At 41.6% G+C, this 104,485-nt stretch overlaps 1 protein-coding gene across 5 annotated transcripts; it reads left to right on the forward strand.

The window, feature by feature from the left end:
- Window positions 1-8,200: 8,200 nt before the first annotated feature.
- On the forward strand, window positions 8,201-104,167 carry P2RY6 (pyrimidinergic receptor P2Y6). Of its 5 annotated transcripts, XM_063431646.1 has the most exons (5): window positions 8,201-8,557; window positions 36,001-36,155; window positions 79,915-80,037; window positions 88,125-88,214; window positions 102,233-104,167. In XM_063431646.1, the coding sequence occupies exon 5, from the start codon at window positions 102,288-102,290 to the stop codon at window positions 103,272-103,274; it is 987 nt and encodes a 328-aa protein (XP_063287716.1). In that variant the 5' UTR covers window positions 8,201-8,557; window positions 36,001-36,155; window positions 79,915-80,037; window positions 88,125-88,214; window positions 102,233-102,287; the 3' UTR covers window positions 103,275-104,167. The 5 variants fall into 5 exon arrangements, with proteins under 5 accessions (XP_063287716.1, XP_063287708.1, XP_063287725.1 ...); XM_063431638.1 differs by lacking the exon at window positions 88,125-88,214; XM_063431655.1 differs by lacking the exons at window positions 79,915-80,037; window positions 88,125-88,214.
- The last annotated feature ends 318 nt before the right edge of the window (window positions 104,168-104,485 follow it).

Raw genomic sequence — 104,485 nt, forward strand, 5'->3', positions numbered from 1 at the left:
TGTTTATCCATTCAGTATTAAAGGGACACTATAGGTACTATAGGTATAGGTATAAGTTTTACACTGCAGCGTTAAAAGGACAAGGACCCTGAACCCAGACCATCATTGCAATGAAGACGCCTGGTGACTTAAGTGGTTATTTAATTTAAAATGTGTTCTGGAAGCCATTCATGTCGGCTAAATAAAGAATCTTCCAAGTTTGAAAATAAATCATTGATTTGATTATCCCCCTCTTAGATATTGAACTCTGGGTAATAGAATTTCTTTTTTTTTTTAAGTTAAAACTGCTTTGAAATGTTTGTTGGTTTGTGTTTAGTTAATCAAGTGGTGTCGCTTTTCAGGATTATCTGTAGACACATGCTGCTTTTTTAGGAGATTTTCTATAGCATCTCCTACATAATTGATTACAAACTTGGGATCAGTTCCTGCCTATTGTGTGACTTTATCTTTGACTCCACAAGCCCGAGTGAATTATATTACCCACAATGCTAAGCTGGCCAAAAGACTAACCAGGATGGCTACCCTTGTCAATGGCAATGATGGTTATCCTTGGCATTGCAATGTAATGACATTCTGTATGTGGTTTAGACTGCAGACAGATTTACAATATCACAAAAGTAAAATCACAGAGTCTGCAGAGGTCACAGGGTTCATCGACAGTCATTTCACGGAACCTTTTTGTTTTACACACCCTTGGCTTGTTTGGAGTTCACCAGAAATGTGGAACAATCACTTCCCCAAATTATGTCCGTTGGTGCATCTTGTCTGCCCGTTTCCTCCATCGAAGTGTCGACTATTCTCTATCGCAATTCCTTCCTAGAAAAGCAAAGATTTAATGCCAAGTTTTTGTGAAATCTCCCACCGTTATATTTCCTACCATTGCAGGAAGACAACTTCACACACCTAAAACCTTTTCTTTAAAATTACTAGTTACTGATCAAAGACATGCTCTGCAAAGACCTATCTGCAGACATGGCCTTCTATAAAGCGGCCATAGAAGGGGCCAAGTCGAAAATCACTCAGCTGGAGGCCTGTACGAGCACCCAGGACTCAAGATTAACAAAGGTAGAACAACAAGTAGCTGATCTAGCAAAGCAGCAACATGCCACAGCAGACCGCCTGGATGCACTGGAGGACCAAAGGAGGCGCCACAACGTAAAAATCCGAGGGATACCTGACTCGGTGAGCCTCACCGAGCTACCTCACTACATCAGGCGCCTCCTGGGTGCCCTGCTCCAGCCAAAACAGGCGAAGTCTCTGAGGCTCGACGGGATGTTCCGACTACCGAAGCCGACCCGAGCTCCAGCAACCGCATCCGCGGACCTCATCTTACGATTTCAGAGCATATCGGACAAAGCGGCACTCCTAACCACACTGAGGGGCAAAACTCCCTTATCGTTTGAGGGCAGCAATCTAACATTTTTCCAGGATATCACCAAGAGTACGCTTACCTGGCGGAAATCACTGCAGCCGCTATTACAACACCTGCGCGCCAGAGAGCTGCCCTACCGATTGGGGACCCCGCGAGCGGTATTATTCACTTATAACGGGACCCCACATAAAGCACAGAGCTACCAAGAATTGGAATCACTCCTGACATCTGCGGGTACGCTCCAAGCTGCACTCACAAAAAGATCGGGACTGTCCAGGATCAACCCTGCTACCATATGGGAGTTCACCCCGAGGGAACCTCTGGGACCAACACTGGCCAGCCCGCCGACTTGAGACACTCGGGACTATATACTCCAAGGGGACACCTCTGACCCACCACCAACGATAACCATGTTTTACACAGTTTGAGACTTCCGCAAACTTCTGTTGTGTTTTGTTAAGATGTTTTTGCAGATCGCTCCTGACACTTACCTGATGTTAGCTTTAATATTACCCCGGCAAATCCTTCCCTACACTGACATAAAATTGCTCCGTCTTACTTTTGCAAAACCCAAGTACAGATAATGGGACTCGTGACACATAGGCGGACAACCAAACAGACAGACGATGAGCCCCCACATGCAAGAGCCCTTATTGAAGCGACCAAAGTCGGGCTCTTGTTGCTATAGCCCAACCACACTTGAGTAACCATACCAACCCCCCCCCCCCCGACGATTCCTAGACCAGCCCTTTCGAACAAGCATAAGTGCAAAACGGCAAAGCAGGGGTGGATCCCCTATGTGAAAGACACACTTATAACACCCAACCCTGACAGCACACTCACATAGGCTTCCACAGACGAGCATCAAGTAAGCTTATAATAATGCAAACTTATTCAAAAATGTGCAATGTTTATATACGCCCATTACTGTTTTTAAAATGTTATATATATTGGAGTGATAGGAGTATGGGGTGAGAGGAAGGATGGCTGGGTGTCAGTGATAGGAGTATGGGGTAAGAGGAAAGGATGGCTGGGTGTCAGTGATAGAAATATGGGGTAAGAGAAAGGGACAGGTGGTAGTGATGAGAAGAAGGGATGGGTAAGGATTGATATGAGGATATGAGGATGGGGAGTCGGGGTGAGAGATGTTAGTGTGGAAGGGATGGATTGCAGTGATGGGAGGAGTGAGGGAAGAGGAAGATCAGTGATCACGTGTGTGATAGGAGGAGATGTGGCTCCAATAAAGCACAAAGCTCCACATGAAAATAAAAAATTGTCTGACAATAATTTTAATATTAAACTAAACCATTGTTACTACCATTGTTGGCATAAGTGGCTGAGAGGATGTGTGTTTGCTGTCTGCGCAGTTTTCTTTCAGTGAGAGGGGCTTGATTGGAAATTAAAGGGATGTGATGTGAAATACCCCCATGGCGCCCACCTCTTCTGCTGCACTACCAATGGAAAGCTAAGCAGCAATGTATTGATGGCGGCCATGTGACTATGTGACACTGGGATGGTCCTGTTTGTGTATTACGGTGTTCCTGGGCACACGCTGCACTCCCCGTGCCCACGCCTATGTCCCTTATGCTATCCCTGAATTTCCCTTCATTGAACTTCACCCTGGAGATAACAGCCATGAGGGTTCATGGAGGGGTGAATGTCATGACAGAGACGTCAACCGCGCAGGTTCCTTTCTTGTCATGGGTGACTGATTACAACTCCAGCAAACCAAATTCAAACAGAATTACTTATTAAGGTGAGAATTTCAGGAATTCAAAGTAAATCCAAAGCAAATTTCAGTAACTGAACTAGAAGCAGAGTTGGCTTGAAGAATGTTTCCAGTTCGGTTACTTTGACCTTAAATTTAAATTCCTGAGAATACTCATTTTAGTAAATAACCCTGGAGGCGAGTTTAAAATTTTTGGCTAAAATTGCTAAATTGAGCAAAATATGTTTTGAATTTACTTTATTCATGTAAATTTTCACTTTAGTGAATATGCAAGAGGTGCTTTAGATGAATTCTACCTTGATGACTACATGACAAGTGATTCAGAACTCCTACAATCATCGCACATCAACCATCAACAATCATCGCACATCAACAATCATCAACAATCATCGCACATCAACAATCATCAACAATCAACAATCATCGCACATCAACAATCATCAACAATCATCGCACATCAACAATCATCAACAATCAACAATCATCGCACATCAACAATCATCAACAATCATCAACAATCATCGCACAGTAATCACTGCAAGACCTTCTCATACTTTGCACGCTGCTACAGAACATAGTCTGACACTCCAAGCAGCACTGTTCCTCAAACATTGCACTGTTTTTAAACTTAAGGCTGCAGGAGCAGCATACTTGGTCCAAAATTACTTAATCAAGCTTTGCTTTTAAACAAAATTTAAGAGAAATTAAACTTTTACATAGTAGCCAATGTGTGCTCTCTCAGACCAAGATTATAATCTACCAACCAGTGTCTTCACATTCTGGATTATTGAGACATTATTTTATCCAATAAATTACTTTATAGTATAGTTTTGTAGGATGTGTTGCCCATCTGTGGAAGCACTCATAAATAACCGAACAATAAGATTGTAAGAGTCATACCCGGCACTGCCATATAAGAAGATGGTTTGTGAGTTTCATGGGTGCTTAACCCCTTAAGGACCAAACTTCTGGAATAAAAGGGAATCATGACATGTCACACATGTCATGTGTCCTTAAGGGGTTAAGGGCTATCTCCACTCAGGGCCGGCCTTAGGGGTGTGCGAGCTGTGCGGCCGCACAGGGCACCATGGACCAGGGGGCGCCCTGTGGTTGACACAGCTCGCACTGTCTCCTAGTCACAGCCTGTGAAGGAGAGCTCAGAGCCCCCCTGCCTCTTAATGCTGCCCTCACTGATAGTCCCCAGACTCCCCACTCGGATCTCAGTGAGAGAAAGGGGGCGGGGTTAAACGCCGATCGGAGGCGGAGCTACATTGGAAGTGGGGCGGAGCTACAGGCAGGCGAACCCTCTGGTAAGTTAGGGGTAAGTTCCCCCATCTACCACCACACTGCCCCCTGCTCCCCCATCCACCCTAACCGTGCCCCCTGCTCCCCCTACCCTAACTGTGCCCCCTGCTCCCCACCTACTCTAACTGTGCCCCCTGCTCCCCCCTACCCTAACTGTGCCCCCTGCTCCCCACCTACTCTAACTGTGCCCCCTGCTCCCCCCTACCCTAACTTTGCCCCCTGATCCCCACCTACTCTAACTGTGCCCCCTGCTCCCCACCCACTCTAACTGTGCCCCCTGCTCCCCACTTACTCTAACTGTGCCCCCTGCTCCCCCCTACCCTAACTTTGCCCCCTGATCCCCACCTACTCTAACTGTGCCCCCTGCTCCCCCACTCCACTGTGCCACCTGGTCCCCACCTACCACCATTGTGCCCCCTGATCCCCCACCTACCACCACTGTGCCCCCTGATCCCCACCTACCCTAACTGTGCCCCCTGCTCCCCCTACCCTAACTGTGCCCCCTGCTCCCCACCTACTCTAACTGTGCCCCCTGCTCCCCCCTACCCTAACTGTGCCCCCTGATCCCCACCTACTCTAACTGTGCCCCCTGCTCCCCCCTACCCTAACTGTGCCCCCTGCTCCCCACCTACTCTAACTGTGCCCCCTGCTCCCCCTACCCTAACTGTGCCCCCTGCTCCCCACCTACTCTAACTGTGCCCCCTGCTCCCCCCTACCCTAACTTTGCCCCCTGATCCCCACCTACTCTAACTGTGCCCCCTGCTCCCCCCTACCCTAACTTTGCCCCCTGATCCCCACCTACTCTAACTGTGCCCCCTGCTCCCCCACTCCACTGTGCCACCTGGTCCCCACCTACCACCATTGTGCCCCCTGATCCCCCACCTACCACCACTGTGCCCCCTGATCCCCTACCTACCACTACACTGCCCCTGCTCCCCCAGCTACCACTACACTACACACCTATTGACACACACAGTACATGGATAAAGGGGTATGATGGGGGGGGGGGGGCTGTGAAGATTTTTTGTACAGGGCGCCTTAGGGCCTAAGGCCGGCCCTGTCTCCACTATTTAGTGTCATCATTCTGATGACTTTGTCTGTCCGTGCAACACAAAGTTTAGTTTCTACACACATTATTTCTATTTGCAAACAATTATTTTGCTATTCAATCTATAACACTGAACAAAGATAAGTGAAAAAAATGCTAACTTTTTAATCGAATACTAATTAAAGGTATATTAGGTAATTAAAGATAATTGTTATATTAAAACCACATTGTCTCCGTTACCAGACATGAAACGCCACAGGATCAACATAAGTGCTCTCTCCACTGGCACTTATATAGTTAAAGGGACACTATAGGCACTTGGACCACTTCAGCTCATTGAAGTGGTCTGGGTGCAGTGTCCCCATTGCCCTTAGTCCTACAATATTTACATTGCAGTACTAAGTCAGCCTCTGGTGGCTTGCTAAGTGACTGTAGGTCACCTGCTAGGTGACTTTTGCTCGCCTAACTGACACTGGACATCCAGCGTATGTCAAATCCCCGCAGTAGACCATTAATTCAATGCTTTCCAATGGGGAGGTCCTACTGCGCTTGTGGAGCACCCCCTTCCCCCCCCCCCCCATCTGATGAGGAGTTGGAGCATCGGCCCAGCACTTAAGGACATCAGCGCAAGGATCGGTTAAGTAAATAAAGAGCTTTTAACCCTTTGTTGGCTAGGAGGTGCAAGTGAGGGGGGAAGTAGAGGAAGCTATAGCGTTAGGAATACAAGAAGCACTACAGCCCATTGTAGCACGTTATGGGTTTTGTCCTTTAGTTCTGTGTCAAACTGTTTGTGTCCAGTTTAAAAAAAAAAAGTCACCCACTCCCTAGTCTCTTCCTTGACTTATTGCTAATACAGAATATATACTTCTGCATTAACAATATCGATTTATCTGTATCTGAGTAGCAGTGACAGTATCAAATCAATAAAAAAAAACAGTTTGTCAGAGAAGGAGCGGGTTGGGGGATTTGTATTATATATTATTATCATTAGAGCTAATATAATGGACTGTAGTGGTTATAGTGCTTAGACTGCCCCTTTAAACATGCCAGATATAGGATTAGATGCTATCACATATCTATGTCCTTTAAATATCAATTTCCCCACAGGGGAGGTCAGTGGGAGAACAGCTATTTGGTTACCAGGGTGACGTTTATCTCTTGTAACACACGCCAAAAGTATGATAAGTATAGACTGAAAGGGGCGGGAGCTACGAGGCAGAACTTGGCTACTTGTTCAGCAAGTTTCTTATTTGTAGACGTTGGTTTCTTATTCCGAGTCAGCTCTGGTTATCATTGATAGTAAAATTACATGTTTCATTGCAATCCAACCTGCATTTAAATAATGATAACATTTAGCGGGAAGCTCTGGCATACAACTATGTCATATCATCAATGGTATTTTAATATTTTGACCGGTAAACCGCGGTCGAACTTCAGAATTAATGAAGCAAAATACATTTTGAATAAGTACATGATGTTTATAAAGGGTTAATTGCAATTTGGACAATGATTTTCACTTATTTTCTGAAAAAACAGTGTTCACTGCAAAGAGCCTGAAGGGAATGATTCTACTCACCAGAACTAAATTAAAGGTACACTATAGCGTCAGGAACAAAAACATGTATTTCTGACCCTATAGTGTTAAAATCAATACCCCCCCTGACCCTGCCTCACCCACATAAATATAGTTAAATCTAACCTTACTGGCTCTGCCTCGATCCACTTTCTTGACTGACATCATCAGAAGTTATGATCTTAGCCAATCACAATGGTTTCCTATAGGAAGTTATTGGATTGCCTGAGATAATCAATTCTGATTATCTCAGCCAAGGAGACGGGGCAGGGGTGAAGCGAAATGCCATGCTGGCCAATCAGCATCTCCTTATAGAGATGCATTGAATCAATGCATCTCTATAAGAAAGGATCTGCATGCAGAGTGAGGAGATGCTGAACGTCAGTGTTGCCAAATGTGTAGCACTGCCCCAGGAAGCACCTCTAGTGGCCCTCTGAGGAGTGGTCCGTGGAGGTATCCTTAGACTGTATTCCAGCACTTTGCCTGAAAAGGCAGTGTTTACAACAAAAAGCCTGCAGGGACATAGTATAGACACCAGAACAAATACATTAAGCTGTAGTTGTTCTGGTAACTAGAATGTCCCTTTAATTCTGAGGTTTGACGGTGGTTTACTGGTCAAAATGTTAAAATACCAATGATGATATTACATAATTGTATGTCTGGAGTCCCCCCCCCCTATATATTGCCATTATTTAAATTTGCAATGGAACATGTCATTTTAAATGTAATTTAAATTATAACAGTAGCTGACTCCGAATCAGAAGCCAAATTCCACGAATAAGAAATTAGCTATATAAGTAACCAAGTTCAGCCTGGTCCAGGTTCTAGTGACTTGAAGCCATTTATAAGGAACCTGTCCCAAGATGCACAAACAGCCAACAAGTTTGTACAATTAGAGAGTCCACCCCCTCCTACATGCATTGAGCTGGGATGACAGCTCCTGTGTGAAAGGGGAGGAGGGCTGGATCTCCAGAGGGTAAATAACACACTGGGGCTGAGAGCAGTGCTCTGCTGGCTATGTCTGCAGTGATCTGGGGAGCTAGAGCTCTGTTCTAACACTGCAGGGGGGAGCTGGAGCTCTGTTCTAACACTGCAGGGAGGAGCTGGAGCTCTGTTCTAACACTGCAGGGGGGAGCTGGAGCTCTGTTCTAACACTGCAGGGGGGAGCTGGAGCTCTGTTCTAACACTGCTGGGGGGAGCTGGAGCTCTGTTCTAACACTGCAGGGGGGAGCTGGGGCTCTGTTCTAACACTGCAGGGGGGAGCTGGAGCTCTGTTCTAACACTCTTGTGTCAGGTTTCTGTGGATTCTTGTGGAGGTTACTATGGGGTCCAGGTTTCTCTGCTCAGACTGAGATCAAGCTGTACAAAGTATCACATTTTATTAGACTCTGATACACTGTATGACCAGGAGAGTGTCAGCGCTGGGTCTCAGTAACTTCTAAACTGGGATTGGAAAACTACTGCAAATTAGAACTTCATGGCTGATCTTCCTGATATAATTGTGAGGAATTCTTCTCCCAGTGCTTGAGGGTAAGTGTAAATGTGAGAGGGTGACTGTGTAAATATCTGTATCACTGACTGTCTATTCTGTAAATGAATTCTGCAATGTGGAGGCAGCAGGATGTGAAGCCCAGTAGGTACAATATGGAGGTATGAGACATGTTGGGGTATGTCTGCTATCACTGTAACGGTCAGTGGCCGAGCTACAGGTATTTGCAGTTAGAAATAAACTTATAAAAGTGTCATTTAATTTAAACAAATATAATTATTGGCAAAATACAAACAATGAACAGAGATGGTTATTGGTCTATTGAATCTGATGTAAACAGTTGAAAAAGATTCCCAAGCAATATTGAATGTGGCATCCTTTGACATGTGTGGATATTGTTAAATGGATCATCAAAGTACTATAATCAATACTGTTCCATGTATTATTACAGCTTATTGTATTATTACACAGTCTATATGGTAATATTAACACTAATTGTACAGGTACAGTCTATATGGTAATATTAACACTTATTGTACAGTTAGGTACAGTCTATATGGTAATATTAACACTAATTGTACAGTTAGGTACAGTCTATATGGTAATATTAACACTTATTGTACAGTTAGGTAGTCTATATGGTAATATTAACACTAATTGTACAGGTACAGTCTATATGGTATTATTAACACTTATTGTACAGTTAGGTACAGTCTATATGGTAATATTAACACTAATTGTACAGTTAGGTACAGTCTATATGGTAATATTAACACTAATTGTACAGGTACAGTCTATATGGTAATATTAACACTTATTGTACAGTTAGGTACAGTCTATATGGTAATATTAACACTTATTGTACAGGTACAGTCTATATGGTAATATTAACACTTATTGTACAGTTAGGTAGTCTATATGGTAATATTAACACTTATTGTACAGTTAGGTAGTCTATATGGTAATATTAACACTTATTGTACCGGTACAGTCTATATGGTAATATTAACACTTATTGTACAGTTAGGTAGTTTATATGGTAATATTAACACTTATTGTACAGTTAGGTAGTTTATATGGTAATATTAACACTAATTGTACAGGTACAGTGTATATGGTAATAGTAACACTTATTGTACAGTTAGGTACAGTCTATATGGTAATATTAACACTTATTGTACAGGTACAGTCTGTATCGTAATATTAACACTTATTGTACAGTTAGGTAGTCTATGTGGTAGTAGTAACGCTAATTGTACAGGTACAGTCTATATGGTAATATTAACACTTATTGTACAGTTAGGTAGTCTATATGGTAATATTAACACTTATTGTACCGGTACAGTCTATATGGTAATATTAACACTTATTGTACAGTTAGGTAGTTTATATGGTAATATTAACACTAATTGTACAGGTACAGTGTATATGGTAATAGTAACACTTATTGTACAGTTAGGTACAGTCTATATGGTAATATTAACACTTATTGTACAGGTACAGTCTGTATGGTAATATTAACACTTATTGTACAGTTAGGTAGTCTATGTGGTAGTAGTAACGCTAATTGTACAAGTACAGTCTATATGGTAATATTAACACTTATTGTACAGTTAGGTAGTCTATATGGTAATATTAACACTAATTGTACAGGTACAGTCTATATGGTAATATTAACACTTATTGTACAGTTAGGTACAGTCTACAGGGTAATATTAACACTTATTGTACAGGTACAGTCTATATGGTAATATTAACACTTATTGTACAGTTAGGTAGTCTATATGGTAATATTAACACTAATTGTACAGGTACAGTCTATATGGTAATATTAACACTTATTGTACAGTTAGGTACAGTCTACAGGGTAATATTAACACTTATTGTACAGGTACAGTCTATATGGTAATATTAACACTTATTGTACAGTTAGGTAGTCTATATGGTAATATTAACACTTATTGGACAGTTAGGTACAGTCTATATGGTAATATTAACACTTATTGTACAGTTAGGTACAGTCTACAGGGTAATATTAACACTTATTGTACAGGTACAGTCTATATGGTAATATTAACACTTATTGTACAGGTACAGTCTATATGGTAATATTAACACTTATTGTACAAGTACAGTCTATATGGTAATATTAACACTTATTGTACAAGTACAGTCTATATGGTAATATTAACACTTATTGGACAGTTAGGTACAGTCTATATGGTAATATTAACACTTATTGTACAAGTACAGTCTATATGGTAATATTAACGCTAATTGTACAGTTAGGTAGTCTATATGGTAATATTAACACTAATTGTACAGGTACAGTCTATATGGTAATATTAACACTTATTGTATAGTTAGGTACAGTCTACAGGGTAATAATAACACTTATTGTACAGGTACAGTCTATATGGTAATATTAACACTTATTGTACAGTTAGGTACAGTCTATATGGTAACATTAACACTTATTGTACAGTTAGGTAGTCTATATGGTATTATTAACACTTATTGTACAGGTACAGTCTATATGGTGATATTAACACTTATTGTACAGTTAGGTAGTCTATATGGTATTATTAACACTTATTGTACAGGTACAGTCTATATGGTGATATTAACACTTATTGTACAGTTAGGTAGTCTATATGGTAATATTAACACTAATTGTACAGGTACAGTCTATATGGTAATATTAACACTTATTGTACAGTTAGGTAGTCTATATGGTAATATTAACGATAATTGTACAAGTACAGTCTATATGGTAATATTAACACTTATTGTAAGTTAGGTAGTCTATATGGTAATATTAACACTTATTGTACCGGTACAGTCTATATGGTAATATTAACACTTATTGTACAGTTAGGTAGTTTATATGGTAATATTAACACTTATTGTACCGGTACAGTCTATATGGTAATAGTAACACTTATTGTACAGTTAGGTACAGTCTATATGGTAATATTAACACTTATTGTACAGGTACAGTCTATATGGTAACATTAACACTTATTGTACAGTTAGGTAGACTATGTGGTAGTAGTAACGCTAATTGTACAAGTACAGTCTATATGGTAATATTATCACTTATTGTACAGTTAGGTAGTCTATATGGTAATATTAACACTAATTGTACAGGTACAGTCTATATGGTAATATTAACACTTATTGTACAGGTACAGTCTATATGGTAATATTAACACTTATTGTACAGTTAGGTAGTCTATATGGTAATATTAACACTTATTGGACAGTTAGGTACAGTCCATATGGTAATATTAACACTTATTGTACAAGTACAGTCTATATGGTAATATAATCGCTAATTGTACAGTTAGGTAGTCTATATGGTAATATTAACACTAATTGTACAGGTACAGTCTATATGGTAATATTAACACTTATTGTACAGTTAGGTACAGTCTATATGGTAATATTAACACTAATTTTACAGGTACAGTCTATATGGTAATATTAACACTTATTGTACAGTTAGGTACAGTCTATATGGTAATATTAACACTTATTGTACAGTTAGGTAGTCTATATGGTAATATTAACACTAATTGTACAGGTACAGTCTATATGGTAATATTAACACTTATTGTACAGTTAGGTACAGTCTACAGGGTAATATTAACACTTATTGTACAGGTACAGTCTATATGGTAATATTAACACTTATTGTACAGTTAGGTACAGTCTATATGGTAATATTAACACTTATTGTACAGTTAGGTAGTCTATATGGTAATATTAACGCTAATTGTACAAATACAGTCTATATGGTAATATTAACACTTATTGTACAGTTAGGTAGTCTATATGGTAATATTAACACTAATTGTACAGGTACAGTCTATATGGTAATTTTAACACTTATTGTACAGTTAGGTAGTCTATATGGTAATATTAACACTTATTGTACAGGTACAGTCTATATGGTAATATTAACACTTATTGTAGAGTTAGGTACAGTCCAATTGGTAATATTAACACTAATTGTACAAGTACAGTCTATATGATAATATTAACACTTATTGTTCAGTTAGGTAGTCTATATGGTATTATTAACACTTATTTTACAGGTACAGTCTATATGGTGATATTAACACTTATTGTACAGTTAGGTAGTCTATATGGTAATATTAACACTTATTGTACAAGTACAGTCTATATGGTGATATTAACACTTATTGTACAGTTAGGTAGTCTATATGGTAATATTAACACTTATTGTACAGTTAGGTAGTCTATATGGTAATATTAACACTAATTGTACAGGTACAGTCTATATGGTAATATTAACACTTATTGTACAGTTAGGTAGTCTATATGGTAATAATAACACTTATTGTACAGTAAGGTACAGTCTTTATGGTGATATTAACACTTATTGTACAAGTACAGTCTATATGGTGATATTAACACTAATTGTACAGTTAGGTACAGCCTATATGGTAATATTTACACTAATTGTACAGTTAGGTAGTCTATATGGTAATATTAACACTTATTGTACAGTTAGGTAAGTGTATATGGTGATATTAACACTTATTGTACAGGTACAGTCTATAGGGTAATATTAACACTTATTGTACAGGTAAGTACAGTCTAATCTATTGTATTATTACCACTTATTGTACAAGTACAGCTTAATGTATCATTACACAGTCTACTGTATTATCACATCTTATTGTACAAGTACAGTCTATTGTATTATTATAGCTCGTTCTAACAGTTTATTTCATTATTACACTTTATTCTACTATTACAGTGTATTATATTATTATTATAGCTTATTTTATCATTACAGTATATTGTATTATCACAAATTGCTGGATCATTTCAGTTCAGCGAATCTATACATTATGTGTATTGTTACACAGCTTATTGTACTATTACAGCTAATTGTACTATTACAGCTAATTGCACTAGTACATAATAATGTTATATTAAGGAAGATTCTATCATTACAGTAGCGTATGCAGGATACACTGAGCTAATATCTGGTTACCATACAATATTATATCCATCCAGTCTTCTGGCAATACTCTTATTAGTAAGTACTTAATATGTGCATTCGTTTTCGGGCGAACATGATTTAGTCAAAAATTCAGTTTTTTTTTTACCGAATTTACCGAAACGTAAACGAAAGTCCGACATACGAAAAAGAAACTAAACGAAAGGGCAAATGCCGAATGCTTTGCCTTTTTGTTTCAGTTCTCTCGTTTATTGTACACACTGCGCATGTGCAAAAAAAAAATGCAAGGAAGAAGCCAGCAGCGCTACCAGCTCCCTCCTTGTAATAAACAACCATTATATCCCTCCCCCCCTCCTCCTGCGTTGCAGTGGTTATAGTTCTAATAGGCAATGTGTGTAGTCACTTTTGTCAAACTGTTTCCAAGCCATGTGGAATCCCCATCACTCGGTGCCGACCCCCTCTGCTTGGGACGTAACAGTAAAGAATTTCACTTCCGCTTTATATGTCCAAATAATTGGACATGCGGTGACAGGCCGTGAGCTCTGTGCTCTAGCTGGATGTGTCTGTGGCAAATTGTCGCTGTCCTTTCTGCTTTGCCGTTAACTCTTACGTTACATGTGTCAAAATATTTTTGAGTAATATTGAGGAGTGAAATTCCTCATCATGGTGTCATCAGCTGAATATAGAGCTCAGGGTGTCAGAATATCAGCTGGGTTATATTAAACTGCTCGAAAACAGACTTCGCCCATATATTCCTGTCACCATAACCACTGCAGCGAGGTTTATTGTTAATGGTGTTTAGCAGGGGCGGGCTGGGAAGGGGGGCAGGAAGGCAATTGCCCCCCAGGCCGCCCTAAACCCAGGGGCCAGGGCTGCCCACATCCAGCAAAAAAAGGAAAATCTGAATCCCCTGCCTCTGGCTCCGGCTGTGACCCTGCCTCTGGCTCCGGCCCTGCCTCTGGCTCCGGCCCTGCCTCTGGCTCCGGCCCTGCCTCTGGCTGGGGACTCAGGTTTTTCACCTTACCTCACTTTTCCTGCAGCCTGCAGCCAGTGGAGTCGGCCGCCCTCTCCTGAAGATCTCAGGAGGAGGGGGCGTGACTTTCACTGCTCTTCTCCCAGGACCGCTGGGGAGTCTGGGAGAAGAGCAGAGGAAGCCACGCCCCCTCCTCCTGACATCATCAGGAGAGGGCGGCCGACTGCACTGACTGCAGGCTCCAGACTTCACTGACTGTTGCTGGCTGCTGGCTGCTGCCCACCCCTCCCTGGCCTAAGGTAAGACTCAGGGAGGGGGAAATACACTTTAGTTTTTCTTTTATTCCCCTCCTCAGCCCTGCCCCCCCTTCCCCCCTCCTTAGCCCTACCTCCCCCCTCCTCAGCCCTGCCCCCTCTCTTCCCCCCTCCTCAGCCCCTGTCCCCTCCTCAGCCCTGCCCCCACTCCTCAGCCCTGCCCCCTCTCCTCAGCCCTGCCCCCTCTCTTCCCCCCTCCTCAGCCCCTGTCCCCCTCCTCAGCCCCTCCCCCCCCCCTCAATCCCTGTCCCTTAGTCAGGCTCTGGTCCCTTAGTAAGGCTCTGTCCCACCCTTTTCCTGCTCCTTTTCCCCCCCTCTCAGCTCCTGCCCCCTTTCTCAGCCCCATGCCTCCCACTACAGCTCGTCTTCCCCCAATTGCAACCCATATCACTCACACCACAATCCCTTTCCCAAATTGTAGCCATCAACCTACTTAAGCCCCTATCCCCCCCTACATTTCCTAAACCCCCCAATTACAGTTTATACCTTCCACTACAGCCCCTGTCCCCCACTACAGCCCTGTCCCTTTACTCAGCCACTGTCTACTGGTTTTTAAAGTGTAAAATTTGGGTGTATGTGTATGTCAGTATGTCTGTGTGTGCCAGTATGTCTGTGTGTGCGTGCAAGTATGTGTGCGTGTGTCAGTTGTCTGTCTGAGTCAGTATGCCTGTAACAGTGTGTATTTCTGTGTGTGTCTGTGTGCCTGTCAGTGAGTGTGTGCGTGTGCCTGTCAGTGAGTTTGTGTTTTTTAGTGTGCGCCAAATCAGCAAGTGTGTGTGTGCTTGTCATTGAGTGTCTGTTTAGGTGACTGCTCCACCCACCCCCTTTCAATCACATGGGAAAGGTGGTTTTACTCTCCTCTTGGCGCAATGGGCCACTTGACTGGATTTGCGTCCCAGGCCTAAGGCTGCCAGCCCTCCCCTGGTGTTTAGACTTTACTTTGAACTAGTTAACTACATTGTTTTGCTTGAAAAGACTAAGGAAGATTTAATCTTTATAAAGACTCATTCTGGAGGGGGGTGACAGAGCCACATTAACATACAAAAGGCATTACAGCAAGTAAAAGGGTGGGACAGACCATAAAATGAACCCCTGGGCTAAAGCCCCAGATCTTCTTGTTAGATGGCTTTAGAGATGGTATGGCACTAATGATGCCTCTGGTTCGTCAATGTGACTGTAAATGTAGTAAGGCTTGCACATAATGGGACAGATTATTATATTAACCCCTCACTGCCTGCCAATCGGTTAAGAGAGCAGAGATACCGTCCAAGGGGTCAAGTGGACTCCCAAAGTATCAAAAGGTCTACACATATTATGACCGGTGAGTTATTACGATTTTATCCTGCATGTCATCATTTCATTATATTTTAAACACGCTGTGATTTTTAATTTGAATTTTTTTCTCCACTACTTTGTAACTGCAGTCTCCATTAGCCATATTTTGTGTGTCCTGGGCATATTGCAGATTTTCTCACCATTATGTCTAAACTTTAGTTTTACCAGCTCTGCTCCATATATTTGGCTTGTTAGTTAAATGTTTTATTCCACTACATACGTACCGCTAATGTCTTCTCTCTGTGATTTCTGCCCTCCACCTTTCAGCCTTTTATTGAAACTGTGATGATACAGCCTTAATATATCGTCCGTGGGTTTATTTTTACATAACTTGCGGCACTAAACTGCTCCACTAAAGGCTAGGACTCATTTTTGGTAGCGTATGCAGGATACAATGAGTGGATATCTGGTCACCATACGATATTTTATCCATCCAGTCTTCTGGCAATACTCTTATTAGTAATTACTAGACATGTGCATTCGTTTTCATACGAACACAAGTTTTTTTGTATTTGTTTACCGAAACGTAAATGAAAGTCCGACATACGAAAAAGAAACAAAACAAAAGGGCATATGCCGAATGCATTGCCTTTTCGTTTCCGGTCTTTCGTTTATTGGACACACTTCGCATGTGCAAAAAAAATAATTTAAAAATGCAAGGAGGGAGCCAGCTGCGGTACCAGCTCCCTCTTTGTAATAAACAACCATTCAACCCCCCCCCCCCCCCGCATTAACCATATTAATAAAAGGGAGGTTAAATCCAACCGCATGTCCCTACTCGTGGCATGCGATGTACACACTGTTGCATCACAACTTTAAACTATTATATTGACCTACTATTTGGTCGAAATAATGTTGTGTTAAATATCAGTAAGTAGACTCTTTATAGGATGTGCCTTTACATTTGAATGGATTTGTATACATTATTTTGACCATATAGTAGTTAATACGGAATCTGTTGGCGCTATATAAGTGGCAATAATAATAATAATAATAATAATATAAAAGTTTAAAATAGTACAGTCATTTCTCCTCATTGCCACGTGCTGGAAAACGCTATTGAAGCATATATCAGGGTTACTAACGCAGTGAAGGTATGTATAAAGCACATTTCCCTCCTCAGTGCTCTATAAAAAGTTTGACTTGATGCCAGTTTGATCTTCCAGTGGCTGCCCATCATGGCAGCAAGCAGTTTTCCATTTTTGTCTGTGTGCTCGAGCCGTGCTCCCTCTTGCTTTCTCCGGTAGCACATGTCTCCCCAGAGCCTTCTTTCAGAGCAGCATTCTAAGGGCAGGCTAATTGAGCTGTTGTCTGTCCTCAGCACTCTCTTGCGACTTGTCTTTTTGCTCTGCATTCTACTTCTTTGACCACTGACCAGTGTCACCCAACGCTATGACAACAAACTGAGTGAACACGACATAAACAACACAAAGAGTATTGCTGCAAAACAGGACAGACAGGACCGTTCTGCTGCTTAAATCCAAAAGTTAAAGTCCTTCCACTCAATTCCTCATTCCCTCAACCAACAAAGGCTACTACAGTGTTCAGTTGCTTCTAATTTGTATTTTCTTCTGTCCCCCCGTTTTTATGTATGCGGCATTTTGATAATCCCTATGGATGCCTTTTTATTTATTTTGTTGCAATATAATTTGACCATGAAATATACTTCCTGTAATTAAGTTTAATGTTTCTTTAATGGATGGATCCGGCGATTCCCTCTGGCTCTCTCAGGAGTGCACTATTTACATACTATGACAGTTTACACTTCTTCATATGTTTGGGAAAGCTATGGTTTCCACTACTCCGAGTTAGAAATCCACTTTGAATTCGCTCTGATTTATCTCTTTAGCAAATGTCCCGTCAGCTTTAACTGGACCACAGTCTAGGTGCCATTACCTCTACTGAGAACTGTAGTAGTTACAGAGCTAACCATTTGATGCTTCCTTGGGTCCCCTATTTGCCTCCTGTCTGTCCTTAATGTCTGCTATACCTTCCACAAGAGATATATTACGTTTTTCACTATTTTGACAGATTACATCAGCCTACACTGTCTCACTACAATGAATTCCGTGCAAACATGGGGGGGGGATGATGTTGCTAAGTACGAAATTCCGCAAAAGCAATATATGCTATAGAGATATCTATCTATATAAAGTCCAGATACGTTTCAAACCATTTAACTCATACTCAAGGACAACTCTAGGAGACTCCTGGCACCATAATCACTGCATCAATGTGATATACAGAGTTTTATGCTTTTTCCCTCTCTCCATTTTAACATGCTCCATCAGGTTCATAAATCCTATAATAAATCCTCTGGGATGGAGGGCCAATCAAGCACTAAAGGAGATTAATCTAAAACTCAGCTCTTGTGACATTGCTATAGCGTTGCCTGGGATTATCTCCATAGTAACCGCATTCCTCGATGTGTTTTCTAATGTAATTAATTAATTTTCCTTATTACTGGAACAATGCATACACAATAACCACTGTAGCTCTCTGTAGTGGTCATGGTGTCAGGAGTCCATGGTCCCTTCTCACTAAGTAGTCACACCATTTTCGACCAGTTTGACACTTACCGGAGTCCCTCTGGTGGCTCCAATCCAACCTCCTTTGATGATATAGCTAGTGAGAAAATTACAAAACGTTCCAAAATGTTTTATAATGGTGCCAGCAGACTCTTGTCACCATAACCACTACAGTGGGCTAAATATTTTAATCAAGTGACTTATTTCCAACCGAATTCCTTTAGAAAACAAAAACTCCCATTTTCAAAAGACGTTTTTCATCTGTAATACATTCTGTATTCCTTGTTTTTGTTTTGTTTTTTCAATAAGCCAAAAAGTGAAAAATTGACAGAGGAAATTCAAATTTTAGGCAAAAAGAGTCAGTCTGGAAAAATAGCTGAGTCTTTGCCAATTTGGTTATTATGGCATAAAACGTGCCCTTGTGAATTGTCCACAGAGTCAGTTTCTCCACATTAGTAAATAAACCCAATGTGTTTCAAAGACTGACAATAACATGCCATAGATCTCTGTGCAACAATTATTATTTTACTACAAGTTCTCCTGTTCTCCGTCATAACGACTGCAGGCCATGCATTGTAGTTGCTGTGAATTCTCATCTAGCAGGAGCGAGTAGCGCTTCACACAGTATAATTGGAATGGAGTGATTGATGTAATTCTATTTGAATTCTGATGTAGTGGCTAGTGTATCAGTGTCACGGATTAAGTGTTAACTGACAGGGTAAGGTTTAGGTAGCAGTTACACACAGCAGGTTCCAAAATTCTAAAATGGGCCCAGCTTACATCATAACCACTACAGCACACTGTAGTGTTTATTGTGCTTGGAGTGTTATTTAAATGGACATTATAGTTACCAGAACCATTGCAGCTTAGTGTAGTTGCTCTGGTGGCTATAGCCTGCTCCTGGAGACTGAGCAGTGTAAATGCTGCCTGTTCAGAGAAAGGTCAGTGTTTACAATGCTGCCTAGTAACATATCTAATGACAGTTGTGACGAAATGCCTTTTGTCACTGGGTTTATTGGTGACAAGCTGCCCTTTACCCCTGGCTGTTGGAGGAGCCTGATTGCCAGCCTCTTACCTGTTGACTATGGTCCCTTGGAGATTTGGCCTTTCAGGTGCAACATTTGGGCATATTGAATTTGTATGGTGCTGCTGCTGGCCTTTTAAAAACCATCTGTGGACATATTATGACTTTTAGGAACAATCTCCCTTTAAGACTGTGTAGCAGATTGCATTCAGGCTGTCTTCAATATTATGTATGCTATTATGTGTTAGGTAAATTGTAAATGTGTAGGTTCTATGTGATAAATGTAACAGTATGTACTTTTACGTCTTTTACTGTCCTTTGTCTGCCATGTGGCTAATGGAGTTTTGCCTCTGTCCTTGGAGATAATTGGATTACTTCCCAATTATCTCCAGGATAGAGACTCTGTGAAACTTGTTTTGGGAAAAAAAAGCCATGCTTCATTTGGTAACAAAGGACTTTCCCTTAACTTTTAAACCACTGGTCTGATTCGTGTCATTTTTTAATATGTTGTTCCCCTGAATGGATTGATTGTGAATATGTAAGAGATGGAGATGGAGATTGGATGTATGGTTTTAGAGTTATGAAAGTTGGGTAAAAAGTATGTTTAACTGTATGTATAATTGAGTTTCCTCTCAGGATAAGGGGAGGGGATATGTGGGATGTAACTGTGATATGATTGGTTGTTTTATCCCTCCCTGTGGGCGGTCCTGTATTTGCAACAACTGTAATAAAAGCCAGACTGGGTGTGCTAGCACCTCAGATCATCTTGTACCTTCATGAAGTTTCGGCTCATGTTTGGGGGATTGGAGAACTACACTCTGGGGATTGCTATAATCACTATACTCCCCAGGGTATAATCGCTGAGCTCTGCTAAGAGCTTGTTCCTGTTCCTGCTCTCTGGAATTCGGAGAGGTCCACCTACTGGAAGCTGGACCCTGGTCTTGGGTCCAGAGTGGGTGGAGTCGGCGAGACCCCAACCAAGCTGCGGCGGTTCGTGGGGTCTGCAGTGGTTATGGTGTCAGGCAGAGTGCTTGGAGACCTCGGAAAGCACTAGGAGCATCCGTCAGCGGAGGGTACCCGGTCGGGGTGCCAGCGGTTCCGTTACAACAGTCACTTAGACGCCCACTAGAGGGGCTTCCAAGTCCAGTTCTGCACAGTGTGCAGCACCTACGTTCAGCGTCTACACGCTCTGCATGGAGATGCTAAACACTCCACATAGAGATGCAGTGATTCAATGAGGAGATGCTAATTGACACAGCAAGGCATTTTGCCGTGCATGCGCAATAGCCTAACCAGTGCTTTCCTATGGGAAAGCACCGGATTGGTTAGGATCATCAAGAGAACAGGTGAGTAAAATCACTTTTTACTGACATCTGAGGGGGTGAGGGGTGTTCCCAGTTCAGGACTACAGGAATACTTGTTAGTGTTTCTTTAAATACACTAAGAAGCAAGAAAAGAACAGAGGGTGTGCTAGGTAAAGAGAGTGGAGAACCTTGAATATATTCTATTTTTTATTTTATTTTTTGGTACTACAATATAGATCTGAACTCTGTTAAATTGAATATTTATTACCGGAACAAGGAATACGTAAGAGAGTTATTGTATGCCATAATGTAAAATTACAAATCCTCTTTACTGCCAAGTTTGTCTTCTTTAACCCCTTAAGGACACATGACATGTCTGACATGTCATGATTCCCTTTTATTCCAGAAGTTTGGTCCTTAAGGGGTTAAAAAAATACAAAAAAAAAAACATTACAGTAATATGTATTTTAAATCTGACATTAATTGGTGGCACACAACTAAACGCACAACTAAACAGGAACTAATTTTGTATTTTTCCATTCAGTAATAGAGAAAATTATATAAATGCATTATTTTATTTTTTATTTGTACTGGTTTTTGAGAAATATTAGAGCGCTAAATAGTGTCTTTGATGAAGAGACATTTGCATTGGAAACAATAGTTCTTGTGTGCCTGTATGAAGTACAAGGAAAAGGGGTTAAAAAAATAAACATGTCACCCATTCAATATCGGGCAGGTGTGGGGGTATAGTGCGCAATTGCACTAATAGTGTCTTACTGGAAAAAAAATAATATGAATTTTGTCAAAAGTACAGTGAAAAGTTCATATTTATACCTACCGTTCCAAGAATGAGCAAATCATTTTCTGAACCAAAATGTCTGTCATTCTTGTCTCCTTTACAACAAAACAAACTTTATTTATAGTCACGCAGAAAGATTAAGTAATCAAAATGATTATTGACCGAGCCTGATTTGGTCTGCTCATCCAAAACAATAGTTTCACCTGTATCAGACTTTTTGTTTTAAATTATTGTTACGGACACTCCACAGACTCATATTAGATTACACTATGTTAAAGTACCGAAGACGGTTCCTTCGGTATTCTTGTTACTTATACCCATTTACACGAACCCCTTGGATTACATATTCGTACATACGAACTCGGACGGCCCCTGGCGTGTGCTGCCACTTAACCCTGTTGACCTCGGAAACAACCGAACGGAAGACCACCGGGAGGTTGCGGTTTGCGGTTAACCACAACCTTAATTGACTGCCTCAGGGTGGCCTCGTTCGTCAACTATTTTCACCGTATCCAAACTCCCGAACGAGGACCACCTACACCCCGGCGTGTGTCCGTAATTAGAACGTTGAGGCTGCGGTTAACCGTAGGCTAATTGGCCCCTTCAGGGCGGTTTACGTTCGGTTCACGAAGGGTTGGGACAACCAGCCAGAGAGCGGTATTCGTACAGCTTGCTATCCGTGTTTGGTTCCAGGAGTTTTGAAACCGATACCCGCTCGCCTATTTACAAGCAGAAAAGATGTCTGCCATCTCGTGTTCGGGACAAAGAGACACGAAAAGACTTATATCTCAGAGACTACCCATACCGTTCGTGAGGTCTGAGCGCTATTCGTCTATCTGATGCGCTCAGACCCGAGCTATCTAACGAATGGTAGAATGTAAGGGGTATTTCGTAAACTGTTATAAATATGTATTTTATTCAGTTTTTACCTGTTGGAAATACACGTGGGATTCTGGGCACTTGGAGATAATTGAATTGCCATAACCCTTGGAATCATTATCTCCAAGCTGGGCGGGGACTATTTCAAACGATGCAGGGTACTGTCATTGGTCAACTGTATGTATTGTCCCTGTATCCCATCAGGTCCAGAGGGGGCTGTCCCTGGACCTGGGCTTTTGCATAAATAACGCTAACCCTGTGCCAATAAAGCCAGTTCGTGTTTGACCTTCAAAACGCAGCCTCGACTTGTTTTGTGGGAATCAGGGTATCCTAGCTATACTAGAGCTAGTGGGATTGCTTAGTATTCACAGGACTCTGGTGGTCTGCTAAACGGAACAGCGCTTCTCTCTCTCCACCTTCGGGAACCAGGACATCCAAGCGGTCCAGCCTTCAGCTAGCCTGGGGGTAACCGTAACAATTATATTTATTAAAGTCATGTTGTAGTAATTTTCACATTTTTTCCCCCATTCCTCAATGTCGGTCTCAAAGAGCTTTAAAGGCACACCCCAGGCACCATAACCACTGCGACTGTAGTTGTTATAGTGCCAGGATTGCCCAAATGTCTTACCTGTGATTTATTGGGCGCCTCTCTATGCCTCCAATACTACCAACAGATAGCTTTAAGCTCTCTATTTAACTCACTGCATAAGAGCAGTCAGTTAATGCTCTCAGCCAACTAGCTAGCCCTGCACAGAAAGGCTTTTAACGGAAGCTGCTTAGGAGCCTCTGACTTTCAAATGTTAGTAGTGGACAGCATCTAGAGCAGTGTTTCCCAACCCAGTCCTCAAGGCACACCTACCAGTCCAGGATTTAAGGATTATCCAGTTTTGTCTAAGGTGTTTTTAGAAAAAAAAGAAAAAACACCTTAGACAAAACTGGGTAATCCTTAAATCCTGGACTGGTATGTGTGCCTTGAGGACTGGGTTGGGAAACACTGATCTAGAGGAAGCTTCTGGGTTTAAGCTTGGAGAGATTGCTGTCCACACTTGGCCATGGGATGCTGATCACTCCCCAATTAGATGCAGTGACTCAATGCATCCATATGATGAGATACTGATTGGTGCAGCATGGCTTTTTGCCACATGTGTGCACTAGCCTCCCAGTACTTTTGCATGGGTAAGCATTGGATTGGCTGAGATAATTAAGATTGATTGTCGCAGCTGCAGAGGTGGCGTGGTACTTACAGTAGATCCAGAGTAATTTTAAAATGTGTCCTGGAGGCTTGTTGCTACCCCCAGCCATGTGACTTAAGCAGGCGAGAACTCAATTCTGTGCTACCCAATGTCAATTCTGTGCATGTTTTATGGCATGCGTGAGTGCACACAGCATGCTGCCGACGGGTAATAATCTTCCCCTTGCAGGCGGAGCAAGCTACTGACAAAGCTAGTGGAATTTACTATAAGGAAAAATGACACTTTTTAAGAACAGTAAAATAAATAGATATCTGTTAATAGATACATAGATAAATATACCATCTTGTGTTCCACTATGATAAACATTATCACCAGTTAGTAGGAACTTGTTTTTCCCGTGGTACTTCTCTCTACATTATATGTTAGTGCTTCTTTGAAATAAATAATAAGTGAATTAGGTAACATGGTATCTCCACTGTACACAGCCATTATCCAAGGCTACGTTAGAGATATGATTTGCCTTGGGCATCCACAAAGATGTTTTAGGTGGAGCCCAATTTAAATCAAAGACATAAGTGAAAAACAACAGAATCTGATTTATATCATACCTAGATCAAATTCTACAACCCCAGCGCCCTTAGGCATATCACTATAAGTGCTGCAGCTCTGCTATAAACCTGCCAAGCCTTTTGATCAACAGATATATTAGCATATACTACATAACAGGGAGAAAGGATGTGCTTTTAACCCCTTAAGGACCAAACTTCTGGAATAAAATGGAATCATGACGTGTCAGACATGTCATGTGTCCTTAAGGGGTTAAAGAATATTCCAAGGACCATAACCACCACAGCATGCTCAATGGCTGTGAGCATCAGCTTATCATTATCAGCCTGCAATGCTGGGCTAGCCCAGAACAGAGAGAGTCTAGCTCCCAATTTAGGAAGTGACTGTCTGGCGGACCGCAGGTAAGTTGTCAAACCGGTTTGACTTCTTACTTTGGGGGGTTAGGTAACTCCTTTAAATACTAGTAGGGGGCGAGTGACCCTTCTTGACAGCTGTGGGATACAGGTATTGTCTATGAAGGCTTCCATGGTTGTGCAGGATACTCCTCAGTGTTGTACTCTTGTGCGTGTGCAAGCACACAGCACTGACGCGGCTACTGGAAACTCAAGGTTCAGGAGCTGAACAGAACCCGCAGGACGAAGATGGCAGCAGCTGCGAGGGACAGTTTGAGGTAACACTTACCCAGGGGCGTACCTAGAGCATGTGGCACCCCCTACCTTGTGGCACCCAGGGCGGACCACCCCCAACTCCATCCCCCCCCTAGTACGCCACTGCACTTACCTTCCTCTGCACACTGCCGCCGCCAGATCCACAGCAGATCTGTCACTTTCAAGTTGCCATTTAAACCAGGTGTACTTACCTTTTCTGATATAGCTTTCCCTGATAGTTGGGCAACAAATGACATTGTCCCCTGTCTGAGGTTACCCTAGCTTAATGAGCCCCTATAAACACCATAACAACTTTTCATCATTGCAAATGTTACAGCGCAGAGAAATCCCAGCTAAGTGTATCCCAGTTGAGTTTGTTTTATTATTGTTGTGATTTGTAAAAAGTTTTTGCTTTAAAACCACCGACTGCCCCCTAAATCAACGATGTCACAGAAAGAAACGTTGTCCCTCTTTGCCGTACAAGATCTGTCCAACGTGTGCATGTGGTGTGAGCCTAAGCTCCAGCTGTGAGCATTTGCTGGCTTGACAGAACACTGCTTAACTGGGTTGTGTGTGTATTGATAGCATGTGGGGTAGGATTGCTATCAGTTTACTGATGAGTTCCACTCTTTTTATGTGATGACTAAAATTGTAAATGGGTGCTAAAGTACTTATCCCATAAACCTTTCCTGGAACAATGTTTATGGTACAAGAGAAGACCCCACAGAACTGACTGAGGGGGTTCGGATTGTTGGTGCTACTTCTTTTGGTTGGAACTAACCACTGCATACTGGGAACGCCCCAGAAGACTTACCATTTTGGAGATGCTCTGACAGTTGTCAAGCCATCACTATTTGTCCCTTATCAAAGTCACTCAGACATTTTCGCTTGGCCATATTTCCAATTTCCGACTCATGAAATTCAAGAACTGACTTCACTGACTTGCTGCCTAATATATCCCACCTCTTGCCATTAAAGGAACACTATAGCGTTGGGAATACAAATATGTATTCCTAACGCTATAGAGCCCTAGTCACCTATATGGTGACTAGGGCCCCGTTCCGTGGCAAATAAATGGTTAATTAACAATTTCTTTGCTTACCTTAATCCAGCGCCGGGCTCCCTTGGCACTGGTGACCTCTCCTCCTCCATCAAAGTCAGCTCTCGAGGTGAGCCGAATGCGCATGCGCGGCCAGAGGTGCGTGCGCGTGCGTTCAAACCCGCCTATAGGAAAGCATTACTCGATGCTTTCCTATGGGGATCTTATTTGACGTTGGACTTCGTGAGAAAGTTTGATTTTAATAGAGCAGGGTTTTCTTTGCATTATAAAATAGAAATTCAGGGGAAATCAAAACAACTTAAACTATCTAACTTGTAAACAGTTTTCATTACATATAAAAAAAGTAATTTACCAGAATTCCCATGCACTGTATAGAGAAAAACTTCAGTCATCCGTGCATCGAATTGTCAACAGAATGAAGCATTTCCTGAGCACAATCAGAGCCGCAGTGTTTTCAATGAACATGGGAATCATTAGTCTCCTTAAACTACAAGGGTAGGAATTTGTCCAGGAAAGGGAGTTTCTGATGTTTTTTAGACATAGATGCAGATACACACATAATGTACTTTTCTGATGAGAGAGGACTATTTATATAAAATGCCTTTCATGCACGTACAAACATTTCATTACTGTATCCACGTACATATATGCTGAAAGGACATAGGTGTACCTCCCAAATGTCTTGGATTGGTCGTGAGCATTCTGAATCTGGGGTTCAGTCCCACCATATCAAGCCTGATGCCTGGTGTCCGCAATCAGCAGTGCGCCCCCATATTATCAGCCGTGCTTACTGCGCAGAGTATACTCTGGGCTTTAATTACTTACTGAAAACATTTCAGCATTGGCTCTGAGTATAGGAAGCTCTACTTGGGGGTGGCCAGACAGACTGTCAATCAACTTAGCGTGGACTTCTGGTTTTCAGACTGCCCACCCTTAAATTTTTCCAGGTGCCGGTACATTGTCTCTACCCCCTTCTGATTCCCAACTTGCCTGTCCCACCTTTATACCTCTCATTCTTGGAGGCAAGCATAATTTATGTACAGGCAATGTAATATTTCATATACTTAGAGCTAAACTGAGCCCCATATGTACTGCAACTCATTGTAGTAGTTATGGTGTAAAGAGATTTTTGACAGCGTCTCCCCAGGTTGTCTCAAACCATTTTTAAGCAGTGAAGGCTGCTACAATCATGCATAGATGCAGGGCCGTCTATAATAGGATTAGGACCCTGGGCAATGCATTTTCTTGGGCCCCTTGGGCCCTGCTCCTCCCACCCCCTTATCCCCCAATTATGCCCAACCCGCAATCACACTGACAGACATACTGACAGATACACACACAGACAGGCATATTAAAATATTTGAAACAGACAGACTGAAACAGACATACACTGACTCACAAATATATACTGGCAGACATATTGACACACACACAGACACACATACAGAAATACACACATTGACACATACACTGACAGATATACGGAGACACACAGACACATACACTGACAGATGTATTGACACACACACAGACATGCTGACACACACACAGACAGATATACTGATACACACAGAAATGCTGACACACACAGACAGACATACTGACACACACACAGGCAGACATACTGACAAACACACAGACATACTAACACACACACAGACATACTGACACACACACACAGACATACTGACACACACACATACACACACAGACATACTGACACACACACAGACATACTGACACACACACACACAGGCATACTGACATACACACACAGACATACACAGACATACTGACATACACACACACAGACATACACACTCACACAGACATACTGACATACACAAACAGACATACTGACACACACACACACACACTCACACACAGGCATACTGACATACATTTAGCCACCCTCCAGGTTCTTACCTTTTTCTCCTCTGGAACTCCCCTCCGACTGCCTTTCTCCTCCCGCGCGGCTGTGATCTCCGGTGGTAGGAAGTGAGGCGCGGCGCTCACTTCCTCCCAGCCGGCTGCCAAACATGAAGGGGGGCATGAGCCACACGGGGGGCCTCCTTAGTGTGCGGTTCTGTGCAGCCGCACTGCCAGGTCCATGGGGGCTGCTCAAATCGTGGGCCCACGGGGCAACTGGGCCCGGGGCATCTGCCCCATTTGCCGCGCGTTAAAGACGACCCTGCACAGATGTGATGCGTTTTATTCATTACAACCATGATTGAGGCTATTTTCAAAAAGAAACCACTTCTTCTGTTGACCTTGCCCAATCACAGTTTTTATGAATGAAGCCAATTGCTTCTGGATCTGGTTCAAACTGTACAGATTTCTGTAAGAAGATGACGTTCAAGCTATCTTTTTTTTATTCTGTTTAATACTACTTGATTTTTTTAATGCTCCATATAACACATTTAAAAAGTTTGTGTGTGTAACACTATCATGAAGTGTCCTCTTAATGTATCTATTTACTAACATGATTGGTCACTACAGTGAGAATTCAAGGTAAAATCAAAGTAAATTTTAAGGTCAAAATAGCCGAACTCTGAAATATTCTCTAAGACAGTTATGCTTCTAGGTCAGCTATTTTGGCCTTAAATTTGAAATTCTCTTGGAACTCACTTTGACGTTTCACGTTAGTGAATAACTCTGTAAGTTAGAACACTACAGTATATTTACAAATATCTTTAGAAGGATGCTGGCTGACGGAGTTAGAATTGGAATCTACACACATGAGACAATGGAATTTCTCAAAGATAACAACTATCAGTGAATTTAACCAGAAAGGTATGAATGGTATGCACTCAAAGCCACGAGTACCTTAAAGCTTAAAGCTGCCCCATGGGGTTCCCCGTGAGCGGACAAGAAAATTACAAACTAGGAGAAAGCTGGGTAGAATTTCAAAAAGTCACAAATTCTAGTGTTCTCACCCCTGAACGAACATTGAGGTTCATTTTGCAAATAGGTGGAAAACAGGTGAATTGGAGAATTTCTACTGTGTTAACCTGTGTTAACCTGTGTTATGTAAATTTGGTTGCAAAATGCACAGTGAATTGTTATATTGGTGTGTCCCCACATAAAGCAAATGGATGTTAAATTATTTCTCATATCTATTTAGGATGGTCAGACCCAGTTTTAGACCCAAATCCCTCTGTCCCTCTTTTCTACACTAATGTCCCTATTTTCTAGGAGCTCCATATTGTTGGTGTGTCTGAGTGTGTAACAGAGCTCAAACATCAATAATACTACCAGTTATGTGTCTGAGTGTATAACAGAGCTCCACAGCAATAATACTCCCAGTAATGTGTCTGAGTGTATAACAGAGCTCCACAGTAATAATACTCCCAGTAATGTGTCTGAGTGTATAACAGAGCTCCACAGCAATAATACTCCCAGTAATGTGTCTGAGTGTATAACAGAGCTCCACAGCAATAATACTCCTAGTAATGGGTCTGAGTGTATAACAGAGCTCCACAGCAATAATACTCCCAGTAATGGGTCTGAGTGTATAACAGAGCTCCACAGCAATAATACTCCCAGTAATATGACTGAGTGTATAACAGAGCTCCACAGCAATAATACTCCCAGTAATGTGTCTGAGTGTATAACAGAGCTCCACAGCAATAATACTCCCAGTAATGTGTCTGAGTGTATAACAGAGCTCCACAGCAAGAATACTCCCAGTAATGTGTCTGAGTATATAACAGAGCTCCACAGCAAGAATACTCCCAGTAATGTGTCTGAGTGTATAACAGAGCTCCACAGCAATAATACTCCCAGTAATGTGTCTGAGTGTATAACAGAGCTCCACAGCAATAATACTCCCAGTAATGTGTCTGAGTGTATAACAGAGCTCCACAGCAATAATACTCCTAGTAATGGGTCTGAGTGTATAACAGAGCTCCACAGCAATAATACTCCCAGTAATGGGTCTGAGTGTATAACAGAGCTCCACAGCAATAATACTCCCAGTAATATGACTGAGTGTATAACAGAGCTCCACAGCAATAATACTCCCAGTAATGTGTCTGAGTGTATAACAGAGCTCCACAGCAATAATACTCCCAGTAATGTGTCTGAGTGTATAACAGAGCTCCACAGCAAGAATACTCCCAGTAATGTGTCTGAGTATATAACAGAGCTCCACAGCAAGAATACTCCCAGTAATGTGTCTGAGTGTATAACAGAGCTCCACAGCAATAATACTCCCAGTAATGTGTCTGAGTGTATAACAGAGCTCCACGGCAAGAATACTCCCAGTAATGGGTCTTTATACTACAATAAATGTGTTTAGAAATCAGTCTGTGTAAATAAGATACATTGTTCTTGTTCTACATTCCATTTTGATTCTATAAATTGTTATTAGAGATATAGGCTGGATAGCGCAGTGGTAATATCAGGTTTGAATCCTAGTCAGACCACCTCACCTGTAAATGTCCATGGCCAAGACACCCACCTCAAATCTTCATACATTGTAAGCAACCATCACAGACTTGGAAGAATTCTCCATCTCAGCTCTAGTCAGAGTCAATGTGACCACACTGGATGTATTCATTTAGGTAACAATGATAAATGACACCCTCCATGTCAGGTCAGACATCCTTGCTAAAGGGACATGCAGCCTGGCATTAAATAGAAGTTGCCACTGGGCATCTGCCAAACTATTTAACACACATGTATAAAGAAGGCCGACCACTAATTCACTATTAACTCCTAACGTGCTGCACAACAAGAGCAGAATAGGATGAGCCATTGAGCATATGCACCATTGTAAATATAGTATTCGTCCAAACCTTTGTTTGATTGGCTTGATGGATAGAGGGGAGCATTGAACATTTCCCCCCCACTCTAGATTGAGGTCCCTCTAGACATAACGGACTGCCAATGTCTGAGCTGAAGTCTGCTATTAAAGTAAGATGGGAGATCAGTACAGTTCAGGATTGCTTTGGAGGTAGACAGAAGGCAATAAATGCTGACATCTAGTGGTTACTGTGTGCATGACAAAAACTTACTAATGAGCCATAGATATTCTACTCAGTTACGATGATTAACATTGACCAAATAATAGCAAATATTGGGTTAAAATAGCTGAAATGTAAACATGTGGCCAAATATCTGTAATTGCCCTTGTACAACTCCCAGTTTTGAAAATAAACCCTTTGAGCAGGTGTTCCCAAAAGGTAGATCCCCAGACGTTGACGAACTACAACTTCCATGATGCTTTGCAAGGCTTTAGAATGACAGAGCACCATGGAATTTGTATTTTTAAAACATCTGCGGTTAAACCTTTGTGGCACCCCTGCCTTAGAGTCTTATTGATATGTATTGATATATTTATTGATTGATAAAGTACCAGCCGTGCAGGAGAAACAACATAAAGGGTTTAATAATAAAAACAAACGCATAGACACAGACAGACACTGTAGGATTTGAGAGCTGTGTCTGGCATCTTGCAATCTGTAACCAAGTGTGAGATATGAGAGATGTGGAAGTGTATAGGATTAAATAAACAGAATTGCATTGATTAGATAGTGGGTAAAATCTTTAGAATTTTTAGAGATGGATCGTCACAGAATATTTGCAAAGTGAATAAAATATATAAATATATCTTCAGCCGTATGTGATATTTGTTTCTTAAAGTAAAAAAAATTACAAAAATAAAGTGTCTCGATCCTCATTTTTCTTACAGAGCACCGCTCTATGGAATAACCTGACGAACACAGTCAAATCTTCATTTAATAAAGCACCGACACATTCCACAGCGCTGTACAATTGGGTGGACGAACAAACATGTAGTTGTAAGCTCAATGAGCTTACATGCTAGAGGGAGTGGGGTATAATGACACAAAAGGTAAGGGTAGGGTAGAAAATTAGGTTGCTAAAATAAAAGCTTAGTGTTTTTTTCTTTCTTTCTTTCTTTCTTTCTTTCTTTATATTTTGATAACAGTTAAAGAAGAGGAATCAGGGTGCGAGGAGGGAAAGGAATTGATATGCTTTTTCGGAATAAGTGAGTCTTCAATGATTTTTTGAAAGAGTAGAGACTGGGTGAAAGTCTAACAGAGAGGGAAGGTGCAGCCCTAGAGAAGTCTTTAAGGTGACCATCAGAGGTAGGAGTACGAACAGAGGTTAGACGTAGGTCTCTGTCAGAGCGTAAGGGCCTAGAGGGGACATATTTATGTATTAGTGAGGATAAGTAGGTCGGAGCAGCATTGTATAGAGATTTATAAGCAAGTGCCAGGATCTTACATTGAGCCCTATATCTTACGGGAAGCCAAATTAGGGACTAACAGAGGGAGGAGTGGGAGGTGCAGGCGGACAGGAAAATGAGCCCCGCCGCCGCTTTAATTATAGACTGTAGTGGGGCCTAAGACTACTGAGAAGTGGATTGCAGTAGTCGAGATGAGAGAAGACAGCAGATCAGTATTTTAGCTTTGTCAGGCGTTAAATAGAGGCGGATACACACTATGTTTTTGAGATAGAAGTGGCACAATGGGGGGGGAAAGGAGAGGTCGGAATCAAAGAGTACACCTAAGCAGCGAGCCTTAGAGGTAGAGCTGATGGTTATGCTGTTGACTTGGAGGGAGACGGACACGGGAGTACCAACACTTGAGGGAGGGAAGACCAGAAGTGTTGTTAAGAAACTTAATACATTGTATAACTCATTCTGACGATTTGTGCGTAATGTAATTACTTGACCCACCATTGTGACATGATAAAATAGCTAAATAGGCTATCGCTGGAATCCTGACGCACCCTTCATCTTTCCAGTCTTGTGTTTAAGAGCTTTTCTGGGAAGCTCCCACCCTACCTGAGTAGAATGCTCTCCCCAGCTGTTCCCCCCTCCTATAACTTCCAATCTAGTACCAGCACTTTATTTAGTTGACCACAATAGAAAAAGAAAGCAACTCAATCCTCCTTTTTCTACAGAGCACCGCAATTAAAGAATAACTTCAAGATTTATCTACAAAGAACGTGAGTCCACTCCAAGTCCCTGTGGGAATCTTTGATCGGGTTGCCGGTTTGAAAGTGGCAATTTGCTACGAGCCCCGAGCCTGCATTTCAGATGTTCCTGCGGGGTTGGGTTGAGGAGGTGTCAGGCCCAGGGCCCCCAGTAGAACATGGGAATCTGTCACGCTGGAGATCTTGTGGATAGTCCCATCATGTGAAACCGTGAGGAGATACCCATTGTTGTGCTGCCATGGATATGGCCAGGAAATATAAATATACATATATTAGGTTTGCCACCTGTCTTGGAAAAAAAAACTGGCCATGCTAATTTATAATTAACTATATTTCTTTTTTTTTTTGCACGTAAATATTGAATGTATATATTTGTATGTGTGAGTGTGTATATAGATATCTATACTTATTTTTTTCCATTTGTTTTAAATCTTATAGGGCTACATAAAAATAAAATGTCTTATCAAATAAATCTGCTCTCATTCAAACAATACAAACATTACATCTATTTATAAAAAAAAAAAATGAATTACATTGAATCAGGTTGCTGCAGTTATTTGTTCATGTTATTAAAGAAGGGGATATGAAAAAGGGAATTATTTGTTCATTTTAAATTAATACAACTGAAAATGAATATTTATCTGACACTTCCTCGTTATAAAATAAATCTATAATTTTGTATAAGTTTTCTTTAAGACAGTAATTACTTCTAATGATAACAGCTATGTGTTTTTCCCAGATAATAGTTTCTCATTGTCACTTCTTTGTAATTTATACTAAACAAACAAAACTGCTCATGTAAGTCATTTACGCGGTTAATTAAGTGAGACGCGATATGAAAAAATGAAACTCAGAGAAAGCGATCTGACATTTACTGTTGGTAAATGTTTATTTGTGATGTACAAACACATCGCGTAGGCTAGAACGTTCTGGTTCTGGGGTAAAGGCTTGACTATGGTCAAATCCAGGTAAAAGTACAGAAAAATTAAACTTGGGTAGCAGTGTAAATAGAAGGTGCCCCTTCCCCACATTTGTAATTTGTTTTTTAAAATTAAACGGATACTCTAAGCACTAAATACATTTAGGTTAATAAAGTGGTTTTGGTCTCAATTCTGTCCCCTGGCTTAGACTCACACAGGCTCCATGACAAAATGGTTACATTGTCAATCAGATCTTACAGCACAATGTGTTTTGTTTAGAAGTCAGACGTTCTTATCTCCTGCTCTGTTAATTGAAATTGAATATTTCACAGGAGGCTGCTGCCGGCTCTAGCTCATGACTGTGCAGGATGTATATAAACAAACTATGCAAGAAGGGAAGTTTAAAAATGTGACTCTTTTTCAGGAAGTGTGTAAGGGGGCTGTGTGAGTACCAGCCAGGGGAGGTGTGGCTTGTGCTGCATAAACATGGAGATTCAAAGCAGCTCTGTCACCTTTTGGGGTCTTTGCATATATAGAAAAAAATGCGGATGGTAACATTGCCGCTTATGGTGCAGTGGCTCCCGGGGTACAGCAGAGGGGAGTTGTACTTAGCTGGTGCTCTCCACCTTAGGTATTGCTATCGCTGATCTTTAGCTCCTGCTGCTTCATTTACAAAGAGTCCACGTCAGTGCTGTACTCTCGCATATGCAAAAGAGTAAAAAAAAACTATGAATCTCACTAGAGCCTCCATCGATATTGTCTCATGATATATGAGACAATGGCTTATTCCTACAGCCATCACTAGCGATGGCAGGGGAAATGTACAAAACCTGACGCAGAGGCTCAACTTTTCTCAAGCTTTGTCTAGGTAGAAGTTTACCACAAGACAAAGGCGTCCCTACTTTGTCTTATGATATCTTTGACTGTATTAGTATGCCAGTTAAATTTCAACACACTCTTTATGGGCATTTAGTAAACATTTTATCTTTATGATATGCTCAAACTTTTTGTGCAGTTTGACAGAGTCACTAATAAATCCTAAATTGCAGAGAATTGAGCAGTGACACAGCAGGGTCATGGTCAATATATACCAAAACCACTTAATTACGCTAAAGTTGTTTTAGTGGTAGAATATCCCTTTTAAGGCAAACTTTACAATTTAAATATTAATTTATATTATTATGTTTACTACCGTAGATTAGATTACTGGGCACATTAGATTTACCCCAGTTCAGGGACATTCTCTTCTTTGCAGTCGCTGCCTCCAAGGACGCCATTTTTCCAATCCAATGGTTTTTATATAAAAACATTGCGGAATAGGGAGCATGTTTGGCAAATACCACACACTCTACCAGTCCTTTGCTTTGCTGTGAGAAGCATTGGACACATTTTTTTATTTGCACTATCATGCTGTACGTGATCACGCCCAACGTGAGGACCTTTGATTTCCAAAGGTCTTCAATGGTTGCTAGTGGTATACGACAGTCAGTGGTATCGAACAAATGTAAACATTGCCTTTTCTCACAAATGGTAATATTTATATTGTCCAAAACAGAAAGACGTTCAAGGCACCATAACCTGTTCATTAAGATGAAAAGGTATTGGTTTGTTTAAGTCAGGGTTCCTCAAACTCCAGCCCCACAGATGTTGCTGAACTACAACTCCCATGATTCTTTGGCTATATATGTAATTCAAAGAATCATGGGAGTTGTAGTTCAGCAACATCTGGGGGGGGGGGGCAGAGTTTGAGGACCCCTGGTTTAAGTTAATAAATGTAGATATCAAGACAACAAAACAGATTAGGTTTCATATTGATAAAGTGATATCAGATTGCTTTGGATAAGGGCACTAAAAAAGAATTGTTAAATACATACAGAGATGAATCGTGGGTGTAGAGCCGTTCACTTGGCAAACACATTTTAATTGATGTAATGTACCCATACAGTGTTTAATCTAGCTGTGCTGGTGTTCTCTTACAGCTGGCAAACCTTCAAGGGAGCTCAACTCCTTCAACCAACAGACACTTTGCCAATCACAGTCGCTCTGAACTTCTGTTCTCATCGGTGATTGACATCCCACAGGATATAGTTTGTGGACATATCATTCTATTTAAAGGGATTTACAGCCAGCTCTGGTAAGTGGAACTGTCACCTATAGGTTTTAAACCGATTCCACTGAACAGTTTCTCCACTAATTTCACTTTGCTCATAGTCTGCTTTATGATTTTAGTTACCGTAATTTGACTAATTCCCTCATTAAACAGAAATTATGTATTAGTAGCCAATAAATTCAGAGATATCTAAACCCCCCCTGGTAGAATGTATTGATATCATTTGCATTGTGTGACAGGGAATAGACACATTGTACGTACAAAGAGCAGGAGAATGCTGAAACCTTGCCCATTGTAGAACCGTGTATGTAAGCGTTAAACGAAGCTGGTATAGTCGCATATTGTCATCAAGATGGTGTTGATGTCTATTTACAGTGAAACACAGGGTGACACGACATCTCTTTTCACTGAATAAGGGAATGCATTTTATAGCTATTTAGACCATAGATTCAGTAGTGTCTATTCAATAAAAGGTCTCCAGGTCTGTTATTTACTAATATCAGAGTTACCTACTGGAACAGACTCGCTCTGTCCTGGCAGTCACAGATTGATAACTCCTTAAAAATTACCCAGCTGTCTATAAAGTAGAAAATACGTTTAACATTGTATACTGCAAATTATCCATGCAGGGAATGTAGAAATAAAAATTTCAATTCTATTCGAGTAACTATGTTATCAGATTAACATCTCTAATGGTGTAATAAAAATGCCCCAGTCACCATGTTAGGAGTCTATCAATCAAATCTTCCCTTGATGCAAATTTATTCAAACACCATTTGCCTTGTCTTGTAAAAATGCGAGAAAATGAAGTGAGAGGCAAATTCTATTTGAGTGTCTTTCGTTGTTTGACCATGCTAGTCTTTACTTTCTCCTCCATTACCTAATTATTGTGTATCTTTTCAAATAGGGAAGATATTTCCAGCCAGTGGTTTTAGTCACTATTACCTGTTTGAATATTGGTTTTTCGTGATAACCTATACCAATGTCAGGTTAAAGGGACACTCAAGACCCCTAAATCAGCTTATCTTGCTGAATTGCTTTATGTGTGAAGAATGTGTCCTATTTTTTCTGTTACAAAAAGTGCAGATTCCAATAGAAATTTGCACTTTTATAAATGAACCTTGTTACACCCCCTGACCGTCATTCAGAGACAACCAGTCCTGTTACTTCCTGGATTGTTTAGCTCAGTGAAGCTAAACTCAAGCGGCAGCAATTGCCCAGAGCACCTACCTTGCAAAGACTTATCATTGAGCTGCATTGGGAAGTCTGTGATTGGACAGCCACGGAAAGTCTGGGCAGGGTTAGAAGGGGAGGGCTTGCAAAGGAAGTAGACAAGAGATCTGCTGCTTTTTCAAGCTGTTTTTATCTATTCCCCTCCTTTCTTCCCTCCTCTCCCCCCCCCCCCCCCCAAAAAAAAGCACATAAATAATGCGTGCAAGCTTTCGTTGGCAGTATATTTCCTAAACAGTGATTTTTATTTTCTTTGTATTTGGGTAGTGTAGTGTCCTTCTAATAGACAAGTTGTGTGTTTCAGGTCACATCCATGTTTTAACTACCTGCATAATGAAAAAACAACGAGTTGACAAGAGACAAACAGTTAAATGTAAATAAATATATATTCTCAATCCCTCCCTCACACCCTATAGATCAGTGATGGATCTTAAAAACATGTATAGCGGGTGTTGATATATTTTACCAGCTGGGCAGGGCGTGATCATGGCTTAACCAAATAGTGGTGTTTTGACATATTAATAAAAAATAAATATCGGCAGAGGGATTAGTACATTTCACAAAACAAGCTGGCATTCGGTATAGGGGGATGTAGCTGTGCCAAATTCCCCTAAATTCTGTCACATGTGCAAATGGCAATTAACACGTCCGATGGTGCAAAACAGATTCAAGGTTGGCGTTAAGTAGCTGTGGTGAACCAACATTGAATGGATACTTACCAACTTTGCCTGTAAAGGGTTTATTAAGTTGGTATGCATGTATGTCAGGGCACGAGGGCCGAGCAAGATTGCCCATGTGTGGACACGATAGTTTTGATGGACGATGCCCTGGAATTGTCTTGTGAAGCTGTGATGCCCTGAGATTATCTTGTGAAGCTGTAATGCCCTGAGATTATCTTGTGAAGCTGTAATGCCCTGAGATTATCTTGTGAAGCTGTGATGCCCTGAGATTGTCTTGTGAAGCTGTGATGCCCTGAGATTGTCTTGTGAAGCTGTGATACCTTGAGATTGTCTTGTGAAGCTGTGATACCTTGAGATTGTCTTGTGAAGCTGTGATGCCCTGAGATGTAAGCCTGACACTAGGACACTATTGCGTTAGGAATACAGGATTGCATAGAAAGTGATGTAAGCCTGACACTAGGACACTATCGCGTTAGGAATACAGGATTGCATAGAAAGCGATGTAAGCCTGACACTAGGACACTATCGCGTTAGGAATACAGGATTGCATAGAAAGCGATGTAAGCCTGACACTAGGACACTATTGCGTTAGGAATCCAGGATTGCATAGAAAGTGATGTAAGCCTGACACTAGGACACTATCGCGTTAGGAATACAGGATTGCATAGAAAGCGATGTAAGCCTGACACTAGGACACTATCGTGTTAGGAATACAGGATTGCATAGAAAGCGATGTAAGCCTGACACTAGGACACTATCGCGTTAGGAATACAGGATTGCATAGAAAGCGATGTAAGCCTGACACTAGGACACTATCGCGTTAGGAATACAGGATTGCAAAGAATGCGATGTAAGCCTGACACTAGGACACTATCTCGTTAGGAATACAGGATTGCATAGAAAGCGATGTAAGCCTGACACTAGGACATTGTCGCGTTAGGAATACAGGATTGCATAGAAAGCGATGTAAGCCTGACACTAGGACACTATTGCGTTAGGAATACAGGATTGCATAGAAAGTGATGCAAGCCTGACACTAGGACACTATCGTGTTAGGAATACAGGATTGCATAGAAAGCGATGTAAGCCTGACACTAGGACACTATCGCGTTAGGAATACAGGATTGCATAGAAAGCGATGTAAGCCTGACACTAGGACACTATCGCGTTAGGAATACAGGATTGCATAGAAAGCGATGTAAGCCTGACACTAGGACACTATCGCGTTAGGAATACAGGATTGCATAGAATGCGATGTAAGCCTGACACTAGGACACTGTCTCGTTAGGAATACAGGATTGCATAGAAAGCGATGTAAGCCTGACACTAGGACATTGTCGCGTTAGGAATACAGGATTGCATAGAAAGCGATGTAAGCCTGACACTAGGACACTATCGCGTTAGGAATACAGGATTGCATAGAAAGCGATGTAAGCCTGACACTAGGACACTATCGCGTTAGGAATACAGGATTGCATAGAATGCTATGTAAACCTGACACTAGGACACTATCGCGTTAGGAATACAGGATTGCATAGAATGCTATGTAAGCCTGACACTAGGACACTATCGCGTTAGGAATACAGGATTGCATAGAATGCTATGTAAGCCTGACACTAGGACACTATCGTGTTAGGAATACAGGATTGCATAGAAAGCGATGTAAGCCTGACACTAGGACACTATCGCGTTAGGAATACAGGATTCCATAGAAAGCGATGTAAGCCTGACACTAGGACACTATCGCGTTAGGAATACAGGATTGCATAGAAAGCGATGTAAGCCTGACACTAGGACACTATCGCGTTAGGAATACAGGATTGCATAGAAAGCGATGTAAGCCTGACACTAGGACACTATTGTGTTAGGAATACAGGATTGCATAGAATGCGATGTAAGCCTGACACTAGGACACTATCGCGTTAGGAATACAGGATTGCATAGAAAGCGATGTAAGCCTGACACTAGGACATTACCGCGTTAGGAATACAGGATTGCATAGAAAGCGATGTAAGCCTGACACTAGGACACTATCGCGTTAGGAATACAGGATTGCATAGAATGCGATGTAAGCCTGACACTAGGACACTATCGCGTTAGGAATACAGGATTGCATAGAATGCGATGTAAGCCTGACACTAGGATACTATTGCGTTAGGAATACAGGATTGCATAGAAAGCGATGTAAGCCTGACACTAGGACACTATCGCATTAGGAATACAGGATTGCATAGAATGCTATAGTGTTCGTCTAAAGCAAATAAACTCTGCTCGCCATATGTAGTTCTGAACGACACTACTTGACGTGTTATAGATATAATGCTCGACTTCCCGTCCTCTGTTTATATATTCTACAGACATAAAAACAAAGCAAGTGGAACTATGCTACTGGAGGTCTATTAGATGGGCAAATTCTTCATCCGTTTCATTAATCCCTCCCTGTACGCACAGACTAGCTTCTATTTTTAAGTAAAAAATGAACAAATTGTGAAAATTAAATTCATCCCATAAAGTCCCAGAAAGCTCCCTCTTTACTCTTGCACAAGTTGTCAGGTTGTTAACACTGTATAATCTGCCTTTTACGCCAGATACGTTTTATTCAATATTTTCCGTAACAAATCACAAGTCGCATACCTTTATTTTGTGTAAAATACAGCTGGAACAAACAGAGGGAGCACTGAGCCAGCAATGCCGACATGTTTCATGCTTATATGGCCAACTGTTATCGGATGTTTTCTTTTCATTTTTAAAAAATCTTTTTGCATTAAATTAAACTTTATGATATGTTTTAAATTATGTATCTGTCTGAGCCGCCATATTGGGTCAGAGTCTACATATATCTCACCCACTGCTGCTTAACCTAACTTGCTGTGCAGGTTCAGATTCCGCGGGGACAGGGAGATCCGGTGCTGGGGAGCAACCTTTGGGGTTAAACGGTTTACGTCCATTTTTCCTGTTCATTCATAGTGCGCCCCCCTGTGGGTTTACAGATATCCCTGGGGCTGGGACAGCTTGGTACCCCCACATAACAGTTTGAGGAGAACATTTCCTGTGTTAATTTGGGGTGTTGGGGTTTGCTATATCAGAGCATTGCCAGCTCAACCAATGTATGTTGGAGACACTATCTGTAGATTCAAGTGGTCAACGTTTCAGCCCCTCAACGGAACTGAAATGTCGACCACTCGCATCTACTTGAATAAAGAAGATTTATCTATGAAATCCTGGAGTGCCGGTATCTTTTTACAATATTATCTATTATGTGACCAGAGCACCAGGTACTAAATGTCGAAGTTTGAGTGCAAGAGCCTTGGATAAATTATCTATCTATCTATCTATCTTCGATCTATCGATCTCCCTCTATCTCTCTCTTTATCCACCCATCTATCTATCCATCCATCTGTACGTACGTCTATCTGTCTGTCTGTCTGTCTATCTATCTACCTATCCCAAACTAGTGTGTACGTCTTTCCTGATTCAATAATTCTCTATAATCCAAATGGTTTGGACTCCTCCGTGCTATAAGTGTTTCCTATTTTAGCCAGAGCTAATGTGTTAAAAGACATTTGAAAAGAAAAATCCCTTGTCATCTGAAGGATGTTTATACGGGATTATCTGAAACCCTTCACAGGATGCTCAAACGATGTGTTGCTGAATAATCCCTCCTTGGCTTGTTTACTAATTGTTCTTTGTGATGTTTATACTGTCTGCTTGCAACCAGAGAAATGAACAAACAACATTTAGCATTTAGGCTTTATTTTAAGACTGAGCTTTTGATATTTCGATACGAGGTTAAACCAGACTCTTTGAAGAAGGTTTCACACTGTTTGAAAATATTTAACTTTTTTTTTGTTTTTGTTTAATTTGGATGTTGTGTAACTCTTTTAGTGAGTTCTTTTTGACAAATCCAAGTATTCATCAGTGAGATCATTATGGTCCTATCGCTATGTGATTGTTCAATGATTATTTTACCGTTTCTAATTACGTGCACCCATACATACTATATATTGATTTCAAAGACTAAATACGACTTTAACTAAAATGAAACTTTTAACCTTTTAAAATAAACCCCTTTTTTCAGTTATTATTATAGGGGTTTCTACACAACCAGTGCTGATAAAGGAAATTATAGAATTATTTATTAGTCTTGCTTGTGGACATGCCTTGGGGTCAATTAATTTAGGGAGTTATACGGCAACCATAGTATTAAGGAAATTGCTGTCTTAAAGCTGAATGACTGCAAAATGTGGTATTATCAAGCTAGTTAGTATTAGTTTATATTATATTATTTTATTATATGAAATTGAAAATTTAAAGAAAAAAGAAAGAAAATGCTGATAGCTATTGTGTGGGTTATTGAAAAGAGCAAACATCCATTTGATCCCACAAATAAATCCGGTTTCCATCTGAACTCAGAACCACAGAATCATTGTGTTCTTGGTTCACCAGACCCATGTATCAGGGAAACATTTTCACGTGCTCCCAGTGAACGTAATAAAGCAATGTGTCCAGTAAAACATGGTGGTTATGGTAACACAACGGGGGTCCCACCTGGGAATCGAACAATCCAGCTGAATTGATGAATGCTTAAGGGGATTATTTTTAGGCTTCAACCCAAGAATTACCACTTCTAAAATCCACTTGGATTTACTGAGTAAATCTCTTTATCCCTCAACATTGAACCTGGCAGGACATTTGCCTCCGTTTCTGGTTAGTAAATACCCAGGTTGTCAGTTGTCAGATATGTTGTTTATTCACTTTATACATGTTTAGCGTTGCTTTGAATACTAATCTGCTCGGAACACGGGCCTTGGGGTTTAGTGAGGACCATTTGACTAATGAAGCTATGAGTAATGGACGTAGCCGGGGCAGAGACACTCTAAGCAGTGCTGGGAGACGGTGAGGAGACAGTGTCAGCTTCTGTAAGTACCATCAAATCATATTCTTCATCAGATAAACGATAGCCCAACTCGTTTCGGGGCTGCATTACATCCCGTCACATAGAATTATATTTTGGAATTATGTTTTTTGTATTTAATCACATGCTGCTGCATGTGTGGTCACGGTGATACACAGCTGTGTAAATATACAACAGCATTCTGTTTATTATCAATCTTGGTGTTTTCTTTGTCAGTTTGTAATGCAATCAGTGTTTAGAACTGCATCTGCCAATAATAGCTGGCACATCGTATAAAGTCTTTATAAAGGAGAGGTGAGTACGCAAGCTGTAGAGGAATTTTCACAATTGTTTATTTAAGCTGGTTTCTATTTTGCTTCAAATCAAATTTATTTCTGGCTTTTTTTTGTTTGTTTTTTTCTTTGCCATCTTGTTAGGTAATGGCTAACATTATGGATACATACAATCATTACTCCGAGTTTACCCATCACATATTCACTAAATTACTTATTGTAACAAATTAAAGTCCGAATTGCGCAATTTAGGCAAACAAAGACGAATAGTGGCCATTAGTCACAACTTGACTAATTTAGCCTTCATTTTGACATTTGGGTTTCAATTCAGTCCAATCTGGAGTTTAGGGAATAGGCACTAAAATGTGAATTGTCACCAATCTAAGCTGAATTCCAAGTGAATTTAATAAGCAGAAATGAAAGTATAAATGACTCGGGCCTTGATTTAATATTTTTGGATAGATGGTTAAAATTATTTAGTTTTTTTTTTTCATTTATTAGTTTAACATTTTTATATTTTTTGATATATTGATTTTTTTTTTATATTTTAATATTTAAAAAATATATATTTTAAATGTTTATCCCAAAAATATTAAATTGTATGAAAAAAAATATTAAACTGAGGCCCGAATTTGAAATTCAGTTTAAATTCACCTTGAAAATTTGTATTTATTTTCCTTATTTTTTTTTATTTATTAATTTTCATTTTGTTGATACATGCACTTTTTTTAAAAATATATTTGATTGTTTAATGTATTTTTAGTTTTTTGGGTTTTTTTTTGGTCATTTTAAAAGCTTTTATGCTGTCTTGTAATTAGTTTGATGATGGCTCTTGATAACTTGCAGTTAACGCTGTAAGGTAACTTATTTATACAATCTTGCAATTAATGATTTAGGGTAACCAGTTTATACAATCTTGCAATTAATGCTTTAGGGTAACCAGTTTATACAATCTTGCGGTTAATGCTGTATGGTAACCAGTTTATACAATCTTGCGGTTAACGCTGTATGGTAACCAGTTTATACAATCTCGCGGTTAACGCTGTATGGTAACCAGTTTATACAATCTTGCGGTTAACGCTGTATGGTAACCATTTTATACAATCTTGCGGTTAACGCTGTATGGTAACCAGTTCATACAATCTCGCGGTTAACGCTGTATGGTAACTAATTTATACAATCTCGCGGTTAACGCTGTATGGTAACTAATTTATACAATCTCGCGGTTAACGCTGTATGGTAACTAATTTATACAATCTTGCGGTTAACACTGTATGGTAACTAATTTATACAATCTTGCGGTTAACACTGTATGGTAACCAGATCATACAATCTCGCGGTTAACGCTGTATGGTAACTAATTTATACAATATCGCGGTTAACGCTGTATGGTAACTAATTTATACAATCTTGCGGTTAACGCTGTATGGTAACCAGTTTATACAATCTCGCGGTTAACGCTGTATGGTAACCAGTTTATACAATCTCGCGGTTAACGCTGTATGGTAACCAGATCATACAATCTCGCGGTTAACGCTGTATGGTAACTAATTAATACAATCTTGCGATTAATGCTGTAGGGTAACCATTTTATACAATCTTGCGGTTAACACTGTATGGTAACCAGTTTATGCAATCAATAATAACCAAGGTTCTGTTTAATAACCAGCATTCTATTGTAAACAAAGCAATGACAAAGATGAATTTGGGTAATTCACATTCGTATTACTGTGCTTTATACACAAAACCAGTTTTTATACTCTGACACCCACCCATATTTGTCTTAGAAGGCTTCATTATGTGTTTGAATATGCTGTGTTTGTGCTTGTTGCGAATGCATTGTGTTAGCTATTAACTTGCTCAGTTTGTGCCAATAAATATGAATTAAGTCCAGTACGCAATGTTAAATTGGCTTTTTGATGTTGACCAAAAGCACTTAACACAAAGAAAAGAATTCCTTATGTCCTTAATTCCCTTCAAAAACTGTTTATTCATGGCATTGTGAATATTTTTATCTGTACTTTGTCATCAGTAGTCTTGTGGCTGTGGCTTATTTTTTCAATAAACTGTGAGAAGTAGTTATAGTCACATTACCTAGGGCAGCCTGATACTATGTGGGAGATTTATCAAGGCAGAAAGGTGTTAATTAGAAGCAATCTCCATGGAAACCAATAGAATGTCACAGTCTGGTTTTATGACCGTAGTTGCAATCCTCATATTTTCTAAAACCAAATACAGTCGGGATTGTTCGGTCAGCCCGAACAAACCTGCAGCAATATCCACATGCATTTAGTGTCTGGGTTAAAATCAGTGCTTTCACATATAAAGCCTATAGAAAGTATAGGATTCAGAAGATTCACAAATCACCGGTTTTAATAAAATTCAGAACCAAATGTATCCAGTAGGATGCGAATTCGCAAATTTTCGTTCACATGCTTTTCCGCATATTAATGATGATTTTCAGTACTAGTCACCTGCTGACTACTAGCCAGTCGAATAGTTAAAAGCTCTCAGAGGCGCAAGGGTCAATTACGTGGCGGTCAATTGCATGGCCAGCCGCCACGTGAAAACCGTTAAAAAATAAATAATTAAAAAGGTCTATGGGAATCAATACGATTCCCATATTAGTATAAGGGAGATTCTAAACTATCCTGTGCGGTTTGGGAACATCTGATAAATATCTAAAACTAGCGAATGAGCAGTCATTGCTACCCAGTTGCTGAAAAAGTTCTATCCCACGGGGATGGGGCCTGGTGAAATAGCAGGGGGGGTCCGGGATATTTTCCATGCTATACTGTGAAGTGTGTTCACTTATCAACCACCATTGCCATTCCTTTTAGGAATATTATTCTGATGTTATTGAATGTACTAATATACTCAACTGGCTGGCTCTTGTTTTTACCCTATGTGTATATTGATGTGTGTTTTCTGTAGATACTACGATGTATCTGTACCACCAAGGGTTAATCATTAGGATTCTGATTGACAGGTTTGAGGGGGATCTTTTTAAACTCCTATGTTTCTTTATGATAAGTGGCTGAACTGAAACCCTCCTGTAAGACCCCAAAATACTTTCTGACGCTTTGACTCTCTAATGAGCATTTTAACTATCATTGTAGTAGATCCACCAGTAACAGGCAGTGGTTATGGTTACTTACAGCCATGAAGGGGTTTTATTTATTTGTAGAATGATTTTCACTTTCTTCAGTTTTATTTATTTTGGCGGTAGCATAAAAACCGCTTGTTAATAAATATTTTTTACAGTTTTCTAAACACATTTAAATGCTAAACACTTCCTACAGCAAAGGCTGTTTGTCAAATATTATAATATAGTGGTGCATTTATCCGTTAAAAAGTCTGAAAATAATCATAAACGCAAATATTAAAATAACACTTTCTCTGTGTAACATAGTGAGATCAGCAGAATTTGATAGTTTCTTTCGATCAGAGCCCCTTTTTATTCTGTTGTACTTGATACAAGTTGAGCCCCTCGTTAAAGTAAAATAAAAATGTTAAATCAAGTTAAAGGCAACTTTTAATTTTTTTATTCAATGTTTTTAGAGAAGTGACAGTTCCCTTTGAAAGTCAGACGTGAGAAAAATTATACCTGCATTAAAGGGTTACTGTAAGCGCCATGCCCACTGCAGTGATTTGAAGTGGTGATGGTGCCTGGAGTCTGTATGTGCAGTGTTTAACAATTAAATGCTGCACATATGTTTAACTCCTTCACTGCCGGAAACGGAACGCCACCTCTGGCAGCGTCATTGGGATATTAACAGTTATTTACTGTCAGTTCTAGGCATATTTATACGCAGAGAGTTCCTTTGATTGGCTGAGAGTGGTCAGCTGACGCTGGATTGACTGGATCAGCGCTGCAGAACACGGATGTATGCCACCAGCCGCAGAGGGCTTTTGACTCCTGGGGAAGAACAAGGTAAGATGGCAAACAATTTGATAAAGTTTTTCCCCATTAGTGGGAAACTGGGCCAGGGTACTCATCACACCATAACCACTACAGTGGGCTGGAGCGATTATGATGCTTGAAGAAACCTCTTATTGGATCTACCAAAGTCTTAAACGTTAAAAATTAAGAACTTTCCCAACTTTATTAAATTAAGATTACCTCTCCTGAACTCATTTCCAGATATTCACTGCAGAAGTGAAACTTGCAGCTGGGCCTGTATTTAGATAAATGTGACGAGTTTTATCATATGACAAACTGTATGTATAATGTAATGCCACTTCCGTGACAGCTGGCATGCTCCCACACATATTGCATCAGGATATCATTATTATTAATAATATATATATAGTGCCAACATATTCTGCAGCGCTGTACAATCATAGAATGGGGATAATTGACAACAAGCAGTTGAAATAACAGAGTCAAGTGTTGAAGAGGATACAACCCAGCATTCTCTGTTACTTTCCCGTTCAGTTCTGGAACGTTCCCTTGCTCGAATAATTCGGTATTCAAACATAAAATTTGAGAAAAAAATGTCTCCGCACCCCATCAAAACTCGGTATTAGAACACAATCACACGCCATTAACCTCATGGTCTACCTCATTGGAACATCGATGGTACGACACATCGGCATCCTAGCACTAGACAAAGCCAACAGAGCTTATTCTGTCAGCGAACAGAGCTCCATTCTGTCAGCAAACAGCTCCATTCTGTCAGCAAACAGAGCTGACAGGTAAAGTGAAGTTACATTTTCATTTCGTTTACATTGTGTTTATTGGATTTCTGTATGATTTTATGCATGTAAGGTATTATTAAACTGTAAAATTTGTGTTAAAATGGTGTAATTTTAGGGGGGGCCGGAACAGATTAATCTAATTTACATTAAAGGATCACTATAGGGCCAGGAACACAAACATGTATTCCTGACCCTATAGTGTTAAAACCACCATCTAGCCACCCTGAGCCCCTCATGCCTCCATAAATATAGCAAATCTTACTGTATTCAAGCCTGAAGCTTTAGATCTGCATGCTGTTTGCCTCAGAAAAACAAGCAGTCTGCTGACATCATCAGAATTGGTAGCCTGGTCCAATCACAATGCTTCCCCATAGGATTGGCTGAGACTGACAAGGAGGCAGATCAGGGGCAGAGCCAGCATGATTCAAACACAGCCCTGGCCAATCAGCATCTCCTCATAGAGATGAATTGAATCAATGAATGTCTATGAGGAAAGTTCAGTGTCTGCATGCAGAGGGAGGAGATACTGAATGTTTGGATGCATTTTAGGCAGCCATGACCCAGGAACAGGGCCGGACTGGGATAAAAATTCGGCCTGGGCATTTTTTTATCAGAGCGGCCCACTAAGAAGGGGCGGGGCAGAGATGGTGTGTTTTGTCATCACTAACGACAAACACGCCCCCTTCTCAAAGTGCAGGCCAGGGCAGACCATGCGCAGAGCTCTGCTAAAGATCTCTAGCATGAGAAAAAAGCCCTGTATTTGTTCTGCACAGTGCAAGCAAATTTAATAACATGCTTGCACTGTGTTTCCTTGCAACTTGTCTCTGGTGTCTCTATAAATGGATACCAGGAGACAAAAATGCCAGGAAAGAGTATTGTGCATGTGTTTGGAGCTTGCTTGTGGGATTGTGTGTGTGTATAGTGTGAGCTGATTGTGGTGTGGTATTGTGTAATAAGGTCGGTTTTAGTCGTGTTGTGTTTGTGGTGTAATGTAATGCATATGTGGCTAGGGGCTGTAGAGAATGTGTGTATAGGGGATGTAGCAAGTGTGTGCATACAGGCTATAGTGTGTGTGTGTGTGGATGTGTGTATATATGTGATGTAGTGTTTGTAGAGAGTGTGTGTTTAGGGGTGTAGTATGCGTTTGCTTACAAGGAATCTAGTGTGTATATATATATATATATATATATATATATATATGTGTGTGTGTGTGTGTATGTTTGGAAGTATTGTGTATGTGTGTTGGGGAGGTTCTGTGTGTATGTGAGGGGTGCAGTATGTATGTGTGTATGATGGATGCTGTGTATGATGTGTGTGAGGGTGCTGAGTGTGATGTGTGTGAGTCCTGAGTGTGATAGTGCTGTGGATGATGTGTGTGAGTGCTGAGGGTAATGCGTGTGAGAGTGCCGAGTGTGATGTTGCTGTGGATGATGTGTGTGAGTGCTGAGGGTAATGCGTGTGAGAGTGCCGAGTGTGATAGTGCTGTGTATGATGTGCGTGAGTGCTGAGTGTGATGTGTGTGATAGTGCTGTGTATGATGTGTTTTGTGATAGTGCTGAGTGTGATGTGTTTTGTGATAGTGCTGAGTGTGATGTGTGTGTGAGTCCTGAGAGTGCTGTGTGTGAGAGTGCTGTGTGTGAGTGCTGGGTGTGATGTGTGTGAGAGTGCTGGGTGTGAAAGTGCTGTGATGGGTTTGAGAGTGCTGTGTGTGATGTGTGTGAGAGTGCTGTGATGGGTTTGAGAGTGCTGTGTGTGATAGTAGTGAGAATGATGGGAGTGAGAGTGCTGTGTGTGATGGGAGTGAGAGTGCTGTGTGTGATGGGAGTGAGAGTGATGGGAGTGAGAGTGCTGGGAGTGAGAGTGATGGGAGTGATGGGAGTGAGAGTGCTGTGTGTGATGGGAGTGAGAGTGATGGGAGTGAGAGTGCTGTGTGTGATGGGAGTGAGAGTGATGGGAGTGAGAGTGATGGGAGTGAGAGTGCTGGGAGTGAGAGTGATGGGAGTGAGAGTGCTGTGTGTGATGGGAGTGAGAGTGATGGGAGTGAGAGTGCTGTGTGTGATGGGAGTGAGAGTGCTGTGTGTGAATGTTAGAAGGGATTGAGTGTTGGGGGGGTAAAATAAAATGTAGCATTATGCCCCCCCTCCCTTCTTACCTGTTGCCTGGGAGGTGGGGGGGTACCGGCACGCTGGTGAGTTAAAAGGGGGTTCCGGCACGCTGGTATCTTCCCTGGCGGTCCAGTGGGTGAGTGAACTCTAGCCTGCGAGGCTAGAGTTCACTCTCGCGAGATCCGGTCGTTGCCATGGCAACGCGCCGGATCTCGCGAGAGGAACCCGGCGGAGCTGCAAGATAGAGCTCCGCCGGGTCCTCTCCCTCCCTCCCCAGCCGCATTTCTCTCCAAGGGGGCCGGTGAGGGAGATCTCTGATCTCCTCACCGGCCCTTCATTGAAAACAGCGGGGCCGGCGCTCGGATAGTGCCGGCCCTGCATTGACCGGCAGGGGAGATCCTGGGACTTCCCCTGCCGGCCTCGGCCCCTGGCCACCGCGGCCCACCGGGCATTTGCCCGGTGTGCCCGATGGCCAGTCCGGGCCTGCCCAGGAAGGATCTCTAACAGCCATCTGAGGAGTGGCCAGTGATGTTATCACTAGGCTGTAATGTAAACACTGCATTTTCTCTGAAAATACAGTGTTTACAGCAAAAAGCCTGAAGGCAATGATTCTACTCACCAGAAAAAATTCAATAAGCTGTAGTTGTTCGGGTGACTGTAAGTGTTTAATTCTTATGGAAACTGTTGATTCGGTTTTAGAATAAATCTGTTCTCAAGCAGCCTTCAGGAATGGATTAAGCTCGAGTTCTGAGATTCCACCTTACCTCAAGTTGTAAAAAGTCAAACATACTCAGTAAACACACTTTTGGTGTCATTTTACCCCTGGCGAAAAAAATTATTAAAGAGACACGGTACGTGAGCAGACATTTTTTTATGCATTGTCTTGATATCGATAATGTCCATCACATACAGTAGGATGAGTGTAAATGAGCTGATAAACTGGAATTATCCTATAATGTTTTCGTTGTTTTAATTTTTGATATAAAGCATTACAATATACAAAATAAACCAATCAAAAAAAGATGCTCACACTTAAAGGGAATCTATAGTGCCAGGAAAGCAAATTTGTTTTCCTGGCACTATAGCTTCCCCCTATGTCAAGCCCTTGTCGTCGCCCCCCCTCCTCCTGTGGTTCAGAAGGGGTTAAAAACCCCTTCTGTCACTTACCTGGATCCAGCACCAATGTCCCTCGGCGCTGGCTCGGGTCTGCCTTTACCCCTCCCTGCTGACATTAGCCATCGGGGGAAACCTAATGTGCATGCACAGCAATGGTCACTCTTGCATTAGAATTTAAATACCACTTTCCTATTGGGGATTCTGGTGATGCTGGAAGTCCTCATACAGAGCGTATGTCTTTGGCAGTATGTCTAAAAACAGCTTCTAAACGCTGAAGATTTCTTGTCTGCAGCCTTGCAAGCCTTCCCCTTCAAACCCCGCTCAGACTTTCTGTGGCTGTCCAATCACAGGCTTTCCAAGGCAGCTCAATGAGAAGTCTTTGCTCTGGGCAGTTGCTGCCTCTTGAAGTAACAGGAAGTAACAGGACCAGTCGTCTGATTGACGTCCAGGGTGGTGCAACCAGATTCATTCATAAAAATGCCAATTTCTATTGAAATCTGCCCTTTTTTTTTAACTGAAAAAAGAGGACACACCCTTCACACTTTGAACTGTCAGAGATGAAAGCATTTTGTAACGTACCGCAGTTCTGCACCAAGCAGAGGTTTCTGGGACTAGTTCAGTTACCAGCGTTCTACAGACTGCAGTTAGGAGGGGGGCACAAAGATGTAGTCGTTGGCAAGTTGGCATTTCGGATGATTCCCTAGGGCCTAGTTCTCTCATCTAGCAGTTGTGGGAGCAGACATACCCAGTGGATATCTAATGCCATGGGCTCTGACCATTTTTTTTATTTCCCATTGATAGTAACTCATCTCCTGTGATCATTGCGACCCTTGGTAGGTCAAAACATGACTGGCCATTGAGGGGCATTTTTCTGTGAGGTTTCTGGTAGGTCATTGGTGATGGTGATGTAGGTGAAACCCAATGCACTCCACCTTGCAACACTATGATACCATGTAAAAATAGTTATAGTTCCCCTTAGATGGCGTTGTTTCCTTCCTCGCTAACATTGTATTTCTATATCTAGTGATGTTTATTCTATTTTTATAGATGATATAGTATTTGTACAGTTTAAGTTTGGGCATTGCCAGTCTTATAAAAGTGAGGGAAGTTGTCACTAAGTCACAGGTCAAATACAGTTGTGCTCAAAAGTTTGCATACCCTTGGAGAATTGCTAATATATGTACCAGGTTTAAAGAAAACATGAGTGAGCAGGCAAAACACATTTCTTTTATTTCTTATTGGATTGGTATTCAACTGTAGGTTATAACAGAATGGCACAATCATAAAACAAAACATGGCAACAAAGAAATAAATGAAATGACCCCTGTTCAAAAGTCTGCATACCCTTAGTTCTTAATACAGTGTATTGCCCCCTATAGCATCAATGACAGCGTGCAGTCTTTCGTAATAGTGGTCTATGAGGCTCCTAATTCTTGCAGGTGATATAGCTGCCCATTCGAGTCAAAATGCCTCCAGGTCATACAAAGTCTTTGGTCGTCTTGCATGGACCGCACATTTGAGATCTCCCCCTGGTGGCTCGATGATATTAAGTTCAGGAGACTGTGATGGCCACTCAAGAACCTTCACCTTTTTCTGCTGTAACCACTGGAGGGTCAACTTGGCCCTGTGCTTAGGGTCATTGTCAAGCTGGAAAGTCCAAGAGCGTCCTATGTGCAGCCGTTGTGCAGAAGAATGCAAATTGTCTGCCAGTATTTTCTGATAACAAGTTGGGAAATTAACCTTTAATTGCGATTTTTAACCTGTGTGTGTCACCTTGTGTTTCTGTGACAAGGCCAAACATTCAAGGGTATGTAAAGTTTTGATCAGGGCCATTTGTGTGATTTATGTTATCATTATGATTTAAAAATGAGCCAAACACCTATGTGTTTCATCAGCTGCCATTTACCCAGGAAGAATTACTGGGACATTAATTTTTTCGTATATAATAGGCAGTGGCCTAATATTAGTTAATGTTGTTTTGTGTCCCTGGGGTCTGCTCCATCTTCAGGTGAGTGTCAAGAAGGATAGCTGCCATGTTTACAATGAGTACAGGATTGGGTCAAATCATGGGATAAATGCTTGTGCTGAAACCACGTAGTCTACTCTGCATCCTGCAGTGTCACCTTGGTAACCACCTGCATCTCCTCTGTAAATCTCCATCAGAAGTTCCAAAATTTGTTACTTAGATGTCTCTCGGCTTAAATCCCAGCCTGCTGTTCATTTTCCTGCTGACCCGTCCTGCATTCCTGTAACTACCTTCTGGATATCTGTCCCCTGACCTTACCGGTGAGCTACAAAATTGTGGCGCCACCCAGAACATTGGCTTGGACATGGCAAGACATGGCAAGACTTCTTCTTCCATTATTATTGACCTCAGCAGCTACTTGGTCCTGGTTCCAGATCCCCAAAATGTTTATTTAATTTGGACCTTATTCCTTCCTGTATCTGGGTTTCTGTTCAAACAAAGAGGAGTCTAAGCCTCTAGGCATCATTGGAACCATCATCTATAGCTTCTCAGGTTACTTCAACCTTGTGCTGACGTTGGCTGAGAATAGTGAGAGTTCAAATGTATAACAGTCCACAACCCGCTCTTCTGGCCCAGCAACACAGAGTAGACTATTACTACAATGGAGGAAAATAGTTTTCATCCTTGAATTGCACAATCTAAACAATTGGAACCCTGTGATTATCTATTTGAAAAGTGCATGTTTTATCGCATCTACAGACATTTACCATTCTCTTATTGTGAAAGCCATGTTTATATTATCTCCACTTGTAATTCAACCCAACAGGAAATTTATGATTGCATGTTCTGCCTATGAACATACATTTTTCGGAATTAGATCAGGAAATTAGACACTTTAACATTGCCCAGCTGTGGTTGTTCGTCGTGATCCGTTTCAGATTTACGTATCTGGCAGGAAGATATATAAATAATTTAGATCCTTGAGTTTGGCTAAAATTTGTCAACAAAGATTCAGTTTGCTGGATCTCTTAAATGCTCGTCACGTTTGCCAAATCCCGAACTACAAGCAAAACACACAACTAGGAAAGCCTAGCGTCAGATGTTTAATATTAAATGTCGTTCCTGTAAAGAATTGGTGATTGTACTTAAGTAACTGGAAACTTTTCAACAAATATATTGGTTTATTTCCTAAAAACATACTGAAAGAAACGTAAGAGCTGCATTTATTCCAGGACAAGACTACTTCTGGAATTTTTCTAGAGTTGACACCGTAAGATTTAAATTAATTCTGCAACTAACAAATTGTATATATTAAAAGACAAACTTGCCTGAGTATCACAGATGTATGCTCGGAGTTCTGAGATAGCACATCACTAGGAATGAAGTCCAGGGATCGGGTGAGAAGTTTGGATCCCTGGGTAATTATTATTTGATAGCTTGAGTGGTCAAGTTCTGTACTCTGGCGGGGGGATGGATAAGGATAATTGGGGGTAAGTTGGCTTAGTTAGTGAGCGGAAGTTCAAGTTCAGGAGCAATGGTTATGTTTGAATTGGTTTGGTAGGTCCGAGCTCGGCGGTAGCTCTGAACCTGGGTGTGTTGGTATACCTCTACAAGTGGTTAAGGATGTTCTTGGTGGCTGTGAAAAAGATGCCCTTGGTGGCTGTGGTAACGGTTTGTGTCTTATGATAAATTTTGTGTTAATTTTGCTGTCATTTATGTGGGGGTCTTAGTCTGTAAATGTTTTACATTGGAAAATTGTTGGGCTTCAATGTCCTCAAATGTGTTTGAGTTTGACCCGTTATTTACATGTTATGTTTAACAATTTTCATTAATAAAAGCTGTGATATTTTCCCAAGAAATATCGGTGTTGGTGTTTAATTGGGGGGTGGTCTTATGGTGGGTTTATTAGGAATATGCCTAGGGGACGACTATGCGCATGTCATGTTATCTATGGACCTCCATATTTTTTTGTCGATAGTACACCAATGGCATACTCGTAAGGACCAAGAAGGTCTAAAAATTGTAAGTGGAATCACTTTTCATCTGTATATTCAAAAGCGATTCAGCTAATACAATGCACAGTTTAATTTTTAATCTAAATAAACCAAGTTTAGAAATAGTAGTATAATTTTTTTCTCTACTGTATGAAGAAGAAGGCTATAAACACAATGCAGTGTTGGGTCCGGGGCAGTGAACTGCAAGGATTTATAATTTCCAGATACCTTTATTATTTACATTATTTTCTATAATCGGTTTCCTGGTGAACAGACCCCGTGTAGAAGGTTGGCATATAAACATTCTATGAGATCTTATTAAAGAGGGGGTCTGGACATGTGCTAATGGCTGCAGTTTGAGACCGTCAACTGTGTTTATACTCTCAATCCTGGAAAATGTTATATACAAAAACATTGAATTTAACCACAGACAATTAGATTGGATAGTCTGCTCACTTCCTATATGAGAAGGTCAGACGTTTGGATGTAATCTACCGGTCAGGATGGGTTTGTGTGTGTCTTGTGAACATTCCTTAATTTAATGACTGTTAGAGTCATGTTTTATTAATTATTTGTCCTCCCTGCAATCAAAGAGGTTAATCCTATATGTGGAAAAGACAAGTTCACGATAAATCAGCATCCTCATTACGTCAGCAATGAAATGTTATAATTTATATGCCTAAACTATGAGATTCTAAAACAGAACAGATTTGACATAGAGAATGTATGGAGTTTTTTATTGATATTATATAACGGAATACATTCTCATATTTATATAGAATATCCTGGATCCTTGCCGTGAATAGTATACCTCCCAACAGTCCTGTATTTCAGGGGGCAGTCCCAGTTTGGGACCCTAACCTGTCATCTTGATTTCTTATGTCCACTTTGAAAAGTTACTGAATAGCTTGTAATTTAAATCACATGTTGGTGTACATTAGCATTTGGAGACATTTCTGCCCATGCGGTAAAATTTGAATAAACACTAAAACACTTTATTTTATTTTATTTTTTTATTGTTGCTCTGCAAAAGATTGACATACATGCCTACAATGCCACAACAGCACAAATAAGAATTTCAACCTAGATAATAATATGACGTGAGTTAAACTGCGCCTTTTTCAGTATAGAAGACAAGCCTAGGTCTATTTGCGCCAGTGAACAGGAATACAGAATTAGCGCGAGTTATGTGTACTGGTGGTATCGGGAATTACAATGATAAGGTATGAAATCAGTAATACAGTCAGGTCCATAAATATTGGGACATCGACACAATTCTAATCTTTTTGGCTCTGTACACCACCACAATGGATTTGAAATGAAATGAACAAGATGTGCTTTAACTGCAGACTTTCAGCTTTAATTTGAGGCACATATACAAACTGTTGTAATTCCTAGACCGTTCACCTGATTTGGATGTAAATACCCTCAGATTAAAGCTGAAAGTCTGCAGTTAAAGCACATCTTCATTTCATTTCAAATCCATTGTGGTGGTGTATAGAGCCAAAAAGATTAGAATTGTGTCGATGTCCCAATATTTATGGACCTGACTGTAGATAAACATGTCAGCGTACTTAGCATGTGCAATGGCTTTAGACGTGAGAGAAATGCATGACATGGTGAGTACCGTTTAAGTATAAACATGTTTTTAAACATGTTGAAAAAGCAATGAGGAACAGACATTTCTGTTAAAATGACAAAAAACAAAAGTATTTTTAATTAGATGTGTTCCTGCCTCATTTCATATTACTAGAGTCCCCCAGTTTAAAATATATTTTAAAATAGCAGCCAACCCATATCATTCAGAGCACTATATATTTTATTCCCGTGCTGTGATAGATTTCTCACTGGAACCTGGTCCTACCTACTCTATTGAAGTCATTGAAGTCATCCATCGTGGTGACTTTTGTCCAACCATATAAAGTGTTGTTGGTGCTCTATGCAATGGAAGCCATGTTTGCCTCCATGCCACCTTCTTCAGGGACAGACCCGATGCTTCTTGTCACTGTTCCAGAGAGGATGGTTTTATTAAGGTAAGGGGTGTTGGTCTCCTCTCTGGCACTCTACGAACTAGGAATCCCACATAGACAACAGATGTTGTGGACTACATGTCCCCTGATGCTTTGCCATCGTTATAGCTGTAACAGTATTATGGGAGATATTATTATTATTATTATTATCGCCATTTATATAGCGCTAACAGATTCCGTAGCGCTTTACAATATTATGAGAGCGGGGATTTAACTATAAATAGGACAATTACAAGAAAACTTACAGGAACGATGGGTTGAGGAGGAGCTTACAGTCTATAGGAAGTGGGGTGTAGAACACAATAGGACAGGAAATAGCAATCAAATATACTTAGATATAGTCCACATTATATCTAGTGTAATGATATTGATGTTACAAAGTTTTGGAGTCCAGTAGCCAGATCAGCAGGGAGGACAAATAATTAATATGGTTGGACAAAAGTCACCACGATGGATGACTTCAATAGAGTAGGTAGGACCAGGTTCCAGTGAGAAATCTATCACAGCACGGGAATAAAATATATAGTGCTCTGAATGATATGGGTTGGCTGCTATTTTAAAATATATTTTAAACTGGGGGACTCTAGTAATATGAAATGAGGCAGGAACACATCTAATTAAAAATACTTTTGTTTTGGGGGCGTGGCTTGACCGGGAACCAAGCTGGACGTGCAAGCCTAGAGCTCCGCGCTTAGCCCCCTATACCAACAGCTCACAACAGCGATAAACCGACCAAACACGAAAAAAAAACCTCACCTCCCTTCCCCTGACCCGCCATGGATAGGCGCCAGCCGAGAAAATCGGGCAAAAAAACCATGGAAAACACCGCCACAGTACCCGACCTGTTTGCGGCCTCCCGCACACCGCGCCAAGACTCCCAAAATGGCGGCGGATCCAGCCCACGAGCCCAGGCCTCACCAACGACCCTGAGCACACCCCAGCCTCACAGCCTGGCATCTTCTGATATGGCCCACATACTGACCGAACTGGCGGCGGTCAAAAGCTACCTAGCTCGAGAGATTGATAGGTCCTCGAAGGAGGTGATGTCCGAAATCCACAAGCTGGGTGAGAGAACAGCAGACCTCGAACACCGCGTGGAAACAACCACGGTGGCTCACAACACGATGTCCGCCCATGTCAACACGCTCACAGCCCGGCTGGAAGCATCAGAGGCAGCTCTAGAGGACTTAGCGAACAGGTCGCGCCGCAACAACATCCGCGTGCGCGGCCTACCGGAGCAACAAGATGAAGGCCCAATTTCGGCCTTGCTCCTCACGATACTACGCCCCCTCCTGCCGGAGATACCAGACGAGCACTGGCACATTGACAGAGCCCACAGGGCCTTGCGGGCCAGGAGAGACGACAACACGAGGCCCAGAGACATAATAGCCCGGTTCCTCCACTTCCAGACAAAGGAAGCAGTGCTGAGGAAGGCCAGGGACAACCCCATCACACATCAGGGAAAGGAACTCTCCCTTTTTCAGGACTTGGCCCCCATCACCCTCCAACGCAGAAGAGAATGGAGACCTATTACGGAACTGCTCAGGGCCAACACGATCAGGTATGCCTGGGGACATCCGTTTAAATTAATGGTCTTTAAGCAAGGCAGACCACTTATCCTAATGCCAGGCACTGACCCTGTGCCCTTCCTCCAAGGACTGGGTATTACAGTACCAGAGGGCTTCTCGGTGCCGGACACCACCCTCCCAACCTTGCAACCCTTACCACGCGACTGGTACACCGCCGGAGAATAAACGGGCGGCAGACCGACACCCACCTGGCCTACCCGACCTCCCAGGAATGAGCACACCCGACCCCCTCCTGACAAACGGCATAGCGTCGCAACTACCCTTCCCCATCCACCAGAAGCAGATGAACTGGTCGCTATGCATCGAGAAAGTTGCCCCACTCGCTGATCGGACGGGACTCATGCTACCCAAGACCTCGTTTTTGTAATGGACCCCATCGCATCAACCTCACGCTACAGCACGCGAACTGCTTTTTTCCTTGGCGGCCGCTGGCACACACTGCTCCGGCTCCCTAGGCCCTGTCTACCCACACGACACCTGCCACGGCGACAGCCCCAATTATTTGGTATTGTGAACTGTGAGACTTTCTAAGAACTATTGCTGCCAACTTGATACCAAAAAGAGACTCTGTACCGGCTGTCAAAACCCAGACATCGCATGGAAGTGTAATGTATACTGATAACACCAGTGGGATATATTGAGTTAACTAGCCAGGTTACACACACCATTGTAAGCGTAACACATCATACTAAACATCACCCCACCGCACACACATCCTATACTTGCGTGGAGGCCGGTGGCGGGAGCCACTTGGGGGGGTGGCGGGGTGGGGTGGTGGGTGGCTGGGGGGGGCATGGGGGGCTGGGGCAGGTTGCAGAGCACACGACTCCAGTGACACTAAGCCAACCCAAGGAAAGCAGTGTAACATACGGGGAGGGGAGTGTGAAATAGACATGTTCCTGCTCTGTCATAATATGATGTGTACTGTTTTCTCATGTAATGTTTTATGCAGCCGCCACGGGCCTGTCCTTGTCCCCCCCCCCCTCCCCCTCCCTCCTCTCCCCTCCCTCCTTCCCCCCCCCCCCCCCCCCCCGCCGGCCGGTCCAACCACGTATTCAGGCGATGGGACCCTCTTCCATTCACCCCCTCAATCCTATCTAGCCAAAAAAAAAAAAAAAAAAAACAACAAAAATAAGAGCGAAATGTAAATTGAGTAACCCCCGGCGCTATTGTGCTCATTGCTGGGAGAGCTGTCTCGACACGTAAGAGACGACACTATGGGACTCATCCATAAAGGTTTTCACCTTCTCCCCCCCCCCCATATGCCCCCCCCCCCCCACCCAAAACTCACCTGAGCTCCCAGTCCCACCTCCACATTGCAACCATTTAGCATCTAAGAACCAGGGACGGAGGAGCAGAACATTCTGCTAGGTTTATCAAAAAGCATATGACACACTTAAGATATAATAAGCAAACGTTTTATGGTATTAGGGGGCCACACTGGCTTTCAGGTTCATGACCCATCACTTCCTGACCGGATTAGCCGTCACGGAGACGAGGGTTCATGCACCCCCCCACCGTCTGGCATGGTATAAGACCAGACAAGTACGGCTCCACCGTACCTCCTCCTTCCTCTTCCCTCTATACCCCCTACTCTTCTTCATCCACCTAATCACCCTCCCCCTCCTATTGTCCACACCGGTCCTGGACGAAACTAGAGGCGCAACTGACACAATCCCATTCCTAGTCCCAACACAGCTCCCAATGGAACAGAGGTGGGAGCGCAACCCACCACCCCCTCCACACATACGCCACTCAACCCACAAGGAGACGCCAACACCACCCGAACGCCCACCGGGTCCAAGAGCACACACCAAACCCCCATGACCATGGCCCTCAAAATATCCTCGCTTAATGTCAAAGGCCTTAACGCCCCCCGCAAACGAAGAACATTATACAGGGAACTCCGTAGGCTGAACCCAGACATTGTATTCCTTCAGGAGACACACCTACCTCGGTCCGCCCAGGTCTCCCTCCGTGACCCCTCATACCGCTTGACGGCCGAGGCTCGCTCCTTTCGCAAACATAACGGAGTAGCGATACTCACACACAAACGATGCCCGATACACATAACAAAAGTGACACCAGACCCAGACGGTAGATATGTCTTAGCAACCGGACGGATCCACTCGCAACCCATCCACTTGATCAATGTTTACGCCCCCAATACACACACACCTCAATTCTGGAACCATATGTCAGATATGGTCCTCGCCCTCCCCACCGGGATAATCCTCCTGGGGGGAGACTTGAATGCGGCACCCGCCCCGGCTATTGATAGAAGTTCACGCCCAGGACTACTAAGATCCCACGGCATGGGCACTCAGGACAAACAATTACACCACTTTATTCGTAAAACAGGCCTCATAGATGCTTGGAGGGCCCAACACCCCTCAGATAAGGACTACACATATTACTCACCGCCCCACGACACATACTCACGCATAGACATGTTCTTGACCAACCATACAGGCTATACGAAAACGCAAAAAACAGACATCGGTTCCATCGCATGGTCCGACCACGCCGACATCGCAATCTACCTCACCGGCCTCCAATGCCCTACCCCATGGACATGGAGATTAAACACATCCCTCCTCAAGGACCCGTTGGTAGTGGAGGACATACAGAAACAACTGACCTCATACTTTACTGAAAACATATCTCCAGACATCCCAATGACCACAGTGTGGGCAGCCCACAAGGCAGTAATCCGAGGCTCCCTCATCAAAATAGCTACCCATAAAAAAAACAAAAAACTCAGAAACTCACACAACTGCTAGACACCCTCCGCACGGCGGAGCAACGCCACAAAACCGACCCAAATCCCCAAACACTTCACATTCTACAGAACACCCGCATTACGATTAGGCAACTACTCATAGATGACACAGCCAGAGCACTCACATGGACAAGAAGAACGTATTATGACAAGTCCAATAAAATGGACACCCTACTGGCCCGCACACTACGCCCCAGACCACATCACCCACATATCACCAAGATAAGAGCCCCCGACGGTACCATGAAAACCTCCCCGGCCGACATAGCCAGTACTTTCACAACCTTCTACACAACACTATACAACCACTCCCCACGAGACGACGTAGCCCACACAACAGAGAACCAGAAAATAGCGGACTTCCTCACCAGCCTAAATTTACCTAAACTACACAATGCAGCCATAACAGAACTAGCAGCACCGATCACAAAAGAGGAAATAGACTCAGCCATCTCCTCTCTTAAAAGCAACAAAGCCCCCGGCCCTGACGGTTTTGAGGGCAGCTATTATAAGACCTTCAGGGAAACCCTCGTCCCGCATCTCGAATCCCTGTTCAGGGACCTAATGACGGGAACTCCACCAGACAGAGACATGACTAGGGCAAACATTATCCTCCTGCCGAAACCGGGCAAGGACCACACACAGCCAGAAGCATACCGACCTATCTCACTCATAAACCATGATAGCAAAATTTTCGCCAAGATCTTAGCGAGCCGATTGAACCCATACTTAACAAGTCTAATCCACGCAGACCAAGTGGGGTTCATACCCGGACGCCAGTTGTTTGAGAACACGAGACGCAACATTGACTTGATAGGGATACTAGCGGACACAAAAACACCATCCTTAGCGCTTTCTCTCGACGCGGAAAAAGCCTTTGACCGTGTGCAATGGCCCTACATGTTTACCCTACTGGAACACCTAGGCATGCCCCATACGTACATAACTGCCATCCGCGCTTTATACACCTCCGTTTCAGCGCAAATAAAGATTACGGGGACGGCCTGCCCGTCCTTCACAATTACTAACGGCACCCGACAGGGATGCCCCCTGTCCCCTCTACTCTTTGTACTGACACTCGAACCACTCCTCCAAGCCATTCGGGAACACCCGCAAATCAAAGGGGTCACGGTGGACAACCAGGAATACCTGGTTTCGGGATATGCAGACGACATCCTGCTGACCATCACTGAACCCACCCACACGCTACGGGCCCTACTACCACTCCTGGCTGAATATGGGACGATTTCGGGATACAAAGTCAATGTAGACAAATCTAGCGCACTCCCAATAAATCTCACACAGACAGACATACTCGGAATCACATCAGACTACCACATACGTGTTACGCCAACACACCTTACCTATCTGGGCGTAAAATTACCAGCAGACATATCCACACTCCATAGCCTGAACTATACTCCCATGATAGCTAAACTCATCTCGGACATGGAGACCTGGGCGGACAAACCCATATCCTGGATAGGGAGAATACATTCAATTAAGATGAACATACTACCCCGAATTTTATTCCTTTTTCAGGCTCTACCCATCCCCATCACGAAACATAGCCTCATCCCCCTACAACGAGCAATAGACAGATTCATATGGCAAAACAAGAGACACAGGGTAGCCCGTAACATCCTATATCGCCCCAGAATGCAAGGAGGTCTGGGGTTGCCCCACCTACACTTTTATTATATAGCCGCACAAATGGCACAAATTGCCCTATGGCACACCCCCCCAGAGACTAGACGTTGGGTAGATCTCGAATCAGCTCTAATGAAATCGAATCTCCCACAATTCTATATCTGGACACCAAGGGAGCACAGAGCACTCCCGAGAACTGCGTGCCCAGCTATTACTAACTCGATCCAGTTATGGGACACCTATGCCATCAAACACAAACTCACCACCACGTCCTCCCCCCTCACCCCATTATACCGTAATAAAGCATTCACGCCAGGCATGAGACCCTGGGACTTTAAAGGCCTAGAGAATGCCGGACTCCAGAGGGTCTTCCAACTTTATATTGGAGACACGATAATCACCTTCCCCGACCTACAAACCAAAGCAACCCTAAAACCAGCCGACTTCTTCAGATACCTACAACTGAAGCATTACGCGGCCCAAGCGACAGTGAAAGCGGCCGCCAAAACCAACCCAACCTTCTTTGAGCGCATCTGCCTCACAGAACGTTATCAGAGAGGCCTAATCACCCTATTGTAATCCCACCTCTGTTCCACCACACGGGAATGGGGGACCCTACACTATACGGAGAAATGGGAAACAGACTTGGGAGAAACCCTAGAGGGTATAGACTGGCAAGATATTTGGGAAGCCAATTCCAAAACCTCTATCTGCGTAACGATGCAAGAACAGGCATATAAGACAATGATGAGGTGGTACATTACTCCAGTCCAACTTTATCATATGAAAAGAACACCCACAGATCTCTGTTGGCGTAACTGCGGAGAAAAAGGGACTCATGCACACATGTGGTGGTTCTGTCCCGCAATCAATGTATTCTGGAAAAAAGTCCAGCAGCTTGCATCAGAGATCCTACACAGACCGATAGACCTAAACCCTTGGACCTTCCTCCTGGCCAGACCCCTTGACGACTTACCCAGATCAGAACAACAACTACTCAACAAGATAGCCTTAGCTGCCAGAAAGGCTCTAGCCCACACATGGCTGCAGCCTACTCCCCCCCCATTATCCGCAGTGCTCAACAAAATCAAAGAATGCCATCTCATGGACAAACTAACGGCCCAAATGAGGGGCAACACGACGACATTCACGAAGATATGGGAACCGTGGGATAACTATATTGACGACTAAATGGCCACAGGCATCATCCAGGACCATCCCCCCCCCCCCATGTCAGTTGATTCAAAGTTACGTAATCTGTTATATATTTGTTTTCTAAGTGTTGAACTTTCTACTATACTATACTGTATTGAAAAACGACGACAGACAGATAGCTTAAACAATTGATGTAAGCAGCTTGTTATACAATTTTTTAATACCACACCTGGGCTTCTGCGCAAGCCACATAATTGCACTGTTCATTTATGTCTGTCATTGAAAAATAAAGAATCATAAAAAAAAAAAAAAAAAAAATACTTTTGTTTTTTGTCATTTTAACAGAAATGTCTGTTCCTCATTGCTTTTTCAACATGTTTAAAAACATGTTTATACTTACCCAGGTGGTTGAGCCCCTGAGCCTTGATTGGCCTTCTGGTCTTAAGCAGAGATGGGAGACTGGAACAGAGAGATGATAATCATAGTGAGGCAAGCCGAGGTCAGTGGGAAGGAGAAGCAGCAAAGTCAAAACGGTCCAAAATCAGCAACAGGTAGGAGAAACAGGAACAAGCTTGATTAGAGAGTACAGGAACCACAATAATCTGGCAAAGGTACAGAGACAGGAAGTGGCTTTTATAGGCCAAGAACCAGACACATGACCAGACACAGCTGAAGAGACTTGTCACTGATACCAATGCTTATAGAGTCAAGGTTACCAGATCTCAGGTACATTTGCAAAAGGCAGGCTGGTGTAGTGGTAAGGAAGAGGTTTAGCAGCATGTAAACCAGGGTTTGAAACCCAGCAGAGTCAGTTCCTCACATTACTCCCACCTCTACAGGCGCAGCCTCTGGATGCCCTATTTCCTGGTTTAGCAGGGTACTGTGCATGGGAAGACTGAAGAAGATCAGGAGCATGAATATTGTCCACTGGTTCCCATGATCTATCCTCTTCACCATAGCCTTTCCAAAGAACCAAATATTGAAGCTTGTTGCGGAATATCCTGGAGTCAAGAATTTTTTCCACCTCGTATTCATCTTCACCATCCACGAGGACTGGTGGTGGGGCAGGCAGGGCTCGACCAGGGAAAGTATTTTCATGAAAAGGTTTAAGCAGTGCAACGTGAAACACCGGATGTATTTTCATGGAATCTGGAAGTTGCAGACGGAAGGTGACAGCATTGATCTGAGCGATGATCTCAAAAGGTCCCATGAACTTTTGACCCAATTTATGAGAAGGAATCCTAAGCTTAAACTGGGGCCTCCTTTCTATGCATATCAGCAGCTCTTTTGTAACATTCCTGAGCCTCCGAAAGAGTCTTCAACAGTTCTTGGGAATCTCGTAAGGCGGTTAGCCGGTCAGTGACTGCAGGAATGGAAGTAGTAATTGGGAGACTCACTAGGAAGGTTGGATGGTAACCATAATTAGCAAAAAAATGGGCTCAGAGAAGTAGAGCAGTGTTGGGCATTGTTATAGGCAAATTCCGCCGTGGGTAGAAAATCCAGCCAGTCATCCTGCAGGTAACTAATATAGCACCGCAAATATTGTTCTAACGTCTGGTTGGTTCGCTCAGTCTGTCCATTACTTTGTGGATGAAAAGCTGACAACAGATTTACATTAATACCTAGAACAAAAATATTTCCAAAAATGAGATGTAAACTGCACTCCCCTGTCAGAAATTACTTCCATCAGGCACTCCATGCAAGCGAAATATTTCCCGAATAACTAGGTCAGCAGTCTGTTTAGCTGAAGGGAGACCACGAGCTGGTATGAAATGACTCATCTTAGTTAACCGGTCCACAACAACAAGAATGGTAGTGTGTTCCTTAGAGGGAGGTAGTTCCACAATAAAGTCCATGGATATAGATCCCCAGGGACGATGAGGAATAGGAAGAGGCTGAAGCATGCCAACAGGGGATGAGCGAGGAGTCTTATGTCTGGCACATACATCACAAGAGGACACATACTTCTTAACATCCTCATAATATTTAGGCCACCAAAAGGATCGGGTAAGTAGTTCTTGTGTCTTTCGGATTCCTGGATGACCTGCTGGTTTTGAGTCATGGTAGAGACGTAAAACGTCCAGTCGCACTGATTCTGGAACAAACAGACGTTGTTGAAAAATCCAAAACCCATTAAGCATGGTCATATGAAGATCACGAGGAGGATCACGAAAAACTGGATCATCAGCGTAGCCCTTTTTAATGCGAGACATTAGATCAGAAGGAAAGGTAACTCCTAAAAAATCGACTCTCAGGCAAGATGGTGGCTTTGGTTACTGTAGTATGGAGGGGGTCAGCTGTCCTAGACAAGGCATCTGCCTTGCCATTTCTGGAACCAGGGCGGTATGAAATCAAAAAATTAAACCTTGAGAAAAATAGGGACCAGCGCGCTTGTCTGGCTGACAGTCTCTTAGCTGATTGAATACATTCCAGATTTTTGTGATCTGTGAGGACAATAATTGGATGGGTGGCTCCCTCCAAGAGATGTCTCCATTCGGCAAAGGCAGCTTTTATAGCCAAAAGTTCTTTATTCCCTATGTCATAATTTCTTTCTGCTGGTAACATCTGGCGGGAATAGAAGGCACATGGATGTAACAACATCTTAGGTCCAGTCCTTTGAGACAGTATAGCCCCAACAGCTGAATCAGAAGCATCTACCTCTACAGTAAATGGCAATTCTGGCTGAGGATGTACCAGGATAGGGGCAGATGTAAACAGAGTCTTTAATCTGGAAAATGCAGTGTCAGCCTTATTGGACCACTGAAAAGGAGTCCCTTTACGTGTAAGTTCAGTGATCGGTGTAATAACGGCAGAGAAATTCTTAATGAAACGCCTGTAAAAATTGGCAAACCCCACAAATCTCTGAATATCTTTTTCATTCTTGGGGATGGGCCAGTCCAGCACAGCTTTAATTTTACTTGCGTCCATACTTAAACCTTTAGGAGTTATTACATATCCCAGGAATTGAATTTCTGTTTGTTCAAATTCACATTTTTCCAGTTTAATGTATAGGTGGTGGGTACGAAGGCGCTCAAGAACAATGCAGACCTGTTTTCTGTGATTTTCAAGATTATCAGAAAATATCAGGATATCATCCAAATATGCCACAACAAACTGATCCAGGAGATCCCGTAGTACATCATTGATTAGATGCTGAAAAGTTGCAGGGGCATTACAAAGCCCAAATGGCATTACTAGATATTCGTAATGTCCGTACCTGGTTCTGAAAGCTGTTTTCCATTCATCATTTGGTCTTATGCGAACCAGATTATATGCCACCCGTAGATCAAGCTTCGTAAATATTTTAGCTGAACGAAGTCTCTCCAGAAGTTCAGGAATGAGAGGCAAGGAATAGCGTTTTTTAACAATGATTTTATTAATGTCCCTGTAATCGACACATGGCCGTAGACTGCCATCTTTCTTTTCTACAAAGAATATAGGAGCTCCTGCTGGAGAAGTAGATGGTCGAATAAAGCCTTTGGCAAGATTTTCTTGTATGTATTCACGAAGTGCTTTCAATTCAGGCTCAGAAAGGGAGTATATACGGCCAAATGGGATAGCAGCTCCAGGTAGCAGCTCTATGGGGCAATCATAAGGCCTGTGAGGTGGAAGATGATCAGCATTCTTCTTATCACAGACATCTGCAAAATCCCAATATTGTAGAGGAAGCTTAGTTAAGTTTGTATCAACCATTTCATTAATTGTTGTGGCAACAGGTGTTGCCTTAGAGGGTTGACAATTCATTAAGCAGTGTTCTGAAGGAAAGGACAAAGTTCTAGTCTTCCAATCAATCTGTGGGTTATGCAGAGCAAGCCAGGGTATACCCAAAATCACTGGAAACTGTGTTGAGGAAATTAGGTGGAAAGATATAGACTCATGGTGATTCACTTCCAGAATCAATTTTAAGGGCACAGTCTCATGTGTAACCGGGCCTGACGTAAGTGGAGAACCGTCTACTGTTTCTATTAACACAGGTGAAGATTTAGGGATAGACTGAATTTTATTTCCTGCTGCAAATTTGATATCCATAAAGTTTCCGCCTGCTCCAGAATCTATCATAGCTGTAGTTGAAATTTTATTATCACCATATTGCAAAGTGATAGGCACCACCAAATGAGGATGTTGAGTCATCATACCCTCTTCACCCTGAGCCAGAGAAAACAAGGGTTGTGTGACAGAATCCAGTTGGTCTGAAATCTGGGATTGGTGTTGAATCTGTGCACCCTCAGCAGTCATAGCTATTGTTCTTTTAGACTTTCTAGGGCAATTGATGGCATAATGCCCTGCACTACCACAATACAGGCATAAATTGTGAGTGCGTCGCCACTGTTTTTCTTCATTGGATAATGACCCTCTTATTAGATCTACCTGCATAGCCTCAGGTTCAGATTCTGTAGGTGTTTGTGGGGTCGGAGTAGAAATTCTTGAATAGAAAGTAGGAGTAGCACTTGGTTTAAAAGAGCCCTGTCTTTCCAATCTTCTTTCTGAAAGTCTCCGATCAATACGGATAGCCAACCGCACAAATGCATCAAACTCAACAGGAAGATCAACACGAGCTAGCTCATCTTTTATAGCTTCTGAGAGACCCCTTCTGAAGTGGAACCTCTGGGCTGATTGGTTCCAAGTAGTATCAGCAACCCACTGTCTAAATTCAGCAGCATATTCAGCCACAGAGCGCCTCCCTTGATGTAAATGAAGGAGAGTGGCTTCTGCTGTAGCACAGCGATTGGGGTCATCAAAAACTAGGCAAATGGCCTCAAGAAAGTCTTTTAAATTTCCCAAGACTGGACTGTCCTGTTCCAGAAAAGGGGAGCCCCAAGCCAGGGCTTCATCTTTGAATAGGGAGAAAATAAATCCCACCTTCTCTCTTTCAGATGGAAAACGGTTAGGTACCATCATGAAATGCAAACGGCATTGATTTAGGAAACCCCTAAATTTTTTGCGGTCTCCTCCAAATTTTTCTGGTAGAGGCAAGCGGGCATCTTGTGCAGGTGTAACAGTAGTAGCAGCAGCAGCCGCAACATCATGTGCCCTGTAGCTGGTAAGCTCCCTATGCATTGATCGAACTTCATTTTGCAGTTCAGCTACCTGATCTTGCAGCACTTGAATGGTCTGTGCCTGGGTCTGCATAGTTCTTGCATTAAAAGCAACCTGCTGGGCCAATGCAGAATCTGATCCGACGGTCTCCATGAATGGGCCAGATTATTCTGTAATGATATTGATGTTACAAAGTTTTGGAGTCCAGTAGCCAGATTAGCAATGTTTTCTGCCAGAGGTAGCCACTCGTTACCCAGGTGGTTGAGCCCCTGAGCCTTGATTGGCCTTCTGGTCTTAAGCAGAGATGGGAGACTGGAACAGAGAGATGATAATCATAGTGAGGCAAGCCGAGGTCAGTGGGAAGGAGAAGCAGCAAAGTCAAAACGGTCCAAAATCAGCAACAGGTAGGAGAAACAGGAACAAGCTTGATTAGAGAGTACAGGAACCACAATAATCTGGCAAAGGTACAGAGACAGGAAGTGGCTTTTATAGGCCAAGAACCAGACACATGACCAGACACAGCTGAAGAGACTTGTCACTGATACCAATGCTTATAGAGTCAAGGTTACCAGATCTCAGGTACATTTGCAAAAGGCAGGCTGGTGTAGTGGTAAGGAAGAGGTTTAGCAGCATGTAAACCAGGGTTCGAAACCCAGCAGAGTCAGTTCCTCACATCTAGAGTGCTGAAGGTTGACTATTCCTGTGTTAGAGAGAGAAGTAGTTGGTCACATGCAAGGCCACAATCTTAACTCAGTGGCATGGATGCGAACAGAGAATTTGGCAACAAAGATATTAAAAAGAAGTAGAACACTTTGCATTGTATCCAAAATATATATATTTTGTATATACTTAAACCGGCACTGTCACGCCAAACTTACTTTTCCACAATCGCTTCCTTTTCTCATCCTCTTTCAGAATCTTCTCTTCTTTTCTTCCTTTCTGATCTACTTTTTTTAAAACACAAGATAAAGCAGGGACTACTTTGTCTTGTGTATTTTACCTACGCCTGACTTTCTCTGACTCTCTTGGAGTCAGCTCCATTTTCTGTGTCAAGAACATTTTCCCATCATACTCCCCTTTCCTCGGTATTCTCGCGTTGCTTCCATTCACCATCCCCAAATGTTCTGTCACGTAGACCAGGGCAGCAGCGAATTGATCAAATTTCGTCTGAACAGAATGTCAACAGTTTGTTATTTCATGTTTGAATGAAATGCAGGCATTATTTTCAGTTTCAAATGTCATTTGGAGAATGAAATTCCATTCTGATCCAGGCATCTTGCAGCTGTTTAGTAGATACCCCCTGAAGATCAAAATTAGTATTAGTAAATTTAGCTGAAAGACCAAGTAAAATGACTAAGTATTAGTAAATAAGGGAGGTTAAAATATGTGTCAGGTCTCCCTTCATTGAATTTGGGGGAGGTCTATTTACAGCGGTGAGCAGCCACCAGCTGTTTAGTAGACATGCCCATTCTCACGGCACAGCGAGTAGGGGTAGGTGAGAGATTTTAACCTTCCTTATGCGAATGTGGGGGTTATATTGACCCCCATATAATGAGGGGAGACATGGGGGGATTTAGGAAGTAGAGAGGAGCACAGCTCACAGCCACTTCTATTTTTAAATAATACATAGAGGGAGCTGCAAGCCCGTTTATTTGTCTTTCTGATGAATGAACGAATAGCCGAAATTCACGTCCGAATTGCGGATAATAGCGAATGTAAGTGCATGCGTGGGAATGTCATAGTGCAAGGATGGTTAAAAAAAACAACAACCAATACGCACAAACACTGTTTATAACACGGCATAAGCTCACTAGCGAAAGCTCTCTAACAGAACGGCACAGTACACCGGCTCGCCATGTAGTAAATTAGCATATCGTTAGGTAATCAACCGCGGTACATACCTAGGAATAACTGTTCAACGGGAAAAGTGCAAAGTAAGAGGGGTGGATTGTACACTTGTAATGCTCGAAGAATTAGAATAGTGCGATATGTTAACGCAATGGTACACAGTCATTTGTTGTCAATGTATTGTAAAGATGACACGGTACATGTACGAAATGTAACGCTCCATACCTGAACTCAAAAATAAAGAATTAAAAAAAAAAAAAAAAACCCAGATGCGCCATGACAGTGCCACTTTACATGTTTATATCTCATGTATTAAATACTTCAGAACCCAAGATAACCTGTTACATATGAAAGACAAAATCAATATAGTGTAGTATGTGAACAGTGAGCAGTAAAGATTCACATTCAAAGTTTTCAGAGCCCTTATACCTAACTTAGTAAATATGTTTCAGGGCCTCCACTATAGGCTGATTCCTCTTCTCCGAAGTCCCTTTCCCATGTGGAAAGAAATGCGTGATTGTCTATGTTTTTCCCCATATAGTTTATATTACAACAGGTTAAAGGGAAACTCCAGTGCCAGGAAAACAATCCGTTTTCCTGGCACTGCAGGTCCCCTCTCCCTCCCACCTTCCAATCTCCGGTTGCTGAAGGGGTCGAAACTCCCTCTGATTGCGTCGGCCGGTGGGCGAGACTGATCCCGCCAATCGGCCAGAGAGACCTAATGCGCATGCGCAGCGCGCATTAGCAGTCCCCATAGGAAAGCATTGAAAATGCATTTCAATGGTTTCCTATGGGGAAATGAGCAACGCTGGAGGTCCTCACACAGCGTGAGGACGTGCAGCGATGCTCTAGCACAGGTTTCCTGTGCTAGAAACCAGGAAGTGCCCTCTAGTGGCTGTCTAGTAGACAGCCACTAGAGGTGGAGTTAACCCTGCAAGGTAATTATTGCAGTTTAGAAAAAACTGCAATAATTACACTTGCAGGGTTAGGAGTAGTGGGAGTTGGCACCCAGACCACTCCAATGGGCAGAAGTAGTCTGGGTGCCTGGAGTGTCCCTTTAAGAGCCGATCGTGTCCAAAGTGTGGATCTTAGACGTGTTTACCTCGTGGCTTTAAGCTTTCTCAATACAAAAACCTTATATCTCAAGGGCCATACAAAATACAAAATATATAACACACATACAAGTCTGTTTATTTTATTTACAGAATCAATGTTTAAATACTTCTATGTCTGTTGTTTGTTATAGTTAATCGATGGGAGAAGACTATACAAGTTTTGTAGCAGCTGATTTGAAAGTATATATCACAGTGAAAAAAAATTCAAATAACTCACAGAGTACAGTTCATTTTTGTTGAATTGTTTTTTTTTTTTTAAGTGGTTTTTAAATCTATAACTTTTTTCCTTGTTGTACATGTCTATTGTCCTAACTTAATCTAACCCTATAAGTAACGTTATTATGTGACATGATTAAAGAATTCTATAATTGCAGCTCGTTAGTATTAATAAGTCACAATTATCACATTCTTAATACTGTATTTTAGTTCTTAAAGCGTGGTGTTCAGCAGTTCTAGCAGACGTAGGGTCTGTTAAGGGAGAAGTTTTCTGTTAAGGAAGAAATTCAACCAAAACTGCTGAACATCACGTTTTAAGAACAAAAATACAGTATGAAGAATGTAATAATTGTGACCCTACGTCTAAATTCAGATTAATGGGTTGATGTGACGCGGTAGACACACCTGTCCCTACGGTTATATTTAATGGAACTGTGTTTGTGCATCTGCCATTTTGATAAATAATTCTTCCTGTTTGACAATTTCCGAGGGAATTTTCTAAAGAATAGGGTACTTAAAATCAATAGAGGTTTTCGAAAGGTCTCCTTCCTTCTTTTGACTTGTTAAAAATACCACTATTTTCACAACGTACGTGTATTTCCAAACTACAGATGTAAAGAGACTTGCCAGTTTTTTTTAATAACAAATATAACCTTTACACGTTTTAAAGGAAATTGCTTTGTAATAGCAATCAAGGTTACTGTATTCACTTTAGATTCTTTGTGATAACAGTTTGTCACATTTTTATTGTTGATAGAATCAACGCCGAGAGGCGCGAGCAGTGTTGCCTTACTAGAACGTTGCTCCCGAGACCCGGAGAGTAAATCTCTCAACTGTTGGGTACGTTGTAGAATATGTTTGTTTGTCAATTATTTGTTGTTTGAACAGTAATCAATACCTTTTAATTTTGCAATGCTTTTGTATTTTGGTCTAATTAGATTAAGCTATTGACATTTAGATAGTCTAAACTACAGGAACGATAGGTTAAAGAGGACCCTCAAACAAGCTTATAGTCTATAGGAGGTGTGGTATAAAACCTATGATAGAGGCTCAGTAATCACTAAGTTAACTTCATCTGATAAACATAATTATGGCATTCGTTAGACTGGGAGGCACCAGGTAAATATTGCCAGTCACGGACAACATCTAGCAGATTGAATGTGTACAATAAAAAGCCCCGGTGGTCATATGTGGCACTGCAGGTACAATAAAAAAAAGCTATTAAAATCCCCATATACCTGATTTCATTATTATTAACATTTATATAGCACCATCATACGCTGCATTACTTTACAATAACACATTTAGAATACAAAACAACAAACAGGAATATGATGTAGGTGATTTATAGTGATGTCCCGAACGGTTTGCTGGCGAACAGTTCCTGGCGAACATCGCATGTTCGCGTTCACCACGGACGGCGAACATATGCGATGTTCGGTCCGCCCCCTATTCGTCATCATTGAGGAAAAAAAGAAAAGAAAAAAAAGGGTCCCCCCTCCCTGAGCGGGTGGGGGCCCTAAAGTAAAAAAAGGGGGGGAGGACCTATTGTCCTCCCCCCTGGCCCCCACCCCTGAGTGGTGTGTGGGGGCCCTAAACACAAATTGGGGGGGAACCTTATGCCCTCCCCCCTGGCCCCCACCCCTGAGCGGCGGGTGGGGGCCCTAAATGCCAATGGGGGGGACCTATTGTCCTCCCCTCCCCGGCCCCCACCCCTGAGCGGCGGTGGGGGCCCTAAATACCAATAGGGGGGGACCTATTGTCCTCCCCCCTGGCCCCCACCCCTGAGCGGCGGGTGGGGGCCCTAAATACCAAAAGGGGGGGCCTATTGTCCTCCCCCCGGCCCCCACCCCTGAGCGGCGGGTGGGGGCCCTAAATACCAATAGTAAAAAAAAAAAATTCCATCTTCACCCGGCAAGGGCTCCGCGCAGACTGAGCTCTGCAGGGCGGGGGAAGGCTTATAAAGCCTTGCCCCGCCCTGCAATTAGGCTCAGAGCACTCTGATTGGTGGGTTTAAGTCATCCAATCAGAATGCTCTGACAGGTAAATGAAGAGACTGACAGGTAAGTTTACCTGTTTACCTGTCACAGCACTCTGATTGGTTGGTTTGAAATCCACCAATCTGAGTGCTCTGTGTCATTTTACACAGTGTGGGAAAGTTCTGTGGAATTTTCCCACGCTGTGTAATTTGACTCATAACACTCTGATTGGTGGATTAAGTAATCAGAGTGTTATAGCTAGGGATTTTTTTTTTAGGGCCCCCACCCACCGCTCAGGGGTGGGGGCCGGGGGGGAGGACAATAGGTCCCCCCCCTATTGGTATTTAGGGCCCCCACCCGCCGCTCAGGGGTAGGGGCCGGGGGGAGGACAATAGGTTTCCCCCCCCATTGGTATTTAGGGCCCCCACCCGCCGCTCAAGGGGGAGGTCAGGGAGGAGGACATTAGGTCCTTCCCCCCTATTAGTATTTAGGGCCCCCACCTGCCGCTCAGGGGTGGAGGCCGGGGGGGAGGACAATAGGTCCCCCCCTATTAGTATTTAGGGCCCCCACCTGCCTCTCAGGGGTGGGGGCCGGGGGGGAGGACATTAGGTCCCCCCCTATTGGTATTTAGGGCCCCCACCCGCCGCTCAGGGGTGGGGGCCGGAGGGGAGGACATAAGGTACCCCCTATTGGTATTTAGGGCCCCCACCCGCCGCTCAGGTGAGTCCCAGGTATATCTCCCTATGTCCTGGATAGCTGATGGCCTGGCTTGCATCAGAGCTGTGATCATGCCTTTATTTGCTGTGATTGAGGAGTCTGGGTAGGAAGCGGTGTTTGCCTGCAGTGTTGACCTGTTAACCTCATTAGTACAGTTCTGGCATTCGGCAGTCGGTTACCAGTACGGCAGTGAAAAGGATGCTGGTGCACACACAGTGGAGGGATGCAGCCACCAATGACAGCTTGCCCACGCTACAGGTGCTGAGTGAGCCTATGTTATGTGTATGTAGCTGTGTCTGTCTACGGGAGTGTGTAGCTGTGCGCGTCTACGGGAGTGTGTAGCTGTGCGCGTCTACGGGAGTGTGTAGCTGTGCGCGTCTACGGGAGTGCGTAGCTGTGCGCGTCTCTATGTAACAGAGTAAGGATTTGTGTGTGTATGGGAGTACATATTTGTGGGTATAATCTAGCAGTATGAACCCCCAGCCCCCATGGGAGATGACAACTAGACATGTTGGCCCTGGTATGCTGAATTTGAGACCTCTGCCCTAAAATAAAACATCTTTCAACAATGAAGCTGTCCAGGGAAGTATCTTCATAACAACCACAATCATTACATTTTGATCTAATGCAAACTGCAGAATATCTGTAGAGATCTTTTTAAACTGTTTAATTTTGGGACAGCTCACAGAAATGTCCTTTAACAGAATACTTCTTCCAAGGAAATGTGCAACTCTTTCCTCCAATTCGGTGGATAAAATGAGTGAATGAAGCAGGTTGTCTGTTCTAAAATAAACGACTTTCAGTTTCCTCTTTGTAAATCAATTATTTCCACTTATTTAACCAGACAGCATAACTGTTCCCAGCACATATTGGTTATTAAACATGCACGAAGAATAGCGAAGATATTTACGATGGAAAACAGCTGCGACTAAGCGTTTCCACCATGTGCCCGCCGCTAGATGACGGATGTCTTCGCTTTATATCGGTTATCAAGCTAATAAGTTATTGGGATAACATGGAATGTAAACCAGTCAAGAAAAAATGTAACAGCAAACGTATACAAATGGGTTCATCCACATTCCAGGGTTTATGGTGAATAAAATCTAAAATTTTAGGTCAAAACAGAAAAACTGAAAAAATAAATAAAATGGGCAATCTTTCCATTTTGGTTTTTCTTCTTTAAAATGTGTAATTTCATGTCAACTCTCTGTACTATCAATGTCAATAACATGATTCATTTTAACTCATTAAATATGGATGAATGTACATTCATTCACAGATCATGACTTGTACAATGCATTACTGTTTCTGTAGCTTTTAACTTTTACATTATTCTTATGGTTTTTAACATGTCGGTTACTTACACAGTTAATTGTTTAGGTCTAATGGCTAGCCCAGGATCACCGGTAAATGGTTAGAAAGCTGGGAAGGACATGCAGTAATATGCTTAATTAAAGTTAATTAAACATGCATATTGGTGAGTCCAGAAAGGTCCAGCCTCCACTTGCTGCTCATGTCCCCATAACTCTGAGAGTAGAGGTCTAGCAATAACTGTGGCAGCCTTTGCTTTAAATAGATTAAAGGATTGCTTCAATCCTTTTGGGGGGGTACTATCTGAAATGCTCTAATGGGCACTATTAATTAATATGCCCCCTCACCTCAATTTTGCCCTAAACCTGCAGTGAAAGATTATTAAATTTACTTAACTGGAATCCAACACCAGGCGAGTCTCTCGACTATGCCATCCACGCCTCCACACAATGTCAGCAGTGCTCGGTCGAGGTCCAGTCACGGGCTTCTCATAGTGAAACCTATGGTTTGGACCATTTCTTTGGCTCAGATGTATGTGTGCAATCTGAGACGGTCGAGGGGAGAGAGGGTGATTGGGAGGGAGGAACATAGGGACATTATTGAGGCTATATGGATGCAGGGAGGGTTCATCCTGGTGAGGGAAGGAGTGGACAACCATGATTTCCCTTGCATGTAACTCTGTATGCGCAGTTTCTAACGCTGTATGAGCAGTATGTCAAGCAGAAATGCAGCACATATAGATTCCTACCACCATAACCACTTCAAATCACCATGGTGATTGCAGTACCCCTTTAAAAACTTCCTATGTAATTTCTAATGACATAAATAGCTATCACTAGATAATTATGCAAGGCCTAGCCACTCACCCTAAAATGAGAGTGTGAGCTCTTTTGGGCACTAAACATCTTAGGAGGCACAGACTATGTCAAGACAATTATACCAAACTGCAAAGTATTAGAACCTACAGATAGGGTGTAACGTGCCCCCTTTTTTTTGTTTACCTGTGTAAGAGAGATGGATGGACACACACATACATTACTGAAACATATATCTGCCATCAGAAGATTGTATTAAATCAGCTTGCGATTTCTGCAATTGTAATGACATATGTGCAAGCCATCTTAAAAGGCCAGCAGCAGACATTAAATCTAAAATAAAGAAATTGTGTGATCACAGACTGCAAACAAATTACATTATTTTATTTTTTTTTAGAGATCAGATGTCCTTTGTTGTCTTTTAGACACTCTCTATCTTTTAATGTCACATTTATATTATATAAACCCTGCTACTGGACTCTGGATCAATGGAAACATGTTCTGTGGAGTGACAATTCACGCTTCTAAGTTTGGCAGGCTGGATGAGTTTGGTGTGGAAGAACTTGACTGTTCTGCACAGAGCCCTGACTCCCCCAATATAACACCTTGGGGATGAACTGGAACGGAGATTGTCAGGAAATGCTCTTTTGGCTGAATTGCCAAAAATTCCCATAGAAACACCCCAAAATCGTGTGGAAAGATTTTCCAGAAAAATGGATGCTGTTATAGCTGTAATACCTGAGCAGGCATTAGGTTGCTATGATAGGATCTGCCAAGAACTGGGTATATTGACATTGTGTCAGGTTTATGCATATACTGTAACTAAACCCACATTATTTTTGCCATGTTGCCTCTTGGGACACGATTACATGCACAAATATACACACACAAACACACTGACGCACAGAGACACACAAGGACACACATACTGACAGAGTGTGTCTGGCTGTGTGTATCGGAGACTGTGTTTCTGACAGTGACTATACTTGTATGTATGTCTGTCTGCGAATGTTTATCTGTCTGTATGTGTATCCGTGAGTGTGTTTAGAATGTATATCTGTGTCTAATAGTAGCGCCAGCTCTGTCTGCCACTGTAAAAATGGGCACCAACTGCAAACACAATTTACTACATACAAATGTTACAGGTTCGGGAATATACCCTAGGAGTCATGTGTACGGTGTTAAAGGATAAAAAAAACTCCAAGAGGAAGAGAGGCCATGTCCACTCATGTGGTACAGTGGTTGTGTGAGGTGTGTTTTAAACCTTGCAGTGATTTTCTATTTGGCCTATGTCCATCTAATTCCTGCCATGGTTCTTTTTACTGGCCTTGGTTTTTTGGTACCAAGAGCCAGATCTTTGACGCAGTCAGTATTTTCGGTTCCCTTGGCACCTGCACAGCGACTGGCTGTTCCTGTGATAGATCTGCATTGAGGACTTGGAAAAGCGCCATTTTTTGCGAATGGTACATCATCATTTAAATCCATCGATTTTATTATTTCCTGCAGAGCCTGGTAGGTGCGTTCATGTTTTAGATTATAGCTAATCGCAGATACAGCTCCAGGAGGATATAAAGTATTCTCTAAAGACTGCATGGAGCATAATTTCTAAATGATGCCATTATTCCCAATCACGGAATTGAGGGAAATGTTTCAATCAGTTACATTGCTCACAGGTGCAAAGACTGACACTTATTTATAAATGGAGAATTTAGACGCCATAGAGGGTCTTTGTCTCGTTTGGAAGATGGTCTTTGTCTCATTCTGGGGTTAATCATCTCAGTGATAACTAGAATTTTGTGCACTCAGCTCTAATTTCTGGTAAAATTTCCCTGCACAGAAGTTTCCTGGAGTAGAGTGATAGGGGTTTTAATCCAATTAATTTTGGGGATGGGGGGATAAAGTTTTACTCCCCTGAAGTGGATGCTTTTTAAATCACCACGGTGCCACAGATATGGCCTTCTACATGTCATGTACAGCCGTACCTTGATAGTGTTCAAAGTTGTATTCCTCGCACTATAGTCCCCCTCTTACTCTAGCCTCCCTCCCACCCACCCGTCCGTCTGTCTGACAGTCTGTCTTTCTTTTTGCTCTCTTGTTGTCTGTCTGTATTTTGTCTGTCCGTGTGTGTCGCTATGTATCTTTACAGAATCCTGTGCGTCCATGTGTCTGTCTATTTCTCTCTCTGTCTAGGTTTATGTATAGATTCTATTCTATTTTATCTCCAGCATCCCTTAATCTCATTATTATAAAATAATTAAATCAATCAGTCTGTCATCCAGCTCTGATGATGCTGCTGCATGGTTAATGTATTCCATAGCATTATCTGCATCTCCAGAAACTCTCGGCTTCTCCTGATAATAGCATTTCTAGATCCCCCCCTTCCCACTAAGCATTCTCTCCATCTCTTCCCTCTGTGATAAGTTCTGTTCTGCACAGTTAAGGATTTCAATACCTTGCGTTTAGACCTAGCCCACAGATCTGGTGGTAGGCAGCAAAATCTGTTTAAGACAGGATCAGATTTATTTATATTTTGATGTTATCTTTACCATTCTGTCCCTAGGCTTTAGGAATCCCCAGATTTACAATGGAATTGAACATGAATCCCCAGATTCAGACGACGTGAGATGGAGATTGGACCCCAGTATGCCCCACTGGCTGTGCAAAGGGTACATTCAATAAGGAGGTATGTATGTATTAATCATAATATTATTCTCATAATATAAAGTATTCTATTAATTGTCGTAAAGCACTGGGTGAGTGTGTTACACATTTACCCTGAAACTCTATCCTTTAACCCTCATAATCTATCAATTTACACCTAAGATACTGAGAATCTGCCAGATCATCGTGAGAATCTATTATTTTACAATTTTCCCTGAGAATCTGTTTATTCTCCTTGAGAATCTGTCTATCTGCCCTGAACACCTGCCCATTTACTCCTAGAATCTGTTAACACGTATAGCACAGCTAGCACTGTATCTATCTCTGTATATAAGCAGCTTTGTGTAACTGTGTGTATTGTATTTCAGTGTGCTAGCATTGTGTCTCTGTATATCAGTAGCTCTGTTTAACTGTGTGTATTGTATTACAGTGCTAGCATTGTATCTCAGTGTGTATTGTATTACAGTGCTAGCATTGTATCTCAGTGTACCAGTAACTCTGTGTAACTGTGTGTATTGTATTATAGTGCTAGCATTGTGTCTCAGTGTATCAGTAACTCTGTGTAACTGTGTGTATTGTATTATAGTGCTAGCATTGTATCTCAGTGTATCAGTAACTCTGTGTAACTGTGTGTATTGTATTACAGTGCTAGCATTGTATCTCAGTGTACCAGTAACTCTGTGTAACTGTGTGTATTGTATTATAGTGCTAGCATTGTATCTCAGTGTATCAGTAGCTCTGTGTAACTGTGTGTATTGTATCTCGGTGTATCAGTAACTTTGTGTAACTGTGTGCATTCCATTGTGGGCTACATTTCACATCCACACTCTGTCCCCCACACCATGCTAGGAGGGGGGGACTCAATATCATATCCCCGCTTTGTCTCCCACACAGTGCTGGAGTCCATAAAGAGCTTGGCCATACAGGCATGACATAGGGAGTATAGATGTGGGCTTTATTATGGCTGGAGAAGGGAAGAAGAGTGGTTTTGGATTGGAAATGGAGGAGTTTGAGAGAGAGCTGCCAAAGAGGGAATAGTAGACAAAATAAAAGGGGTTGTAGAGAGAAGAGAACTCCAAATGTGCGTTAACCATAAACATACCACACTGCTTACACAAATATACTCAAACCGTGTGCACATAAAATCTCATGTAACAAAAAAAAAAAAAAAAACATTGAAATAAAATAATTGCTAAAATACATAACTGTTTAACCATTTCTTGGAGCACTAGTTACATAGTTACATAGTTACATAGCTGAAAAGAGACTTGCGTCCATCAAGTTCAGCCTTCCTCACATATGTTTTTTGCTGTTGATCCAAAAGAAGGCAAAAAAAAACAGTTTGAAGCACTTCCAATTTTGCAACAAGCTAGGAAAAAAAATCCTTCTTGACCCCAGAATGGCAGTCAGATTTATCCTTGGATCAAACAGTTATTACCCTACATTGAAAGATTATATCCTTGAATATTCTGTTTTTGCAAGTATGCATCTAGTAGCTGTTTGAACATCTGTATGGACTCTGATAAAACCACTTCTTCAGGTAGAGAATTCCACATCCTGATTGTTCTTACAGTAAAAAAAACCTTTCCTTTGCCTTAGACGAAATCTTCTTTCTTCTAGTCTAAACACATGACCCCGTGTCCTATGTAAAGTCTGGTTTGTGAATAGATTTCCACACAATGGTTTGTATTGGCCTCGAATATATTTGTATAATGTTATCATATCCCCCATAGTTAGATGAGACAATTCAGTCATACGCATATTTTCTATTTAATAACATTAGATTTTATCCCATACCTACTGTACAACAGAATATTATGGGATAATTGGTTTATCCCAAAGCAACAGTCCAAATAATCACATTGGATGATTGGTAAATGTCAGGAATGTTTAGCTGGCTAGGATTGTATGGGAATTAGTCATTGGGAAGGACCCACAGGGGAGGGGAAAGGCTGTTTTTATTTTCGAAGCGATCCCAGATATCCCAGATTTGAGTGGACTTGGTTAAAGCGGCCGGTTATATAGAAGACATTTCTTCATAGTTACAAGTAGACTGTAGTAAGGCAGTTGTGCTGGAATCGGTGGAGTAATCGTGGGCATCCAATGTCTTGCTAAATAGTTTTTTGCTGCTACCAGCATGTGTACTATGACATTTTTTTCTGGTTTCCAAATATCAGTAAAAAAAAAAGTTTGTGGGAGCCATGGAAGGAAAATATCTGTTATATTTAAAATAAGTATTTGGATGGACTTCCAGAAGCTCATAACCCCAACACAATTGCAAAATGTATTAAGTAGGATACCATGTTCAGCAATGTATCTCCAGCAAGTAGAAGGAGTAGTCATATAAACCCATCGTGAGGGCACCATGTACCATCTGTATAATAAATTGTGACTGGTTTCCTGGTATGTGAGGCATTTGGAAACTCCTATAAAGCTGGTGGCCGCTAAATGGCACTGGTCACAAAATGTGGATTTTGAATCCACTTCCCATTGACAAGTGTATGTCGATTTCTCTGATCGATCGAGTTTTAGTAGTGTGTTGTAACATGTAGACAGAGGTGGAAATTGTTGGATTGAAGACAAGACACAGACTTCAACCACCAACTGGAATCGGGATAAAGTAGTAAGTAGGAGGACACGAGGACCACTTATTCTTTAGAAGAATGTGTTTAGTACACAAGTACATACATATGTTGTCAGGAGACAGTGGGAATGAGAGTTCTGAGATGATAATAGTTAGTCTTTAGACAACAGATGGCGGATTCTTGTGAGACTTGCTGAGGACCATCGGTGTGTCAGTAGGTCAAAAGCCATCCATTAAAGGAAAGATATACTAACACATCAATTTGTTGGAGATTGATACAAGTATTGGACTCCAAAAATGCCATATGCATACAGAATGGTTTCTTATAGAGAGAGCTATAGGAGCAAAGGGGATCGTCATTAATTTTTAAATTTCTATACCTCTATATAAGAAACCCTTAAGCATGATGTAAAACGCTAATGGTACATAGACTTTAATGACTAAGAGGTCAAATTGGAAAAAAAAACATTTTGTCATTACCTAAACTTTTAAATGTTCTTGTCAACTCTGCACAAAATTCAGTTTAGTAAGTGAATGGAATGTTCTTTGGTTGGACTAGCTGTGCTACTGATCAAAGTACTTAAAGGGACACTATAGTCACCAAACAACATTAGCTTAATGAAGCAGTTTTGGTGTATAGGTCATGCCACTGCAGTCTCACTGCTCTATTCTCTGCAATTTTTGAGTTAAATCACTTTGTTAATGCAGACCTAGCCACACCTCCATGCATGTGACTTACACAGCCTTCCTAAACACTTCCTGTAAAGAGAGATCTAATATTTAAACTTTCTTTATTGTTCAGTCTGTTTAATTCAGACTTTCTTACCTACTACTCGGGTCACAGTCTGCAAGGGCATACAAGAGCCTCCGATGTGTGATTAAAGTTCATTTTGCAAGAGTTAAGAGTAAAGTAAGTTACGATTTGAATGAAAATGAAACCCATTTTTTCATGTAGGCTGTGTGAGTCATAGCCAGGGGAGGTGTGTCCAGGGCTGCAAAAACAAACACAGTGAGACTGCAGGGGCATGATCTATACACAGACAAGACCTGCATTAAGGTTTTGGTAGGAACTAACCTCTGCATACCAAGAACACCCCAGAAGACTTGCCATTTTGGAGATCCTCTGACCCAGTCGTGTAGCCATCACTATTTGGCCATTGTCAGAGTCACTAAGATCTTTTTGCTTGGTCATTTTTTCTGCTTCCAACACATGAAATTCAAGAACAGACAGTTCACTTGCTGCCTAATATCTCACACCCCTTGACTGGTGCCATTGTAACAAGATAATAAATGTTACTCACTTCACCTGGCAGTGGTTTTAATCTTGTGCCTGGATCAGAAACTAATTCACAGAGAGGATGTATCTCAAATAGTCTTTTAATAGCTTTTAGTAATTAAAAAAAATTACAGTTTTGCAGTTTAGGTTAAACATCTCTAAAAATCATCACAGTTATGAAAGGATCTTATTTCTCTGCCGCCCAGTAGACATAGAATTAGATGGAAATCAGATTTATTTACATATTCACTTAATCAGCTCATCTGGTTATGAACATGTCGTTAAAGCTAAATCCATTTATTCTTGTGGTATTTGCCACTTCCTGGCTAAATAAATGATGACACTACACACCAGAAGCTAATCATATTATTTAATATTATATCATTTATTTTTTATCATTCCATTGTTAATTTACCCATTAGGCTAAGTAATATAAAATGGCACTTTCTTTTATAAATACATTTTAATTTATTTTAATTTTGTTTCAATGGTATTTGCATTTTGTGGTGGGAAGGATCGAGTTGTGTTCTTACCGACTCTCCAGCCTCGAAAATTATGCCATAAGAACTTTATTTTTTGAAGGGGCATGGGAGTAACTAAGAAATCTGTGCCTGTAGATATTCCTATGGGAAAGGATTGTGGTTGGCTGAGATAATCAATTCTGATGATGTCAGCCAAGGAGGCGGAGCAGCACCGGCAGACCCGCACAGCTCTGGAAATAAGGGGAGTTTTTATTATATTTAAGGGGGCTAAATAGGGATTTAAACACTATAGGGTCAGGAATACATGTTTGTGTTCCTGACCTTATAGTGTTCTTTTAATGATGAAAGCTTACTTCTCCAGATTTAAGTTGTGTTTTCCATATCTTCTATATTAACAATTATAAATTTGTGAGACTAAAATTAATTTAATGAGATGGAACTGGGTGCCTACATCTTAGCTCCCTGTCAATCATTGTTATACGCTCTGTCCTTTGCACCTGGCAGTCAGCATAGAGTAAGCAGACAGAGGAGAGGAGAAATGAAACAATGTTTCTGTTTCTTATGTTCATTTGCATTGTGTGCCCTGGCTGTGCCTTGTCTGTACTGGATTGTGATGTACTTTGCTGAATCTTTAGTATAAATTTAAAAGAAAATAAAGTTTCTGATGGAAATTGATAATAATAAGTAATTTTGAATGGTGCAAATTCCAGAGAAGTTATACTTTAAAGCTCTCTAGTATTTTGTTCCGTAATTAACGGTTAGCACACAATCTCTTATCTCTTACTATTTAAAAAAAAAAGCCACTACAAACTACAATATGCTCTCATTCATGTGTCCTTACATAGATAATGTGTGCGGAATAATCAGTTATATTAATCTGTTATCGTTAAATGGCTAAACACACTGAAAACAGATTGTGTGAAAGGTTAATGGACTCAATTCTTATTTTAAGATTACTGTTTATTTCCCATTATTTCCTACAATGCTTAAACAGCCCAGCAATTGCTGCCATTGTGTGTGTGTAAAATTGAGTGTTATGGAACCTCCAGTGCCACGGGTTTTTGGAGAGACTTGAAGGTCAGCCTCTCGCCCACAGACTACGGGCCTGGTCCCAAAAGCCCTTGAAAGGAGCTTGTGATGGTAACAATTGATTTACAAACTATGCATTGTTAGTTTGATAAATCTGCAGTGCCCTCTGCTGACTGAACAGTAATGTGTACATTTACATAATGCCGGTATGCAAAATTAGTGCAACCAAATAAGTAGTGAATGGTACATATTATTGGTTTTTATTGTGTTTAAAAAAAAAGTTACTTGTATTATATATTTCACCACATGTTTAAGGACAAGTCCCCAAAGGCTAGACCTTGTCCAAAAATAAAGAATTGTGTTAGTTCCAATAGGAACTGTGTGTTCTGGTTTGTTTCGGACCTGTTACCTGACTGCACTGATCCCGGGGATGTGTTAAGAAAGAGCTAGGCCTGAGAGCCAAAAAGGCCTTTGTAAAGGCAATAGTTGGTGGCAGCACAGGCAGAGATGTATCTGCATGAGGGAGGAACAGAAGAGGCAAAGGTAGAGGGAGCAATGCCTGCCTGGAAGGAGAGAGCTGCAGCCTGTTATGGTGGACGATGTCCTCAGAGACCTCAGTCAAGCTTCAGTGACTGGATCTAAAGTGCTCCAGAGTCACTGGTAGCAACGAGGAAGATGAGCTGGTGGAGGTACCCAGTTGGAGTACAGGAGCTCAGCTACATTGATCAAGAGCTGTAGAATTTTAAGCCACTTTGTGCTTCAATCCATATAAAAAATATTCTTTATCTTTTTTTTTTCTCACTCAAATTCTTTCCCCCAATTTTTCTTTATTATTTATTATGTATTTATTAGAGTTAAATATCTTTCACTATTTGTAAATTAGATGTTTGGCCCAGTAATTGGCTACCTCTGATACATACCCAGCTAGCTTCTAGTATGTTTTCACCTCCGTACACCATGTTTTGGTTAACTTAGGGGTTAGTGAATAACTCGCCCATCAATAGCATAGATTGGAAGATGTTTTCAACTCAATTATTTTTTTATTTTTTTAAATTCTTTATTTTCGTCACTCAGCTTGTTAAAAAGCAATACAATATGTGGGCTGTTGCCCTTGAAGTTCACATAGAGTAATACAAGCATAGTTAACGGGTGGTACATAGCATCATGCTGAGTGGTATTTTTTATTTTTTTTAAACTGTTAGTCAACAGATATAATACAATAAGGTAAGCCCCTCTGGGCACATGTATAAGGTATACTTAGGAACCGTATATCTCGCGTAAGCTTAAGTGCTCTAGGGAGAGGAAAGGCCCCTTCTGGGGATTTGCATCAGTAAGGTATCTTGGCTCTTTTGTGAGTAGTGGGGGGGGCAAGAAATCGGAGCCAGCGCTAGAGTGGATTTCTCTAACCTATGACCACGCTACGTGCGGGCCCATCTGCATATGGCTGCATTTAAATGATCATCGTCCATTCAGTGTAGCACACTCAGGCTGTGTTGCCTGCTGGCGTAGTGCGTCAAGACGATCTGGGTATAAATTCCCTTACTGTGGTGGGGTCTACCCGGGTCAAGGTGGTTGTGGGCTTCGTTCGCAGAGCCGTCAGGCCCAGCTGGCCTAGATGTGAGTCTAGATTTCAACTCAATTATTATGGCTTACATTTTGCAACTGGGATTTCAATTCAATCCTTCTCTGTATTAAAGGATAGGGTAACTGTGTGTGGCCACGTGTAGTAGATCAGATGTGTCCTTCCTCTAAGTCTCTATCCTATATGGAAGGTTAGTATATTATCTGTAATTCACTTTGTTACTAAATCATTTCAATCCAAATCACCCTATTAAAATATGTATGAAATTATCTAGATATTCTACATGTTTTGAGGTACTATTACCTCTCAGCCTCTCCCACCAACATGTGTTACCTTAGTTGACATGTCAAAGTGTTATACATTTAGCTTGTTAAGGCCAATTTTAATTAACTCTGTGCTGCCCTTTACCCTACAGATAAATACTTTTTTTTGGCCAAGGTATTTCGGTCTCTATGTAAATATTTAAGACCTTATTTGAAATTTTACAAGATAACGGACACCATTTGGTGTTACAGCATACCTTCCAACTCCAGCATCCAGTGAGTCAGGATGCTGGTGGTGGAAGGGTAGTAAAGGGAGGGGGGTGGTAGGCATTGACAAAATCGTATCACTGGCTCTGCCCAAAAGCAAGCAGGTCCTAGTGCCTTAAATATAGTGTGAGCGGATCTAATGATGCACTCACGCTATGCTTGTTGGGGTCAGTTCCCTGGTGTCCCCAAAAGCAGGATAGCGAGATGACAGGACAGAGAATCAGGACTGTCCTTCCAAACTCGGGACAGGTGGGAGGCTTGCTATAAGGACCTCAGGGTGACTTTTATCTGTAATGGATGAATAGATAAATGAAAAATTAAATCTCCATTTATTTATATAATTTAAACCTTATCATACCCAGCCATGACATACACACCCCTTCCAATATTCTAGACAGATCCAGTAAAAGAAAAGAGATTAGAATGATCACATTTTTCTAATTGTGTTACTTCATGCAATATCCATTTATATTATGGAATTATAGATGCCTCCAGTCATTGAGAACTGTGCTTAAAAATAGAATATCGTTTTGTTCCCTTGTCAGTCTTGCAAGAGGTTAAAAAGGGAAGTCTCATCTCTTATAACAGAGAGGCAGTTTCATTTTGTCATTATATGTCATTTTTAGGAACTAAGGATTAAATCCGCTGTCACACAGACACAAGGCGGCAAGACGGATTGCTACTCCCAGTACCCAGCAAAATCACATTTTATCATGGTAATTATGGCTTTACATTCTGCTATAGGTAACATTTAGAAAGGTGTTTGTTTTTTTCAGAAATAGTGGAAAAGGCGTGATATTATAAAATCAGAGCAATTGCTAATTTAAAATGTGTTTTTATTATGTGTAGGTTTTAATTAAATATTTTTCTTTTCTTTTTAATGTTTAAAAAATTCCCAGGTCTAATTTTTCGGATCTGTTTTGTCTATGCCGTTTAATATGAAAAAAAAAAACATGAAAGGAAAATGTTAGTCGACAAAAATATATATTTATTTACAAATGTGGCATTATTGGCATTGATTATCAAATAGCAAATTAGCTATCAGTTGATAATTTGTTGATAATTTGATAATTGTAAAGTTGGTAATGTGTTGCTCATTAAGGGTTGTGTTTACCAAACAGTGAGTTCTAGTACTGTTGTTTAATACCCCTCAGTGAAGGGCTATTTAAAAAACGAACGAAATACAAATGATAAAAAACCAAATAACATGGCATCTGTATTGAAGGATACTAGACCAGACAAATTTCTGTCCAGATCCTTCTCACCATCTCCTGCTCCCTTCTGGAGGCTGTTTAGGTGCCCTGGGCAGATGGGTCCAAAAGGATGGTGCTGTTATTTAATACCCCTCAGTGCAGGGCTATCAGACTGACCAGAGTCTCAGCCACACGTCTTGTCTCTCAGCTAGGTGAGGACCAACACTGGAGGTACGTGTGTCACATGCAAGTGGTGCTAGTGATGTATTGCTGACCATTTTTAAAAATTAAAAAAATAGTCAAAAATATACACGTATCATGTGCAGGTGGGCTTTGTGCCAGCCACGTATAGTAATTCAGGGAAATGTATTTGTTCTCATGTCAAAACTGATGTTTCCGTAGTTTTTAAAGAAAAGTATTCCTTGAGTTTAGAAAGTGTAAGCATTTTGTGGGCTGGTACGATGCATCTTGTGAGGTGGTGCGGTGTTTGTGGTGAGCGTAAAGCCAGTATTTGTAAAAAGCTTTCAGTATACACAGTTGTACTCCAAAAGTAATGGAAAGAAGAAATACAACTCTACTACTGGTATCAGACATCTCAGAGCTAGAAAAGTACCGGTCCACATACTGGGGGAATCTGCTGTCATGGAAACGGGCTATATTTTAGATAACAATCAGAACTGTGATTTTGGTGAGCGATGTTCTTGTAAGATATATTCTTACCAATATAGCAACCCTTTTACAAAAATAACACTTACTATTCTCAGCCAAAATGAAGCCAAGTTTTTTATATCTTTGCATTGGAAAAATTCTGTGTTCACCGGTAGCTCTCAGGTTTATTCAATAAGCAACGAATTGCAGTGAAATAAGTGGCAAAATTAAGGCTATAATATGCAAGCTGTGAATGCAGCATTGTTTGCTTATTTTTTATTTTTATTAAGAGGAAACAGTCCGTTTGGGAGACGACAAGTACAAGTGCAAGAAGACTAGATTAGAATAACAATTATTACTGTCATTTTTGTAATAGAGGACACGTTTTTTTTTACCCCCAAAACTACTTGCATTCTATAGTCTGAATGCGTATATATACTGATAGCGAGTATATAGACAGCCATTGGCAGGAACAGTGAATTGATCAAAGATCTCCCTCACCAGGTTAGTGCCGGCTTCTACTGCTGGATGGAAGCCCAGGAGGTTCTTAGTATGTACTTCCGCTGGGAGCCGACTGCGAGAATTCCACCCCTGAGCCGCGGCCTGTCAGAGTATTGGTGCGGATTGTCATAGCAATACCCTAATGCCACATAGAGCGGCACACAATGCACTACTCCACAAATCTACACACACACACTGCAAACACTATACATAGACCTCCTCCCTTACAAACACTGCATCCACTACACGCACACAATTCATTAACTATATACACACACCCTGCATCCCCTACACAGACACAATGCATTCACTATACACACACCCTGTATCCCTTACGTTCAATACACACACTGCATCCACTACACACACACTGCATCCACTACAAACACTGGATTTCCTACACACAAACCATATCCTTTACACACATACACTACATGCCTTAACCCCTCAAGGACCAAACTTCTGGAATAAAAGGGAATCATGACATGTCACACATGTTATGTGTCCTTAAGGGGTTAAACACATATAACTTCCTTTACAAACACACTATATATCCCCTACACACATATCACATCCTCTATGCACACACACTACATCTCCAAACACACGTACACACTCTCTACATCCCCAATACCCACACACAATACATCCCCTATTTACACATATACTACAGCTCTAAACACACACATACACACTCTCTACATCCCCTATATAGACATATACTACAGCCCTAAACACACATCACATCTCCTATACACATAAGCTAAAGTTCCCGCCAAATGAACACTTAAAGGTTTCAACTACATATACTCAGGGGCGTATTAGCCGCGAGGCAAACAAGGCATTTGCCTTGGGTGGCATTTTCCAGGGGGCGGCAAAAAACGCCGCCCCCAAATGCCCAAGGCAAATGTCTTGTTAGCCTTGCGGCTAACAGACATGCTGGGCTGGTTGCTGGGCGGCCGGCGAGGGAGCTCTTCCCCTGAGCTCTCTGCTCAGCTCCCTCGCGCGCCGCCCGCAGAGTGAGACTGGGAGCCGGAATATGACGTCATATTCCGGCTCCGCCTCCCAGCCTCACTCTGCGCGCGGCGCGCGAGGGAGCTGAGCAGAGAGCTCAGGGGAAGAGCTCCCTCGCCGGCCGCCCAGCCTGCCCGCCAGTGCCTCCCTGCAGCCACTGGACCACCAGGGAATGGGAGAACCCCCCCACCCCCAGCATTCCCAAAGGTAAGGAGGCGGAGGGGGGGAGTAAATAAAAAAAAAAATGTGTTTATGTGAGTGTGTGTGTCTCTGACTGTGTGGGTCTGTTAGTGTGTGTGTGTGTCTTAGTGTTTGTCTGTTAGTGTGTGTGTGTGTGTGTGTGTGTGTGTGTGTGTGTGTCTGTTAGTGTGTGTGTGTGTGTCTGTTAGTGTGTGTGTCTGACTGTGGCCGACAGTGTGTCTGTTAGTGTGTGTCTCACTGTGTGTGTCTGTTAGTGTGTGTGTGTGTCCGACTGTGTGTGTCTGTTAGTGTGTGTGTCCGACTGTGTGTGTCTGTTAGTGTGTGTCCGACTGTGTGTGTTTGTTAGTGTGTGTGTCTCACTGTGTGTGTCTGTTAGTGTGTGTGTGTTTGTTAGTGTGTGTCTCACTGTGTGTGTCTGTTAGTGTGTGTGTGTTTGTTAGTGTGTGTCCGACTGTGTGTGTTTGTTAGTGTGTGTGTCTGTTAGTGTGTGTGTCCGACTGTGTGTGTTTGTTAGTGTGTGTGTCCGACTGTGTGTGTTTGTTAGTGTGTGTGTCTCACTGTGTGTGTCTGTTAGTGTGTGTGTGTCCGACTGTGTGTGTTTGTTAGTGTGTGTGTCCGACTGTGTGTGTTTGTTAGTGTGTGTGTCCGACTGTGTGTGTTTGTTAGTGTGTGTGTCCGAATGTGTGTGTTTGTTAGTGTGTGTGTCTCACTGTGTGTGTCTGTTAGTGTGTGTGTGTCCGACTGTGTGTGTTTGTTAGTGTGTGTGTCCGACTGTGTGTGTTTGTTAGTGTGTGTGTGTGTCCGACTGTGTGTGTCTGTTAGCTAGTGTATGCGTATCTGTCAGTGAATGTGTGTGTATTTAGAAGGCGGGGCAGGGGGAAGGGTTGGGTGGGGGTGGCGCGCGCGGGGGGGGGGTGTCTGAGTTTTGTCCTGCCTAGGGCAGCACAAAACCAAGATACACCACTGCATATACTTAACTTTAACCTTAAGTAAAAACATTGCAAATAAATTCCAATTTAATCCAACAACTAGCAGCTGCTCCTCCCTTTGTGTAGCCCCATGGAGCAAAAGCGCAGCTTAGCGGAAAAGGGCCTTGACAGGGGTTAGGAGGCGGGCTTAGGAGGAAGGAAGATAGGAATGGAGTTATGGGTAAGTGGGCTGGCTATTTAAATAGGCAGCCATTTTAGAGCAATCACTTTTCATTCCTACCTGGCTGAGTTTGTCCCGCCCACCCTCCCTGTGGTTTTGTTTCTTAAGGGTATCCCGTTTTGTCACAGCGGCGGGATGGGGAGCTGAAGGAGAAGAAATAGGCTCCCCAGGAGGAACCGGATGGAATTGGAAAATTGTGGACATTGGTGGTTGGTAGGTTTCGAGTCCTGTCGGTGGCTCAGAACCTGGTGGGGTAGGGGTATCCGGGTATACCCCTGCCGTGGTTAATTGATGTTTTGGCACTTTAAATTGGTTCATGTTGGAATATGTGATATGTTATGTATATGTATATACGTGTTATTTATATTGGGGTCATTGCCTTTTATATTGACAGAAGGATACGGGTGCAAGGGCAGAGTATGGGGGGCAATGACCCATGTTTACATGTTAAATTATTTGGTTATGTTATATTATGATATTATTATAATGGTTATTAGTTGAAATTGTTAATAAAGCTGTGGACAATTTTTCCCATATATCTCTAGTGTCAGTGCATTATTGGGTAAGGTATGTGGGTTGGTTGTCCTGGATTCCGACTGCCCATATGGCGACTATACACCGGTCATGAGGTCACTGTGTGTGTTGAGATGGTGAATAGGACCAGGTCTCCTCATGGCTCCTGGACAGGAGGCAGCCATCTTAGCTTATAAGTAATTGCCTGAGAAATGATTGTTCCCCTTCAAAGATTAGCATCTGTGGAGGTACAGAAGGAACAAACACACAAATACAATTGATTTAGAGCAATAGATAAATGTATCTAAAAAAAAAAGGAAACATTCTATCTTTATTACAGTCCAAATTGACCGGAATCGTCTCCGTTTTAATCTATGCAACTTCTACGCTCACCAAATATATATTGCTAACAAAAGCTCAATTGGACACTCTGTAATTTCTGACTCGTTGGTTACATTGTAGCAGAAAAACCATCTTGTATCGATGTAAGGTAATGCCATTAAACAGTAGATAAGGGGCCAGAACGGGATTAAAAAGCGTAGGATACGGCAGACGACTCACGCCATTCGAGGCTGTTAAAGGGTTAATACAGTGAGTTTATTTAGGAGGATCTCAAATGATAGAATTTTATATGACTTTACACATCTTTATAAAAGTAATTGCGAAATAAAATGTATCATTGATCAATAAAGCTCTCAGGCTAGGTCCACCTTCACATTTACTGTAAAACCAAGCCACAAGATACCAGTATACTAATAAAACCTAAAACCTATCCCTTAAGGACGTAATGCCTTTGGCTCCAGCATAGCAGCAGCGACCTCAATGAGTTCTTATCAGTTTGCAAAGTGTAATTCCAAATAAATATTTAACTTCTCTCCTATAAATTATAAATTATCTTTTGCTCTTAGGTGCCATGTTTGCTTCCTCATTTTTTTAAATTTATTTTTTGGCATAGTGTCTTATTTACATTTAGGTTTTCTGAGCCAATTTCTCATTGGATTCTCTTTTGTGTATAATGATACAAAGCAGAGCATGGTAATACCTTGTAACCATCAAATTAATTGTGAAGTTCAAGTTTGAAAAAGAAAATTAATGAAGAAAAACAAAAACAAATAGATTTAAAAAAAAAAGGTCCCTATTCCGAATACCAGGTTATCATTGGAGAAAAAAGGGGGTATAGGCTCAGCGCTAGGTGGTCTAAAGGAGAAGAGAAAAGAGAGAAGCTGCAACCTATGGGTATGAGGTTCCCTCTAAAGTCCTCAATTAAGAATGTGGAAAAAACAAAATAATAGGTCGCGCTGTACAGAAATAATACAATTTAAAGGTAAAATGAGAAATATAAAATATAAAATAGATAGAAATTTTACTCACATATAGATATACACTAAAATAAATATAAGAAAAAACGTAATAGTCCCAATATGTGGTGGATTCCAATAGGCTGATGGAAACTTGATACTGTAGTCAAAATAGAACGCTGGGTCTTCTATGGTATAGGCAATCTTGGTTCAATGATGGGCATGCAAAATAGAAAGACAGGGAGACTCCAATAGTGCAGACTGTATTGGCATAAGTAAAATAAACTGAAATAGGTGTAGGGGAGGTATTTCACTCACCTATGCAAGAGCATGTACTTGCTCAAGTGTAATCAGCATTCAGTGGCGTTTATCCCCCACTGGCGGGACATAGATGCGGGTAATTCCTCGAAGTAAAAAAAATAAAATATAGTGCTCACTGTATATAAATATAAAAGTAAGACTTAAAAAATAGAGAACGTACTCACATTTGAATGAGCAGGATATACTGCTCAATATGATGGCGTGGGTGGTATAATCCCCACCTAGGATTCTTTAGACAATAGTCAGCTCCAAAATGACGTGTAACCAGGTAAAAGAGGAAAAGATAATATAATATAAAATATACGGATAAAATAAAATAAAATAAAATAAAGGGTATATGGCAAATGTATGGTGAAAAAAAGCCAATATTCCTTTATTAGTACAAGTATAAAATATATATATAAAATTAGCTAATTTTATATATATATTTTATACTTGTACTAATAAAGGAATATTGGCTTTTTTTCACCATACATTTGCCATATACCCTTTATTTTATTTTATTTTATTTTATCCGTATATTTTATATTATATTATCTTTTCCTCTTTTACCTGGTTACACGTCATTTTGGAGCTGACTATTGTCTAAAGAATCCTAGGTGGGGATTATACCACCCACGCCATCATATTGAGCAGTATATCCTGCTCATTCAAATGTGAGTACGTTCTCTATTTTTTAAGTCTTACTTTTATATTTATATACAGTGAGCACTATATTTTATTTTTTTTACTTCGAGGAATTACCCGCATCTATGTCCCGCCAGTGGGGGATAAACGCCACTGAATGCTGATTACACTTGAGCAAGTACATGCTCTTGCATAGGTGAGTGAAATACCTCCCCTACACCTATTTCAGTTTATTTTACTTATGCCAATACAGTCTGCACTATTGGAGTCTCCCTGTCTTTCTATTTTGCATGCCCATCATTGAACCAAGATTGCCTATACCATAGAAGACCCAGCGTTCTATTTTGACTACAGTATCAAGTTTCCATCAGCCTATTGGAATCCACCACATATTGGGACTATTACGTTTTTTCTTATATTTATTTTAGTGTATATCTATATGTGAGTAAAATTTCTATCATTGGAGACTATGTCTAAAATAGATTATATTTAAAGTGGAGATTATCCCATATTCTGAGCGTTTTTAAAGTAGCCGGAGATATTGGCCTCCTGGCAGGTTATCTTTCCTTAGCTGCAGAACTCTTAACTTGTCACAAATGAGTTGTAGGCATTCTATTTCCATACTGATCTTGGGCCCGTAAATGGTTAAATATCTCCATAAGATTAGGCCCCCCCTTTAATTAATTAGGGCCCCCACCCGCCCCTAATGGTTGGGGACCTGGGGGGGAATTAGGCTGCTCGCTGTTTAGGCGACATGCCGCGAGTAGGGGCATGCGGGAGGATTTATCCTCCCTTTTATTAATATGGGGGTCATTGTGACCCCCTTAGGTTTTAATGCGGGTGGGGGGTAGAAATTAATATTTATTACAAGGGGGAGCTGGTAGCGCTGCGCTTGCTCAGCATGTGGTAGTGGCTCCATCAATTGGATAAAAAAGTATACTGCACATGTATCTAATAATTCCAGACAAATGAAAGTCTGCACAGACACAGGCAAATAAATTCCTTAAATGTTGGCAAAATATTATTTTTTTTCCCACCCCTCACCCTACTTTCCGCCATATACCTCCTGATCTTAGACTTATGGTTAAATCCTCTATATTGGCCAAATATAGACCATAGAACAACCTACAACTTGTATCAGCCGGAGACTTTTTCTAATATCTTCATAATGTTCCTGTATACTGCGACTCACTGTTTAGTGAATAGGCTCAAAATGTGGTGACACTTCCAGGGTTATTTATTAATGTGAACTCAACATGAATTTCGAATTGAAGGCCAAAGTAGCCAAATTAGAAAAACTCTGCAAGTCTGTGAGCTATGCTTTCAGTTCGACTATTCTGGTCTTAAATTTCAAACTCACTTTGAATTCACTGTACATTCCCACTTTCGTAAATACTCTTGTTGGGTTCCAAATTACCCAGGGACTGTACTTTGTTTTATAACTACTATAGTTGTAGTTATTTCTTTTCAGGGGGGAGACTGTTATTTAATATTACTCTATGTCAGAATAAAACTTTATGGAAATAGTAGCTTTTTATTATTTTTAAACCAGTTCCTGATACTGGTCATTATGTTATACATTATGCCAGCCTTTGTGGTTTAAACCCCACTGACCCCATATATGGCGGGGTCTGTTCACTAATGGTATTATCATTATTATTATTTATATAGTGCTGACATTTTCTGCAGCCCCTTACAATTATAAAGTGGGGATTTTTGACAACAAGCAATTGAAATGCATAATATTAATAGAGACAAGAGGCTTGTCAGTAAGAGCAAAAAATTAAAGAAACCACTGTGGTACTCCGCAGAAATGGTTAAAATAGTAAAAAACAAAAAGTTAGCATTTAGTAATTATAAAAAAGTGAGGAAGACAGACAGATCTATAAGATTAGGCAGAAAAAGGCTAAGCAAGTTATAAAAGCTTCCAAATACATACTTCCAAAAACATAACTTACAAGGATATAATTTCTAATTAGTGGGGTAATAGCTGCTTGATTCAAGGAGATATCTGACTGCTATTTTGGGGTCAAGAAGGATTTTTTCCCTAGTTTGTTGCAAAATTGGAAGCACTTCAGACTGGGTTTTTTGCCTTCTTTTGGATCAACAGCAACAACATATGTGAGGAAGGCTGAACTTGATGGACAAAACATTGTTTCTAAACATAAATGAGAAAAGGAAAGTAAAACAAGGATTAGTAAGATTAAAACCGAAAGAAGGAAGGTATGTAGAAGAGGATAAAGGTCTAGCTGACTGCCTCAATGAATATTTTTGACCTCAGTTAGGAAAGAGGACAAATTAGTAATTTGTTACATGTGAGTTTACAGAGTAAGAGGTTCTATTTCAACTGGCAAAAGTAAAGACAAATAAGTCGATGGGGCCTGATGGAATACACCTAAAGTTATTAATGAGCTTAGTGGTGTACTAGCAAAACAATTAGCGGATTTATTTAACCAATAATTGTTAATGGTAGTAGTCCCAGAGGACTGGAAATTAGCGAATGATGTACCTATTATAGGCCAGTATGCCTTACTTCAGTAGTGGGGCAAGTGATGGAAACTATGTTAAAAGATAGGATTGTTGGACATCTAAAATCACATGGATTTCAAGATCAGAGACAACATGGGTTTACTTCAGGGAGATCGTGCCAAACTAATCTTATTGATTTTTTTGATTGGGTAACTAAAATTATAGATCAGGGTGGTGCAGTAGACATTGCTTACCTAGATTTCAGTAATGCTTTTGACACTGTTGCACATAGAAGACTTATCAATAAACTGCAAATCTTTAAATTTGGATTCCAATATTGTTGAATGGGTAAGGCAGTGGCTGAGTGACAGGCAACAGAGGGTTGTAGTCAATGAAGTATATTCGAAGCTTGGGCTTGTCACCAGTGGGGTACCTCAGGGATCTGTACTTGGACCCATTCTCTTTAATATTTTTATTAGTGATATTGCAGAAGGTCTTGATGGTAAGGTATGTCTTTTTCCTGATGATACTAAGATATGTAACAGGGTTGATGTTCCAGGTGGGATAAACCAAACGGCAAATGATTTAGGTAAACTAGAAAAATGAGACCGTATCTCCAGAAGGATATTGATACTTTAACGAGAGTTCAGAGAAGGGCTACTAAACTGGTTCATGGATTGCAGGATAAAACTTACCAGGAAAGGTTAAATGATCTTAACATGTATAGCTTGGAGAAAAGACGAGACAGGGGGGATATGATAAAAACATTTAAATACATAAAGGGAATCAACACAGTAAAAGAGCGGCTAATGTTTAAAAATAATATCCGGAAGTATTACTTTACTGAGAGGGTGGTGGGTGCATGGAATAGCCTTCCAGCTGAAGTGGTAGAGGTTAACACAGTAAAGGAGTTTAAGCATGCGTGGGATAGGCATAAGGCTATCCTAACTATAAGATAAGGCCAGGGACTAATGAAAGTATTTAGAAAACTGAGCAGACTAGATGGGCCGAGTGGTTCTTATCTGCCGTCACATTCTATGTTTCTATGTGAAGTGGTGGACAGGACCAGCTATGATGATTGAAGAATCAATTTGTAAAATTTAGGTTAAAATAATAAAGGTGGAAAAAAGAATCAGTTCATTTGATTATGTTTCCCTCTGCTTGTCTGGTTTAATTATTGTAAGCATTCAGTGCCCCGTAGTGGTGCTCATTGAACACTCCCCTGTGCTATTCTGTTGAAATATAGATACGTTTCGATAGTGTCAGCAAAGCATTAAGCTGAGCCCGTACACATAATGCCCTCTCCGGCAGAAAATACCAGTTTCCTGATGAGAAATATCACTTCCTTAATCATGATTCTCTTAGGGGAGGAAAGTCCCTGTGCTTTCCTATAGAAGGAAAATAAGATATCTCGACTCCCATATACAGTATTGGGATTTTAACCCGTCAGCACAAGACTTATACATGTCCCTTGTTATCATCACAATCAACATTACTTATCTGTTATCACGTGGAACATCGAAATCTGTAACCAGCGATCAGAGTATAGTAAACTAATTGAACGCTGAGTACACGCCGCAGCATTTAAACCAACAGTAACTGAAGAAATCTACAACTTGAATTAGTCGAAAACTTTTTTTGACAAGGTCAAAGTGTCCACAATCTGCCATTTATTGCAACACACACGTTAGGTCCATTATATGGTGTCATACGGAGTTGACATGACTGAGAGTTTTTTATTTAGTGTTATGTCTTAGAAGATGGTAAACCACTTTTAATTATAACCACAGTCTAATATTGTGATTTTCGGGATGAAGGACCCCATGCTTTCCTACAGAGGCGGTGCAAGGGTTTTTGGCTACATACTCAGAGATGCATTTTTCCAACCCTGCCCCCATCACCTTCCCTCCCCTTTATTGTAAAGGATGTACAACCTACATTTACAGAGACACCACATACAAACAACCCCACAGTGCTGTGAACTGTATCATGTGGAGCTTTTCGTTTCTCTCATTGAGAGTGAGCATTACAAATCACGGTAATGTGGGGTGTGTATAAAGGTATCACAGAGCTCCACAGCAAAAGAAAAACCTCATAGTACCTTGTGTATCAGTTTATAAAATAATTCCACAACATTAAAACTCTCAGTTCTGTGCAGTGAGTATGAGTGTATCACAGAGCTCCCCCACAATAAAACTCACGAATATGGTCTATATTAGTCTATCACAGAGCTCCACAGCTGTAAAGCACATATAGCTGAGCCTGTGCATTATGTATGACAGTATCACTGAGCTCCACTGTATTACACCTCACTAATGTAGGGTGTGGTGGTTATGGTGAGTGTTGGCTGTGTGTGACTGGAAGCTTGACCAAGCCACACATATCACACACAGCCAACACACCCATCTCACATAATACTAATTAGGGTGCCTGGCAGGCAGCCAAGCATCCAGTGATGATAGTACCCAGTCAGGATGCCAGTTATAGCAATGCCCCATGACATTATTAGTAAAGCCATATCCTTGGTGCCAATTAATGCAAAGACTCAAGTCAAACAACAACCAAAGATGTAGACCATGTGCTCCACCCACCGGACAACCAGGGATGCATTTTTATACAAAATATATAGTCAACTGGCCATATATGAAATAAATATGACATTGCATTTTTTTTTCTATAGATGGAATACAAATTATTTGCATCTGCTCCCATAAAATGTACGTATTTTGATTTTAACCCGTTCAGGACAAAAGTAATGCAAATCTCTTGTTTGAAGGGGCAACGAAGGGGTTAAAGCTGCCTCCACTCCACATTGACACTAATACTTCCAGAAGAAGACAACCCACGATTAATAGTATGTGAATAATAATAGTATGGGAATAATATGATATTCCCAATGTTGATGGCTTTGTCCTATTCAATAAATTGTTATTAACCAGAGGCAGGAGCTAGCATGGAATGGTCAATAAGGGTCTATTTTTCACTAGTAATTTGTTAATAGTGAAGACATGGACTCTGTTGTTGGTTCTAAACCCCATAGGCGTGTGTGCATTTAAACGTAAACATGTGTCCTACATAGATCTTTAAATGTATAACCCCTGCCCTGTGAGAGGCCCCAAGACTTTCTCAATCACATGGGCTGATGACGCCCGAGTTTCTTTTACTGATAATAAAATAAAGACAGTTTGCCTGCTGCAGATTCCCTCTCTCCTCGCTAAGTATATTGTATATATCCTGAGTGAGTGGACTGGACAGATCCAGGACTGCGCTTACTGTTCCGTTAAGGTAAATTAATTATATATAAAACGGTAACAGATTGCTCGTGCATTCACTATTTCTATATACTTGGGAGAAAGGTAGAATATACCCTAAACTAGGAATTGTGGAGAACTGGCAAATACATTTCTAATCTTAGAGGGACTTAGGCCAAAATAGTAAAACTGCAAAAAAGCCTAAACTGCGTTTTTTACACCTAAATTTGCATTCTTTTGTCAGTTCTCAAAACATTTTAGTGAATTATCCTGACATGGTTATTCATTAAGATGTGAATTGTCAGGAATTTAAAAATAAATTACTTGAAGAACGTTTTCAAATTTGACTGCTTTGACCGAACATGAAATTCTCTCTCTGAATTTACATTAATTCACATTTTAGTGAATAATTATGTTTTTACTAAATAACTGCAGCATTTCCTTTCCTGCAGACCAAAATATCATTGTGGTGTCATTAGCCAGCCCAGAACAAGACTTCAGGGTGACATGTCAATTCTGTGTATATACAGCAGGTCATGCTTCCCACTCCCATGCCACCATTGTCCTCCCGTCAGCCGGTTCTGAACCAAAACTGCTTCATTAAGCTACAGTTGTTTTGGTGACTATGGTGTCCCCTTTAAATTCTAATTTTCAGTCACCACTGATAAATGTAACGCAGAAGGAATGGAACTGCAGATAATTGGGGGCCCAGATTAATGTGAAACTGTTTGGAAACATTAAAGGATCACTATAGTGTCAGGAAAACAAACTCGTTTTCCTGACACTATATAACCCTTAGGTCCCCCCATCCTCAGGGGCCCCCTCCCTTCAGTTACTTTAATCCAGCGCCGGTCTCCCTCGGCTCTGGTGACCTCTCCTCCCTCGCTGACGTCAGCTTCCGAGTGGAGTGGAATGCACATGCGCGCGCATTCAAACAGTCCATAGGAAAGCATTTCTCAATGCTTCCCTATGGACGTTTTGCACGCCGAATGCGATTTTCGCATCCAGCGTCGCAGAAGCGCCTCTAGCGGCTGCCAGGAAGACAGCCACTAGAGGCTGGATTAACCCTGCAATGTAAACATAGCAGTTTCTCTGAAACTGCTATGTTTACATCTGAAGGGTTAAAACCTGGGGGACCTGTGGGACCTGGGGGACCTGGCACCAGTAATCCTTTAAAGATAGCATAGTAGGCAGGAGACCTTCTGTTTGCCATCAAGACTCCATTACACTGTGCAAAAATTACATTTAAAAATTATATGTTTTCTTTTTATGTAAGAAACAGGAGAATATCTTCAGACTCTATGATCAGTGGTTGCTTTATATAAGTTATACGTTACTTATAATATAAATGTTTAATGTTACTTTTAAAGATTTGTAAAAGGGAAAACTTTGATATTTCAATTTATGCATAATTTTAACACAATGTCTTTCTCTTATTCCTATTATGATGCTGATACAACCGATGACCAGTTACTGTTTTCTTCTGTTGGTAACGTTGATATTTGAAGATTGCCACCAGGTTTAACCCTATTCTTCTGTCCTCTTCCAGGTTCTTTCATGATGATGATGTGACGTTGTGATCTCCACCTGCAGCAAAACCAAACATGGAGAACATTACCTCTGTCCCCCAGAACAACTCATGCACTTTCCAGGAGGATTTCAAGCAAATCCTTCTCCCTGTGGTCTACTCTGTGGTGATGGTTCTTGGTTTGCCTTTAAACTTCATTGTCATTCTTCAGATCTGGCTGTCCCGGAAAGCTCTGACCCGATCAGCCATTTACACGTTGAACTTGGCCGTGGCTGACCTACTCTATGACTGCTCTCTTCCCCTTCTCATTTATAACTATGTTCAGCAAGATTATTGGCCTTTTGGGGACTTCACTTGCAGGTTTGTCCGTTTCCAGTTCTACACCAACTTACACGGCAGCATCATGTTTCTTGCCTGTATGAGCTTTCAGAGATACATGGGCATCTGCCACCCGTTGTCTGTCTGGCACAAAAAGAGAGGAAAAAAGTTCACTTGGGTAGTCTGCGGTATTGTTTGGTTTGTTGTGATCGTCCAATGCTTGCCCACATTTGCCTTTGCATCTACAGGTGAACAACGAAACAGAACCGTCTGCTATGACTTGAGTCCACCGTCACTATCTGCAAAGTATTTTCCCTATGGAATAACACTGACTATCACAGGGTTTTTGATCCCTTTCGTTGCAATTTTAGTTTGCTACTGCTGCATGGCCAGGATTCTCTTCCAGAAAGATGATATGAATCCTCCACAAGTGCGCAAGAAGAAGGACAAAGCCATTCGAACGATTATTATTGTGGTTATCGTCTTTGCCATTAGCTTCTTCCCTTTCCACCTCACAAAAACCATCTACTTGGTGGTGCGTACCCAAGACGATTTGCCCTGCCTGGTGCTGCAGACTTTTGCCATTGTATACAAGTGCACACGGCCGTTTGCCAGCATGAATAGTGTGCTGGATCCCATCCTCTTCTATTTCACACAACAGAAATTTAGACAGAGCACCAAAACCCTAGTGAAACGGGTCACCTCAACATGGAGGACGGAAACGAATACTACAATCAAACAATAACAGGAGCTGTCTTGTAGTGACTCAATGTTGGAAGACAATTGCAAAAAACATACTGTACATATTTGAAAAGTCCGTACTGGATAAGGGAAAGATTCAAAGCAGTGGCAGTAATGGTTTGTCAACTTTAGTTAAATGGAAGCTTTTTTCCATGTCAGCTACTGTTATCTACGGGAGCATTGCTAGATAGCAGAATGACAAGGGGCTTCAGACCAGGGTGAGATATTATAGTCCCTCCAGCATATATTGACTTTAGACCCTCCCTAGGCCACACCTTGTACCCAGAGCCGATTCTGGGTGGGTGCAGACCACCCAGGTGCTCTGTAGATAGGCATGGGGGTTGCAGTGTAGGTGCTACCCCTGAGATAGGCCCTGCCCCATCTCATTAGGCACGCTACACTCACAATAGGTGACAGGCGGCAGAGCTGTAAGGAAAACATTTCACGCTAAGAGGCTGTTAAAGACTGTGTTCTGTGTTTAACTCTAACATGTTCTAAGAATCACATTACAATAGTCAATCTTTACAGAATTTAGAGTATTATCTAAACTTACATTCACAAACTTCACTTTTGCCGGAATGCTGTAGGTCATGTGTAGACAACCTTCGGCACTCGAGATGTTGTGGACTACATCTTCCATAATGCTCTTACACCCATAATGCTGGCAAAGCATCAGAGGGAGATGTTGTCCACAGCATCTGAAGTGCCGAAGGTTGTCTACACATGACCTACAGCATTTACCCCAAACATGCAGCATTAAATCTGCGTCTTCTGAATTAGAACCCCACTCCCACAGCAATACCTCCTCATTCTAGGCCAGTTGTTCCCAACCGAGTTCTCAAGTACCCCCTACCAGTCCAGGATTTATTGATTACCCAGTTGTGTCTAAGGTGTTTTTAGAAAGAAAAAAAAAAACACTTTAGACACAACTAGGTAATCCCTAAATCCTGGACTGGTAGGGGGTACTTGAGGACTGGTTTGGGAACCCCTGTTCTGATACCGGAGAAACTGACGGAAGCCAAGCACAGAGAGATGGACACAGGTTTCTTCAGGAAGGAAGAGATTCTTTATTGGATCACCGATCGGGACTCAGAGGGACTAGCGTCACCAAAATACAGCAAAGTCTGAGTACTGAATACATAGAGTACATTCCTTATATAGCACTGTAGCTCCTCCCACAATTAACTACACCCACACATACCCTTAACCTATTTA

The sequence above is a fragment of the Pelobates fuscus genome, chromosome 1 (assembly GCF_036172605.1).
Source record: "Pelobates fuscus isolate aPelFus1 chromosome 1, aPelFus1.pri, whole genome shotgun sequence".
Lineage (NCBI taxonomy): Eukaryota > Metazoa > Chordata > Amphibia > Anura > Pelobatidae > Pelobates > Pelobates fuscus.

Coding starts and splice junctions, on each gene's coding strand:
- P2RY6 (XM_063431646.1), top strand. CDS start 102,288: ATGGAGAACATTACCTCTGTCCCCCAGAACAACTCATGCACTTTCCAG.